The following is a 144,179-nucleotide window of genomic DNA, read 5'->3' as shown; positions in this document are numbered from 1 at the left end:
TCTAGGATTTACCACTCTGTACTTCAGCTCTTCGGAGGTAAGAATCAAGAAACAAGTCCTGAGTAGCCACAATAGCTGAGTCCGGTATTTATTGCTTGCAAACAAGAGACAAGAGCGTAACAGCAGCCCAGCGTAGATTCGGGGTTCCGTTCAGCGCAAGTCTGAAGAGACAATGATCAGGTTTGTCTTTTATACGGTTTAGGATTTTCAACTGTTCCAGACAGCCGACCTAGCCCGGCTAGGATTTTCTCAAACTGTCGACCTTGGTCCAATCAAGGGATTTACCAACAGTGACCAAACCCAGTTTGGGATTTTCAACTGTTCCAAACAGCCGACCTAGCCCGGCTAGGATTTTCTCAAACTGTCGACTAACGGTGTGTCCTCCACACAAGTGTCCTCGACACTTACCTATGCCAGATAGGATTTTCAACAGTACACCCACACCAAATAGGATTTTACAACTGAAGACCTATCACCAAAACAGGATTTTACACTGAAGATGTTATAACAGCGACCCAGCACCCAGCTGGGGTTTTTGCTAGCACCCAGTCCTACCCGAGGGCTGGGATTTTTAGTACAAATATTGTGGTCTTACCTCTTCCGAGTTCAATGTCTTTATGGACTCGCCGTGCCTGAGAACTCCGTCCCTCTCCTTTCAGGCGCCTTTCTCTCAACCTTTGCGTTCTGAACTTTCAAAGGGAGGATTTCGGCTCTTGTAATATATCCTGTCCGTATACGAGTTTCGACCTTCTTGGCAGAGAGACGACGAACTCAGGGCAGGTGGTCCCGGATCGAGCCCCCAAATTGTGGTGGAAGTCTAGGATTTACCACTCTGTACTTCAGCTCTTCGGAGGTAAGAATCAAGTCCTGAGTAGCCACAATATCTGAGTCCGGTATTTATTGCTTGCAAACAAGAGACAAGAGCGTAACAGCAGCCCAGCGTAGATTCGGGGGTTCCGTTCAGTGCAAGTCTGAAGAGACAATGATCAGGTTTGTCTTTTATACAGTTCAAACATAATGCCAGGCGCCGCCAAGGCTATCGGCTGATGGGCTTGTGCTTACGTGAGAAAGGGAGGGAGAGAATGAACAATGGTTATAGAACTTTAGAGGTGTGGCAAGAGAAAATGTAATCACAGTAGTTACACAAGTTGTATCAGTCATATGAAAGTGTATAACCTGAAAATAGTTCTATGAATGTATTTTCCATAACACCTCACAGCCCCTCCATTCGCCATCTGGATTGAAATCTAAATTAATACCTACTGAGCTCAGCTCCAGCCTCTCCCGTCCCCGTCTGGAGGCTCCCTAGGGCACTTGTCGTAGGCTTTAAAGTAAGCGTCTGCTTAGCGCACGCTCTCTCTCCCCAGTGACACACACCCACACGACTGGACTATCTCTCTCTGTCTAATTACTCCTCCCGATCCTCCCCTCTACTGATTCGCACAAATGTGTTGGGAGGCTCCTGGCAGTTACCTAGATCCTCCTTTATCAATACCTCCCACCAGGGTTTCGATGCACTCTCCGAATTCTAATTCATAGCGCAGGAATTCCTAAATCCGAACTCCCACTCTGAGTCAATTGTATTCGTGTTATTATTATCACAGGCAACGATTCCCTTTCTGAATCCCTTTACTCTGGATTCAAGCCCCGGGACCTTGGGCCAACTCACTCCAGACCTCGTCCGAAGGTTTTTAGGTCACTTATCATAGGGTTAAAATGTTCACCCCATTCACTTACACACACACAACTAGACTGAGTCCCCTCAGTCTAATCTCTCCTCCCGATCAGCTCCTGTACTAATCCATACGCGGGAGTTAGTGGGCTCACAACCCAGGTTTTACCAAGCCTGGGTTTTTCCTCTAGTGATCTGGATCTCCTGATCCCGATCACCGAAGCCTCTAAACAGCTATCTGGATTTCATAAGCCCCAGTAGCTATCTGCCTCCGGGTCGGCTTCAACACTGAGAGCCCCTCACTCGGTCAGCGCTCCTGCACTGAGAGTTGAACCGTCACACCCGATCAGTACTCCTGTACTGACAGTCGAACCGTTCCACCCGACCAATGTTCCAAGTCCCCTGCTCCTTCAGTGCTCCAGCACAACCACGTTGGGCACCAAAAATGTCTCCCGGTATTGGACCCTATACAATCCTCAGCCTAAAGGGTCTTACCCTCATAGGTTTCCAAAGACGTACTTAGGCTGGTGTCGAATAGACTCACCCTGCTGTTAACCGTCTACTTCCCACAGTTTCTCCTGTTGCAGCTTAATGCTATGCTCTGTAAGTGACCTCCAAATCAGAACTCGGCATATGAAAGCCCCAATGGTTAACGACGGCTCTATTCTTGTATGAGTGCCAGTTGGTGTGGTTGCAGGAATTTAATTTATTGATGAGGACAATTCATCCAAAGGGGATATTTTAATACAGGGGCTAGAATAAGGATTCAAATCCGTTGGTGTAATATGCATAGTGTAATCTTTTTATGTTTAGCAAGGAGAATAACGCATAATTTCAGGTGATAAGTACTATACTAAGTATAAATCTCCTAAAACTTCTCCTTGGTTTGCAGAATTGTTCTTAATTCAAGCATTGAGCATGACAGCAGGATAATATAAGATATCAATAAAGTGATTTAATGGATAAATAATAAAAATACAAAAGAAGATGAAAAGTAATAACTGTAAGTCTAAATACAGAGGGTTACAAATTCTCCCATTCTCTCACTCTGGTCCATCACTGCCTCCTCAGTCGAGGAACTCTGATGGTTCCAAGTATTTCCAAGTAAAAAGAAAGAAAAGATATTGACAAAAACGATTCTGGTCGATCACCACATGTTACGGTTCCCCCTCCCAACCAACCCTCTGGCACCACATCAAGGCCGCGGCGGTCATCACTGGAGTGTCTTCCCAGTCGACAGCGCACCTGGACCCGATCTCCTATCAACGCACCTGCAACCCATCCTCAATCTACGACCTACTTAAACCCTGCCTGATCTTCACTCCAGTGCCAGATCGTACTGTGTCTATGGTAACCTTCCCAGTAACCCGCATTACGCTTCGAGCCTTTGATATCCTCTCGTGTTCCTTGTGTTTGTTTGTGTTTCACCGCGTTCTCTTGTGCCCATCCAGATACCTCGTCCTCCCTGGTTTTCCCCTCGTCGACCCTTCCACAGACCTAGCTCCCTTACCTATTACTGGACCTCCCTGCCTCCCGACCATCTGCCTGTCCGACTGCCCGTCTGCCTGCCCGACCGCCTGCCTGTCCGACTACCCGTCTACCTGCCCGACCCCCTGCCTGTTTGACTGCCCGCTCTCCTGCTGACCCCTGGACCAAACCTTTTAGTCGTGGAACCCCAATTGGGCTAGACCTCCTGGTCTCTATAGGGATCCGTCCTTCTGTGAGATCTGTGGAAAATGCCCATAAACATATGCCTAACAACAAGTTTTGTATAACCCCCTTCATGAGCTCCTCTGAGCATAACTGTTTCACGTGAGCAAAGCTTCTAGGTCCATCAGCGGGTACCCCACGACATATTCCTCCGTAGCCTCCGTAGCCACAGCCCCATAGGTACCCCCCCCCCCATCCTCCACCCCCGACCCCACCTGCCCCTCCTCAGAGAGCAGAGTGGGAGCGGGAACCGTCCCAGGGAGGTCCGCAGGAGAGACACCGACATCACCATCTTCCTCTCCCCCCTCTGGCTCAACAACCTCCTCTTTAAGCCCATCCAGAAACATCCCCTGAGCCGAGCTCTCAGCTTCCCCGGACACTTCTAGCCTGAGGACACTAGATGGAGCCAGTCCCCCACGCCAGGGCGCCCTACCAGGAATCCACCGGTACCCACGTGAAACTGCCATCCCCGCTCGTCCATAAGGGAGCCTGCCATGATTTAAGTGCCGAATCCCCCCTCTGAAGTTTTGAGTGGCCTGCTCAGGTGGAGATTCAGGTCGGGGGAGGGCCAGACTTTCGACACAGGCTACATCTTGACTGTCCCTCCTAAAGACCTCTTCGTCCCCACTACCCCCTGTACAGTTTCTCGACTGTAAATAAAAAAAATTATTAAAAGCATTGTGACTGCCAATGGTCCCTGGTCCTAGCATAGATTTGTTTTTCTTATGATGACTATTGTATAGATGATTCCCTTGAGACAAATGTACTTGTTGTAAGTCACTTTGGATAAAGGCGTCTGCTAAAAGTAAAAAATGTCTATGTAAACACACACACACACACACACCTTTTGTTAGGGTTAGGGTTAGTGTGTGTGTTGTTATCTAACATCTCTCTCCAGTTAAGTGGGAATATTGGAAGTCAGTTCAGTGGCGTGTGTGGAAGAGAAACTCTACACAAAGACACATGCATGCACAACACTGGAGGGAATGACCCACTGCAAGGCTTTGTGTGTGTGTGTGCATGTTGATCCTCAAAAAACATTAACACCTCTCTCCCTACAGTCTCTCTCCCTCCTCTAACTCTCTTCCTCTTTCTGTTTAAAGGTGCATGACATACTCAGGAACATTGACAAACCATAATATCATTAGGAAAAAGTCAACATAGATGAAATTACCTCTTACCTGTCTCACTGCTTATATGAACTTTTACCCATCTCACTGCTCATAATAACTCTTAGCTGTCTCACTGCTCTACATTCAGCTGATTCTTCAGTGCATTCTGTGTTCATGCTCATTGCAAATATATCACACACAGACATACAGACTGTAAATTGAGACAATAAATCAGATGAACATGATTACAACAAACAACCAATCAAACAATTACACCAACATCCAATCAAATCATTATGCCAACACCTGAACCCAATCAGTACGTTAGTGTAAATCTGTTCACTGTTCTCCTTCAGCCGAGCCTGAGAAACAGCACACATACACACACGCGCCTGAGTTTGTATGTCCATCATTAAAAATAAACAGCCCAAAACATTTCTTGTTTGAAGTATTTTAAATTAAAAGTCTAAATAGTATCAACAGTACAGTATGTATAGAAGTTATTTAAGTGGGGTCAGTCTACACGTGAAAGGGTTAGAGGGGTTGGATTGAGGTGTCAAGCTTAAAAGATGAAAGAGTAGATGCATTTAAAAGTGTATCATAAGAAACCCATGTTAATTAATGCAACCTAAAATGTAAAATAGTATCAAAAATCTGAATGAAGGTTCATTAAGTGGAGTCAGTCTACACATTTTAAAGTTGAATTGAGGTGTCAAACTTAACCACCCCCAAACCAACAGCCAGGCGGAACGGGCCAACCAATGCTTAGAGGCTGCCCTCCGCTGCGTCTCCTCCCGTCATCCTTCCTCCACGGCCACAACTCCATGACCAGCAACGCCACAGGTATGCCCCCGTTCGAGTGCTCTCTGGGCTACCAACCCCCCATGTTCCCCAGCCAGGAGGAAGAGGTGGCGGTTCCTTCCACCAGGGTCCACCTCCGTTGGTGTCGGCGGGTCTGGAGGACCGCTCGGGCCGCTTTAGAGAGAGCCACCGAGCGGTGGCTCTCTCTAAAGCGAAAAAAAAAGGAATGTTGATTTAGGCCAACATTCTGTGAGCTCCACTGTTACTGCAACTGCCATGGAGCTCTTCAATAAAAACAGCATGGGACCTGCAGAACCCATTCTTAGAATGACAACACAACAATGCATTTTCTAGGCTACCAGTTCTACCCAACTGAAACCACTCTCAACCACTTAACCAACCAACTACTACTCTCAACCAACCAACTCTCTATCCACTGAACACCCCAGGCTCATCCTATCTATCTATCTATCTATCTATCTATCTAACCTATCTATGAATAGATGTACAGTATCTATCTAACTACTGTATCTTCCAACTTTTTCACACCGCTACTCCTCCTACAACTTTTAAGCGATTTACATCAATCCAACTTTAAAAGGTGCAGAGACATCTGACTTAACTTGCTTACATTTGTATTTTTCTAATTCATTAGACTTTTTAAACTATATAAACTTGAAAGTGCGGTGGAGGTCTTTGGAAACCAAAAGATGGAATTTTAAACCACTGCTGCTCTTGCAACTTCAACAGCGTTCGGCCTGTAGAGGGATATACCCCCACGCCGGCCGACAGCCTACTCCCCCCCCCCCTGCACGGGAGAGGAAGTCTGCCACGACCATCTGCGCCCCCGGTCTGTGCACGACCGAAAAGTTGAAGGGCTGCAACGCGAGATACCACCAGGTGATCCTCGCGTTCACATCCTTCATGCGGTGGAGCCACTGGAGGGGAGCATGGTCGGAATAGAGGGTGAAAGCGCGACCCAGCAGGTAGTAGCGGAGGGCGCCGACCGCCCACTTGATGGCGAGGCACTCCTTCTCCACCGTGCTGTACCGGCCCTCCCTCTCCGATAGTTTGCGGCTCAGGTACAGCACCGGCCGGTCAGCCCCCTCCACCCGCTGGGTCAGCACTGCTCCCAGGCCTCTATCCGACGCGTCCGTCTGTAGGGAGAAAGGGAGGTTAAAATCAGGCGCATACAGGACCGTTTCTCCACAAAGAGCCCCCTTAAGGGCCTCGAACGACCCCTGGCACTGGCCCGACCATTGGACCGGATCCGGGGCACCCTTCCGGGTGAGGTCCGTCAAGGGACTGGCCAGCTCTGAAAACCCCGGCACGAACTGCCGGTAATAGCCAGCCAGCCCCAAGAAGGCCCTCACCTCCTTCTTAGTCTTGGGCCGCGGAGAGGCGGCGATGGCCACAGTCTTTTCAACCTGTGGCCGCACCTCCCCTCGACCCAAGTGGTACCCCAGATACCGGATCTCCCTCCGCCCAATCACGCACTTTTTCCGGGTTGGCCGTCAGCCCCGCCTGCCTCAGGGACCGCAGAACAGCAGCCACACGCTGCACTTGCTGCGCCCAGGTGTCACTGTAAATGATAATGTCATCCAGGTAGGCAGCAGCATAGGCAGAGTGCGGCCGCAGAATGCGGTCCATGAGGCGCTGGAAAGTGGCCGGGGTACCGAACAACCCGAAAGGGAGCACCGTGAACTGATATAACCCGAGCGGAGTAGAGAATGCAGTCTTCTCCCGGGATACCGGCGAGAGGGGAATCTGCCAGTATCCCTTCGTGCAATCCAATGTCGTAAAAAATGTGGCCGTGCCAAGCCGGTCCAAGAGCTCGTCAACCTGGGGCATCGGGTAGGCATCGAATTTGGAGACCGCATTAACCCGTCTATAATCCACAGAGAACCGTATAGCCCCATCCGGCTTGTTGACAAGCACAATGGGGCTACACCAGTCACTGCGGGACTCCTCGACCACACCCAGCTCCAGCATGGCTTCAAATTCCCTGCACACAATGTCTCGTTTGTGTACCGGCAACCTATAGGGACGCGTGCGCACCGTTAAACCCGGCTGCGTTTCTATGTGGTGGTCGATAAGCGTAGTCCGACCAGGCAGGGGGGAGAACATGTCCGCGAACTTAGCTTGCAAATCTGCAACGTCCGTGGCTTGGCTAGCAGAGAGATGGTTATCAATACCGACCGGAGTGCTAACTTTTGATTTTGGGACTTCCGGACCGAACTCATCTCTCTCTGGAATTATTGTAGCCAGAGCAACAGTGACCACATCGTTCCATTTTTTTAGGAGATTTACATGATACACCTGCAAGCTATCCCCCCGGTCCGAGCGTACTACCTCGTAATCCACGTCCCCCATGCGACGTGTGACCACAAACGGCCCTTGCCACTTTGCTAGTAATTTCGTGCTGGAGGTGGGTAACAGTACGAGCACCTTATCTCCCGGTGTAAATTCTCGCAGGTTAGTTCCCCTGTCGTACAGTCGCTTTTGACGCTCCTGGGATTGCAGCAAATGCTCGCGTGAGATAACCCCTAGGGCGTGGAGCTTTGTGCGCAAGTCCAGGACGTATTGAATCTCATTCTTACTGTCGCTAGACCCTTCCTCCCAATTTTCTTTAAGAAGGTCTAGGACACCCCGGGGCTTACGCCCGTAGAGTAATTCAAACGGGGAAAACCCGGTGGAAGCTTGGGGGACTTCCCGTACCGCAAACAACAGGGGATCTAGCCATTTATGCTAATTCCGACTATCCTCGTGTACAAACTTCCGGATCATTGACTTCAAGGTCCGCTCACAAAGGCCATCAGTGGCCGGGTGGTAAACACTGGTTCGAACCGCCTTGATGTTCAACAAGCCATACAGTTCCTTGAGGGTGCGTGACATAAAATTTGTGCCCTGATCGGGGAGAATCTCTTTCGGGATTCCCACGCGGGAGATTACTTGAAACAATGCCTGCGCTACACTCCTGGCAGAGATATTGCCTCGGGGTATCGGGTTGCGTAATCTATCAAGACAAACACAAATCGATATCCCTGTGTACACCGATCAAATGGCCAGATAATATCCATCGCAATGCGGTCGAATGGGTTCTCGACCAATGGTAAGGGCCGCAAGGGGGCCCGTGGAATGGCTGGGGGATTTACCAACTGACATTCGCGACAAGAAGCGCACCACCTACGCACCTCTGCCCGAATTCCCGGCCAATAAAATCGAGCCATTATACGGTTTAGTGTCTTATCATAACCTAAATGGCCCGCCATGGGGTTGAAATGAGCCGCCTGGAAGACCATTTCCCGGCGGCTACGGGGAACCAACAACTGGGTTTCTTCCTCCTGGCTATGTGAGTCACGACTTACTCGGTACAACTTGTCGCTGATAATCGCGAAATAGGGGTGGGCGCGTACTGCGTCTGGCCGTACCAAAGTACCATCAATCGCTATCACTTGGTCATAGGCCGATCGTAGGGTCTCGTCACGAGACTGCTCGAGGGGGAAGTCACCTAGCAACGGATAGTTCGGCGGGGGAATCTCGGGTTGAGACCCCCCCGCCGGCTCCGGCGCCGCCTCAGCACAGAGCACATTACCCGCCTCACACCTCCCTCTCTGTCGTGCACGCACCCCGGTAGCCCTCTTTACCGCTTGAGGAAACCCCTCCCAATCTACACCCTGAATAAGGGGATGCGTGAGGCGCGGGCTAACCGCCGCCTGTACACTATGCTTTTTCCCTTCAAAATGAATCTCGATCGCGACCACAGGATTTTCGTGAATGTCCCCATGCACACACTTCACCAACACCCTCGATGCCTTTAACAATGCCCCCGGTCGAACCAGGCACTCCTGGATCATGGACTGCATGCAGCCCGAATCCAAGAAGGCCTGGTGCGTATCATGTTGTATCCTTACCGGAACACGATACGCCGCTCCTGGTCCGGGGGGAGGGCCCGGTATGTCGCCGATGCGGACGACCTGCCCCACCTCCCTCACTGGGCACTCCGCCTGTAAATGGCCCGGCCGTCCGCATCGCCAACACACCCCCCCTGTCGCTCGGGGTGCTTCCTGTGGGGCCAGGGCTGGTTCTCGACATGCCTGCCCCTGCCATCTCATCCTCGGGGCGGGCTCCGGTCTCTCCTCCTCCGTCACCATGGCTCCTTCCGGGCGTCGGACCCCCGCCCCCTGGCGCGGGGCCGGGGTTGGTCGTCGGGGCTCCTGCAGCGGGAGGGAGAGATGGTCCTCCGCCAAGGTAACGGCGGCCGCGAGATCCTGGGGCCGGTGGTACTGGACCCAGGCGGCGGTCCAGGCCGGGAGCCCCGTGGGGAATTGCTCCAACACCACCCGGTCCCCGACCTCCTCCGCCGAGCTGTTCCCTGGGTCCAGCCACCGCCGCGCGCTGTCCCACACCGCTGGGCGTAGGCAAAGGGCCGGCTCCCCTCCTCCATCCTCAGGGCCCCGACGAGCTCCAGGAGGAGGGTACGGTCCTCAGCCCTTGCCGTCACCATCTCCCTCACCGCGGTCTGGTGCTCCTGCTGGAGGTGGGCCTGCTGCTCCAGTATAAGGGCCATCCTTCCGATAGCCGCGCTTAACGCCTCCATTCCCTTTTTCCTCCGCCTTCACTGTGTCCCAGGTTGGGCGCCACTGTAACAAGTCTGTGACACAGAGGCGGAGTCGAGGTACTGTTTTCTGGGAAATCCCGTTTATTTTCATAAAATGTTCGTAATAATTCCAATGTTCGTAATAATTCCAATGTTCGTAATAATTTCAATGTTCGTAACACAACGCCACTCGGCGACTTTCCAGTCGCCCTCCTTCTCTCTCGAACGCCGAGGCACACACATCTTAAACCATCTAGTCAACGAGGCTTCATTTGCAACAGGTGTGCAACGGAGCCTCGCCGACGTCACCCTGGCCACGGTCCTGTAGCTCCCTCTACAGGCCGAACGCTGCATGTCCCCCCACAGATTGATAGCCAAATCATAATAACAATTTCAATTTCATTGTCCTTTAACTTCACCATCATCTTAGGTATCCAAGTAATGGATTGCCATCAAATGATGTCCTTTGCACATTCATAATTTATAGCCTATCACATATCATAACTGTCTCATCATTTTCAACATCAGTGTCTTTATTGTCATACTGAACGATTTATTATGCATCATCGTCATCATTAAAATCAATTAATCATCATTACATTTTTATTGGGTTCCTATGTTGTCATCTTCCGCCGTAGACTGAAGACCCATACATCTTGACTGTCCTTCCTAAAGACCTCTTCATCCCCACTACCCCCCTGTACATTTCTCTACTGTAAATTTAAAAAAAGAAGGTAATTCTTCCTTCTTCTAGCATTGTGACTGCCAATGGTCCCTGGTCCTAGCATAGATTTGTTTTTCTTATGATGACTGATGTATAGATGATTCACTTACTTAGACAAATGTACTTGTTGTAAGTCGCTTTGGATAAAGGCGTCTGCTAAATGTCTAAAATGTAAATGTAAATCTTGTATTCATGATCTTTCAGTATAGCTACATGTTACAACCATTATTGAGAACATACAAAAGAATAATGCATGTACTGACCTACACTAGACAGAATGTCATTTCATGTACTGTAGTGGTAGTGTTCAATTGTTGCGGCACTTCTGGATGCAACGAGCCGAAGTCTAGCATGGTTCATCAGGTTTCCATGTTCGTTCTCAGTGCCTTGCTCGTGCTGACACGATCCCTGCGCGTACCTGCCCTTTGGCTGGCTCAGACTCTTCCATATGACGTCAGCGCTTTATAGAAGTAAGAGAAATGCTTCTATCAGCCAATCTGGGCTATTAAAAAAATACGACGGCCAAGGCATGAATTTGTATATTTTAAGTAATTGTAGAACATAAAAGTCACACTGGAATCGACCTGATTTGGCCAGGAACAATATCGACTCTGCCGTTGGAATTACATTGGGAATTGTCTTTTTGGGCAGAACTATAAGTGAGAATTACAACAGTACCATGAGTGGCCACTAGCTTTTGCGGCGTGCCCGCCAGACGGCTGACTGATCCCCAAAGGGCAGGTACGCGCAGGGATCGTGTCAGCACGAGCAAGGCACTGAGAACGAACATGGAAACCTGATGAACCATGCTAGACTTCGGCTCGCTTTAAAGGTGCAAAGGTGGTTAAAAAATTGCATATTTTGGTTTCCATACACCTCCATGTTAAAAGGCAGCCCAAGACGACACACACGCACTGCACACCCCCCCTCCGAGACAACACATGTGCACACTGAGCGCTGGGCACAGGGTCAGCCAAGTCAGCGCCCCTGGAGCAATTCGGGGTTAAGTGCCTTGCTCAAGGGCACAACAGCAGTGGTAGGGACCTGGATATGATGCCAGCAACCCTCCAGTCACCAGATCACATCCAGATCCCTCCTGGAGTGGGGATCGAACCAGCAACCTTCCGATTGCTGGCCGGCCTCTTTAACCTCCAGGCTACTTGCCGCCACCTGGTATGAGAACAAACGTTTTAAAGTTGGATTGATGTGAATATTGTAGTGTAGGGGGTAGAGCAGCTTGCTCTAAGTGGGTATCAAACTCATCTTCCACTGACAAACCGGCCGCGCTAGCTACAACACCAAGAGAATTAACTCCCTTGGCAGAGCTGCTAACGGGCCTTACACAGGTGTTTCTTTCTTTCAAAGTACTTAGTTCAATAGTGTATTTATGCTTTCCATGGGATTACTTGCCTGGTTCAAGAACTTCTCACATAAGGACTTCCTCCGACCTTCAATACTGGTGAGCGTATCAGATGAAGTTTGTAAATTGCTGATTGACTCTGCTATTGGGTTAATTGACTCTCTGTACTATTTGGATTATAATTTACCTTTTTTGGAACTGCATTTTGAGTTGAACTAATTTTGGGATTCTGGATTTGGAGGACATTTGGATGTTTTTTTTTTGTTGAGCTGGATCTCCTGATTGACTTTGAACATTTGAGACTAAGGACTGGGGTGACTTTTGTACTTTGATTTGATTTGAGTGCTTTGTCTAATACAAAACCTTATTGCATACTATTTTGAGTTGTTATGTATTTTCTGGTGGTACTTTATTGATGCATTGACATTAACAATCAGTGAGTTATCATGGCGAGTTGAAGGGGTGTTTGCCAAGTTGTGAATGTGCATATTTATCTGAGTGTTGCAAAAGGGTCTAGGGTTCAAACTATATGCTGCACAGTTCCCACTCCTTCTTTTGTATAGCACATCCTAATCAGGAAAGGATAGGTGACTGTTATAAAGTATAATGAGTTTCAAAAATGTACATGTAAGCAACTTAAGTTTATTTTGCACGTTTTAAAGTTGGATTGATGTGAATATTGTAGTGTAGGGGGTAGAGCAGCTTGCTCTAAGTGGGTATCAAACTCATCTTCCACTGACAAACCGGCCGCGCTAGCTACAACACCAAGAGAATTAACTCCCTTGGCAGAGCTGCTAACGGGCCTTACACAGGGTTGTTACAATATATTGTAGAAGGAGTAGCAGTGTGGAAAAAGTTGGAAGATACTGAAGAAACTTTGTGGGCTTGCAAAGTCTAATTTAGGTAGTTGATAAAGTTAAAAGCTGGTTTTGACGATAGATGGATGCAAATGGAACCAAATAGATTGCGTGGAAATTCCCACAGATAGCCTTATGCGGTGCTGCAGTGCTACTCAAATAGCCTGAATGCTCCGCAGAGCATGAACACAGTTGAGACTCCTCCTTGCGTGCCACGATGTACTTCTGTTTGCATCCACCAGAAGGCGCATGGATTGAAGCTTTTACAGCGCAACATAAGCACGCATTGAGTGATCAGAAAACCGAGACAGCTCGCACTTTACAGAAAGCAGGCGAAAACATTGTATTGTACTGTGGATTTAAGATGTAATTAATCAAAGGTTTTCCTTCACTTTCCATTTGTTGGTTGTTTCTTGCCCAGCATTGTATGGCTCAGTGAAAGTAAGCTGTCATCTTTATTCTGTAGACTATAATATATACAACTCAGAAATGTTAATTTCTAAACAAATTCTATTTCCACAGTTGTACTGCCCATATCCAGCAAGTCTTTTGTAGTTGCCTACAGTATTTTTACAGTTATTTTTTGCCCCCTGTCCAGCATATCTCACTTTCATATAGGTGTCATATCATTGCTATAAAGTGTGGGGATGACTTGCTCAACTCGATATTGACAAGTTCTTTGCAGGGTTAAAAGACCTCATTTATGAAGAAAAAAACCTGCACTCACTAGAAATACACTTTAGATATTTTTCCACACTGGAAAAAGGTTTAAGGTGAAAGGAAGAATAACATAATGTGTGGTTTATGTATTGAAATGTCCGTGTGGGTTGTATTGTGTTGGCAAAACCAAGAAGGAATTAAAAGCGAGGATCACAGAACACACAGAAATTGGAAAGGCCCATGCAAAAAGTCTCTGTTTTTTTCACCTTTATTTAAGTTGATGTTGGCGGCAGAAAACTGGAATGACTGATGGCCAAGGAAGTGCCGGCTTTAGGCTAGGTTGCTATCGGTAGTGGAAACATTAAGGAGTGAGCTAAGATAGAGGGACTTGTAAATAAATGTGTACCTATGACAACTCCCCCATTCCTTTACTTTGCCCAAATAATGGATCAATGCATATGCAAAACATTTGTTATTGTTCTGTAATGGGCTATCATGCAGTTAGAGTACTTAAATGAATCAATGGGGTGGAAAACGTGTGAAAAACCCTCATCAAATGTTTGTTCCTTATTATACCCATAACAATAAAATATATAGCCCTGTGTTGCCAGAAACAATGTCGGAACAGTTCCAGATGAAGTGTAAAATTAAAGTGTGTTATTGCAGTATGTCTCAAGGAAATGTAGTATGTCTGTTTCACAAATTTTGATCCTTAATAAGGCAACACAAGTACACTATTGATGGCTAAATTATAGTCGATAAACAACGAAAGCAATAATAATAAAAAGTAGGCCTATATATTGCAAAACTAATCCAATTCCATCTTTCCCGACAAATGATAGCCCAGACAGACAGAATGCAAGCACGACTTACTAGTGCCATCTCGCAATCGAGGCCAGTGTGTGCACAAGGTCAGTTTTAGCATGCTTCAAAACGCTGGTAAAGTGAAATGTTACTGGAGACAGCCAAACAAACGTCCAGCGCTACAAAACGGACATAAAAATTGAAAAATGTGGCTGCTAAATGTACTCCCACCATAATATAATTTAATATTCTTAATTATTTTGCTTTCCCCATCATCCCAGAAACGGAGACAGTCACACCTTCCCCTTTGCTCCTGTCGTAAAACATACACAAACACATTCCACACTCTGAGGCTCCATTGGGGCCAAGACAGACTTCTGATTGGTGTTATCTGAGTCCTCATCACCAGAGACCACTCAACAGACCCTAAACCATGGAGTACTGGCTTTGCATCAGAAGGTGTAAATGGCCAACACCACCCCCGAAGGAAGGTGTGAAAGAAGGAACATTCAGAAAAGGCACTCATACACACACAAAACACAGACAAAGGGATCTGTGCACATGGTTGACTATGATAATTTCTTTAACACATTAGAAATGCCAACGTATTACCTGTGAATGTATTTGGAATAGTGTGTGTAGTCCTTGCAATTTACTTATCTTTATCCTAAATGTGCAGAGAACATTTTAGGAATTATCTTTATTTTTGGACTATCTGTATTTCACTGCAGCCAGTCCTGAAGAAGAGGTGAGATTTCCTCTCACCCAATCACGATTGCGGCTGGGATCAGCTCGCAGTTCAAACACGCCCATTCTCCTGCTGGCAGGAGAAAGGCATAAAAGAGCTTCGGCTGAACTAAAACAGGGACTTTTCTGTGGTCTTTGGCTTTTTTTTGGTGCTTTTGAAGAGGCCTTTACTCTGTTCGAATGATCCCCTCAAAGGAGGTCCTGAGATTATCCCTTCCGGGATGAGTGCTCTGCACAACTGGAGATGAACCCAGTTTGCTCTCTACCGAGGAGAGATTCAACCATGGTACTGTCATCACAATGTGCTCCACGACTGAAAACATCCAGGTGGGTGTGTTCGACTCAAGCCTTGGAATCTGATCAATTCTGTAAACTTGCAAGCAGTGGTTAGCCCCCAAACCCCTGCAAGATCACTCCGCTCGTCCACCTCGGCTGCCCGCCTGGCACCACCGCCTCTACGTGGATGCAGTGGCCGCACTACTCGGTCACGGCTTTTCACTGTCCTGGCGCCCCGCTGGTGGAATGAGCTTCCCACTACTGTCAGGACTGCAGAGTCACTTCCGATCTTCCGCAGTAGATTGAAAACCCATCTCTTCAAGCTACATCTTAACAGTCCCTCCTAAAGACCGCTTCACCCTCACTACCCCCCCGATACTAACCCTAACCCCAACCCCGAGACCTCTTCTCCCCTGCTACCCCCCTGTACAAGTTCTCTCCTGCTAATAAAATATATTTAAAAAAATTCAAACAAATTAGCCTACTGGCATTATGACTGCCGATGGCCCCTGGTGTGAGCATTGATTACTTTGTCTTATGATGACTGTTGGATAGATGATTCACTTACTTAAACAAATGTATTGTTGTAAGTTGCTTTGGATAAAGGTGTCTGCTAAATGCTATAAATGTAAATGTAATGTAAATGTAAATATTGGCAACAATCGCATTCTTCCTCCTTGAACTATTATGACATTGCAATGTTTCTCCAAACCATTACAATTATGATTGAAGTCACCTTTATTAATCTTTGCAAATTCCTTGTGTGTTTCTGAGCGTAATAATAAATGCATCTTTAAAGAAGTGTTGTTTCTCTTGCTTTTCCAAATGCTGGCTCTATGAACAATTAAATAACTGATGGACATCAAATACCCTTCAGATTACTGATATGAGACTGACTGTGTTACGGTTCCCCCTCCCAACCAACCCTCTGGCACCACCTCGAGGCCGCAGCGGTCATCACTGGAGCGTCTTCCCAGTCGACAGCACACCTGCTACCCATCACCAATCACCTGCCTATAAGAACCCTGCCCGATCTTCTCTCCAGTGCCAGATCGTACTGCGTCCCACGGTAACCCTTCGAGTATTCCTTACGCTTCTAGCCCTAGATTACCTCTCTCAAGTATCCTGTGTTTGTTTGTGTTGTCACCGCGTTCCCTTGTGTCCACATCCAGATACCCCGTCCTCCCTGGTGTTTCCCCTCGTCGACCCTTCCACGGACCTAGCCCCCTCCCCGACTATTGGAGCTCCCAGCTTCCCGAACCTCCGCTCGTCTGACTACCCGCCTGCCTGCCGAACCCTGGAACGACCCACGACCACTCTATTGGATTACTCTCCCCTCCCCCTTTCCCTTATTATTATTAAATACGCCTTCGGGCTAATCCTACCTCTGAGCGCCGTCTTTTGGTTCCGCCGACGTTCATAGCGTAACAGACTGTTTAAGTAATTGCTCTGTAAAAGAATAAATCCAGATTATAACTGAAGAATCTCTGCTCAAAATTCTTAGTGGTGCCCTCAGGTAATTAAAGTATTCATTTGAAATGGTAGCCAAAGTAATAATTCCAAGTAATTTAATTATCAACAGTATTTAGACCCCCATACCCGTGAAGAGTATGAAAATAAAACACTGAAGAATAGAGGATGGGTCAAACATAAGACATACATTTATTCCCAATGATTACTTCCAACAGTTATGGACATGATGAAGCGAACTCAACACAAGTGGTCACATGACCAACTAACATAAGTTAAAATTACATTATATCTGACTCCAAAAGGTATTTCATGGTTCATAATGACTGACAATGCTTTGCTCATCCCTGTGTGACAGACAATCGATCATATCGGTTCCCAGATTCCATTAAGAATACCCAATATGCTATGACCATGCTTTTAAGTTTTTAAGAAGATATCGTGAGGAATTTACACATGGACAAATACCCGATTTGATGACTCGAGTCTACGTGTTGCTAACTATGCATGTGAACATTAGACATTAATGGTAAACTTTGATAACCTGGTCACAATTATGTCGTGCTGTTTTAACAGAAAATAAGAATAGAGTATCACCAAAATAAGCTCTTGCGCATAAGAAGAGTATGCAAAGAGAACTCTTCGATTATGTTGACTTCTACCTATTCTCTGATAACTAAAGACCCTAAGTGACCCTACTATCGGTAGAGCGTTCAGCGATGAGCCCAGATATATGTATAAGAGGGCTAGAAATGTGAGAAAACATATTGTAAGTGCAAAAACCAATTGTCCACCCCAGCACTTTCTTTCTTTTATCCACAGTGGGATTTTTGCTTGTTGTACAGTGTAACGCCATGATAAAGGGTGATGTCTTTTCCCACCCTCATACAGGAACAATGGGAGAATAACCTGCACTACATGTGTCTTTTCCATATTAAAATGCCCTTGTGGGCTGTGCTACGTAGGAAAGACGAAGAGAAAGACTAATTCTATAAAACTTATATTTTCACTGTTTTACTGCCCGTATCCAACAAGTCATTTGTAGTTGGCTAACTGTCTACATTTTTACTGTTCTTTTTCACCCCTGTGGCATATGATGCATCATAGTTGACTACAAATGAATGACTTTCATATACAGTGGGGGAAATAATTATTTGATCCCCTGCTGATTTTGTTAGTTTGCCTGATCACAAAGAAATGAGCGGTCTATAATTTTTATGGTACTTTTATTTTAACAAATAGAGACAGAATATCAACAAAGAAGTCCAGAAAAAACACATTATATAAAGTTATAAATTCATTTGCATTTGATCGAAGGAAATAAATATTTGATCCCCTACAAACCAGCAAGAATTCTGGCTCATACAGACCGGTTATATGCCCATGAGGCACACAGATTAGTCCTGTCACTTTAGGAAAAGTACTCCTAATCTCTGCTTGTTATGGGTATAAAAGACACCTGTCAATAGAATCAATCTCTTCCATTCCAACCTCTCCACCACCATGGGCAAGACCAAAGAACATTCAAAGGACATCAGGGTAAGAGTTGTAGACCTGCACAAGGCTGGAATGGGCTACAAGACCATCAGCAAGAAGCTTGGTGAGAAGGAGACAACTGTTGGTGCAATTATTAGAAAATGGAAGAAATACAAAATAACCATCAATCGCCCTCGGCCTGGAGCTCCATGCAAGATCTTGCCTCGTGGGGTAAGGATGATCATGAGAAGGGTAAGGGATCAGCCCAGAACTACACGGGAGGAGCTTGGTAATGATCTCAAGGCAGCTGGGACCACAGTCACCAAGAAAACCATTGGTAACACACTACACCGTAAGGGATTGAAATCCTGCAGTGCCCGCAAGGTCCCCCTGCTCAAGAAGGCACATGTACAGGCCCATCTGAAGTTTGCCAATGAACACCTAAATGATTCAGAGAAGGCTTGGGAGAAGGTGATGTGGTCAGATGAGACCAAAATTTAACTCTTTGGCATAAATTCGACTCTTCGTGTTTGGAGGGAGAGAAATGCTGAATGCTACAATCCCAAGAACACCATCCCCACCGTCAAACACGGAGGTGGAAACATTATGCTTTGGGGTTGTTTCTCTGCTAAGGGTACAGGACGACTTCACTGCATTGAGGGGCCAATGGACGGGGCCATGTACCATAAGATCTTGGACGAGAACCTCCTTCCCTCAGCCAGAGCACTGAGGATGGGTCGTGGATGGGTCTTCCAGCATGACAATGACCCAAAACATACAGCCAAGGCAACAAAGGAGTGGCTCAAGAAGAAGCACACTAAGGTCATGGAGTGGCCTAGCTAGTCTCCAGACCTTAATCCTATAGACAATTTGTGGAGGGAGCTGAAGCTTCGAGTTGCCAAGCAAAAGCCTTGAAACCTTCAGGATTTGGAGAGGATCTGTAAAGAGGAGTGGACCAAAATCCCTCCTGAGATGTGTGCAAACCTGGTGACCAACTATAAGAAACGTCTGACTTCTGTGCTTGCCAGCAAGGGTTTCTCCACCAAGTACTAAGTCATGTTTTGCTTGGGGATCAAATACTTATTTCCTTCGATCAAATGCAAATGAATTTATAACTTTATATAATGTGTTTTTTCTGGACTTCTTTGTTGATATTCTGTCTCTATTTGTTAAAATAAAAGTACCATAAAAATTATAGACCACTCATTTCTTTGTAATCGGGCAAACTAACAAAATCAGCAGGGGATCAAATAATTATTTCCCCCACTGTAGGTGTCATCATTAGTGTAGCCTTGGACAGTTCTTGATGTGTGACATTCATGATCTGCAGGCTACACATTTTGCTGCAGCTCCAGTGTGTACTTGCTTGAGCTCTGCTTACAACAAGCTTAAATCGTTTCTCATTAACAAACAATAGCGTGACAATCTGTTGAGCCCCTCCCCCCATGGCAAGAGATGAAATTCGAATGCTGAGTACAATCCACGTCCACTCCTCCCCTAGAACAGTAAAGTTCTTAAATTAACAGATTTTGTTTGTTCCTGCATAGAAGAATGACTTGCAAACATTGATTTTACTGTAGCCAAAATGTATATTTTTATTTAAATTCCATTTAACATCACAAATATAATCAAATGTGTTGTGTTCATTTATGCATTTCAAAAGATTTCTTCGGCAACGCAGCTTGGAAGTGCGAGCTTTAGGAGTCGCCTAAGTTGCTATCAGTATATTAAGGAGTGAGCTAACAGAGGGACTTTTAAATAAATTGGTACTTATGTTCTATATGACAACTGTAGTGTAACATGGCAACATACATAACATCGCCTAGTTAGGCTATATGAACTTGAAGAATGAAGTTCACTGCCTAATAGACCCCCTGACCTCATTAGACAGATCACAGAACCATGACGAAGATCTCTTCTGCGATAAGTGAGGCGATCAGGATAATGAGGAGGAATTGCAAGACTATTAAAGAGATTGCAACCACCCTTTCATCATCTGGAGTTCTTGTGACAGGGAAAACAATCCAAAATCATTGCCTTCAGAGCCCGGTATTGAACTCCTAAACCCTCCTCACTGTCCCCCACGCTGAAATAGGGGAGGGGATTATGGATCAGTCTCTGTCCATTCGTATGTCACACGCTTTATCTCCAACACCACAAGGACAATTTTAAGAAACTTGGATGAATGCTATACAGATATGAAAAGCAAATGCGTTCAGACAGGGCACTAAGTCGAACGGCGCAGCTGGCCGTCAGGTGACAGGACAGCTGGTTCACATGTATGCAAAAACATCCATCACATGTTCAAGGAGCAGGGCTTAAAAGCAGCCGAGTTGTAACACTCTACCATAGTTAAACAGTGTGACATGATCACTGGCTGTGAGACCAATATTTTGTTGGTCATCCCATCCACCGCCCCCAGCCTCCACCCGCTCGGTCACTCTGTATTTAGCTTACTTACGGGGGTTTGATAAGTCATGGGCTCCCTGCCATATTGGTATTTGTTTCTTATGGTTGTTTAAACTCAAGGCAGGGAGCTATATAGAGTGGAGCCTTCCAATTACACCAAGCTTAAATGTATTACTATTTTCATCAAATAAATGGTTAAACCGACGTGAGTATCCTGACTGAACTGTCGTTAGGACTTGAGGTGACACTGATTCATCTTGTGACGGTGCGGCTAAAGTGATGGGTTGTTATCATTAAAAACATAATTATAGGGTGCAAAGAGGAGAGTTCTGAAAAGAGTTGTATGCACCTTTTGGCCAATTGTTTGGTTTTCAATTGTTTCAATTGTTTTCAAATAATACTGTCAAATCCTTGAAAATGAATCAAATAAGCTTGCTGGAGGAGGCGGGCAGGTCAGTAGTTTATTCAGACAGAACAATCTCTCTTTTCAAAGGGAGTGTTTCATGGGTCTTTAATGGGCAGCAAATTACAATATATGGCCGGAGTGGGGGAACCTTCCAGAAGGACAACCATCTCTGCAGCACTCCACCAATCAGGCCTCTATGGTAGGAAGCCACTCCTCAGTAAAAAGCACATGACAGTCCGCTTGGAGTTTGCCAAAAGGCACCTAAAGGACTCTCAGACCATGAGAAATAAGATTCTCTGGTCTGATGAAACCAAGATTGAACTCTTTGGCCTGAATGCCAAGCGTCACATCTGGAGGAAACTAGGCACCACTCATCACCTGGCCAATACCATCCCTACGGTGAAGCATGGTGGTGGCAGCATCATGCTGTGGGGATGTTTTTCAGTGGCAGGGACTGGGAGACTAGTCAGGATCGAGGAAAAGATGAACAGAGCAAAGTACAGAGAGATCCTTGATGAAACCCTGCACCAGAGTGCTCAGGACCTCAGACTGGGGCGAAGGTTCACCTTCCAACAGAACAACGACCCTCAGCACACAGCCAAGACAACGCAGGAGTGGCTTCGGGACAAGTCTCTGAATGTCCTTGAGTGGCCCAGCCAGAGCCCGGACTTGAACCCGATCGAACATCTCTGGAGAGACTTGAAAATAGCTGTGCACCGACGCTCCCCATCCAACCAGACAGAGCTTGAGAGGATATGCAGAGAAAAATGGGAGAAACTCCCCAAATACAGGTGTGCCAAGCTTGTAGTGTCATACCCAAGAAGACTTGAGGCTGTAATCGCTGCCAAAGGTGCTTTAACTGAGTACTGAGTAAAGGGTCTGAATACTTACGTAAATGTGATATTTCAGTTTTTCTATTTTTAATAAATTAGCAAACATTTCTAAAAACCTGTTTTGGCTTTGTCATTATGGGGTATTGTGTGTAGATTGATGAGGGGAAAACAATGAATTTAATCCATTTTAGAATAAGGCTTTAACATAACAAAATGTGGAAAAAGTGAAGGGATCTGAATACTTTCCGAATGCACTGTAGCCTACTGTCGTCTACTTTTCGATCCAGGCTCATTCCCACTGAAACCCATAATCCTTACTCTGTAATCCTAATTCTGTTATCCATAGGTTGCATTATCAAAGCCCGCTTATTCATGTCAAATTGCGCTCAAACATTTCCCCTGCTGTCGCGTGTTGGTTGCTGCCTGCGCATACTGTAGAACCTGAGAGAATGCGTCATGACGGTATGAGAGTAGATAAGGATATTTGAAAAACAAAGTTGGTCCTATTGCTTGCTTCTCGTTAATCTGATGTTTCAACCATTTCCACTCTTCATCTCTGTAATTCATGAACTGAAGTTACACAAGTCTGGGCATTTAAAGGTTGATTTGAAGTTAATAGGTTTAGCGGTTTAGCCTGTGCAAATTTTAGTAAAGCTGAAAAAGTGTGAATAGTATGGATGAATGGGGGAAGGGATAGATGACAGAGGGGAGGGGTAGCTAGATCAATACAATAAAGTGGTTAATACAATTCTATGGGTTATTGTATGGATTATACAGTAAAGTGGAGTAAAGTGGTAGTGAGGGGTAAAAAAATAGTCAGAGGGTAGGATAGCCAGCTCGATGAGAGAAGGTTTGAAGATGCCACTAGATAGATCTTCGAGGTTAATAAGTAGCCTATGGGTTACATTGAGTGAAGCAGTAGTGACTTAGGTTAGTGGTTTGTTACAATTGTCCCATGATTTCTGTATTCTGTTTTCAAGTATTCTGTGTGCCCCTCACTTCTGGCCTAGTAGCAACCTAATAATAGATAAATAAACAGCATGCGACCTGCAGAACTCAACCTAAGTATGTGTTCTGCAGGTCGCATGCTGTTTTGCCTTAATCAACATTCCACCATGTTAACCGGATGAGAGTTACCCAAGCCTGACCACAAGATGGCGCCGAGTATGGCTGCCGTGCTTCGGGCTCCTGAACGACAATGCAGCTTTTTGCTTATTTTATTGTTATTTTGTGTTTTTACCTTCTAAAGTAGCCTGCTACCTTAGATATGACAGAGACGCACTACTGCACATGAGAGAATTGATGACTACGTACCCAAAACCGGAGCTTTTTCACTGGGACCCGCTGCTCGCTCCAGACGCTGGCCAAACAACAACAATAGCCGGACCACAACAACAGAAGCACCACCGGCAGTGGCGACCGAGAGGCCGCAGGGCTGGAGTGAGGATGAAGCTGAGACGCTGCAGAAACAAACCTCCGCTCCCCAGCATTCTGCTAGCGAACGTCCAGTCACTAGACAACAAGCTCTGCGAGCTAAGAGCAAGGATTGCCTTCCAGAGAGAAACAAGAGACTGTAACATCATTTGTTTGACTGAAACATGGCTTACGGAAAACACACCGGACCAGGCGATTGTCCCTCCGGTATTCTCCGTCTGCCGCGTGGATAGGTCAGCAGAACTTTCTGGACAAAACAAAGGAGGTGGGTTGTGTTTTATGATCAATAACACTTGGTGCAAACCAGAGAGTGTTCATACGCTTAAGACTTTCTGCTCTCCAGACTTAGAATACCTAGCGCTGCTGTGTCGCCCTTACTGGCTACCCCGCGAATTCACTGCCGTTGTAGCAATAGCGGTGTACATTAGACCATTAGCAAACACAAGTACAGCACTCAGTGAACTTTATGACTAAGTCAGTAACACAGAAAACAAGCACCCAGAGGCCGCTCTTTACATTTACATTTATGCCATTTAGCAGACGCTTTTATCCAAAGCGACTTACAACAAATACATTTGTTTAAGTAAGTAAATCATCTATCCAACAGTCATCATAAGACAAAGTAATCAATGCTCACACCAGGGGCCATTGGCAGTCGTAATGCCAGAAGGCATTTTTCTTTTTTAATTATTTATTAACAAGAGAGAACTTGTACAGGGGGGAAGTGGGGGTGAAGAGGTCCTTAGGAAGGACTGTTAAGATGTAGCCTGAAGAGATGGGTCTTCAATCTACGGCGGAAGATTGGTAGTGACTCTGCAGTCATGACAGCAGTGGGAAGCTCGTTCCACCAGCGGGGTGCCAGGACAGTGAAAAGCTGTGACCGGGTAGTGCGGCTGCTACATCCACGTAGAGGCGGCGGTGCCAGGCGGCCAGCCGAGGTGGAAGAGTGGAGTGATCAGGCAGGGGTTTGGGGGCTTGCAAGTAGGGAGGGTTCCCTTTGCCGACCTGGTAGGCGAGCACCAGGGTCTGAAATCTGATGCGAGCTGCTACCGGGAGCCAGTGAAGGGTGCGAAGGAGGGGAGTGACATGGGAGAATTTGGGCAGATTGAACACCAGACGGGCGGCAGTGTTCTGGATGCGCTGCAGAGGCCTGATGGTGGAGGCAGGGAGACCGGCAAAGAGTGCGTTGCAGTAGTCAAGGCGAGTGTTTGGACCAAATGTTGTGCTGCTTCTCTGGTGAGGAATGGACTTGCTGAAGCATCCCACTAATTATATTATTTACAAACAATGGAGTAAAGCAAGCTTATATTCTGATGGGGTAAGACAGTTCAACAAAGATCATGAGGTATTTATAAGATATATTCTTCAAGAATCAATGTCTATATATCATTCCTTTAAAAGTAAAAAGAATCCCAATCCCAGTCCAAAATTGCCCCTTTTAAATACCTGTATTTTAACCTACTGTGACACCCTCCGGGGCGAGAGGGAGTGTCACTGAACCAAACACAGTAAAAGACGTGAGTTCCGCACCAGGATCCAAATTAATTAACTTTATTTGGGAGCCGGGGAGGGGAGAATGGAGGTAATAGGGGAAGGGAGAATCGGGGGTCAATGCATCCGCTGGGCTGTCAATCCGTCGTCGGTGGTCAAGCACAGGATTCGGTACACAGGCTCGGGTAGTCATACGGTCCAGGATGAGGCGGTCGGGAGGGTAGTCGGGCAGGCGAAGTTCGGTACACAGGCGGGCTCTCAGACGGTCAGGGGGTCGGACTTTCGTCGGGGTTCTCCTATACAAATGGGTCATACACAGCGCTTTTAAATCTCTCTTTCTTACTCTTCTTCTCATCACCTACTTCCACCTTCTCTCCTCGCAGTGTTTGTCAGAGTCCCCCTTTTCTCCTGCTTCCACTCGCGCTGATCCAGATCAGCTGCGCTCCACTGATTGCGTGTTCCGGCTGCCCTCATGCTGGCCGGCGGAACTCCATGTATGGCCATGCCCCATATCTTGCGTGGGGAGAGAGAGATAGGGAGAGAGGCGACAGCAGAGACATAGCGGGGCGGGATATACACCCCATTTATTACCGTCCCACGTTCCCGTGCGCCCTCATTCGCACGGCGGGTGTCACACTACATTCTAATGCATTAACCCCAAACGGTGCCGGAACACTACATTCCACTAGCTACCTGTTATACACGCACACACACACACAAAATGTATGTCTCTCATGTTAATCTCTGTTTCATGTTCTCTCTGTCCCTCTCTACTCTGAACACACACTAAGACTGCCCCTGGGGAAACAGTAAATACTGTCTCTCATGCACACGTTTCACAGAGAGAAACAGAGAGTGTAAAGGAAGAACTAAGATAGGAGGACAAGGACAAAGTGAAGGCAGGGAGAGTTTAAATTTACCTCAAAGAGAGAGAAGTTCATCACAAGCATCGACAGGGAGGAGAGAGATAAAGGAGAAAGAGAGAGAGAGAGAAAGGGGAGGAGAAGGAAGAGTGAAGACAAAGTGAGAGGGCACAGAAGAGAGGGAATAGTGAGATGAAAAAAGATAGGGAGAGAGAGAGAAACAGAAGCAGTGTGTCCTACCTGTAGCCAATCAGTCAGGGCTGTGTTTGGTTGAGGCTGGAGCTGCAGTCTCCTCTGGTCACAGGAACACTTGCTGACCACGTCTGAAAAGAGCAATCAGAACCATCAACATCTGCTGCAGAACCACAACCATACTTGAGCACTGTGTGTGTGTCTGTGTTCCGTTTATCTAAACTCTCAGCGGACTGTCAGTACTGGAGTGAAAGCTATGACACACACACTCACACACACACACGTGTTAAGGTTGTGTTGAAATGTCAGTGAAAGAGTAGTGTGTGTAAGTCGGTGTCCTTGTGAGTGTGTGTTTCTGTGTGTGAGAAATGCTTACAGGTCCTTCCTTCTCTTCTTCTCGAACGCAGTCATGTCATCTCCACCTGCTGTATGCAGAGCGTTGGAGTCACACGCACGCACACACGCTAACACACCGACCAGCAACGCAGAGAACTAGAGACAAAACACACTCCCTTTCCCACTCTCCTGTGCACTCTACCTCTCATCTCAGTCCCTACTCTCTTCCCACCATCTCCCTCTCTCTCTCTGGCTCCTGCATTCAGCCTTGTTCCTCTGGGTCCTAGAACCTTCCCTCTCCCAACCCACAACCCTGCTTCCTCCAATCATTACAGCTCACTCACGCACACACATACACACACACACCAAAATATTTGCATAAACATTGAAGAGATGAAGCAGTTGTATGAATTGAAGGGTACTTAGTGGTCATTTCTGTGTTCTGTGGTTAAAGTGGAAATAGAGGTCTCTAATCATAACAATGTCAACAAATGACATATTTGCTTTAACAGCTACATTCCATAAGCTAATGTTGACAGTTTCTCTGAGGTAATCCTACAGTACAAGTTATTAAGCTCACTTTAGATAGAATTGGTTGAATGGATTTGACGAATCTTGGAGACAGCAACAGCTGGCAATTAAGACATCCTAAAGCAAGGGAGTTTAGAACAAATTATCCCCTGACACTGTCTCTCTTCATTCGCTGGTAACTCTGTGATTTGGACTGGTGCTCTCCACTCACACACACACACACACACGCTACACAGCTTCAATATGGAGTATTGATCCACAGTTGCTGATGAAAAAGGAGCTTTTACTACCAGTCAAATCTAATACACACACACACACACCTACACTTGCGTCACATGCACAGAAAGACAGAGTAAGACAGTAACTAATGGTCAAAAGAAAGTAACACATTGTAAGAAAACATTGTAAGATTTGGACTGACATTACATTTACATTCATGGCATTTAGCAGACGCCTTTATCCAAAGCGACTTACAACAAATACATTTGTTGTATCAATCATCTATCCATCAGTCATCATCAGATAAAGTAATCAATGCTCGGACCAGGGGCCATTGGCAGTCACAATGCTAGAAGAAGGACAAATTATTATTATTATTAATTTTTTTTAACAGGAGAAAAACTTGTACAGGGGAGTAGTGGGGATGAAGAGATCTTTAGGAGGGACATGCTAATTAGACATGCTAATCAGGCAACTGGTTTTCACCACACCCAGTGATTGTGAGTGATCAAGTTATATGTGACAAGAACTATCAAACCAATTATCATACAGGTTGGTATGACATGAAGATGGGAATGCATTGTATACTGCTTCAGACTGGGTGATAGATCAAAGGGGGAAAACTCAGTTCTTGGTTCAGACCACACAGCTGGACCCAGAGTATGGACTTACTGTCCTTTTATTTTCTAACAACATCTACCAGACAAAGTATATAAAAGTGTTCAGAAAACTACCAACCTCATTAATGTTTAACAAAAGACCCCCAGTCAACTAACATCAGCACTTAAATTTCGTTTTTTGGAGATGGTTTGGCTTCTGTAAGTTTAAGAATCATTGCCCAGTCACATTCCCTTACCAAAAACCCACATTAGTGTAAGATATTCTCTGCCTCATGGGGAGCAAGGATAACAAAAGTTAAAAGTATAGATAGACCTCCCAAATACTTGTAGTGTCTTTACTGATATCGATTTAGTTTATGAATTAAATTATTAAAACTGGTCACCAAATCTGTAACAGAATTACTGTAATTGACTTGGCTACATTCACTTATTGTACAGGTTGTAGAGAACCGAAAAGGGTTCTTCGGCTGTCCCTGTGGGAGAACCATTTAAGGAACCATTTTGGGTTACCCAAAGGCACCCAAAAGGCTTCTACATGGAATGTAAAAGGGTTCCAAAAGGTTCTTCCACAAGAACAGCCGAAAAACTGTGGGAAATCATACAGTAGTAGTTACAAACCACTGCATCCTCATCTCATGCTTGAATAAATGGAGACATCATTGTGGTCCTCTGTGGCTCAGTTGGTAGAGCATGGCGCTAACAACGCTTAGGTTGTGGGTTCGGTTCCCGCTGGGACCATATATACTGAAAAAAAAATGTATGCACTCACTGCAATGTAAGTCGCTTTGGATAAAAGCGTCAGCTAAATGGCATATTATGATATTAAATATTATTGTTGTCTAGTACAGTGGGGAAAGCAAAGCCAGCCAATCACACAAACACAGTGCCTTAGTATTCAGAAAGTATTCAGACCCCTTCACTTTTTCCACATTTTGTTGTGTTATAGACTCAATTTAAAATTGATTAAATTAAAAGAATTTGCCATCAATCCACACACGGTACCCCAGAATGACATTTTTAGAAATTTCAGTAAATGTATTAAAATTTAAATACAGAAATACCTCATTTACATAAGTATTCAAACCCTTTGCTATGACACTCTTAAAATGAGCTAACATGCAAAAATGTCAACTTTCTGGACAAAGCAAAGGAGGTGGGGTATGTTTTATGATCAATAACACTTGGTGCAAACCAGAGAGTGTTCATACCCTAAAGACTTTCTGCTCCCCAGACTTAGAATTCCGCGAATTCACTGCCGTTGTAGCAATAGCGGTGTACATTAGACCATTAACAAACACAAGTACAGTGCTCAGCGAACTATATGACTTAGTCAGCAACACAGAAAACAAGCACCCAGAGGCCGCTCTCATTGTGGTGGGCGATTTCAACCGAGCATCGCTGAAACAAGTAATTCCCAAACTTTGCCAACACATCTATGTAACATGCGTGCTGGAAGTATTCTCGATCACTGCTACACCCCCTTCCGTCATGCCTACAAACCCCTCCTTCGACCTCAGGTCGGCAAATCAGACCACTCCTCCATCCTGCTTCTGCCCGCCCACAGACACAAGCTGAAACTCGCTCCACCCATCGTGAGAACAATCCAGGTTTGGTCCAAGGAGACAGAGGCTGTTCTACAAGATTACCTGGACGACGCGGACTGGGAAATCTACCGCGAGATGAATGACGGCATACATGGGTACGCGCAAGGAGTCATGGGATTCATACAACACGGAATACAAGAAGTTGTCCCCACAAAGACTGTCCGGCTGTTTCCAAATCAGAAACCGTAGATTAATAGTGCAGTCAGAGTTGCACTCACCGCAAGAGATACAGCCTTCAAATCCGGTGACATCACCAACGACAAGAAAGCCCGCTACGAACTCTGCAGAGTGATTAAGGTAGCCAAACAAGAATACAGCAAAAAGATAGAGTCACAACTATGCAGCAACAACTCACGCAGCATGTGGCAAGGGCTACACACCATCTCAGACTTTAAAGGGAGACCTGGCTGCGCAGCTAGTGTAGCTAGCTCTCTCCCGGACGAGCTGAATAGCTTCTACGCCCACTTCGAGAACTCCAACGCCATCCCACCAGAGAGGACACACACCGCAGACAGCACTCTGGTCATCACCGAAGCAGACGTGCGCAGGCAGTTCGGGCGTGTCAACATCCGCAAAGCGGTTGGACCAGACGGCATCCCAGGCCGGGTGATCAAAGTGTGCACAGCGCAACTGGCTGGTGTCTTCACGGACATATTCAACCTCTCCTTCTCCACAGGAATAGTCCCCTCCTGCTTCAAGTCATCCACCATTGTCCCAGTGCCGAAGAAGAACAAGGTAGCATGCCTTAACAACTGGCGCCCCGTTGCTCTCACTCCCATCGTGAGCAAATGCTTTGAGAGGCATGTCAAGGCCCAGATCTGCAGCATGCTCCCTCCAACCCTGGATCCTCACCAATTTGCCTACAGGCAAAAGAGATCCACTGACGACGCCACCGCACTCCACTCTGCCCTCACCCAGCTGGAGAAGAGGAAAACGTATGTGAGGATGCTGTTCGTTGACTACAGTTCAGCATTCAACACTATTGTCCCCTCCAGGCTCGACACCAAGCTGAGAAACCTGGGCCTCAACCCCGGCCTATGTGACTCGATACTGGACTTCCTGCTGGACCGATGACAGGTGGTGAGAATGGGCTCGAAGACCTCCACCCTCCTGACCCTCAACACAGCGTGGCCACTCATGTGATCAAATTCCCTGATGACACTACAGTGATTGGCCTGATCACAGACGGCGATGAGACGGCCTACAGGAGAGAGGTTGACCGCCTGGCCCAGTACAGCCAGAAAAACAACCTCTCTCTCCACCGACAAGACCAAGGAGCTGGTGGTGGACTTCAGAAGAAAGGTCGGGAACAGGACCCTATCACCATTAACGGGTCCGCAGTAGAGAGGGTCAACAGCTTTAAGTTCTTTGGCGTCCATATCTCCGACAACCTCACCTGGGACGAGCACACCAATCAGGTGGTGAAAAAGGCGCCTCTTTCACCTCAGGTGGCTGAGGAAGTTTGGCATGGGGCCCAAGATCCTGCAGGCATTCTACAGGGGCACTACTAAGAGCATCCTGATGGGATGCATCACTGCCTGGCACGGCAACTGCACTGCCCTCAACCGCAAGGCGCTGCAGAAGGTGGTACGGACAGCTGAGCGCATCAGTGGATGTGAGTTTCTCTCCATCCAGGACATATACAACAAACGATGTGTCAGCAAAGCCCGGAGGATCATCAGGGACCCCAACCACAGCCTGTTTGAACTGATGCCATCCAAAAGACGGAGCCTCCCCAACAGCTACTTCCCCCAGGCCATCAGGCTCATGAACAAGGCTACTCCAGACTCATGACTTTACCCCCAGCACACCCACAGAATGGACTTCACTAGCACACAGTCACTTTAAACAACAACCTCTTACACCAACAGCGCAGTGCAATAATAATGACATTCCACTGACCCACTTTACTTTTTACTTTTACTAATTATACTGCAATTGTGTCATGTCTATTGTCTTATGTGTCCCCAACAACCGTCACTGTCCAGCTGTCTCACTTGTCTTGTACTTATTTCATTGCACTGCTTATTGTATTTTTTGTATGCTGCATTGTCATGGAACCAAGCATAAGAATTTTACTCCCAACAATAAACTTGAACTTGAAACTTTATCAATGTATCAGCCAGAATGCATTTATAAGTTAATTTCTCTATCCACTCATCCATCCCTCTATTAATTTCTTAATTAGAGTAGATGCAGCTCACATCTCTGTAACCCTGCTCCACTGATCAGCACAAAGCTACCTCCAATTTCTGGAACCATTCCATTCACACAAACACAAACACACACACTTGCACGCACGCACGCATTATGGACTGAATCATGGGCACAGATAATAGCAGTGTGTTTCCTCACATAGCAGCTTTAGCTGTAAACCAGACTAAGCTGGAGGTAGAACAAGCAGGACTGTTACGGATGGGGGTCACGCTCCCCAGTGCGGTCCCTAGGCGGATGCACGAGAGAAGGTCGACTCTCGGCGCGCCTCTCCAGTACACACCCAGCCCAGAACCCACTCAGTGGAGCCCATGCAGTTGGGCGAGATGTCTCCCTAGAGAGAGGGAGAGGCAACGCCGCCTACGGGAGGGGCGCTGCCTGTACTGTGGGCGAGCGGGACATGTCTGCGCCGCATGCCCGGAGGGGTCGGGAAAGGACCGGTCTCACTAGCCACGGGAGGGGTGCTAGCGAGTCGACGTTCACCCTTCGACCCAAGAGACACTCGAACATTTTCCCCCCTCGGTGGTGCAGTGGGCCCAACACACCCGTCATATACGGGCGTTAATTGACTCTGGGGCTGCGGGAAATCTGGATGCAGGCCTGGCCCAAAAGTGGGGTGTTCCCCTTTTAACTCTCCCCGAACCTATCCCTGTCATGGCGTTGGACGGCGGCCCTTGGGGGAGGGTAAGATAACCCGGTGCACGGTCCCAGTACGCCTCCAGGTAGGAGAGGGGCATGGGGAACTGATCCAGTTTCACATAGTCGATTCTCCCGATTGCCCTCTAGTCCTCGGCCACCCCTGGTTGTCTACCCCCACATAGACTGGTCATCGGGCCAGATTTTCGCTGGGGTAACACCTGTGACAGCCACGGCCAACCCCCTTGTTCCTGTCCTCCAAGATCCCTCGCTGTCTTCTCCACCAGGAATGCCGGGTTCCCCGGCGGGAGAGATCATGCCCAACCTTTCCCGCATTCCCCGGGTTTATTGGGACCCCCTCATAGACCCTATGACTTTGCCATTGACCTCCTGCCACAAATGTTCCAGGCACTGGTGAACGACGTGCTCCATGACCTGCTCAACCACTGTGTCTTTGTTTACCTGGATGACATCCTCATTTTTTCCCAGGACCACGAGCAGCACGTTTGATTCATCCTCAAGCGCCTCCTGGCACATTGTCTCTTTGTCAAGGCGAAGAAGTGCGAGTTCCACGTTGACACCGTCGCCTTCTAAGGTTTCATAGTTTCCCAGGGACACCTCCAGATGGACCCTGCCAAGGTCTGCGCTGTGCTGGATTGGCCCCAACCCTCCTCAATGAAACAGGTGGAACGCTTCCTGAGGTTTGCAAATGTTCATAGACACTTAATTTTAGTACCCTTGCCACCCTGGAAGGGGCCTTTTCCCTTCTCCTGGTCCCCGGAGGCAGAAGGCGCTTTCGCCGATTTCAAGCGGCGCTTCACTTCGGCATCTGTCCTGGTACACCCAGACTCCTCAGACATTGTGGTGGGAGCAGTGTTGTCCCAGCGGATCCCCTCGGACAACAAGACCCATCCCTGTGCGGTCTTTTCGCGACAGCTCTCGTCGGCGGAATGTAATTACGATGTGGGGAACCACGAGCTGCTGGCGGTGTGGAGGACTGTGGGGGGACATGCAGCGCTCGGCCTGTAGAGGGTGCTACAGGACCGTGGCTAGGGCGCGGGAGCGAGGCTTTGTCGCACACCTGTTGCGAATGAAGCCTCGTTAACGAATGGCGTAAGATGTGTGTGCCTCTGCTTTTCAGTAGGAGGGCCGGGAGAGAAGAAGAAAGGTTCTGACGGCACGCAGACTGAAAAGTCGGAGAGGAAAAGACCGAAAGAGACTAATTAAATACCGAACAATAAACGGGTTAATCCCAGACCACTACCTCTGTGTCCAGACTCTGTTACATTGGCGCCCAACCTGGGACAGAGGAATGGAGACGCTAACTACGGCCATTGCGAGGATGACGATGATCCTGGAGCAGCAGGCCCTCCTGCAGCAGAACCAGCAGGCCGCGATGGGGGAGGACCGTGCCCTCCTCCGGGACCTCGTCGGGGCCATCAAGGCGGGGCCGGCGCCCAGGTGGGCCCAAGGTCCACCTCCAGAAAATGGGGGACCTGGACGACCCGGAGGCGTTCCTGGCGGTGTTTGAGGGGACGGCGAGGATCTCAAGGTGGCCGGACGGCGAGTGGGCATACCATCTGCTGCCCCTCCTGTCAAGTGAGGCGCAGCTCGCTGGCCACAGCCTACCAGCGGCCACCCAACGGGACTATCCCTCCCTGGTCCGGGCAATTCGAGACCGCCTGGGCCTCACACTGGAGGAACACTGTCGCCGGTTCCGGGCCCTGACGATGGAGGAGGGGAGCCGGCCCTTTGCCTACGCCCAGCGGCTACGGGACAGCGCGTGGCGGTGGCTGGACCCGAGGAACAGCTTGATGGAGGAGGTCGGGGACTGGGTGGTGTTGGAACAGTTCCTCACGGGGCTCCCGGCCCGAACCGCCGCCTGGGTCCAGTACCACCGGCCCCAGGATCTCGCGGCCACCGTGGGCTTGGCAGAGGACCATCTCTCCTTCCCACCGCGGGAGCCACGACGACCAACCCCGGCCCCGCGACAGGGGGCGGAGGGCCGGCGCCCGGAAGGAGCCGAGGGACCGGAAGGAGAGAGGCCGGCGCCCGCTCCGTGGACGAGATGGCAGGGGCGCGCATATCGAGAGCCAGCCCTGGCCTCGCAGGAAGCATCTCGAGCGACAGGGGGGGTGTGTTGGCGATGCGGACGGCCGGACCATCTTCAGGCCGAGTGCCCAGTGATGGAGGTGGGGCAGGTCGTCCGCATCGGCGACATACCGGGCCCTCCCCCCGGACCAGGAGCGGCATATCGTGTTCCGGTAAGGATACAGCATGATACGCACCAGGCGTTCTTGGATTCAGGCTGCATGCAGTCCATGATCCAGGAGCGCCTGGTTCGACCGGGGGCATTGTTAAAGGCATCGAGGGTGTTGGTGAAGTGTGTGCATGGGGACATCCACGATACCCTGTGGTCGCTATCGAAATTCATTATGAGGGAAAAAAACGTAGTGTACAGGCGGCGGTTAGCCCGCGCCTCACGCATCCCCTGATTCTGGGTGTAGATTGGGAGGGGTTTCCTCAAGCGGTAAAGCGGGCTACCGGGGTGCGTGCACGACAGAGAGGGAGGTGTGAGGCGTGCTCTGTGCTGAGGCGGCGCCTCGCGACACTGCCGAGGAGCCGGAGCCGGCGGTGGGGTCTCAACCCGAGATTTCCCAGCCAAACTATCCTCTGCTAGGTGACTTCTCCCTCGAGCAGTCTCGTGACGAGACCCTACGATCGGCCTATGACCAAGTGATGGTACTTTGGTACGGCCAGACACAGTGCGCGCCCACCCCTATTTTGCGATTATCAGCGACAGGTTATACAGAGTAAGTCGTGACTCACATAGTCAGGAGGAAGTAACCCAGTTGTTGGTTCCCCGTAGCCGACGGGAAATGGTCTTCCAGGCGGCTCATTTCAACCCCATGGCGGGCCATTTAGGTTATGATAAGACACTAAACCGTATAATGGCTCGATTTTATTGGCCGGGAATTCGGGCAGAGGTGCGTAGGTGGTGCGCTTCTTGTCGGGAATGTCAGTTGGTAAATCCCCCAGCCATTCCACGGGCCCCCTTGCGGCACTTACCATTGGTCGAGAACCCATTCGACCGCATTGCCATGGATATTATCGGGCCATTTGATCGGTGTACACAGGGATATCGATTTGTGTTGGTCTTGATAGATTATGCAACCCGATACCCCGAGGCAATACTGCTGCGCAATATTGCTTGTTTATTTCAAGTATTCTCGCTAAAAACAGTTTAGCGTACATATCGTACAGCCGTCGAGAACTTTTGGACATCGGTTCCGGCATTCCAGACATCTTTATCGATGCAATACCAGAGATTACCAAAACAGCGGGACCAGCTAACTCCGCTACACCGACCGGAAGCGACCCCAGATTGGCTCGGAAACGTAAGCACAGGCGAGGGAGCCGAGGTGGGCTGAGAGCTAGGCTAAAGCTAACTCCACATCGACTCTCACTACCTAGCCTTTTCCTCGCTAATGTTCGTTCCCTGGCAAACAAGATGGATGAACTGCGGCTGCGGATCACCACACACAAATGTATTATGGACTGTAATATCATGGTTTTCACGGAAACCTGGCTCAACAGCGAGGTACCCGACAACGCTATCGAGCTAGCAGGGCGTTACGTTCTCCGAGCAGACAGAACAGCGGCCGACTCTGGTAAGACCAGAGGTGGAGGTTTGTGCATCTATGTGAACAAGACGTGGTGCACGGACACTACCATCACCGAGAGTCACTGCTCAGCTAACCTGGAGTTTCTCATGGTTAAGTGTAGACCTTTCTATCTGCCCAGAGAGTTCACGTCAACTGTTATCACGGCAGCCTATATCCCCCTGGATGCTAATGCTAAGATTGCTATGAAAGAACTGCATACTGCCATTAGCAAACAACAGACTCTGCATCCCGAGGCAGCCTTCATTGTCGCGGGTGACTTCAATCACTCCAATTTAAAGACTGTACTGCCCAAATTCCACCGAAATGTCTCATGCCCCACCAGAGGAGACAGGACATTGGACCAGGTATACACTAGCATGGCTGATGCTTACAAAGCCGTTCCCCTCCCCCACCTAGGTCAATCTGATCACCTCTCATTGTTCCTACTGCCCAAGTACTCAGCACTCATCAAACGGGTGAAACCTACAGTGAGGACAGTCAAGGTCTGGCCAGAGGGTGCTGACTCAGCGCTCCAGCAGCGTTTCGGAAACACTGACTGGGGTGTGTTTGCCACACAGGCCACCCATGACTCCCACACGGACGTTGATTCATATGCCTCCTCTGTTTTGGAAGACATCAATTCCAACATCAATAGTGTCACCACACTCAAACGGATCACCACTTTCCCCAATCAGAAGCCATGGATGAACAGTGAGGTCCGACTCCTGCTGAAGGCACGCGACATTGCCTTCCGATCAGGGGATGCTCGGGCCTATAGCTCATCCAGGGCTAACCTGCAGAGGGGCATCAAAAAGGCCAAGCACAACCACAAGCTGAGGATAGAGGACCACTTCAAGAACAACTCTGACCCCCGACGCATGTGGCAAGGCATCCAGGCCATCACTGACTACAAACCGACTAACACCTCACCCCTCTCCGTCGACGCCTCCCTGCCTGATGAGCTGAACCACTTCGATGGCCGCTTTGACAGGGACAACAAGGAGGTGGCCATCAAGGCTGTGCTCCCTGCGGATCACCAGCCCCTCACTCTATCTCCCACCGACGTGTGTGCGGCACTGAGCAGGACTAATGCACGCAAGGCTGCTGGTCCTGATGGGATCCCCGGACGCGTCCTCAGGGCCTGTGCTGTGCAGCTGACTGAGGTTTGGACTGACATATTCAACCTGTCCCTAGCCCAAGCAGCTGTCCCCGCGTGCTTCAAAACCACCTCCATCGTGCCGGTGCCAAAACACTCCACGGCAACGAGCTTAAATGACTTCCGCCCAGTGGCACTCACGCCCATCATCATGAAGTGCTTCGAGAGGCTGGTCTTAGCTCAACTCAAGACCTGTCTACCACCCACACTGGACCCCTTCCAATTCGCCTACCGGCAGAACAGGAGTACAGAGGATGCCATCTCAATGGCACTTCACTCCGCCCTGTCCCACCTCGACAAGACCAACTCTTATGTGAGAATGCTGTTCATTGACTTAAGTTCAGCATTCAACACCATCATCCTCTCCAAACTCAGTCAACTGGATTCTGGACTTCCTAACCAACAGGCCGCAGTCTGTTAGGCTACACAACCACACCTCTTCAACCCTCACCCTGAACACCGGCGTTCCACAAGGCTGTGTGCTGAGCCCCCTCCTTTACTCCCTCTTCACCTACGACTGCACACCTGTACATGGCTCAAACACCATTGTTAAGTTTGCAGACGACACAACGGTGAGTCGGCCTACAGGGAGGAGGTCCAGCACCTAACAATGTGGTGCAACGACAACAACCTGGCTCTCAACACCAGGAAGACCAAAGAGCTCATTGTGGACTTCAGGAAATCAAATGCTGGCACACACACCCCCATCCTCATCAACGGGACTGAGGTGAAAGTGAGATTCAATACGTCCTGGACTTGCGCACAAAGCTCCACGCCCTAGGGGTTATTTCACGCGAGCATTTGCAGCAAGCCCAGGAGCGTCAAAAGCGCCTATACGACAGGGGAACTAACCTGCGAGAATTTACACCGGGAGACAAGGTGCTCGTACTGTTACCCACCTCCAGCACGAAATTACTCGCGAAGTGGCAAGGGCCGTTTGTGGTCACACGTCGCATGGGGGATGGGGATAGCTTGCAGGTGTATCACGTAAATCTCCTAAAAAAATGGAACGACGTGGTCACTGTTGCTCTGGCTACAATAATTCCAGAGAGAGATGAGTTCGGACCGGAAGTCCCAAAATCAAAAGTTAGCACTCCGGTCGGTATTGATAACCATCTCTCTGTTGCCAGGCCAAGGACGTTGCAGATTTGCAAGCTAAGTTCGCCGACGTGTTCTCTCCCCTGCCCGGTCAGACTACGCTTATCGACCACCATATAGAAACGCAGCCGGGTTTAACGGTGCGCACGCGTCCCTATAGGTTACCGGTACACAAACGAGACATTGTGTGCAGGGAATTGGAAGCCATGCTGGAGCTGGGTGTGGTCGAGGAGTCCCGCAGTGACTGGTGTAGCCCCATCGTGCTTGTCAACAAGCCGGATGGGTCTATACGGTTCTGTGTGGATTATAGAAGGATTAATGCGGTCTCCAAATTCGATGCCTACCCGATGCCCCGGGTTGACGAGCTGTTGGACCGGCTTGGCACGGCCAAATTTTTCATGACATTGGATTGTACGAAGGGATACTGGCAGATTCCACTCTCGCCGGTATCCCGGGAGAAGACGGCATTCTCCACTCCGCTCGGGCTATACCAGTTCACGGTGCTCCCTTTCGGGTTGTTCGGAGCCCCAGCCACTTTTCAGTGCCTCATGGACCGCATTCTGCGGCCGCACTCTGCCTATGCTGCTGCCTACCTGGATGACATTGACATTGCAGAGTGTGGCTGCTGTTCTGCGGTCCCTGAGGCAGGCGTGGCTGACGGCCAACCCGAAGAAGTGCGTGATCGGGCGGAGGGAGATCCGGTATCTGGGGTACCACTTGGGTACTGCGGGACTGTTTTTCCAAGGTGGCCCACTTCGTCCCCCTCCCCAAACTCCTCGGCCCGGGAGACCGCTAAGCTGGTGGTCCAGCACGTCTTTCGGGCCCACGGCCTGCCCCAGGACATGGTTTCCGATCGTGGCCCTCAGTTCGCCTCCAGGTTCTGGAAAGCGTTCGTCCACCTGCCTCGGTGCCTCCGTCAGCCTGTCCTCTGGCTTCCACCCCCAGTCGAACGGCCAGATGTAGCGGTACAACCAGGATCTGGTCATACGCCAGGTCAACCCCATGGCGAACCGCCTGCAGCTTCCCTTGTCCATGCGGGTGCATCCCACCTTCCATGTCTCCCTCCTGGCCTGCCACCGGGTCGGTCGGGGGCTCCAGTTCCTAGTAGACTGGGAGGGTTATGGTCCGGAAGAGAGGACCTGGGTGCCTCGGCGTAACATCTTGGGTCTCATCACTGACTTCTGTTGCCTCCACCCCGAGGTGCCACGGTGAAACGGTAAGAGCCATTCAATCATGAACTAATCACCAGCACCTGTGTGTAATTGTCACTCATGCTATATGTACCCTCACTTCCCTTCACCGTTTGTTGGTCGCTTTGTGAGCGTAAGTGTTATGAGTGCACAAGTACTATTTTTGAGACTGTGATCTCCCCTTCGATTTCGAGCATTGAGTCCGCGTTTTTGTGTCTTGTTTTGTCTACTCTTCCTCAGTAAAGATCCTTTTGTTTGGTACCGCTAACTACTCATCCGCCTCCCTTTCTGTACACCGCCCCTGGGTCCGCTTACAACTCCTAAACCTTACACAGGACAGGAATAAACACAATGCAAACCCCCCACAGTCAAATAAACGAACATACAGACACACTCATGGCACACATAACAGACAATGTATGCAAGTATGTTGCTCAGTGCACAAGCCCCAGAGGCAACATGAAAACAGGGTTATGCATGTGTGTAGCCTTGATTCATGGTTCAAAGACCAGGCTTTGTCCTCCTGCTCAGTCTCTCTCTTAATTAAATTAAATTAAATTAAATTCAAGCTTTATTGGCATAATAAGATGCCCACATAGGAACATGTACAAAATACAAAGCACACATCGGAACATATCAATTAATTATGACAGAAAGGGAAATTATGATAAAGTGAACAAAAACAGTAACATAACAATAATAACTCCTAGTAGGCTACTCACTCTGTTTCTGGTTTTCGTTCCACTGGCTATCAGTTGATGCAGCAAGCCACGTATTTGGCTGCCAATTTGGAGCAGTGAGATTTTTCACGCAATAGGAATTGCATTTTTTTTTCTTCTGTAAATGTTATTGTGGTATTGTGTAACTGTGGGAAAGAATGCTATTTCTGCATATGTGTTGCAGTCTAAGAGGAAGTGTACAGTTGGCAGAAGTTTAGAATTGGGCTGCTGGTGTGACGATGTCCCGACGGCACTGGTGAGGTTTTTTTTTTCAGGTCATTCCCTTCGTCAAAACAACCACCAGGAGGCATCATTGAGCATGAAGGATATATTTGAATACCCCGCATTTGGAAAAGGACAAATTATTGTCTGGTTGGAGAAATTTGAAATTATGTCCTTGGATAAACCTTAATTTAGAACAAATCATGTCTTCATGGACACTTCATTAGATAGATAGATAGATAGATAGGTACTTTATTGAGGTTTGTTGGTGTCGTTGATATATGTATAGTTTATATACTGTATATAAATGTCTACATATACTGCAGATAAAGTGTATTTAAAATTATGTCAGACATGGAATATGTGTGTCTGCGAAATTGCAAGAATATTAACGCATAGCGAAATAATGTTTCTTAGTTGATTTCCGTTGATTGAAATTAGAGCTTTCATGAATCAATCACAAATGTTTACATGCCATGTGCAATGACGAGAGTAAAACAAACTATATTTTCACTGTTTTACTGCCCATATCCAACGAGTTATTTGAACACCTCACATTCGGAAAAGGATTGAGAGGCAAGCCCCACTTGCCCCGTGAACCATCCAAGTTGGTGTTGGTCACCCACTCTCTGTACCACTCTTGGGTTATGGACTTAGCCATAATGTTAGCTAGGTAGCCATAACGTTCTGGACTACCAGTGCACAGCCTGTATATGCGATTGTCGGTCTCTGATGAAAAATTAGCAACGGTGATGCTGGGGTGATTGTTCAAAAGTCAAAAGTCACCAGTATTGCTTGTATAACAGGTTATGGGCTACATTTTCGCTGGGTACATAAAGGGGGGGGGGGGGGGGGGGTGGTGGTATCTTCTGTCATTGTCGGAATCGGGACAAATAGTCACCTTACTCTATCTCCATCTCACATTACGCTGCTCTCTCTCACTATACAGCATGTGATACGCAACAGCCCCCCTCACAACATTGTAGACACCTCCCCCCACTCATAGCAACTTGTGCTTACAACAAGCTCAAATCGTTTACGATTGACAAACAAAAAGCTATCCAGCACACTCTCCCCCTTCAAACGATCCCTCAAAAAGCGTTATATAAAATAAATGCAGTATTATTATTATTACTACATTATGTGAAAGGCTGCCCTTGCTGAAAATGTGGACGTTCGCACCCTATTCTAACTGTAGAATATTTTTCTACCCAGTCTCAATCCCGCTGAAACCCAACATACTAACTGCTGTCTCGCATGAAACTTCCTAACTTCATTCTGTTATATTATTAAGTCGACTCACACTTATTCATGTTAGACTGCGCTAAAACATTTCCCCCTGTTTCTCTGTGCTGTGAGAGAATGCGTGATCTGCAATTCATGAGCTGCTCTAATAAACTTGATTTTGCCAATCTATCTGGTAAGGCAAACCATTCTCTTTTCAAACATCCTTCACAGCTCTTCTAACCACCTTGTGGTGGCTTTCGGCAGAACTTCACACTGTGTGTATGGTGTACCCCGCTGTGGTGTGCGGGTATTAAACCGCTGCCAACTGTAGCTCTGTTTCTACTTCTTTCTGGGGGGGCAGAGCCAATGACTGTAAATTAATGGACACAATGAAGTCTGACGTCACCAGATTAATTTCAATAGTAGTAGCTTGTGTTGCTAATCTGCCAACGAAATAAGTACTTCCACATTGCCATTTTGGTCTGTCCGCCCACTGAACATGCTCAATATTCGCTCTCGTCTAGAACGAGTGAGCAAAAGGCGACCCCTGGGCAGCCACGTGCAGGCCTCTGCCGATTGAGCATGTGCACCGGGTTACCAATATAAGAAGCACACAGGAACATGTAGGCCTCTGCCGATCAAGCAAGCGCATAAGGTTACCAATACGAGAAGCACACAGGAACGGGTAAGCTCTGCCGACCGAGCATGCACACTGGGTTACCAATACGAGAAGCACAGGGAACGCGCCTCAGCCAGCAATGTTGGCAACAGGGCAATGCTATTTGCAGCACATCATTCTGCTGATAAAACAATACCTGCTACAGAAGTTGCTTTTCTTTAACCAAGGCTAAAGCGCATAGAGATAAACTGCAGTAACCTTAATACCTACATCGTAATTATTGATTGTATTTATTTTGTTCTGACGTTTAATCATTTATATATGTCATTTAGCTGACGCTTTTATCCAAAGTGACTTACATTGCAGTGAGTGCATACATTTCAGTATATGTGGTCCCAGCGGGAATCAAACCCACAACCTAAGCGTTGTTAGCGCCATGCTCTACCAACTGAGCCACAGAGGACCACATAAGGATGCCCTATAAGGATCAATGACTATAACAGAAGGATAGCGTAGTGTAATTTATTCAGATTCTGTAATGGCTGTTGGACTTAGGCAGAGGACTCAACTGCACAACTCGGAGACAAAAACTTAAATCCAAAAAATCTTTAATTCCAAAAAGGCAGGGTTCGGTACAAAGGTAGGCAGTCAATGAGTAGGCAGATAATCCACTTAAGGGGTAGGTAAAAAGGTAAAGTCAGAAAACCAATCGAAGATCAAAAACCAGGATTACTTAACACGAGGAAAATTGCTGGGACGTATGACACAAAGGTACAAAGATGAACTGGCACAGAGACAGGGGAACACACAGACTAAATACACAGGGAAGGATGATGAGGAACAGGTGAAGCCAATCAGGGGGGGTAGACAATCACACAGACGGGAAACACACAAGGGCAGGTGGCGAAGTATCTGAAACGAGAGACAAGGTGAGGAACACAAAAAATAAACAGGAAACAATAAATGAATAACATGAAACAAAGACAAGCAAAAACTAAGAAACAGGACGAGATGTTAGAGATTCTGTGCAAATCCTTTTTTGTATTATTTATGAGAAGCTCCTAATCTGCCTAGGTGCTCAAAATATACCAAGCAATTAGTTTCAATATGACCATGATATTTCAACCAATTTATTGTCAATCCCATCAAGCCCCCTAAATTTCTCGATGTAGCCTTATCAGAAAATTATAGGAGTTAGGTAATGTGAGAACTGCAGTTGAGTACTGCATTCAAAGTTGACTCAAATGGTAATGATTTGAGAAATTAATCAACTGTTTGATCCAAAGCATATCGATTGCGAGATGACGGTAAAGTATACTTATAGAAAGCCTTACCATCAGCCACGATGTGTCCAGTGAATATCCACTTGATATCATCATCCGAAGTAAATCAGCATCCCACAGAAAATATGGTCCAAATATCACAGGATTTTAAACAGTCAAATAAGCCTTCCAAATATCTTCCATCACTAGCCATGACTGACAAGTTCTTGATCTCATCTCATGATGTTCGCTCATGGCAGCGTCCCTCAGTTCTGTCAAGCCTTGATTAGCATTTCACTGTAATTGTTCAACAGTTATGTAAATGCTATGGATTTATTTGAAGACATGACGTACTGCATAAGTAAAAGTGTATTTCCACCAAATGGATGTAGAAATAATATGAATTAACCTGTCCTAGAATATAGGTTAACATAAACCTAGAGACTGGTAAACTCACGAATCATTAGAGAGAAAAAATGCTGCCAACTTCTGTGTACATGGGCATTATAAGTAGCCAGGCCATAGATAAATTGGCTATGTTGCTTTGTTTGTCCCATCTTTCATGAAAACAATTTTGGGCCCTCTACACCAGTACACCAAATCAGAGACCCAATAAAAACAAAGATATTAAAAGGAGGAGGAATAGGACTCCTCATCTCGCCTAAGTAGTCACATAATGTCCTTCCCCTGCCACACCTGTCCATTTCCACCTTTGAATTCCATGCTGTTTCTATCACCTCCCCTGTCAAACTTCACATTATTGTTATCTATCGTTCTCCAGGTCAGCTTGGCCACTTCTTAGATGAAATGGATGTCCTCCTCAGCTTCTTCCCTGAGGACGGCACACCACTCACAATACTGGGTGACTTCAACATCCAGTCGGAGAAGCTTCACTCGTCTGGAGCACTTGACCTTCTCTCCTCCTTCGGCCTCACCCTGCCCCACTCTCCTCCCACTCATAAGGCGGGCAATCAGCTCGACCTTGTCTTCACAAGATCCTCCCATACCTCAAACCTCACTGTTACCCCTCTTCCGGTTTCTGATCATCATTTCATATCCTTCTCCCTCCCTCTCAAATGCTCTCCCTCCCAGCCAGTCTCTACCCACACTGTATCCTCTCATCGCAACCTGCGCACACTCTCACTCACCACTCCCTCTTCCTCTATCTTATCCGCCCTACCCTCTGTTGAATCCTTCTCTCTTCTTTCCACTAATGCAGCTTCCTTCACCCTCCTGTCCTCTCTTTCCTCATCCTTCGACTCTCTCTGTCCACAGATCTCAAGGCCGGCACCATCCACTCCTTGCACTCCCTGGCTGTCTGGCTGTCTGAATAGGGCTCCGGGCAGCTGAGAGGAAATAGAGAAAATCTGGCCTTCCTGATGATCTAGACCCTTATCTCTCTCTCCTCCTCAACTACACCTCATCTGCATCAGCTGCTAAAGCTTTATACTACTATTCCAAAATTCAATCCTCTGTCTCTAACCCAAGGAAACTGTTCTCCACATTTTCCTCACTCCTCAACCCTCCTCCCTGTCGCTGATGACTTTGTCACCAATTTTGAAAAGAAGGTCGATGACATTAGCAGCTCCTTCCCTCTACCTCTCACCAACAGTGCTACCTTTCCTCTCAAACCCACCGTGCAACACCCAGTCCCTGGTTTATCAGATTTCTCCCCCCTCTCCCCTGACGATGTTCTAAAACTGGTCACATCCAAGCGAGCAACCACCTGCCCCCTCGATCCTATCCCCTCCCCCCTTCTCCAATCCATCTCCAAAGACCTTTTTCCGTTCCTTACCACTTTAATCAATTCCTCTCTATCCACAGTATCTGTCCCAGCTGCCTTCAAGACAGCCAGAGTCAAGCCTCTTCTCAAGAAACCAACTCTTGACTCATCTGCTGTCCATAACTACAGACCGGTATCCCTTCTCTCCTTCTTATCTAAAACCCTTGAACGTGCTGTCTCTAACCAACTGTCTAACTACCTCCTTCAGAACAACTTCCTCAACCCTCACCAATCCGGCTTTAAAGCTGGGCACGCGACTGAAACTGTTCTCCTCGCTGTCAACGGAGGCCCTCCACTCCGCTCGAGCTTCCTCCCTCTCCTCTGTTCTCATTCTTCTGGACCTGTCTGCTGCTTTCGACACAGTAAACCACCCGATCCTTCTCTCCACCCTCTTAGAATTGGGCATCTCTGGCTCTGCACTCTCCTGGTTTGCATCCTACCTGGCCGGTCGCTCCTACCAGGTGACGTGGAGAGGATCGCTGTCCTCTCCATGACCCCTAACCACTGGGTTCCCCCAGGGCTCTGTTCTTGGGCCTTTACTGTTCTCTCTCTATACCAAATCTCTCAGCTCTGTAATTTCTTCACATGGTTTCTCCTACCACACCTACGTTGATGACACTCAACTTTTTCTCTCTTTCCCCCCTTCTGACTCACAGATGGCAACACGTGTCTCGGCATGTCTTGCTGACATTTCTGCTTGGATGTCAGCCCACCACCTCAAGCTCAACCTTGACAAGACTGAGCTGCTCTTCCTCCCAGGGAAAGCCTGCCCTCTCCAAGACTTCTCCATCACAGTAGAGAACTCTACTGTGACCTCCTCCCATACAGCCAAGAACCTTGGGGTGATCCTTGACAACCACTTATCCTGTGTGGCGAACATCACAGCGACAGCACGCTCCTGTAGATTCTTCCTCTACAATATCAGAAGGATACGTCCATTCCTCACCAGAGAAGCAGCACAACTTTAGGTCCAAACACTTAACACGTAATCTCCCACCTTGACTACTGCAACGCACTCTTGGCCGAACTCCCCGCCTCTGCAGCTCATCCAGAACGCTGCTGCTCGTCTGGTGTTCAACCTCCCCAAATTCTCCCATGTCACCCGACTCCTTCTCACCCTTCACTGGCTCCCGGTAGCAGCTCGCATCAGAATCAAGACCCTGGTGCTCGCTTACCGGGCAGCAAAGGGAACAGCCCCTCCATATTTGCAAGCAATGGTTAGCCCCCAAACCCCTGCACGATCACTCCGCTCTTCCACCTCGGCTGCCCGCCTGGCACCGCCACCTCTACGTGGATGCAGCGGCCGCGCCACTCCATCACAGCTTTTCACTGTCCTGGCGCCCCGCTGGTGGAATGAGCTTCCCCCCACTGTCAGAACTGCAGAGTCACTACCGATCTTCTGCTGTAGATTGAAAACCCATCTCTTCAGGCTACATCTTAACAGTCCTTCCTAAGACCTCTTCATCCCCACTACCCTCCCTGTACTAACCCTAACCCTTGAGACCTCTTCAAACCCACTTCCCCCCTGTACAAGTTCTCTCCTGTTAATAAATAATAAAAAATAAAAAAATGCCTTCTGGCATTACGACTGCCAATGGCCCCTGGTGTGAGCATTGATTACTTTGTCTTATGATGACTGTTGGATAGATGATTCACTTACTTAAACAAATGTATTTGTTGTAAGTTTCTTTGGATAAAGGCGTCTGCTAAATGCCATAAATGTAAATCTAATTCCAAAATTACATGAACTATTATCCTTGCCTTAAGATGGACTCAATTCAACTTATTGAGTGATTTGTTGATGACATTTTTGCATTTTAGCTAATGTTAAGAGTGTCATAGCAAAGGGTCTGAATACTTATGTACATGAGGTATTTCTGTATTTCAATTTTTATAAATTTACTGAAATTTCTAAAAATCTGTTTTCGCTTCATCATTCTGGGGTATTGTGTGTGGATTGATGGCAAATTCTTTTAATTTAATTTTAAATTGAGTCTATAACACAACAAAATGTGGAAAAAGTGAAGAAGTCTGAATACTTTCCGAAGGCACTGTATATCCCAATTTTGGATAGCTCTCTCATCACAGTGTGTTTAGTGATTTTTTTCTTCTAATTCTCCCAGAAATGATAAGAGCCTATGGAATCTTCACTTTCATTGAGCTGATTCCTTCTGTTCCTACTCTGTTTTTTGTCCGTAGGTGTCACGACTCCGCCTCCATGATCTCTGCCAGTATTGACTAGCACACCTGTCAGCAATCTAGTCATCGACTCCCCACTACTTATACCCTGCACCTGCTGCTAGTCAATGTCATTCATGGTTTTGTCTTTGTGCCACGCTTACAGCTCCAGTACCCTGCCTGTCTGCCTACCCGACCCCTGCCTGTCTAACTACCTGCCTGCCCCGCCTGTTCCTTTCTATTATACCTGTCTTATTAAATCTACTTGCTTTACACTTACCTGCTTGTCCCTAATCTGCATTTGGGTTCGGTCTCTGATTCGTGACGATCTGGCCATGACGAACCCAGCAGACCTAGAATCAGTTCGCCAGGCAGTTTCCACTCAGAGTTCCGTCCTCAGCCAGCACGACACTACCCTGCGGGAGGTTATGGAGAATCTCTGCACCAGATATGTCAAGCCCAACGCCTTATCGCGCCTGTATGGGAAGGAAGGTGTGTCCAGCTCCTTCCCAGATACCATCATTCCTGCCACCTGTGTTGTTGCGGCTGTCACCTGGGAGATCAAGGGGGTAGTTAGAGCTGTGCAGCAGAAACCCTCCGGGTCGCCTGTCCCAGACACGGTAAGGTCTTGTGTGCTGCAATGGCCTCACGCCTCCACTCTCGTCATCCTGGAATAACCCGTACACTGGCCTTCCTCCGTAGACGGTTTTGGTGGCCATCCCTTACGGAGGACACCAAGTCCTTTGTTTCTGCCTGTCCTGCCTGTGCCCAGAATAAGACCTCCACTCGGCCCAGTTCGGGTTTGCTGCGTCTCCTGCCCATACCTCGGCGTCCTTGGTCTCATCTGGCTCTCGACTTTGTCTCCGGTCTACCACCTTTCGATGGTAAGACGGTCATTCGGACAGTTGTGGACCGGTTCAGTACGTTTGCCCATTTCCTGCCCCAGCCTAAGCTACCGTCCGCCAAGGAGACGTTCCAGGTCCACAGCCTACCCTGTGACATTGTTTCGGGCCGGGGACCCCAGTTCACCTCAGCTGTCTGGAAGGCCTTCTGCTCCGCCCTCGGAGCCACCATCAGCCTGTCTTCCGGGTTCCATCCCCAGACCAACGTCTAGGCGGAGAGGGCCAACCAGAAGCTGGAGACTACCCTTTGCTGCATGGTGTCCACCAATCCATCGACCTGGGCATCCCAATTTCCATGGGTGGAATATGCCCATAATACCCTGTCCACCTCTGCTACCGGTATGTCGCCTTTTCAGTGTCTTTATGGCTATCAGCCCCCTCTCTTCCCATCTCAGGAGGAGATCCTGGTTCCGCCGGTCCAAGCCCACCTCCGTCGATTTCACAAGACCTGGCGTTGTGCCCGTGCTGCCCTGCTGAGAGCCTCCGGCCGGTACCAACAGCAGGCTAACCACCGCCGCACCCCTGCTGCTAACTACGCACCTGGAGACAAGGTATGGCTCTCAACCCGGGATCTACCCTTAAAGACGGATGCTAAGAAACTGTCTCCAAGGTCCATTGGGCCTTTTTTGATTGAGAGGGTCATCAACCCCACAGTCGTACGCCTTAAACTTCCCCGTACCCTCCGTATCCATCCATCATTCCATGTATCTCTCCTCAAGCCTGTCTCCTCCAGCGCCAGCCCGCCCCGGATGATAGAGGACTACCCCGCCTACACCGTCAGGTGTTTCCTGGACTCTCGCCGCCGTGGCTGTGGGGTGCAGTACCTGGGGGATTGGGAGGGGTATGGTCCTGAGGAGAGGAGTTGGTTTCCCCGTCATCTGGTCCTGGACCCTGCCCTCATCCGGGATTTCCATCGCCTGCACCAGACAAGCCCGGGGGGTACTGTCACAACTCCGCCTCCATGATCTCTGCCATCGGTCTCTGATTAGTGACATTAAAAGAGGTTCCAGGAGGAGTCTGGGTCTGTTCAGGGATATAAAAAGGGATGACAAGAGCATCTCAATGGGCAATTCCATAAGACCCCACGGAGGACGGATTCCTAAGAGACCAGGAGGTCTAGCCCAATTGGGTATCCACGACCAAAGTCCTCTCTGGGAAGAGGTTAGACTTGGAAGCCCCCAGCCTGGAGGCTGTATCAGGCGGCTCCCTCTTAGCTGCCTGGAGACTTGGCCCTCATTCTATCAGTAGTTGGCATTGTCTATAACTGACTGTGGTGGGGACTTTGTTAAAAGGCTTGCTGGAGGTTGAGTGACCGCTTCACTTGGAAGGATAAGCGTGTCTGAGTCATCGAGCTGGGCTGATAGAGGAACCAAGAGCATTCAACGGAAAGCTGGACGGGGCCTCTCGAAATTTAAATCAATTTGAAGTTTTATTTTCCTCAGGACTAGGTCTAACCCAGTCGGGGTTGCATGAAGATCGAAGTTAGAACTAGGAATCCCCCAGCCTGGAGGCTGTTGGAATCGGAGTAGGCTCTCTCTTAGCCTGCTGGAGGTTGAGTGACCGCTTCGGCCCTTCGGCTGAGGGCACGGTGCTACTCCGGAGAAATCAGCAGGGCTGATAGAGGAACCGAGAGTGTTCGGTGGTTGCAAAAGCCGATGCTGGATGGAGCCTCTCTAAAATTAAATCAGACAGGGTAAGATTTAAATTCATGTATTCCTTTTATTTACTTAAATTTATTTTTATTTCTTAAATTACTTTATTGCTACATTGCATTACCATGCTGTAACTGCATTTAAAGAAAAATAAGTATTTTAGTTCTTGTTAGTTTAGATAGAATTGAAATTGTCACCTAAGTTGTGCTATCCTTCTTGTTAACTGTAGAAAGTTAGATTTCACTGCGCATATTACATCATAGGATCTAAATGGTTATTCTAACCTCTTTGTTTAAAATATCCCCTTTGGATGAATTGTCCTCATCGATAAATTAAATTCCTGCAACCACACCAACTGGCACTCATATAAGAAGAGAGCCGTCGTTAACTACTGGGGCTTTCATAGGCTGTGTTCTGTTGTGGGTTGCTTACGGAGCATAGCAGAAAGTGGAAGCAGGGGAAACTGTGGGAAGTAGACGGTTAACAGCAGGGTGAATCTATTCGACACCAGCCGAAATATATCTTTAGTAACCTATTAGGGTAAGACCCTTTAGGCTGAGGATCTAACCCGTTGGACGGAGGGCTGGTCCGGGGCTCCTGTACAGGGCCTATTGCCGGGAGACAGTATAGAAGGAGAAGGATTTAGAGTAGTACCACAAACGCAATATCCTCTGTAAAATTATAACGACAGCTATTATAGAACAAATCGCTGTTTGTGTTTTTGCCTGTGTGTGTGTGTATGCATGCATGAGTGTGTGCATGCGGCTGTTGTTATCAGGCTGTTTTGTATTGTATTTCTCAATGAAGATGTATTAAATGTGTGTGTTTATACACTCACCGGCCACTTTATTAGGTACACCTGTTCAACTGCTCGTTAACGCAAATATCTAATCAGCCAATCACATGGCAGCAACTTAATGCATTTAGGCATGTAGACATGGTCAAGACGACCTGCTGAAGTTCAAACCGAGCATCAGAATGGGGAAGAAAGGTGATTAAAGTGACTTTGAACGTGGCATGGTTGTTGGTGCCAGACGGGCTGGTATTTCAGAAACACAACCATCTCTAGGGTTTACAGAGAATGGTCCAAAAAAGAGAAAATATCCAGTGAGAGGCAGTTCTCTGGGCGAAAATGCCTTGTTGATGCCAAAGGTCAGAGAATGGCCAGATTGGTTCGAGATGATAGAAAGGCAACAGTAACTCAAATAACCACTCGTTACAACCAAGGTATGCAGAAGACCATCTCTGAACGCACAACACGTTGAACCTTGAAGCAGATGGGCTACAGCAGCAGAAGACCACACCGGGTGCCACTCCTGTCAGCTAAGAACAGAAAACTGAGGCTACAATTCACACAGGCTCACCAAAATTGGACAATATAAGATTGGAAAAACGTTGCCTGGTCTGATGAGTCTCGATTTCTGCTGCAAAATTCAGATGGTAGGGTCAGAATTTGGCGTAAACAACATGAAAGCATGGATCCATCCTGCCAACAGTTCAGGCTGGTGGTGGTGGTGTAATGGTGTGGGGGATATTTTCTTGGCACACTTTGGGCCCCTTAGTACCAATTGAGCATCGTTTAAACGCCACAGCCTACCTGAGTATTGTTGCTGACCATGTCCATCCCTTTATGACCACAGTGTACCCATCTTCTGATGGCTACTTCCAGCAGGATAACACGCCATGTCACAAAGCTCAAATCATCTCAAACTGGTTTCTTGAACATGACAATGAGTTCACTGTACTCCAATGGCCTCCACAGTCACCAGATCTCAATCCAATAAAGCACCTTTGGGATGTGGTGGAACGGGAGATTCGCATCATGGCTGTGTGGCTTTAAAGTCGTCCGATTAGTAGAACCATAAACCAGATCAATAGGAGTCAACGGTCTCTCAGTGGCTTGAAAATAGATAAATACTACTGAAAATAGATAAATAATTCTCCTTACTAAATACTGCATATGTGTGACAACTCACACGTGCATATGTGTGAGAACTCACGTTTCTCCAGAGTGTTGAGGTGTTGTTCGTCCTGCTCAGTCAATGGTTTATAGCCCACCTGTAACAAGAGAACACTGCATATTAGAGACACGTTACACACTCTTTTTAACATAAGGAGTCGTAAAGCACTCACAAGACCAGGTGCACTGTTACTTGAGCACCTACACTCACCAAACACTTTATTAGGAACACCTGTACACCTTCTCATGGTGGAGGTGGTGTAATGGTGTGGGGAATGTTTTCTTGGCACACTTTGGGCCCGTTAATACCAATCAATCATCGCTTGAATGCCACAGCCTATTTGAGTATTGTTGCTGACCATGTGCATCCCTTCATGGCCACAATTTACCCATCTTCTAATGGCTACTTCCAGCATGATAATGCACCATGTCACAAAGCAAAAGTCGTCTCAAACTGGTTTCATGAACATGACAATGAGTTCAGTGTTCTTCAGTGGCCTTCCCAGTGACCGGATCTGAATGCAATAGAACACCTTTGGCATGTGGTAGAACGGGAGATTCACAGCTTGAAAGTGCACCTGAAAAATCTGCAGGAATTGCGTGATGCAATCATGGACCAGAATCTCAAAGGAATGTTTCCACAGGCCCTACTCAGTATTAGTGCAGTGTTCCTAATAAAGTGTTAAGTGAGTGTATATGCCCGTTTTGATGCTGCTGTCATGACTGGCTAACGTAGAGAGCTACCTAGCAAGCGCCACGGCAGTGTGGCTTCGTTGTAAACTTGAAACAACTTGTAGTTTAAACACTAATAGTACACAGTTAGCTGGAGGGACAAGTTAGCTATACGCTGTGTGGGACCACTGGTGTTGCTCACTATAGCTAGCTGAAATAAATGCCAAATATGGCTGGCTAGCCAGCATCACCTGTAGCAATGCCTCTTATTAGTTGATGCCAATGTGAAACGCACCTTTCAAACATTTATTTATTTATTTATTTTCATTACGCAGCTGGTCGCAGTTGAGTTGTACTTATTTGTAATGACTGTTTTACTTAGGCAGAGGACTCAACTGCACGACTCGGAGACACAAACTTATATCCAAAAGAATAGTCTTTACTTTCAAAAAAAGTTCAGTACACGGGTCGGCAGTCAATGGGTAAAACAGATAATCCAGTAGAGGTTGCCAAAGCAGAGTTCGGTAACAGGTAATCAATCAGAATGCAGGCATATAATCCAGCAGGGAGATGGCAACAGGGAACGTCAGGAAAACAAGGACTACAGGAATACAAAAACACTAGTAAAGATTGCTGGTAAGCTTGACACAAGGGACAAAGACAAACTGGCACAGAGACATGGGAACACACAGACTAAATACACAGGGAAGGTTGATGAGGAACAGGTGAAGCCAATCAGGGCGGGGTAGACAACTACACAGGCGGGAAACACACAAGGGTAGGTGGTGAAGTGTCTGAAACGAGAGACAAGGTGAGGAACACAAAAATGAACAGGAAACAATAAATGAATAACATGAAACAAAGACAAACATAACCTAAGAAACAGGATGAGACGTTACAGTACCCCCCCCTCTAGGGACGGCACCTGATGTCCCAGGCAGGTTAGGATGGGCTCGGTGGAATTCCCGGGTGAAGTCAGGGTCCACAATGTGCCTGGTGGGCCTGTACCCCTCCCAGTCCACCAGGTACTGACGACCCCGATTACAAACTACCAGGAGCTGCTTAACCCTATATATACCAGTCCTCCATCAATGACCCGGGGGGGGGCCTGGATGCAGGAACCAGCGGACTCTCCTTCGCCGGCTTGACCCTGGCCACATGAAAGGTAGGGTGCACCCTCAGGGATCTGGGACGTCTAAGCCACACAGCAACAGGGTTAATAATTTTTTAAATGGGGAAGGGACCCACAAACTGGGAAGCCAGTTTGCGGGACTGCACTCGTAGGGGGAGGTCCCGAGTGGACAGACATCCCTTCTGCCCCGGCCGGTAAGTGGGGGCGAGGGTTCGCCGACGGTCCGCCATCCTCTTGTACCGGGCAGAGGTTCTAAAGGAGCACCGGCCGGGCCCGGCTCCAGGTGACTGAACGAATGTTTGGGCAGAGGGAATGCTGTCTCCAGGTACGGGAACAGCGGTGGCTGGTCCCCGTTGGCACACTGGAAGGGGGAGAGACCAGAAGCAGACCCCTGCAAGGTGTTGTGGGCATACTCAATGCAGAAGAGGTGCTTACTCCAAGTGGCTGGGTTAAGGGACACGAGACACCGAAGGCAGGTCTCCAGCTCCTGGTTGAGCCATTCGCTCTGGCTGTTGGACTGGGGATGGTACCCGGAGGAGAGGCTGACAGTGGCACCAAGAAGCAAGCAGAATGCCTTCCAGAACCGAGAGATGAATTGTGACCCCCGATCTGACACATCCATAGGGAATCCATGGATACAGTGCATTTGGAAAGTATTCAGACCCCTTCACATTTTGTTATGTCACAGCCTTATTCTAAAATTGTTTGAGCGCAATTTGACATGAATAAGCAGGCTTTGATAATGCAACCTATGGATAACAGAATTAGGATTACAGAGTAAGGATTATGGGTTTCAGTGGGAATGAGCCTGGATAGAAAAGTAGACTACAGTTGGCTACAGTGCATTCGGAAAGTATTCAGATCCCTTCACTTTTTCCACATTTTGTTATGTTAAAGCCTTATTCTAAAATGGATTAAATTCATTTTTTTCCCCTCATCAATCTACACACAATACCCCATAATGCCAAAGCCAAAACGGGTTTTTAGAAATATTTGCTAATTTATTAAAAATGAAAAAACTGAAATATTACATTTACATTAGTATTCAGAACTTTGTTGAAGTACCTTTGGCAGCAATTACAGCCTCAAGTCTTCTTGGGTATGACGCTACAAGCTTGGCACACCTGTATTTGGGGAGTTTCTCCTATTCTTCTCTGCAGATCCTCTCAAGCTCTGTCAGGTTGGATGGGGAGCGTCGGTGCACAGCTATTTTCAAGTCTCTCCAGAGATGTTCGATCGGGTTCAAGTCCGGGCTCTGGCTGGGCCACTCAAGGACATTCAGAGACATGTCCCGAAGCCACTCCTGCGTTGTCTTGGCTGTGTGCTTAGGGTCGTTGTCCTGTTGGAAGGTGAACCTTCGCCCCAGTCTGAGGTCCTGAGCGCTCTGGTGCAGGGTTTCATCAAGGATCTCTCTGTACTTTGCTCTGTTCATCTTTCCCTCGATCCTGAATAGTCTCCCAGTCCCTGCCGCTGAAAAACATCTGCCACCACCATGCTTCACCGTAGGGATGGTATTGGCCAGGTGATGAGTGGTGCCCGGTTTCCTCCAGACGTGACGCTTGGCATTCAGGCCAAAGAGTTCAATCTTGGTTTCATTAGACCAGAGAATCTTGTTTCTCATGGTCTGAGAGTCCTTTAGGTGCCTTTTGGCAAACTCCAAGCGGGCTGTCATGTGCTTTTTACTGAGGAGTGGCTTCCGTCTGACCACTCTACCATAAAGGCCTGATTGGTGGAGTGCTGCAGAGATGGTTGTCCTACTGGAAGGTTCTCCCATCTCCACAGAGGAACTCTGGAGCTCTGTCAGAGTGACCATTGGGTTTTTGGCCCTTCTCCTCCTATTGCCCAGTTTGGCCGGGCGGCCAGCTCTAGGAAGAGTCTTGGTGGTTCCAAACTTCTTCCATTTAAGAATGATGGAAGCTACTGTGTTCTTGGGGAGCTTCAATACTGCAAACATTTTTTTGTACCCTTCCTCAGATCTGTGCCTCAACACAATCCTGTCTCGGAGGTCTACGGACAATTCCTTCAACCTCATGGCCTGGTTTTTGCTCTGACATGCACTGTCAACTGTGGGACCTTATATAGACAGGTGTGTGCCATTCCAAATCATGTCCAATCATTTGAATTTACCACAGGTGGACTCCAATCAAGCCTTAGAAACATCTCAAGGATGATCAATGGAAACAGGATGCACCTGAGCTCAATTTCGAGTGTCATAGCAAAGGGTCTGAATACTAAATTAAATTAGCAAACATTTCTAAAAACCTGTTTTCGCTTTGCCATTATGGGGTATTGTGTGTAGATTGATGAGGAAAAAAAATAATTGAATCCATTTAAGAATAAAGCTGAGACATAGCAAAATGTGGAAAAAGTGAAGGGGTCTGAATACTTTCCGAATGCACTGTACGGAACACGACACAACATTGCCTCCGCCGTCTCATTGGCAGATGGCAATTTAGGCAGAGGGATGAAGTGCCCCATTTTAGAAAACCTGTCCACCACCGTCAAAATGGTGGTGTTACCTTCCGAGGGGAGTAACCCCGTGACGTCCAGAGAGATGTCAGACCAGGGGCGATAAGGCACAGGGAGCGGGCGCAGGAGGTGGGTGTCGGGAGACCTGGTTCCGGGCGCACACAGGACAGGCAGCCACGTACTCTCCCACCTCTCTCTCCATGAACAGCCACCAGAAGCGTTGCCTGACCGTAAAGAGAGTCCGCCGAATACCAGGGTGACAGGAGAGAAGGGAGGTAGAAGGGAGAAGGGAGCCCAATGGATCACCTGAGAGCAATGTGAGACAGGGACAAACAACCGGTTCGGAGGACAGCCGTCCGGTCCTGGCCCATTAACTGACCTCTTCCTCAATGCCCCATGTAACAGCCCCCACCACACAGGAAGAGAGCAGAATGTAAGTGGGAGCCCTTGGGGCAGAGTCAGGGTCAAACAGGCGAGACAGGGCATCAGGCTTAACATTCTTGGAACCAGGCCGGTAGGACAAAGAAAAATTAAATCTATTAAAAAACAGAGTCCATCTGGCCTGCCTGGAGTTGAGTTGCTCTGCTCCGTCTCACCACTCCGCTCCGAACTCACACTTCTCCGCTTTCACGAAGAGTTGGTTTTCGAGGAGGCGCTGGAGAACCTGGTGAACGTGCTGGATATGAGTCTCCTCGTCCGGGGAAAGATGAGGATATCATCTAGGTAAACAAATACAAACTGGTTCAACATGTCTCAGAGAACGTCATTCACCAGAGCCTGAAACACAGCTGGAGCATTGGTGAGTCCAAAAGGCATAACCAGGTATTCATAGTGGCTACTAGGAGTATTGAAGGCCGTCTTCCACTCGTCCCCCTCCCTTATGCTAACTAAATGATAGTCATTTTGGAGATCGAGCTTAGTGAAGATCTAAGCCCCTTGTAAAAGTTCAAAAGCAGGAATAGAGGCATCCTCTGGGAGGAGAAGTTCCTGGGAGCAAGTCTCGGACCGATGAGGAGGCAGAGAGGTAGCATGGGTGTTATTGAAAACCTCTTTGAGGTCGAGGTAACAGGAGGGAATACTTGAAAGATTCGGGAAGTCGGAATCTAATGAAACCAGGGGGCGTGAGGAGACAGGAGACCCAGGCGGCGCTGGAGGCTCCAGAGGTGCAGGAGATAGAGAGACCGGAGGTCAAGGAGACACTGAAGGAGGAACAGACGGAAAGCAGGAGGGTGAGCATCCCTCACCCCAACTCGTAACCTCCCCAGTGGACCAGTTTATGTGAGGGTTATGCTTGGCGAGCCAGGGATGGCCCAGGATGAGAGGCTGTAAAGGGGAGTTGAACGAATGGAAGCTCAGGAGTTCTGTGTGGTTATTGGCGGTGATTAGTTTAATCGTTTTTGTGCGGTGAATGACTCTGCACAATAGGCAACCATCAAGAGCATTGGCCTCTAATGGCTTGGGCAGAGGAACAACGTAAAGAAATCTCAGCCCTGGATCTCTCTCTCTCTCTCTCTCCTGAAGACGACTGTCGATTTTAATGGCGAGAGCAAAAAGAGAATCATGGAATCGGAAAGCCCAAAGAGAAAAGCGTCAAACATAGCAGAGGGATTCCAGCCGCTATCTGCTGCCAGGGTGCGGAACTCGATAATGTAGTCGGACACCCGCCTCTTGCCCTGACGCAGACCCATGAGTGCTCTCGCTGCCTCTCGACCGGGGGTTGTGTGGTCGAAAATCTTATGGAGAGTGTTAGAGAAAACCTCTAGTGAATTGCAGACTTGGGAATCCCTAGCCCACTCTGCTGTAGCCCAGGCTTCAGCCCTGCCGGTAAGATGGGTGATGACGTAAGCCACCTTGGCTCGTTCCGTCTGGAATGACGATGCCTGTCGGTCGAAGTGCAGCCCACACTGGACCAGGAATTACCGGAGTCCCCGGAGAACCGCTCGAGTCTGGAGAGGTGAGGAGCCAGTGCTGGTGATGTGAACATGGGAACAGGAACTGACACTGGAACAGGATCACGGGTCGGAACTGGTGCCGGGACTGGAGGTGAAGTGACAAGGCCACCAGCCGCTGGATCTGATCAGCCAGTTGGCTAACCTGGCCGCCGTTGGAAGCCTGGAAACCCTTGTGGCGTTCTGTCAACCCACTCATCTCCTGGCAGATAGAGGTGAGTAGCTCGTTATAGTGACGAATCCGATATTCCTGGGAGTGAAGCACAGTGCGCACAGTGTCGGAGCCGGCTGAGTCCATAGTCTGGCCAGTTCATATTGTAATGACTGTTGTACTTAGGTAGAGGACTCAATTGCACGACTCGGAGACACAAACTTAAATCCAAAAGAATAGTCTTTATTTTCAAAAAAGGTTTGGTGTATGGGTAGGCAGTCAATGGGTAAAACAGATAATCCAGTAGGGGTTGGCAAAGTAGAGTTCAGTAACAAGTAATCAATGAGAATGCAGGCATATAATCCGTTGGCAACAGGGGACGTCAGGAAAACAAGCAAAGATCAAAAACCGGGAATACAGAAACACTAATAAAGATTGCTGGTAAGCTTGACACAAGGGACAAAGACGAACTGGCACAGAGACAGGGGAACACACAAACTCAACACACAGGGAAGGATGATGATGAACAGGTGAAGCCAGTCAGGGCAGGGTAGACAACTACACAGGCAGGAAACACACAAGGGCAGGTGGTGAAGTGTCTGAAACGAGAGACAAGGTGAGGAACACAAAAATAAACAGGAAACAATAAATGAATAACATGAAACAAAGACAAACATAACCTAAGAAACAGGACAAGACTTTACACTTTAGTAGTTTCTGAGAAGCGGCACGTGAAAGTCTCCTTCCTGACGCCGGCAATGTGATACCATAACCGCACACCAGAAGCAGATAGCTTCTGATTTGAACAGATTTGATAACATCAAATGACTAACAACACACTAATTACAGCAGAGCCATAGGTATCGTCAGAGGGATATGCTAAGCATTTTGTAAATAATTTGACATAATAATCGGTAATTTTACTTAGTAATCTTTTCAATCGTTGTTCATTGCATATGTACAACTTTGCAAATTTAGTTGTTTAGCTCAAGAAGCCTAGCTGCAGTATAGAACATCATCACCATTGCTTCCGCCTACTCCACTGCCGGCACCCATCGCTCCTCCTCTTCCTCCTCCACATCTCCAGTGTCGCCTCTGCCTCTAAGACGTGTCATACCTAGACGTCATAACGACTACCTCACGCCCAGATCGCCCCACCCCTACCCCAGGTACCCACCTACGCTTGTACGCAAACATAGAAAGGAGATTACACAAAAACCTCCGGGGTGGTTGAGCAAAAGAATCAGGATGGGGCATTGGAGTCCCGATGCAGATGACGCTCGAGAGGTCCGTGTTTGCGTCAACAAACTCATTTGGGGGCGCAATTGAGTGTGTTTGCAGATCTCCGTACACAATACGTACGGGAACATTGTAAGGTCGATGCCCAAGTTGTGTTCTTTTCTACCCAGGACCGGGAAACGGGACCTCAAGTGGTATGGACTCCTGAAGAACTTTACCACCTAAGACTTGCAAACGCAAAAGAATTCTGTGACCTTTTCAAACTCTTTTCAAAGTCACAACGCAGCAACGATCCTACACAGGCAACAAACGATTACACACACAGGTTTTTCTACTCCCAAGAAGGTAGAAAATGTGCATACTCTAGTCAACGCAAGAGGTGTTTTCTTACAGTGCTGGGCGAGGATGGTGATTTGTTGCGCAAGGTTTCAATCGAAATTCTGCCCCATTCTGTCAGTTATGCAGGAGCTCCAGCACGCAACTATCCCGAAACCCGAGTGCTGAGACTTGAAGGAAACTATTACAAATGTCCAAATCTGTTGTTGGATAAAACATGGCTGAGTTACATGTTGCCTTTTACCGAAACATTGATAAACAACAGTTGCGTCCTGCAAGCCCTCAGATGCCGGATTCTTCCACAGAGAAGAACTCATTGATTCAATACGTCCTGGACTTGCGCACAAAGCTCCACGCCCTAGGGGTTATTTCACGCGAGCATTTGCAGCAAGCCCAGGAGCGTCAAAAGCGCCTAGACGACAGGGGAACTAACCTACGAGAATTTACACCGGGAGACAAGGTGCTCGTTCTGTTACCCACCTCCAGCACGAAATTACTCGCGAAGTGGCAAGGGCCGTTTGTGGTCACATGTTGCATGGGGGACGTGGATTATGAGGTAGTACGCTCGGACCGGGGGGATAGCTTGCAGGTGTATCAGGTAAATCTCCTAAAAAAATGGAACGATGTGGTCACTGTTGCTCTGGCTACAATAATTCCAGAGAGAGATGAGTTCGGACCGGAAGTCCCAAAATCAAAAGTTAGCACTCCGGTCGATATTGATAACCATCTCTCTGCTAGCCAGGCCACGGACGTTGCAGATTTGCAAGCTAAGTTCGCCGACGTGTTCTCTCCCCTGCCCGGTCGGACTACGCTTATCGACCACCATATAGAAACGCAGCCGGGTTTAATGGTGCGCACGCGTCCCTATAGGTTACCGGTACACAAACGAGACATTGTGTGCAGGGAATTGGAAGCCATGCTGGAGCTGGGTGTGGTCGAGGAGTCCCGCAGTGACTGGTGTAGCCCCATTGTGCTTGTTAACAAGCCGGATGGGTCGATACGGTTCTGTGTGGATTATAGAAGGGTTAATGCGGTCTCCAAATTTGACGCCTACCCGATGCCCCGGGTTGACGAGCTCTTGGACCGGCTTGGCACGGCCAAATATTTTACGACGTTGGATTGTACGAAGGGATACTGGCAGATTCCACTCTCGCCGGTATCCCGGGAGAAAACTGCATTCTCCACTCCGCTCGGGTTGTATCAGTTCACGGTACTTCCTTTCGGGTTGTTCGGAGCCCCAGCCACTTTTCAGCGCCTCATGGACCGCTTTCTGCGGCCGCACTCTGCCTATGCTGTGGCTTACCTGGATTACATTGTCATTCACAGTGACACCTGGGCGCAGCATGTGCAGAGTGTGGCAGCTGTTCTGCGGTCCCTGAGGCAGGCGGGGCTGACGGCCAACCCGAAGAAGTGCGTGATCGGGCGGAGGAAGATCCGGTATCTGGGGTACCACTTGGGTCATGGGGAGGTGCGGCCGCAGATTGAAAAGACTGCGGCCATCGCCGCCTCTCCACGGCCCAAGACTCGGAAGGAGGTGAGGGCCTTTCTGGGGCTGGCTGTCTATTACCGGCAGTTCGTGCCGGGATTTTCAGAGCTGGCCAGTCCCTTGACGGACCTCACCCGGAAGGGTGCCCCGGATCCGGTCCAATGGTCGGGCCAGTGCCAGGGGTCGTTCGAGGCCCTTAAGGGAGCTCTTTGTGGAGAAACGGTCCTGTATGCGCCTGATTTTAACCTCCCTTTCTCCCTACAGACCGACGTGTCGGATAGAGGCCTGGGAGCAGTGCTGACTCAGCGGGTGGAGGGGGCTGACCGGCCGGTGCTGTACCTGAGCCGCAAACTATCGGAAAGGGAGGGCCGTTACAGCACGGTGGAGAAGGAGTGCCTGGCCATCAAGTGGGCGGTCGGCGCCCTCTGCTACTACCTGCTGGGTCACGCTTTCACCCTCTATTCTGACCATGCTCCCCTCCAGTGGCTCCACCGCATGAAGGATGTGAACGCGAGAATCACCCGGTGGTATCTCGCGTTGCAGCCCTTCAACTTTTCGGTCGTGCACAGACCGGGGGCGCAGATGGTCGTGGGAGACTTCCTCTCCCGTGAGGGTGCGGGGGGAGTAGGTTGTCGGCCGTCGTGTCACCGGCCTGTGTCGGGCGGTGGGGGTATGTGGGGGGGCATGCAGCGTTCGGCCTGTAGATGGAGCTACAGGACCTTGGCCAGGGTGACGGGGGGCGAGGCTTTGTTGCGCACCTGGTGCGAATGAAGCCTCGTTTAACGAAATGGTTAAGATGTGTGTACCTCTGCTTTCAGTAGGGGGGCTGGGACAGCTGAAAAGCTAATGGAGAAATACAGCTGAAAAGCTAACGGAGAAATACAGCTGAAAAAGCTAACGAGAGGAGACAAAGACTGAAAAGTCCCCAGCGAACTAAAAATAAACAAACAATTTCCTCATCCCAACACTGTGTCTGCCTCTGTGTGTCACGGACCTTTGCTACACATACACTTGTAAAGAACATATATGTCATGGCAGTCTTGAGTTTCCAATCATTTCTACAACTCTTATTTTTCTGTGATGGATTGATTGGAGCACATACTTCTTTGTCACAAAAAACATTCATGAAGTTTGGTTCTTTTATGAATTTATTATGGGTCTTCTGAAAATGTGAAAAAATCTGCTAGGTCAAAAATATACATACAGCAATGCTAATATTTGGTTAAATGTCCCTTGGCCATTTTCACCTCAATTAGACGCTTTTGGTAGCCATCCACAAGCTTCTGGCAAGCTTCTGGTTGAATCTTTGACCACTCCTCTTGACAGAATCGGTGCAGTTCAACTAAATTCGTTGGCTTTCTGACACGGACTTGTTTCAGCACACTCCACATGTTCTCGATGGGGTTTAAGTCAGGACTTTGTGAAGGCCATTCTAAGACCTTAATTCTAGCCTGATTTAGCCATTCCTTTACCACGTTTGATGTGTGTTTGGGGTCATTGTCCTGTTGGAACACCCAACTACGTCCAAGACCCAACCTTCTGGCTGATAATTTTAGGATTTCCTGAAGAATTTGGAGGTAATCCTCCTTCTTCATTATTCCATTTACTTTCTGTAAAGCACCAGTTCCACTGGCAGCAAAACAGGCCCAGAGCATAATACTACCACCACCATGCTTGACAGTAGGTATGGTGTTCTTGGGGTGAAAGGCCTCACCTTCTCTCCTCCAAACATATTTCTGGTCATTGTGGCCAAATAGCTCAATTTTTGTTTCATCTGACCACAGAACTTTCCTCCAGAAGGCCTTGTCTTTGTCCATGTGATCAGCAGCAAACTTCGGTCGAGCCTTAAGGTGCCGCTTCTGGAGCAACGGCTTCCTTCTTGCACGGCAGCCTCTCAGCCCATGGCGATGTAAAACACGCTTGACTGTGGACACTGACACCTGTGTTCCAGCAGCTTCTAATTCATGGCAGACCTGCTTTTTGGTGGTTCTTGGTTGACTCTTGACCATCCTGACCCATTTTCTCTCAGCAGCAGGTGATAGCTTGCGTTTTCTTCCTGATCGTGGCAGTGACACAACTGTGCCATGCATTTTATACTTACAAACAATTGTTTGCACAGTTGATCTTGGGACCTGTAGCTGCTTTGAAATGGTTCCAAGTGACTTTCCTGACTTGTTCAAGTCAATGATGCGCTTTTTCAGATCCGTGCTGAGCTCCTTAGACTTTCCCATTGTAGCGTTTTTGGCTGAGTGTAATGAGTGTATCAAACGAGCCCTATTTAAATGGACTGAAATAAGTCACCAGCTGTAGTCAATCATAATCACTCATAAGAAGTTAAGAGGCCATGCCACAAAGCAAATTTGATTGACACAACTTTCTACATCACCAAAATTGATAATTCAAGGTGGTGTATGTATATTTTTGACCCAGCAGATGTTGTCACATTTTCAGAAGACCCATAATAAATTCATAAAAGAACCAAACTTCATGAATGTTTTTTGTGACAAAGAAGTATGTGCTCCAATCAATCCATCACAGAAAAATAAGAGTTGCAGAAATGATTGGAAACTCAAGACTGCCATGACATACATGTTCTTTACAAGTGTATGTAAACTTCTGACCACAACTGTATGTGTATATATATATATATATATATATATATATATATATATATATATATATATATATACACACACACACATATACCAACTCAACAAATGTCATAACTTTCTCTTGATCCTGACAAACTCCCCAGTCCCTACCAGTGACAAACATACCCATAACTTGATGCAGCTACCACTATTCTTCACATGAGAGATGGTGCAGAAACTGCATTGCATGTGCTGGATTTGCACCAAACTTAATGCTTTGTAGTAAAACCAAATAAACACATTTCCAGCCACTTTCTTTGCTGTATCACTTGAATTAATTGTTGCAAACACAATTATGGATATGAGAGATTCTTTTCCAATAAGATATTCTTTTTGGCCACTTGGTTATAGACCAATTTTGTAGAGTGACTGAGATGATGTTGTCTTATCTACTGTGCTTTTTCCTCTCCACCATTCAACTTTGTAGATGGTCTTGTGGATATGTACCATTGATACCAGTGATTGCAGGAAAGGTTTTGAAAAAAGGATCTGCCCAAGATTTACATCATCATCTGTGAAACATGTTGGAAGGGGTGCTATGGTTTGGGCATGTATAGCTGCCACAAGAACTGGCTAACTTGTCTTCATTGACGATGTTACTGCTGACAGCAGCAGCAGAATATATTCTGAAGTGTACAGAAACACCTTGTCTGCTCAAGCACAAGCAAATGCCTCCAAATTCATTGGATGGCGCTTCATCATACAGTAAGACAATGACCCCAAACATACTGCCATAGCAACCAGGGAGTTTTTCAGGGCCAAAAAGCAGAAAGGCCTTGACTGTCCAAGTCAGTCTTCAGATTTAAATCCAATTGAACATGCATTTCATTTTCTGATGATAAGACTTTTAGCAAAAAGACCTCAAAACAAACAACAACTGAAGAAGGCTGCAGTACAGGCCTGGCAGAGCATCACCAGAGATGATACCCAGCGTCTGGTGCGGTCAATGGGTCGCAGACTTCAGGCAGTGATTGCATGCAAAGGATTGTCGACCAAATACTAAATATGAGTACTTTATTATTGCTTGCACTCAAGCAGACAAGATCTTTCTGTACAATACATTCTGCTGCTGCTGTTAGCAGTTCAAATCATCAATTAAGACAAGTTAGCCAGTTCTTGTGGCAGCTATATACATGTTTTACAGATGAGGTGGTATGTTGTCAATTTCGGGCAGATGCTTTTTTTCTCCAAACTTTCCTATTGCAATCACTCTGGTACATGATAATATTATTCTTATTTTAAGACATTTTTCCAGACCTCTGCAGACTTTTTAGGTACTTTTTTTTTGCAAACTGTTTGCGATTGCTGAGCTGACCAGTGCTTTTTTTTCTTTTTAATGATGTTCCAAACTGTTGATTTTGGCAAGCTTAAGGTTTTGGCCATGTTTCTGATTTTTCAGCTTAATAACGGCTTCCTTGACTTTCATGGACACCTCTTTGGTCCTCATGTTGACAGACACCAATAGCAAACTCCAAAGGCAAATGCAAAGCCTAGAATCAATACTAGACATTGACAGCTCTCTTATGCCTGCACAAATGATGTGACGGAACACACCTGACACACCAGAAACACCTATCAAGCCAATGTCCCATTACTTTTGGGTACCCTACAATAGTAATTTCTGAATGGTGAAACCAATATGTGCACAAATACCTGTTACACAGAGACATTTGGGTGGAACCAATGACGGCTAGAATAACGGTTAGCCCAAAGGCGTATTTAATAATAATAATAATAATAATAATAATAATAAGGGATAAGGGAAGGGGGGAGAGTAAGGGTAATCCAGAGAGTAGTCGAGGGCCGGTCCAGGGTCGGTAGGGGGAGGTCCAGTATCAGGGGAGGGGAAGGAGTCGTTGAAACTGGGAGGGGGCTAGGTCCGTGGGACAGGGTCGAGGAGACGAAGGGGCTAGGTCCGTGGGAGGGTCGAGGCGGAATCCAAGGGGGTCGGGACTGCAGGAGAAACACAGGAGACAAGGGGTAAGACAACGACGAGGAGACAGACACAAGGAGCACTAGGAATCACTGGAGGGCTGAAGCGTAGTTGCGAAGATACACAAAGCTTACTGTATGGTTACAGTATGTTCTGGCACTGGACTGAAGCTCAGGCAGGGTTTAAGTAGGCCGTTGATTGGGGATGGGTTGCAGGTGCGTTGATTGGGGATCGGGTCCAGGTGTGCTGTCAACTGGGCGGAGGACCCTCCAGTGATGACCGCCGCGGCCTCGAGGTGGTGCCAGAGGGTTGGTTAGGAGGGGGAACCGTAACAATCCCATCAAATAAAAGCTGAGAATCTCCACTTTAATCTTATATTAATTGTTTGATGTAAAATCCAAACTTTTGGTGTGAAAAAAAATGCTTCACTGTCACATTACTGACACATTACCTGCCCCTCAGGATGACTGTGTTTCTCTGGTTTCACTGACTGTTTTCTTTTGTGCATTCAGGTTGCAGTGTGGAGGACTTTTCCCTTGTGAATCTCTGACCCTTGACCTCACAGATGAACCTTCTGTGTCTCCGTTTTTATTTGTTCCCAATTTCACATTGGCTTTCTTCATGTTCAGTATGAAGCATCTGCCTGTGTCATGATGAATAGATTCTCATGTAAATACAGCCTGTTGTTCAATTATTACTTTGGACAGTTTTCCCGCCAAGGTTTCTGTCCCTGTGTTCATTTATCTTAACGTGTTTGCGTTAATGAGTCAGGGCTTAATGTGTCAATCTCCATCTCCACCAAATTTCAGGATTCTAACCATTCTGATGACATTGTGATGATTACCTGTGACATAATCATTCAAAGTGGTAAATATGAATGCTGTAAATATCAGTTTAAAAAGTGTTATTTGATTCTGTCATTATTTCAATTAGGGGTATTTCAATTCTTTAGTGTATTTGCAGTGGTTGTACTGAAACGTCCTGTTCTCTTTTTCATTATGCTTTTGAGGAACCCCAAACCTTGACAGCTAGATGGAGGGGGAAAAACAGTGATACATACAGTGCCCTCCATAAGGCACTGTATTTTCTTTTAGATTGGTTTCACCATTTAGAAAATACAACATTTGTTAAACATACTCCCCCTATTTCAGGGCTGAAAAGTAAAAAAAAATCATATAATGTCCAAATAAAGCACTCATGTATTTGGTCGACAATCCTTTGCATGCAATAACTGCCTGAAGTCTGTGACCCATTGACCCCACCAGACACTAGGTATATTCTCTAGTGATGCTCTGCCAGGCCTGTACTGCAACCATCTTCAGTTGTTGTTTGTTTTCAGGTCTTTTTGCCGTAAGTTCCCTTTTCAGCAAATTAAATGCATGTTCAATTGGATTTAAATCTGGAGATTGACTTGGCCACTCTAGAACTTCCCACTTATAGGCCCTGAAAAACTCCCTAGTTGCTATGGCAGTATGTTTGGGGTCATTGTCTTGCTGAATGATGAAGCGCCGTCCAATGAGATTTGAAGCATTTGCTTGTACTTCAGAAGACAAGATGTTTCTGGACACTTCAGAATTCATTCCGCTGCTGCTGTCAGCAGTTACATCATCAATGAAGACAAATGAGCCAGTTCCACTGCCAGTCATGCATGCCTGTGGAAATGTCCGTGTACACAGAGGCAGACGCAGCGGTGTAGTGAGGGAAAGGTCCCGTTTATTCATATAGTCAGTAATAGTTCTATCAGAGTTCGTTGGCTTTCCAGCCTCGTTAGAGCGTCTCTCTCTCTCTCTCCGCTGTCCGCTCTCCTCGCCTCTCGCCGTTTCCAGCTTAGCTACTCAAATGGCAGAAGCACACACATCTTAAACATTCGCCGACGAGACTTAATTCGCAGCAGGTGTGCAACAAAAGTGTCGCCGACACAACCCCGGTCCTGTAGCTCCCTCTACAGGCCGAACGCTGCATGTCCCCCCACATACCCCCACCGCCCGACACAGGCCGGGGACCCGACGGCCGACGACCTACTCCCCCCCCCCTGCACGGGAGAGGAAGTCTGCCACGACCATCTGCGCCCCCGGTCTGTGCACGACGGAAAAGTTGAAGGGCTGCAACACGAGGTACCACCGGGTGATCCTCGCGTTTACATCCTTCATGCGGTGGAGCCACTGGAGGGGGGCATGGTCGGAGTAGAGGGTGAAGGCGCGACCCAGCAGGTAGTAGCGGAGGGTGCCGACCGCCCACTTGATGGCCAGGCACTCCTTCTCCACGGTGCTGTACCGGCCCTCCCTCTCCGACAGCTTGCGGCTCAGGTACAGCACCGGCCGGTCGGCCCTCTCCACGCGCTGGGTCAGCACTGCTCCCAGCCCTCTATCCGACGCGTCCGTCTGTAGGGAGAAAGGGAGGTTAAAATCAGGCGCATACAGGACCGTTTCTCCACAAAGAGCCCCCTTAAGGGCCTCGAACGACCCCTGGCACTGGCCCGACCATTGGACCGGATCCGGGGCACCCTTCCGGGTGAGGTCCGTCAAGGGACTGGCCAGCTCTGAAAACCCTGGTACGAACTGGCGGTAATATCCCGCCAGCCCAAGGAAGGCCCTCACCTCCTTCTTTGTCTTGGGCCGGGGAGAGGCGGCGATGGCCGCAGTCTTTTCAATCTGCGGTCGCACCTCCCCCCGTCCCAAGTGGTACCCCAGATACCGGATCTCCCTCCGCCCGATCACGCACTTTTTCGGGTTGGCCGTCAGCCCCGCCTGCCTCAGGGACCGCAGAACAGCAGCCACACTCCGCACATGCTGCGGCCAGGTGTCACTGTGAATGACAATGTCATCTAGGTAGGCCGCAGCATAGGCGGCGTGCGGCCGCAGAATACGGTCCATGAGGCGCTGAAAAGTGGCTGGGGCTCCGAACAACCCGAAAGGGAGCACGGTGAACTGGAATAACCCGAGCGGAGTGGAGAATGCCGTTTTCTCCCGGGACACCGGCGAGAGTGGAATCTGCCAGTATCCCTTCGTGCAATCCAATGTCGTGAAGTACCTGGCCGTACCAAGCCGGTCCAAGAGCTCGTCGACCCGGGGCATCGGATATGCATCGAACTTGGAGACCGCATTAACCCGTCTATAATCCACACAGAACCGTATAGCCCCATCTGGCTTGTTGACAAGCACGATGGGGCTACACCAATCACTGCGGGACTCCTCGACCACACCCAGCTCCAGCATAGCTTCCAACTCCGTGCACACAACGTTTCGTTTGTGCACCGGCAACCTATAGGGACGCGTGCCCACCGTTAAACCCGGCTGCGTTTCTATATGGTGGTCGATGAGCGTAGTCCAACCGGGCAGGGGAGAGAACACGTCAGCGAACTTAAGCTGCAAATCTGCAACGTCCGCGGCCTGGCTAGCAGAGAGATGGTTATCAATATCGACCGGAGTGCTAACTTTCGATTTTGGGACTTCCGGACCGAACTCCTCTCTCTCCGGAATTACCGTAGCCAGAGCAACCGTGACCACGTCGTTCCATTTTTTTAGGAGATTGACGTGATACACCTGCAAGCTATCCCCCCGGTCCGAGCGTACAACCTCATAATCCACGTCCCCCATGCGACGTGTGACCACAAACGGCCCTTGCCACTTCGCGAGTAATTTCGTGCTGGAGGTGGGTAACAGTACGAGCACCTTGTCTCCCGGTGTAAACTCTCGTAGGGTAGTCCCCCTGTCATACAGGCGTTTCTGACGCTCCTGGGCTTGCAGCAAATGCTCACGTGAGATAGCCCCTAGGGCATGGAGCTTTGTGCGCAAGTCGAGGACGTACTGGATCTCACTCTTACTGTCGCTAGACCCTTCCTCCCAATTTTCTTTAAGCAGGTCTAGGACACCCCGGGGCTTACGCCCGTAGAGTAATTCAAACGGGGAAAACCCGGTGGAAGCTTGGGGAACTTCCCGCACCGCAAACAACAGGGGATCTAGCCATTTATGCCAATTCCGACTATCCTCGTGGACAAACTTCCGGATCATTGACTTCAAGGTCCGATTGAACCGCTCACAAAGGCCGTCAGTGGCCGGGTGGTAAACACTGGTTCGAATCGCCTTGATGTTCAACAAGCCATACAGTTCTTTGAGGGTGCGTGACATAAAATTAGTGCCCTGATCGGTGAGAATCTCTTTCGGGATTCCCACGCGGGAGATGACTTGAAACAATGCTTGCGCTACACTCCTGGCAGAGATATTGCGCAGAGGTATTGCCTCGGGGTATCGGGTGGCGTAATCTATCAAGACCAACACAAATCGATAACCCTGTGTGCTCCGGTCAAATGGCCCGATAATATCCATCGCAATGCGGTCGAACGGGTTCTCGACCAATGGTAAGGGCCGCAAGGGGGCCCGTGGAATGGCCGGGGGATTTACTAACTGACATTCCCGACAGGAAGCGCACCACCTACGCACCTCTGCCCGAATCCCCGGCCAATAAAATCGAGCCATTATACGGTGCAGTGTTTTGTCATACACTAGATGGCCCGCCATGGGGTTGAAATGAGCCGCCTGGAAGACCATTTCGCCGCGGCTGCGGGGAACCAACAACTGGGTTACTTCCTCCTGACTATGTGAGTCACGACTTACTCGATATAACCTGTCGCTGATAATCGCGAAATAGGGGTGGGCGCGCACCGTGTCTGGCCGTATCAAAGTACCATCAATTGCTATCACTTGGTCAAAGGCTGATCTTAGGGTCTCGTCACGAGACTGCTCGAGGGGGAAGTCGCCTAGCAGCGGATAGTTCGGCGGGGAAGTCTCGGGGTGAGGCGCCCCCGGCTCCCCGGCAGTGTCGCGAGGCACCGCCTAGGCACAGAGCACATTACACGCCACACACCTCCCTAGCTGTCGTGCACGCATCCCGGTAGCCCTCTTTACCGCTTGAGGAAACCCCTCCCAATCCACACCTAGAATCAGGGGATGCGTGAGGCGTGGGCTAACCGCCGCCTGTACACTATGGTTTTTCCCCTCAAAATGAATTTCGATAGCGACCACCGGATATTCGTGAATGTCCCCATGCACACACCTCACCCGCACCCTCGATGCCTTCAACAATGCCCCCGGCCGAACCAGGCGCTCCTGGATCATGGACTGCATGCAGCCCGAATCCAAGAATGCCTGGTGCGTATCATGTTGTATCCTTACCGGAATACGATACGCCGCTCCTGGTCCGGGGGGAGGGCCCGGTATGTCGCCGATGCGGACGACCTGTCCCACGTCCATCGCCTGACACTCGGCCTGCACGTGGCCCGGCCGTCCACACCGCCAACACACCCCCCCTGTCGCTCGAGGTGCTCCCTGTGGGGCCGGGGTCGGTTCTGGATAGGTGCGCCCCTTCCATCTCGACCTTGGGGCGGGCGCCGGCCTCTCTCCTTCCGCTCCCTCGGTTCCTCCTGGGCGTCGGCCCCCGCGGTGGGAGGGAGAGATGGTCCTCAGCCAGTCCCACGGCGGTCTTGAGGTCCTGGGGGCGGTGGTACTGTACCTTGGGGGGACCTGGTGCCGCTCCGGTCCCCGGCGCCGGCCCGCCGACCCTGGTGAAGTCCTGGAGGAGGGCGCTGTCCGTGATCCTCGCCGCCGTTAACTCCTCCAGCGTTGCCTGCTGGGTCTGCTGCAGGGCCGTCTGCTGCTCGAGGACAAGCGCTATCCTCGACATCGCCGCTGCTAGCGCCTCCATTCCGCCTTCCCTCTGTGTCCCAGGTTGGGCGCCAAATGTGGAAGTGTCCGTGTACACAGAGGCAGACGCAGCGGTGTAGTGAGGGAAAGGTCCCGTTTATTCATATAGTCAGTAATAGTTCTATCAGAGTTCGTTGGCTTTCCAGCCTCGTTAGAGCGTCTCTCTCTCTCTCTCCGCTGTCCGCCCTCCTCGCCTCTCGCCGTTTCCAGCTTAGCTACTCAAATGGCAGAAGCACACACATCTTAAACATTCGCCGACGAGACTTAATTCGCAGCAGGTGTGCAACAAAAGTCTCGCCGACACAACCCCGGCCACGGTCCTGTAGCTCCCTCTACAGGCCGAACGCTGCATGTCCCCCCACAATGCCATAATACCCCCTCCACCATATTTCACAGATGAGGTAGTATTAGATTAGATTAGATTAGATTAGATTCAACTTTATTGTCATTGTGCAGAGTACAAGTACAGAGACAACGAAATGCAGTTAGCGTCTAACCAGAAGTGCAAAAAAGTGCAGTGTGAACAGTATATACAGGTAGTGCAGTATAGTATAAGTAGTGCAGTGTAAGCAGTATATGAATTAGCAGAAGCATTATAAGCAGAATGAATAGAATGCAGTATGAACAGTGTAAGCAGCATATGAGCTGTATAGGCAATGCAGTATAAGCAGTATATATGTATTAACAGTAACATTAGAGTAAATAGCAGAATAAATATGGAATGCCGTATGAACAGTATAAACAGGTATTTACAGATATGTGCAGTGTATTAACAGTAGTATTAAAAAAAAATATAAGGATATGTGCATTATGAACAGTATAGACAGATATGTACAGAAGAGCAGTGGTATGTAGTAAGAGCAGTGTGTACAAGTGAGGATACAGTATGCACAGTTTATAGGAATACTGTAGGGTAGAGTAGTGCAATTGTCCGGGGGGGGGGGGGGGGGGGCGGGGGGTTGCAGGGGTTGGTAGGTTGTCACCTAGGTGCAGAGTTGGAGTTCAGTAGGGTGACAGCCGCAGAGAAGAAGCTTCCTCTGAACCTGCTGGTTCGGGTGCGGAGAGACCTGTAGTGCCTCCCGCAGGGGAGTGGGGTGAACAGTCTATGGTTGGGGTGAGAAATGTCCTTGACGATGCTGCGTGCCTTATGCAAGCATCGTTTGCCCTGGACAGCCTCAATGGAGGGGAGTGAGGAACCGGTGATGCGTTGGGCAGTTTTCACCACCCTCTGCAGTGCTTTCCGGTCAGAAGCAGAGCAGTTGCCATACCATACACAGTTGGTGAGGATGCTCTCGATGGTGCAGCGGTAGAAGTTCACCAGTATGCCGGGGATTTTGGGCAGTTCACTAATTAACAGAGTTTGTGTTAATTAGTGCAAGAATGGTCATGTTAGGTTAGAGTGAAGAGAGTGAGAGAGAGAGAGAGAGAGAGAGAGAGACTGAGAACGACGGACCCTCTACTTCTGTTCTAACACCTGACTTCAAACCATAGTATTTAAATTAAGAGCTGTTTGCAAGGAGAACCAACCTCATCCTATCTATTCTATTCATATGACACCGCTACATCAACACATTCCTGAGAGGACTTATGAAACATCACAGAGATCACAGTCATTTGGCCCATCGAGGTAAGGGATCTCAAGGAAGGGGGCAGAATTGATGTCTCCCCCTTCAGCATATATTTGGATGGACTTCTCACCTGGCATATGTCTGACTGAGTAATAATAGGTTGAAAGGCTAGGGGTAGATGGCTGCTGCTCTTTGTAGTTCGCAAGTGGTTTGTGTCATTCAGTAAAACTTAATTTATATATTGTCATAGTGTCTAGTCTATCATATTATCTGTTTTATAATTACATTTAACACAGTTAAAGTAGGCCTACAATATTGAGACCTTTATTCCTATCCAATGACCCACAACATTGTTACCTCTAAGGCCACTATTGTCAAAGTGGGGTACGTGGATCGATCTAGGGGGGGTACTACGAAATAAATCGTAGTCCTGTTGTCCTGTTGAATTGCCGACTGCAGTCTCAGTACCGAAAATAAATGCATGCACCCTATCCAACAGAATAATATTATCACAATGTCTAATGTGTAAGGGATAATGTTCATAGAATATCAATTAGGCTACAAAATAACCGACAGGGGGTACATGACTGTTAAACGTTTGGGAACCACTGCTCTAAGGAAATCAATTAATCTATCTCGCGTGAGTATAGTGCGTGAGCTCTGCGCAGTGAGAACTGTGGGTAGTCGCCATTGCTGTGTTGTGTGGAGAACTACGGGAAAGCGAAACTGGTGTTTGGTTGTGAACAACTGACAAGAGGGACGCGGACTTACAAGGAAGGTCGAGTGGAAGCTGATCGACTGTCCCACTCGTGCACGCCCCTTTCCCTACACAGTAAATACTTTCATGTAAATACAGAATACACAGACGAGGCAACCATGTCCAATCTCAGCAAAGGCGGCACCAAGAAGGACACCAAGATGAGGATACGAGCGTTTCCTGTAAGTACACACCGCAGTAGGCGGTGACTCGAACGCCGAGGTTTGGGTTACTAGCTGGAGAATTAATTAGCTTGATAGCTAAGGGCTGGTCTTTCAGTAAACAGTGCGTGTGGCTATAACATGTCTTTGAAGCTTGTTCGCATTCATTCAAATGTGTTGTCAGACAATTATTGAACTAGATATCTAGCTTGCTATATTACTGTCCTCTTTATTTTGCAAACCCTATGATGTAAGCTAAACGTAGGCAGTTATCGACATAGCTAATGTTGGCCAAATATTTGGCGTTATAGCTTCGTGGCCCTCTTGACACTTGTTGTTTTTACCTCAACAATTCAGAAACTGATGGTTTTAGGACTTCTGATTGTGACCAATTTAATTTGATATGTTAGTAATAGGGCAGCTGTATGTTATCATGTTCTTTCCGCGTTTGCGTGGAAAGAAAATCTTGTTTATTGTTTTCCATGATTGTTGCTAATAAAGTGCTGTGATCCATGATGATTCAGAAATGATGTAGTGTGTGTTCTCTGAGCTCCAATAAGCTCTATTTACCTCCTTTAGGACTTCCGGTTTCGTTTTTCGTGACTTCAAAATAAAAGCGCGATTTAAGACATGAATGGAAAGTGATGGGATCGCAAAATGTTCTCTTATTTTTGGTAAAATAACGCCAAGTCACAGAGTAGAAAGTATATCATTTCGAAAAAGTCATTTCGGTCTTTCCAATTTACTTATTTGTGCTATTACATGTAATTTTACACATGCCTATTATATTTGTATAAACTGGACTGTACAGAACTATTTTGTAATAATTTCAACTCATCTCTGGTACAAGTCAACTCAGCAACACTTCTAGAATCAGGTCAGGTGAGTTTGAGTCTAAAGCGGTGTCTTGCCAAATGTTGATAGTTCAAAGTAAGTGAATCATCTATCCATCAGTCATCATAAGAAAAATTAATTTATGCTAGGACCAGGGGCTACTTACCTGGCAAGGGAGACACCATGATCAAGAAGGTGGTTCACCCAGGGCGAGGCTCAGCCATTGCACTCCGGTTGTGCTGACCCCTGCGAATTCCCCAAATGTGGGAATCTCGATTGCATAATTTCTGGTAGTGGGGGACTGCGTTCGTGTTGGGGGCAGCAGGTAGCCTAGAGGTTAGAGAGGCCGGCCAGCAATCGGCAGGTCGCTGGGTCGATCCCCACTCCAGGAGGGAGCCGGATGTGAGCTGGTAACTGGAAGGTTACCGGCATCATATCTAAGGTGCCTACCACTGCCGTTGTGCCCTTAACCCCTAACTGCTCCAGGGGTGTCGAATATGGCTGACCCTGTGCCCAGAGCCCAGAGCTCTGTTCTCCCTTGGGTGTGCACGTGTGTTGTCTCGGAGGGGGTGTGTGCTGCAGTGCGTGTGTGTTGTCCGGGGGGGGATGCACGTATCACATATTCCTACAATTGATGAGAATTGATTGCATCTTCTTCTTCTCTTCTATTGGTAGTCACAATGCTTTTTTCATTTTTTTTCTTTTAAATTTATTTACAGGAGAGAAACCTGCACAGGGGGGTAGTGGGGATGAAGAGGTCTTTAGGAGGGACAGTTAAGATGTAGCCTGAAGAGATGGGTCTTCAATCTACGGAAGATAGGTAGTGACTCTGCAGTCATGACAGCAGTGGGAAGCTCGTTACACCGGCGGGGCGCCAGGACAGTGAAAAGCCGTGACCAAGTAGCGCGGCTGCTGTGTCCACGTAGAGGAGGCGGTGCCAGGCGGCCAGCCGAGGTGGAAGAGCGGAGTGATGGGGCAGGGGTTTGGGGGCTGACCATTGCTTGCAAATATGGAGGGGCTGTTCCCTTTGCCGCCCGGTAAGCGAGCACCAGGGTCTTGAATCTGATGCGAGCTGCTACCGGGAGCCAGTGAAGGGTGAGAAGGAGGGGTGTGACATGGGAGAATTTGGGGAGATTGAACACCAGGATGAGCTGCAGAGGCCTGATGGCGGAGGCGGGGAGCCCGGCCAAGAGTGCGTTGCAGTAGTCAAGGCGAGAGATCACAAGTGTTTGGACCAAAAGTTGTGCTGCTTCTCTGGTGAGGAATGGACGTATCCTTCTGATGTTGTAGAGGAAGAATCTACAGGAGCGTGCTGTCGCTGTGATTTTCGCCACACAGGATAAGTGGTTGTCAAGGATCACCCCAAGGTTCTTTGCACTCTTTGTAGAGTTCTCTACTGTGATGGAGAAGTCTTGGAGAGGGCAGGCTTTCCCCAGGAGGAAGAGCAGCTCAGTCTTGTTAAGGTTGAGCTTGAGGTGGTGGGCTGACATCCAAGCAGAAATGTCTGCAAGACACGCAGAGACACGTGTTGCCACCTGTGAGTCAGAAGGTGGGAAAGAGAGAAGGAGTTGAGTGTTGTCTGCATAGCGTGGTAGGAGAAACCATGTGAGGAAATTACAGAGCCAAGAGATTTGGTATAGAGGGACAGAGCCCTGGGGGACCCCAGTGGTGAGGGCTCGTGGAGAGGACAGCGATCGGCCAGGTAGGATACAAACCAGGAGAGTGCAGAGCCAGAGATGCCCAGTTCTGAGAGGGTGGCGAGAAGGATCGGGTGGTATACTGTGTTGAATGCAGCAGACAGGTCCAGAAGAATAAGAACAGAGGAGAGGGAGGAAGCTCGAGCAGAGTGGAGGGCCTCCGTGACAGCAAGGAGAGCAGTCTTTGTTCAAGGGTTTTAGATAAGAAGGAGAGAAGGGATACCGGTCTGTAGTTATGGACATCAGATGCCTCAAGAGTTGGTTTCTTGAGAAGAGGCTTGACTCTGGCTGTCTTAAAGGCAGCTGGAATAGATCCTGTGGATAGAGAGGAATTGATTATGGTGGTAAGGAACAGAAGGTGGTCTTTGGAGATGGATTGAAGAAAGGGGGAAGCGGATAGGATCGAGGGGGCAGGTGGTTGTCCACTTGGATGTGACCAGTTTTAGAATATCATCAGGTGAGAGGGGGGAAAAGCTGATAAACCAGAGACCGAGTGTAGCGCAGTGGGTTTGGGAGGAGAGGTAGCAGTGTTGGCGAGAGGTAGAGAGAAAGACCGAAGACTTACAAAGTCATCCGCGGACAGGTAGGAGGAGGAGGGTTGGGAGGAGTGAGAAAATGTGGAGGACAATTTCCTTGGGTCAGAGGCAGAGGATTGAATTTTGGAATGGTAGTAAGAAGCTTTAGCAGCTGATGCAGATGAGGTGTAGTTGAGGAGGAGAGAGAGAAGGTTTTAGGTCATCAGGGAGGCCAGTTTTTCTCAATTTCTTTCTCAGCTGCCTGGAGCCCTATTCTACAAGCTTGCAGGGTTTCAGACAGCCAAGGAGCGCGTGGAGAGGATCGTGCCGGCCTTGAGATCTGTGGACAGAGAGAGTGGAAGGATGAGGAAAGAGTGGACAGGAGGATGGAGGTGGCTTCATCAGTAAGGTTGGAGGTATGGATCTGGTGAAGACAAGGTCGAGCTGATTGCCTGCCTTAGGCCTTAAGGCCGAATGCGGAGAGGAGGTCAAGTACTCTAGACGAGTGAAGCTTCTCTGACTGGATGTTAAAGTCAGCCAGTAGTAAGAGCGGTGTACCGTCCTCAGGGAAGAAGCTGAGAAGGACATCCATGTCATCTAAGAAGTGGCCAAGCTGACCTGGTGGACGATAGATAATGACAATGTGAAGTTGGACAGGGCAGGTGACAGAAACGGCATGGAATTCGAAGGTGGATATGGACAGGTGTGACACGGGAAGGACATTATGTGACCATTTAGGTGAGATAAGGACTGTGCCTCCCCCTCGACCAGAGAGTCTAGGGGAATGAGAAAAGGAGTAGGCATCAGAGAGGGCTGCCAGAGTAGCTGTTTTCCGGTGTAATCCATGTTTCTGTGAGGGGCAAGGAAGTGGAGAGGCATAAGCTGAGATCGCCTCTGCTTTCCGGACCGCTGACTGGCAGTTCCAAAGTCCTCCCGTGACGGTGAGATCGTGGTCAGTTGAGCATGGTGCTTAGATTAGATTGGAATGGTTGCAAGGGGAGGTGTAGCGTTGATGTGTCCTCCTGAGGGATGAAATAACAGGAATGGGGAGGAAGCACGTTGTGATATTTGCTGATGTAGAGAGAGAGGGTTTGTGGGTAATACAAGATGTAGGTAGCGCTCAATACACTCAGAGTAGTGAAAAAATAAACAAATAGAATGAAAATATTTAGTAGGTTGGCCTTCCTCTCAGGCCTTTCTCGATGGACTCCACAGATTGACTCCTTCGTCTTCGTGTCAGGAGGCTGTCGCTCTGTGACCGTCAGGATAGAAATGCAGATTCTGTAATTGTTGATGACTGGCAGGGTAGCAGCCCCTCCCCACCTAACGATCAGTTAGCAACCAGACAGTTTTCACCACTCAATCCCAAATGTGTTAGTCCTGGTTCAAGGTGAGCAGGAGTTAAAATACCTTGCAGAGTAGTTTCAGGCCCTCCCACTGGAGATTGACAACAATTGGCTTCAAACAGATGGCTTTCAATAGAAACTAGGTCCCAGAGCTTAAGGCAGGATAGCCACAGTAAAATACAACAGCTACTTTTAAACAAGATTCAATTAATTTACTTAGACTGGAGAATAGGCTTCACCACTCAATCCCAAATGTAAGCATTCAGTGACTTATCATGATGAACTCCACGTTGCTTAAGGTCCTACAAATTGATGTCAAACTCAGCATGAGCGATTTGAATCAAAGACTATGTGGCCCATTGCCTTCTCGGCTGAGTTTGTGAATGGGTGTCAAGCAAGGACACAACCAGGGCTAGAAAAAATGGACACATATCCACCTCACAATAATTTAAACCATGAGGCTACTATCTGCTCCTACAATTTGCCAGTTTGTCAGTACTGAATGTGACCCAGGCAAATGGTTGCAGCATTTTGACTAATGTGTTTAGTTTGCAGAGAAGACGATGATGATGATAATAATAATAATAATAATAAACTTAATTTATATAGCAAATGTCAAAACAGTGTTACAAAGTGCTTTACAAATGTGCAGATAAACAAATATGCAAATAAAAACAAAATGTCAGTAGGAAAACACAACACATTAAAAACAAGGGCAGCGTCAGTTAAAGGCTAGTCTAAAAAACAGTTTTAAGGAGAGAAAATACTGATCTTGCTAGCCTAATATCCTCAGGCAGGTCGTTCCAGAGTCTAGGGGCCCTCATGGCAAAGGCACGGTCACCCTTTGTCTTCAGTCTAAACTCCGGAATGGCCAGAAGGGCCCTGTCTGAGGATCTTAGGCTGCGCTAAGGGTCGTACCCTTAGATTAAAAGGTCAGAAATGTAGTCCGATGCCAAGCCTTAAAGTTATCAGTAAAGTCCAAAAATCAATTCTAATATTATTGTGTTTAATAATCTGGCCTAGTGATGGCATGTATTATGAGAATAAAATTGAGCCTAAAAAGATCACTTGGGCTGAGGAAGAGACACATTTTCCTTGACCAACAGAGATCTGTCTGCCTGAGAGGTAGGAGGAGAAAAGTTATGTAATTTAGGAATTAATATCTTTGTTTTTATAGGGTCTCTGATTTGCATTGGAATCAATTACACACAGATATTAATTCCAAAATTGCATGAACTATTATCCTTGCATTAAGATGGACTCAATTCATATTATTGAGTGATTTGTTGATGACATATTTGCATTTTAGATCATTTTAAGAGTGTCATAGCAAAGGGTCTGAATACTTACTGTATGTACATGAGGTATTTCTGTTTTTCAATTTTAATAAATTTACTGAAATTTCTAAACTTGTTTTCGCTTTGTCATTCTGGGGTATAGTTTGTGGATTGATGGCAAATTCTTTTAATTTAATCCATTTTAAATTGAGTCTATAACACAACAAAATGTGGAAAAAGTGAAGGGGTCTGATTACTTTCCGAAGGCACTGTATTCTACTTGGTCCTTTACACATGATCGCTGTGTTTCCTGTCCAACCACACCAACACTTCCCATTAAATGGTGTTTTTTTGTGGGGTCGGGTGGTAAGAGTGATATTATTATTATTATAATAATAATAAGAAGAAGATGGCGCCTCATACGGCTGCCATGGTGTGTTGGTGCGCACTTCTTTGTTTGTTTCTAGTCTTTAATTCCGTTAATTGTGATTCCACTAAGTTTATTTTCATGAGGGACGAGATGCTTAACATCAGGGACTCAACACCATCTAATTTATGTCCCAACTTTCTCGCCTCCGTGGATTTACTGGATATTCTGGTCAACGGTGCTCTGGCCCTTGGCCAAGCAGTGCGACGAAGGCGGCGGTGCCGCGGCAAACGCGCCGGGGCTTTAGTGCGCTTCAGGGAGAGAGGATTACGCTTGCCTCTACCGGGAATAAAAAACCCAGCGCGGCTCTGGGACTATCTGACCACGCTCTTATTCATCTGATCCCGGCATACAGGCAGAAACTAAAACTTTCTAAACCTGCTGTGCGGACATCAAAGAATTGGAGCAGCATAGAAGCAGTGGAGCAGCTGTGTGACTGCCTTGACATTTTTAGGACTGCTTCTAACAGCCTGGACGAATACAGAGTCTGTGATCAAGCTACATCAGCTTCTGTGAGGACAGATGTATTCCAACATGCACCAGGGTGAATTACAACAATGACGAGCCCTGGTTCACAGCAAGACTCAAACTGCTTCGTTTGGAGAAGGAGAGGGCTTTCAGGAGTGGTGACATTTGGGATTGAGTGAGTGGTGAAGCCTGTTCTCCACTCTAAGTTAGCTTAATCTTGTTTCTAGTCGGTGTGCTATTAGGAGTTGTTTGTTTTTTCAGTGGCTGTCCTGCCGGAAGCCTGTTCTCCAGCCTGAAGCGTTAGCCTCTGCGACAGCCTCCTGACACGAAGACACAAAGACATAGGTGGCTATCTGTGGAGTCCATCGAGGAAGGCCGCACTACTAAGTATTTTTATTCTATCTTGATAATTTCTTTATTACCCCGAGTGTATTGTGTATACTTTTCCCACTAACCCTCTCCCTCTATATCGGCAAAAAATCACAATGTGCTTTCTCCCCTTTCCTGTTATTTCCTCCATTAGGAGGACACATCGACGCTACACCTCAACTCGCAACCCTTCCAACCTAATCTACCCACCATGCTCAACTGACCATGACCTCACTGTCACGGGAGGACCTTGGAACTGCCAATCGGCGGTCCGGAAAGCAGAGGCTATCTCAGCCTATGCCTGCTTCATGTCTCTCCACTTCCTTGCTCTCACAGAGACATGGATTACACCTGATAACACAGCTACCCCGGCAGCCCTCTCTGATGCCTACTCCTTTTCTCACTCCCCTAGACTCTCTGGTTGAGGAAGAGGAACAGGACTCATCTCGCCTAAGTGGTCACATAATGTCCTTCCCCTGTCACACCTGTCCATATCATCCTTTGAATTCCGTGCTGTTTCTATCACCTCCCCTGTCAAACTTCACGTTGTTGTTATCTATCGCCCTCCAGGTCAGCTTGGACACTTCTTAGATGAGATGGATGTCCTTCTCAGCTCATTCCCTGAGGACGGCACACCGCTCACACTACTCGGAGACTTCAACATCCAGTCGGAGAAGCTTCACTCGTCTGGAACGCTTGACCTTCTATCCTCCTTCGGCCTTACCCTGACCCACTCTCCTCCCACTCATAAGGCGGGCAATCAGCTTGACCTTCACTAGATCCTCCCATACCTCAAACCTCACTGTTACCCCTCTTCCAGTTTCAGACCATCATTTTGTATCCTTCTCCCTCTCCCTCTCAAATGCTCACCCTCCCAACCAGCCTCTACCCACACTGTGTCCTCTCGTCGTGGCCTGCGCACCCTCTCACTCTCCACTCTTTCTTCCTCTGTCTTATCTGCCCTACCCTCTGTTGAATCCTTCTCACTTCTATCCACTGATGCAGCGTCCTCCACCCCCCTGTCCTCTCTTTCCTCATCCTTCGACTCTCTCTGTCCACAGATCTCAAGGCCGGCACCATCCGCTCCATGCGCTCCCTGGCTGTCTGAAACCCTGCAAGCTTGTAGAATAGGGCTCCGGGCAGCTGAGAGGAAAGAGAAAATCTGGCATTCCTGATGATCTAGACTCTTATCTCTCTCTCCTCCTCAACTACACCTCATCTGCATCAGCTGCTAAAGCCTTATACTACCATTCCAAAATTCAATCCTCTGTCTCTGACCCAAGGAAACGTTTTTCCACATTTTCCTCACTCCTCAACCCTCCTCCTCCCCCTCCTCCCTCCTCCCTGTCTGCCGATGACTTTGTCACCTACTTTGAAAAGAAGGTTGATGACATTTGCAGCTCCTTCCCTCTACCTCTCACCAACAATGCTACCTCTCCTCCCAAACCCACTGCGCAACTCCCAGTCCCTGGTTTAGCAGATGTCTCCCCCCTCTCCCCTGAGGATGTTCTAAAGCTGGTCACATCCAAGCAGGCAACCACCTGCCCCTTCGATCCTATCCCCTCCTTCTTTCTCCAATCCATCTCCAAAGACCTCCTTCCGTTCCTTACCACCTTAATCAATTCCTCTCTATCCACAGGATCTGTCCCAGCTGCCTTCAAGACAGCCAGAGTCAAGCCTCTTCTCAAGAAACTAACTCTTGACCCGTCTGCTGTCCATAACTACAGACCGTTATCCCTTCTCTCCTTCTTATCTAAAACCCTTGAACGTGCTGTCTCTAACCAATTGTCTAACTACCTCCTTCAAAACAACTTCTTTGACCCTCACCAATCCGGCTTTAAAGCTGGGCAATCAACTGAAACTGCTCTCCTCGCTGTCACGGAGGCTCTCCACTCCGCTCAAGCTTCCTCCCTCTCCTCTGTTCTCATTCTTCTGGACCTGTCTGCTGCATTTGACACAGTAAACCACCCAATCATTCTCTCCACCCTCTCAGAATTGGGCATCTCTGGCTCTGCACTCTCCTGGTTTGCATCCTACCTGGCCGATCGCTCCTACCAGGTGACGTGGAGAGGATCGCTGTCCTCTCCACGACCCCTCACCACTGGTGTCCCCCAGGGCTCTGTCCTTGGGCCTTTACTGTTCTCTCTCTATACCAAATCTCTCGGCGCTGTAATTTCTTACATTCCTACCACACTTACGCAGATGACACTCAACTTGTTCACTCCTTCCCCCCTTCTGACTCACAGGTGGCAACACGTGTCTCGGCATGTCTTGCAGACGTTTCTGCTTGGATGTCAGCCCACCACCTAAAGCTCAACCTTGACAAGACTGAGCTGCTCTTCCTCCCAGGGAAAGCCTGCCCTCTCCAAGACTTCTCCATCAGTAGAAAACTCTACTGTGACCTCCTCCCATACAGCCAAGAACCTTGGGGTGATCCTTGACAACCGCTTATCCTGTGTGGCGAACATCACAGCGACAGCACGCTCCTGTAGATTCTTACTCTAAAACATCAGAAGGATACGTCCATTCTTCACCAGAGATGCAGCACAACTTTTGGTCCAAGCACTTGTAATCTCTCGCCTTGACTACTGCAACGCACTCTTGGCCGGACTCCCCGCCTCCTCCATCAGGCCTCTGCAGCTCATCCAGAACGCTGCCGCTCGTCTGGTGTTCAATCTCCCCAAATTCTCCCATGTCACGCCCCTCCTCCGCACCCTCCACTGGCTCCCGGTAGCAGCTTGCATCAAATTCAAGATCCTGGTGCTTGCTTACCGGGCGGCAAAGGGAACAGCCTCTCCCTACTTGCAAGCAATGGTTAGCCCCCAAACCCCTGCAAGATGACTCCGCTCCTCGGCTGCCGGCCTGGCACCGCCGCCTCTACGTGGATGCAGTGGCCGCGCTACTCGGTCACGGCTTTTCACTGTCCTGGCGCCCCGCTGGTGGAATGAGCTTCCCACAATGGTCAGGACTGCAGAGTCACTTCCGATCTTCCGCCGTAGATTGAAAACCCATCTCTTCAAGCTACATCTTAACAGTCCCTCCTAAAGACCGCTTCACCCTCACTTACCCCCCTATACTAACCCTAACCCCGAGACCTCTTCTCCCCTGCTTACCCCCCTGTACAAGTTCTCTCCTGCTAATAAAATATATATACAAATAAAAAAAAATTAGCCTACTGGCATTACGACTGAAGCACTGTGCAGACCAGCTGTCTCCAGTGTTTACGGACATCTTTAACACCTCACTGGCTGAATGCATGGTACCTGCCTGCTTCAAACCATCCAAATCCACCATCATCCCAGTTCCCAAAAAGCAGAGGATCACAGGCCTTAATGACTACAGACCAGTCGCCCTGACCTCTGTGGTAATGAAGACCTTTGAGCGCCTCGTGCTCACCCACCTCAAGGCCATCACCAACCCCCTCCTTGACCCACTGCAGTTTGCCTATAGAGCCAACAGGTCTGTAGACAACGCAGTCAACATGGGACTTCACTTCATCCTACAGCACCTAGACTCCCCCGGCACCTACACCAGGATCCTGTTTGTGGACTTCAGCTCTGCATTTAACACTATCGCCCCAGCTCTCCTCCAGGACAAGCTATCCCAGCTGAGCGTGCCTGAGCCCACCTGCAGGTGGATCACTGACTTTCTGACAGACAGGAAGCAGCAGGTACGGCTGGGCAAGCTTGTCTCGGAGCCCCGGACCATCAGCACCGGAGCCCCACAAGGCTGTGTGCTCTCTCCTCTACTCTTCTCCCTCTACACCAACAGCTGCACCTCTAGCCACCCTTCTGTCAAACTCCTGAAGTTCGCGGATGACACGACCCTCATTGGATTAATCTCCAACGGTGATGAGGCCGCCCACAGGGAGGAAGTTGGCAGCCTGGCTTCCTGGTGCAGCCAGAACTACTTGGAGCTGAAGGCCCTAAAAACTGTAGAGATGGTAGTAGACTTCAGGAGAAGCCCAGCCCCAACCGCCCCCCTCATCATGTGTGACTTCCCAGTTAACATTGTGGAGTCATTCAGATTCCTGGGGACAATAATGTTGAAGGACCTCAGGTGGGTGGAGAACATCACCTCCACCAGCAGAGGATGTTCTTCCTCCGGCAGCTGAAGAAATTCAACATGCCGCAGAAAGTGACGGTTGAGTTCTACGTGGCCATCATTGAGTCCATCCTCAGCTCATCAATCACCGTCTGGTTCGCTGCCTCCACTGCCAAGGACAAAGGCAGATTGCAGCGGATCATTCGGTCAGCCGAGAAGGTCATCGGCTGCAACCTGCCATCTCTCCTGGACCTGTTCCACTCCAGGACCAGTAAGAGAGCAGGAAAGATCATCGCTGATCCTTCCCATCGTGGTCACAACCTCTTCCATAGACTCTTCTATCCGGCAAAAGGTTCCGGTCAATCAAGACTAAAACATTGCGCCACCTAAACAGTTTCTTCCCCATGGCAGTGGGGCTCACAACCAAGCCCCCTGCCTCTCTCTGACCCCCCCCCCCCCAACCTGTCACACAGACAACGCACTGACAGTGTAATTTATAATTATTTAAAATTATTCTAATTTATAGTGTACATGCCCCACAACCATTTCACAGCCTCTAGCCTCATTGCCATTTACTCACACAGCCTACAAGTTGTATTGTTCTGCTGCTCTTTTTTGTAAATTTGTTTTTGCTGTTTGTTAATACTTTGTTACTTTGTAAATTTCTTGTCAATATTTGCTATTTGTTTTTTATGTCCATGCACCAACCTCACCAAGTCATTTTCCTGTATGTGCAAATATACTTGGCCAAATAAAAGAATTCTGATTCTGATATATCCAAACACCTTCTAGGTTTTCAGCTGCTATTACCCAGCCTCACTTGGAGAACCTCCAGCTCTAACTGGCCATGGTTGAATGTGACAGGCTAAAGGGGCCAAGGGATTTATTTCAAGCTGTGAATATGGCCGATGTCGCCATGTGATGGTGAAGAATTGATAAAACACAGAAGAATAGAGAAAGGACTGGACAGGATTAGAATATAGACATACGTTTATTCACCAGTACAACTTCAGACTGTTATGGGCATGCTAAAGCGTACTCTACACACTAGTGGTCACAAGTTATCATTAGGTTATATCTGACTCCAAAATATATTTTATGATTTAATAATTGATAATGATTTGCTCATCCCTGTGTGACTCTCGATCATATTGGATCCTAGATGCCATTAAGAATACCCAATATGCCATGACCATGCTTTTAAATTCGAAGAAATCATGAGGAGTTTACACATTGTTCAATACCTGATGTGATGACTCGAGTCTACGTGTTGCTAACTATGCTTGTGAACATTCGACATTAATGGTGAACTCTGCGATAACCTGGTCATGATTGTGTCATGCTCTTTTAACAGAACCTTTATCTAGCGCACAACATCACATTAATGCACATAGGAAGAATGAGAATAGAGTCAACAAATTAACCAATCAACAAATTAACCAATTTAACATGATGGCATCCAAAGAGGTGCTTTCTCTTCTTGATGTTACATGCAACTGTCAGATATTGCATCATAGAATAGTAACAGTTAAGTGTAAAATAAGCAAATGGAGACTTTGGGGTCTCAGACTCCTGTAGACTTGTCTCAGTGATTGCTGTCCAAAAGAAGTGACTGACATTATACCTGAATGAAAATGTTAATCAAACTGCCTTTGCTCAAATTCTCTTGAGAAGAAAAGGGAGGAAGACCCCCAAACGTTTGCCCATGCTCTCACTCTTCCTTCCCTTGTCTGCTGCAGATGACGATGGATGAGAAGTATGTCAACAACATCTGGGACCTCTTGAAGAACGCCATTCAGGAGATACAGAGGAAGAACAACAGTGGGCTGAGCTTTGAGGAGCTCTACCGGAACGCCTACACCATGGTTCTGCACAAGCACGGAGAGAAGCTCTATACAGGGCTGCGGGAGGTCGTCACTGAGCATCTCATCAACAAAGTAAGGCCAACGCAGGATGGCACAGCACAAAGTTGAGCCCAGCATACAACAGTTGCCTATTAGATTGTCCCCTGTGCCTTTGGTTTGTGATTGTTTATTGTCATCCAAAGAAATCTCAGACAACCCATTATATTCCACTTGTGCACCGTTACTCTTGTACAGTCTCTATAGTTGGAGAAAATAGTCACTCAAGCTCAGCTTTGCACAAGCTCTTAATTGTTGATAGTAAGGGAACCTGAATGCTTGGTCTCTTGAATCCAGGCCCCCACCAACATTACATTACAGACAGGCTGTTCACAGGCTTCAGCCTGTTTGGTATGCTGACAGTTTGATGAAGTGAAGCGCTCATATTAAACCTATTACTGACAAAGCTCCAGGGATCTGTGGATGATGCTGTGGACTTACAAAACAAAGTGAATACATGAAAACATGGCTCACTCCCATTCATAACAACATCAGATTTAGGGGTTGGAAATGAAATGAGAAAGTTGAGCAGACCTCAGGCACCTCACAAACCTGCATTGATGACAGTCCTCTCTTTGACAAGCCCTACTGATTGAAAAAGCCTCCTGTTTCAAATGTGGATTTGTGTTTATCCATTTTCAGTCATCAAGCTACCAGATCCATCTGCTGTTTGCTTGTGTGATTAGTTAGAAACCTGTTGGATTATAGTTTGTGTATCGCATAGTCCTTTATGTATCGCACAGTTGAACATTCCTGCTTCAACCACATACCATTGTCCACACTGCCCCACATATTCTACTGAAGTATTTCACCAGAGTTAATTTGCAGCGTCTGATTGTCTTGGAGCTGTGACTGTTTTCCCTGTCTTGAATCAACTGGTCAATGAGATCCTTGTAAATATACAGGTTATGCCTACTGTGGAGATGCCCAATCATCATGCTAGATATTAAAATCTACGTAGGTTCAGGCAGGGCAGGAAGGAGACAGGCACTTGGCCGTTCAGGTGACGGACAGCTGGACCCACCTATGAAAGGAAGCAACGCATCACATGTTCATCGGACTAGGCTTAAGAGAGCCGAATTTGCAACACTCCACCATGGTTAACCCATTTGTGCCGGATGCTGCGCGACGCAACATTGCATCTACCGCCGGTTGCTGCGTTGCGCACATTTGAATCTACCGCCAGTTGCTGCGTGGCGCACTTTTCATGGGTGCAGCATATAATGCACTGTCATTGGTTCAAATACACCACGCAGCAACTGGCGGTAGATTCAAATGTGCGCAACGCAGCAACCGGCGGTAGACGTCGCGCGGCAGGTTTAAACAGTGGATTTGCCACTGGCTATGCGAGTTACATTTTGGTTGTGCTCTTACCGTCATCTGGTTTGGGGTAATCCATCTTTGTCAGCTAGCAAGGTTACGTCATCATACACATTGTGAGAGTATGCTATCGAATCTTTTGTCTCTAAACTTTGTTTTTTGCTATTTGGGTGATCATTATTAGTATTGACCATTTATGAGATTTTGGCAAATAGTATTGCCTTTTGCCTACTGAGTGGTTTACAGAGAGCTGTGATTGCTTCAACGGACTGACAAAAGTTTCCTTGTGGATCGTCTGTAGACTCAACTATTGAGAAAGGACAGGTTGCCATCTTGGATTGCCATGTTATTTGCTACTATCTTGTAGCTTCCTACCTCTCGCTGGAATCTATCTGTTGTATTGTTGAATCTTGTGTGGCCCGGTGAAGTGCTTGCCTTGGCGAGGCCCGACAAGAAGAGATCGCCTCTACATTCCAGCGAAGTGCCTGTGATCCCACCGGTGAACAGGGAAGTGAAACATTTGTTTTTCTCATTGCCTTCTTGCAGGTTGAGTTCATGTTTACATCCACTCACCGGCCACTTTATTAGGTACACCTGTTCAACTGTTCGGTAATGCAAATATCTAATCAGCCAATCACATGGCAGCAACTCAATGCATTTAGGCATGTAGACATGGTCAAGACGACCTGCTGAAGTTCAAACCGAGCATCAGAATGGGGAAGAAAGGTCATGGTTGTTGGTGCCAGACGGGCTGGTCTGAGTATTTCAGTAACTGCTGATCTACTGGGATTTTCCATCTCTAGGGTTTACAGAGAATGGTCCGAAAAAGAGAAAATATCCAGTGAGCGGCAGTTCTCTGGGCGAAAATGCCTTGTTGATGCCAGAGGTCAGAGGAGAATGGCCAGACTGGTTCGAGATGATAGAAAGGCAACAGTAGCTCAAATAACCAGTCGTTACAACCAAGGTATGCAGAAGACTATCTCTGAATGCACAACACGTCGAGCCTTGAAGCAGATGGGCTACAAAAGGGGGTCCAACCCAGTACTAGCAAGGTGTACCTAATAAAGTGGCCGGTGAGTGTATAACAGAGGTAAAAGGACAGATTATCTCTCTGTCTCTCTCATGAAGTATATGCCTTGTAATAATTGTATAAGTATATTAAAGCCTAATTTAATTCATTCTATTTCACCATTCTTGCACAAACTCAATAATTCTTTGGACATAGTGATAATTACATTACTTGGAGTCAGATTATTCATATTAGATATGCTTAGCTATTAACAAAATATAGAGTGTATAATGGTAGGCACAGCAGTGTGTACCGGGTGGGAAGTGCATAGCGAATAGTTACAAGAGCTTCATGTATGTTCATTCGCTCGTGGGGTGCAGCATCAGTTCAGTGTTCAAAGTTTTGGGGTTTCTTTTTTTTAGAGTCATAAGTGCGTGGTTGTTTTTCTAGCACAAGCGCTGAGTGTATATACGTATAATGTATGCAAGGAGATGCGATGGCGTGCAGCAATTAACAGCCTGCTAACAGGCCAATAGGCCAATGAACGTTACATCAGATTGAATTATAAGAAATAGTGAAGCCCAAGCCGCTGAGTAATGTATGATATAGAGACGTGATTGCAATGGTTGCAATAAACAGTGGTATAGCTGTTGAAATTAAGAGAAAGTATGTGACCAACAGTTACTTATAGCAAGTGGTGGCTTGGTACTGATTGCGTTGTAAAAGTAGAATGACCAGGCAGTACTCGATAATCATCCATGTCGGGTCGCAGACGTGCTCTGTGAACTAGAAACTAGCACAGAACCATGAGGTGGTTCTTGACAGCATTTAGAAGACCCTGCCCTATTATACTGATGAGAAGGACAGCGGAGAGGTCGCTGTGTTACATGGGTAATAGTGAATGGTTGAGGTCACATAATGCTAGAATGACCCCTATCTGATCCAGGTGGCAAAGCCTTTCGTCCCTGCACTGAAGAAGGTGCGGGGGGACACCGGGAGGGTCACCCTGCTGAGCAAGCACCGGGATTGGCTTGGACACATAATTTTAGATTCACATAATGCTAGAATGACCCCCGTCTGATCCAGGTGGCAAAGGCATTCGTCCCTGCACTGTAGAAGGTGCGGGGGGGAGGGGGCACCAGGAGGGTCACCCTGCTAAGCAGGCACTGGGATTGTCTCGGACACATAGTTGCATTGGTGTTGGATGGTTCTGTTGTTGGGGTTTGAGAAGTTAAGACAGTCGAGTTTGCAACACTCCACCATGGTTATACAGTGTTTTTGCCACTGGCTATGCGAGTTACATTTTGGTTGTGCTCTTACCGTCATCTGGTTTGGGGTAATCCATCTTTGTCAGCGAGCAAGGTTACCTCATCATACACATTGTGAGACTATGCTATCGAATTTTTTGTCTCTAAACTTTGTTTCTTGCTATTTGGGTGATCATCATAGCCACTGGCTATGCGAGTTACATTTTGGATGTCCCACCCACCACCCCAGCTTCCATCCAATTACGCCAAACTTAATGTATTACCATTTTCATTAAATGTATTAAACGACCTATGTGTCCTGACTGAATCAATGTAGCAATTATTTTAATTGCCAGCCAATTGGCAACAGAGAGTTAAAAACATCCTGGTTTTAGAATTGTAGAATTTTTTCCTCTGGAATTAAACCTAAGTTTAGTGTCAGTGAGTCATTATGAGCTAACACTGTGGGTTCCCATTGAGTTAATAGGACTTAGAGTGCAGACCCAGGTGTTGATGAGTGAGTCTGTCTGCTGGGTTGTGAAAAGCCTGTTTCACTGACAGGGATGATGATGTATCATTGCTTAGAGAGGAGAGCAGAGTGCCCTTTTAGAGTAACAGACAGTGTGTTCAACTGTCTATGCTGCTTCCCCAAAGGTACGTGAAGATGTCCTCAACTCACTAAACAACAACTTCCTACAAACACTAAATCAAGCGTGGAACGATCACCAGACAGCGATGGTGATGATCCGTGACATCCTGATGTACATGGTGAGTGGCACAACCAGATGCAATGGTAAAACTAGGGATGTGAAGAAAGAAAAGGCCCACACACGGTTTATCAATGCTCCCCAGTGCCTTAATTCTGCACCAAACAAACAGACTTCGTCAGGTGAGTACACAGACATAACACACAACATATAGCTTCAGGATCCAATGGGAAAACATTGATCATCTCCATGTGATACACCTATATGGCGCCAACGGATAGATGCAAATACAGTGGCTTCGGAAAGTATTCAGACCCCTTAACTTTTTCCACATTTTGTTGTGTTCGACTCAATTTAAAATGGATTAAATGTATTTTTTTTTGCCATCAATCCACACACAATATCCCATAATGACAAAGCGAAAAACACATTTTTAGAACTTTTTGCAAATGTATTACAATTGAAATACCTCATTTACATAAGTATTCAGACTCTTGCTATGACACTCTTAAAATTAGCTATATGTCATCAACAAATCACTCAATAAGTTGAATTGAGTCCATCTTAATGCAAGGATAATAGTTCATATAATTTTGGAATTAATGTCTTGGTTTTTATAGGGTCTCTGATATGCATAGGGATCAATTACACACTGTGTGGATCAGGTTGTCATTACAAACTGAGCAAATGGAGAGGAACAAAACTGCTCAGGAATGCGACCCTGAGGCCTGGGGAGACTAACAAAAATCGACAAAGTTAAATGATGGAGAGGAAAAAGCACAGTCAATGGGACAACATCACACGACTGAGCTGCTCTTCCTCCCAGGGAAAGCATGCCCTCTCCAAGACTTCTCCATCACAGTAGAGAACTCTACTGTGACCACCTCCCATACATCCAAGAACCTTGGAAGTGATTGTCAAGGATCCCACTTGTGATCTCTCACCTTGACTACTGCAACGCACTCTTGGCCGGTCTCCCCGCCTCCACCATCAGGCCTCTGCAGCTCATCCAGAATGCTGCCGCCCGTCTGGTGTTCAATCTCCCCAAATTCTCCCATGTCACTCCCCTCCTCCGCACCCTTCATTGGCTCCCGGTAGCAGCTCGCATCAGATTCAAGACCCTGGTGCTCGCCTACCGGGTGGCAAAGGGAACAGCCCCTCCCTACTTGCAAGCAATGGTCAGCCCCCAAACCCCTGCCCGATCACTCCGCTCTTCCACCTCGGCTGGCCACCTGGCACCGCCGCCTTTACGTGGATGCAGCAGCCGCACTGCTCGGTCACGGCTTTTCACTGTCCTGGTGCCCCGCTGGTGGAATGAGCTGCAGAGTCACTACCGATCTTCCGCCATAGATTGAAGACCCATCTCTTCAGGCTACATCTTAACGGTCCCTCCTAAAGACCTCTTCACCCCCACTACACCCCTGTACAAGTTTCTCTCCTTTTTAATAAAATACATTTAAAAAAGAATAATCATAATAATTCCTTCTTCTAGCATTGTTACTGCTTTTGGCCCCTGGTCTGAGCATTGATTACTTTATCTTATGATGACTGATGGATAGATGATTCACTTACTTAAACAAAGTAAGTCACTTTGGATAAAGGCGTCTGCTAAATGTATGTCTGTAAATGTAATCTCAGTCATTCTACAAAATTGGTCTTTTAACCAAGTGGCCAAAAAGAATCCCTTAATGGAAAATAATCTCTCTCATATCCACAATTGTGTTTGCAACAATGAATTCAAGTGATACAGCAAAGAAAGTGGCTGGCAATGTGTTTATTTGGTTTTACTACAAAGCATTAAGTTTGGTGCAAATCCAGCACATGCAATGCGGTTTCCGTACCATCTCTCGTGTGAAGAACAGTGGTAGCTGCATCAAGTTTGTCAGGATCAAGAGAAAATTATGAAATTTGCTGAGCTGGTAGTGACATCCTAATCTACACAATGTGGAATTGATTCCTATGCAAATCAGAGACCCTATAAAAACAAATATTAATTCCAAAATTACATGAACTATTATCCTTGCATTAAGATGGACTCAATTCAACTTATTGAAGTGATTTGTTGATGACATTATTGCATTTTAGCTCATTTTAAGAGTGTCATAGCAAAGGGTCTAATTACTTTTGTACATGAGGTATTTCTGTATTTGAATTTTAATCAATTTACTGACATTTCTAAAAACCTGTCATTCTGAGGTGTTGTGTGTGGATTGATGGCAAATTCTTTTAATTTAATTCATTTTAAATTGAGTCTATAACACAACAAAATGTGGAAAAAATTAAGGGGTCTGAATACTTTCCGAAGGCACTTGTAGATCCATTATACAAGAAAAAAACCGCAGTCATGCATTCACATCAAAGTCATTACAGGAGTGGTCTAATAACATGATAATGAAAGGATTGGGTATTACTTTATACTGAATATGGCCTCATGCAGCAAGTGATTGTACAGTACCCTAGCTGGGATAAGAAAGCATTGCTCGTTAGGGTTTACTGACTGTGCTCCCCTCTCCTCTTCTTGTTTTTCAGGACCGGGTGTACGTGCAGCAGAACAATGTAGAGAATGTGTATAACTTAGGTCTCATCATCTTCAGAGACCAGGTGGTGCGTTACGGCTGCATCAGAGATCACCTCCAACAGACCCTTCTGGATATGATTGCACGGGAGAGGAAGGGAGAGGTCGTGGACAGGTATGACCCCTGTGTCCATCCACACAGTCTTTGAGCTGACACATGCACTGCATCCCATTTTTCCACTGTTCTCCTGAAGTGTGCACTTGTGCACTTCCCCATGTGGATTTAGATGTGACTGGCTGACTGGTGTGAAAGCCCATGTTTAGACCACGCTAGATTATCCTGTTAGACTATGCTTTTCAATCCGTGTAGGAAAGTGCATGAGTGCACACTTTGCTGAAGGGTAGTGAAATGGGACACTACCATGGAGTGAATCAAGGCTGTGGGGTGTGGAGATGTTTTATCCTGTTTGTGCCTTTTCCATCAGGGGGGCCATCAGAAATGCCTGCCAGATGTTAATGATTTTAGGCCTTGAAGGGAGGTCAGTTTATGAAGAGGACTTTGAGGCCCCATTTTTAGACATGTCTGCAGAGTTTTTCCAGGTTAGTGCCAGAATCCCTTCATTTACACACACACATTCATGCTGTGTTTCAATTAGGGCTGCAACTAACGTTTATTTTGTTATCGATTAATCTGTAGATTATTTTATTGATTAGTCTAAAAATGTATTTCCAAAAAACATGTTTTTTGATGCAATGATATTGATATACCTTTTACAAATATATTAAAGTGTGGGTAGTTGTAAAGCCATCATTCAGTGGTCACATACTTTATTTTATATTGAAATTGTAATTTGACAGTTCATCATGACACATTCTTTTGAAAAATGCCTTGTAAATTCCTACTATACAGGTAAGGGTGAGTACATGCAATTATCCATGTCTTCCTTCTTTTTATTTATTTGACTTATTGTACTTTATTGTCTTATAAGAATAGAACACCCATCAGTTGGCAGCTTTTGCATTTTTTGATATTACAAAGCGTTTATCATGACATTAATGTTATCTATGCCCAGCTAAATGCTCAAATTGATGATCAGTTTGTAGGTGCTGCACTTTCGGATAGCATTGAAAAACACAGATAACAGATTACTTGAGGATGCGTGTAGGATACATTTTGACAAACTGCGCAGTGCGTTTACTGTTTACTATACAGAGTAATGAGACCTCCCGACAGCTAGATAGCAGAAGTGCATGGGGGGACAGGGGGCGGCAATAGTTTTAATAGGACAGCTTCACTCGTCACGCAAGCATACACGGTCAGTGAATGCTGCCCATTCAACGTGTCAGAGTAATTTTGCCGTTATTAATACAGCAATAACTGCCTAGCTACATAGCTAGCCATATCGCATCAACACTTCGCTTACAGTGTTGGGCTATCCTGTGTGTCAAGTTCCCGCAAGGCTCTGGGATGCTTCCTTTTCAAGTGCTTGTGCATGGCAGTTGTACTGCTGTGCTATGCCATTTGGGCTTTGTACAGTGAACAAAGCACCATATTATTTGGTTTCTACCTAAAGTATTCCCGTACTTTGGATGCTCTGGGTCAGAGTGTTTTGGAGGAACCCTCAGCACAGACAATGTGGTGTGCCTCCGCCATCTTCAAAACAAAACGGTGTGTTGCTCATAAATATCGACAAATGTATATAATCACCGTCATCAATTACGTCGACTAAATGTCGCAGCCCTAGTTTCATTAGAGCCAGGCGTTTCACCAAGTGTTCATAATCATGTTTTTGCTTTCAGATGGAGAGTCAAACATTTTTGGCAGAGAATAGTGCGAGTGTGTACATAAAGAAAGTAGAGGCAAGAATAAACGAGGAGATAGAGCGAGTGATGCACTGCCTGGATAAGTCCACTGAGGAGCCTATAGTTAAGGTGGTGGAGCGGGAGCTCATCTCAAAGCACATGAAGACCATCGTCGAGATGGAGAACTCTGGCCTCGTCCACATGCTCAAGAATGGAAAGACAGAGGGTCAGTCTCCTGCATGTTTCCTTTCACTATTTAGATATTGATCAGTTTTACACAATACTTATTATTCAGTGTGGTAGTAGGTGTTCTTTGGATACTAGTGTGTGTGTGTGTGTGTGTGTGTGTGTGTGTGTGTGTGTGTGTGTGTGCGCGTGCGCGAACACAGACCTGGCGTGTATGTATAAGCTCTTTAGCAGAGTGGCAAACGGGCTGAAGACCATGTGTGAATGCATGAGCTCATACCTACGGGAACAGGGCAAGGCGCTGGTGTCAGAGGAGGGAGAGGGGAAAAATCCTGTGGATTACATCCAGGTAACTGGGACAGGAAGTGACATCCTTTGTATCGGGCAGGCACAATATAGCTGCCTGTTTTGCTCTAACGGAGCCAGTGCGTGGTAGAGCCAGAGAAATGTAAAACCGAGAGACTCAATAGGTTATTACTTTCTGTCATGCCAGTGCATGGCAAGGCATGCTGAAAACAGGAAGTAATCTCCAGTTGAGTCTGTCTGCTTTATTTGTCTCTCGCGCTTGCATGCACTGGTTTGGCCAGATATTGCTTGATAGTAAACAGGCAGCTATTGACTGTATGACGACACTAGATGGCAACATACAAGAACTTCATCTGAAATTATCCTGTCCTCCCTCGCTCTCTGCTCCTTAGGGTCTGTTGGATTTGAAGTCTCGCTTCGACCGCTTCCTTCAGGAGTCCTTTAACAATGACCGGCTCTTCAAGCAGACCATCGCTGGGGACTTTGAGTATTTCCTAAATCTGAACTCCCGTTCTCCTGAGTATCTCTCCCTGTTCATCGACGATAAGCTGAAGAAAGGCGTGAAAGGAGTGAGAAATGCAAAATATTTTAATTTTATGATGGAAAGCACATTTCGCAGCGAAATATTACCATTTTCATGTCAGTGTTGCAGAGCTGCACGTGACGTTCCACTTTACCAGCGTATCACTGAATAACTATTATAGGCCTACATGTCCAACTTTTTAAATAGAATGTATTTATTCAACAGAAAGCAAGAGCCTCTGGCATAAAAGAAAGTGTACACATCAAACTATGTTATGTGATAGTGAAGCTTTAATCGGTAGCAATCAGGGAATGAGATCCCTTGAAAGAAATATTTCATTTACGAACACTGTTTTGGTCCCAAAAAGTGCTTTCTAAAATGTAGTGTCCTACCTGACACTCGGTTTGTATACAAACATGTTTTTTGGCCAGGAGTGGACTTCCTGAAACATAACAGCTAATGTCCGACACAGGTGGCAGATTTCCAACAGACTTACGCCCTGCTCCTTTAATGGGATGGTTCACCATTTTGACACTTGCATTCGTTCTTAGATATATCTCCCATGTTGACAATCGACCCTGATGGTTTTTAAGTGTTTACCTTTGTTATTTAGTTATGTCCAGCTGCTACGATCGCTCAACTTGGAGATAAAGTTGGGGCACAAAAACGCTAACTATGTCCTCTGAGGGCTGTAAGTGGACATATTATCAAATACATTTTTGCTAAGTAATGTTTAAATCAAATGATAACATATTACTCTTTCTGAGTACAGTGTCTTAGGGTGCCCAAAAAACTCATTCTGAATTCCTGTCAAAACTCTGTCAACAAATCAAATCATCAGGACATTTTGGTGCTTAATGGAAGAAACTACTTGCCCCATTTACTCCCATTCCATCTCCAAGTTGAGGGATTGCAGCTGCTGGACATGATTAAATAACAAAAGTAAGCACTTAAAAACTATCTGGGTGGATCGTCAACATGGGAGATACGGTGCCTATAGAAAGTCCCTTTAAAAATGTTCAACTTTTGCTGTCCCAGAGCCTGGAGTCTAAATCCATTAAATCAGGATTTTCTCACTGATCTGCACAGACTACTAGACACTTTCACTTAAAAAAATAAATCAAAATGTAATAATTGATTTATAATCTGAGAAGAGGTTTTTGCAAAAGTCTCCACATCCCTTAGCTCAAAAGCAGAGATTTCTTCAATACTTTTTGTAGTTAAATTGAGTCCATCTGAGTGCAATGATAATAGTTAATAAGATTTCAGAATAAATACCTTGTCATTTGAATAGGAATCAATTACACACTTCCTGTGTTGATGAGACTGTCAAACTCAGCAAATTTCTCTTTGATCCTGACAAACTCCCCAGTCCCTATTGATGACAAACCATAACATGATGCAGCTACCACTATTCTTTACGCAAGGGATGGTGTGGAAACGACGATGGATTTGCACTAAAGTAAAACCAAAGAAACACATTACCAGACACTTTTTTTTGGCTTGAATTGATTATGATGCAAACACAATTATGGATTTGAAATGTATTTGATGACATTGAGATTCCTTCTAGCCACTATAGTTTTGTAGAGTGTGCTTTTCCCTTTTAGCCATTCAACTTGGTAGATTTTTTAAAGTCTCTCCAGGCCTCAGGGTAGCATTGCTGAGCAGTTTAGCACTTAGTTTGTCGTGCCAACCTGATCTACAGAGTCTGTTGATGATTCCCGTTTGTATGAGGGACCCTACAAAGACAAGGTTATTAATTCATCAGTTGTTTGAACTATAATTATTGCACTCAAATGGACTCAATTTGATTTATTAAGCAACTTGTTGAAGAAATGTTGCATGTGCATCTGAACTAAATTCAAGTCAACTCAAGTTAAAATCCTAAATTTGGTTCTTTTGATTGGTAAGATCCGTGCTAGTGCCCTTCCGTCGAGTCCGGAGACCCAGAGCGAACTACACAAATTTTCTAAAATAAAGCAGGAATACTGCTTACCTTATTTTGTGGCCACTATTTGTGCAGTTCGTCCAGTCCGTCCTCGACGACCGTCCACTGTGCCCAGGCCTCTTTCCAATCCTGTTCGTGACGCTAAGAATATGTTCTGGAATTCTATGCTAAAATACTAATATAATGCCAAAGACTAGAGCTGATGGTTTCTTCAGAGACTTTCATTACAAGTAGCAAAGCCGAGGTGGTCCGCGGAGCATCCTCTTGTTTGCCCCTCAGCACATCATATGTATACAGTTTCCAATCCTTATCAAATTTAGGTTCCATCCCTCATATGTAAATCATTTACACATTCTGGCTATTCGCCACCAATATCATTCACCCGGTTCCTATACCTTCGTCACAGTTTGGTTTCCCCTCCCATTTCTAAAGTCAGTTATCAGGTAGTAACAATATTGGTGGCGAGCCCCTAGTGTTTATCTAAAAAAAATATTACATCACCCCCTGGTACTTCTTGGTACTATTCCTGCTCTTATCCCCTGGGTACCTGGTACCTCTTGGTACCGCTTCTTCCATACATCTACCTCTGGGTACCTCTTGGTACTACTCCCTCCATACATCAACGTGTTTTCTTATGGAATGTTTAATTGTTTTTCTCAATTTCTCATAACTCACTCGTGGCCTCTTTGTCCTGTCCTTACTTGTTATGTTCTTTCTTTATTTGCTATGGAAATTTACCATAAAACATTTAGGAATTGCAACCCCTATTTTATGGGGCTCAAATGTAATTGGACAAATTAACAATCATAAATAAAATGTTCATTTTTAATACTTTGTTGAGAATCCTTTGCTGGCAATGACTGCCTGAAGTCCGGAACCCATGGACATCACAAAATGCTGGGTTTCCTCCTTTGTGATGCTTTACCAGGCCTTTACTGCAGCTGTCTTCAGTTGTTGTTTGTTCGTGGGTCTTTCTGCCTTTAGTTTTGTCTTCAGCAAGTGAAATGCATGCTTGATCGGGTTGAGATCAGGTGATTGACTCGGCCATTGCAGAATATTCCACTTCTTTGCCTTGAACTCCTGGGTTGCTTTCGCAGTACACTCACTGGCCACTTTATTAGGTACACCTGTTCAGCTGCTCGGTAACGCAAATATCTAATGGTGTGGGAGATATTTTCTTGGCACACTTTGGGCCCCTTAGTACCAATTGAGCATCGTTTAAACGCCACAGCCTACCTGAGTATTGTTGCTGACCATGTCCATCCCTTTTCACCACAGTGTACCCATCTTCTGATGGCTACTTCCAGCAGGATAACGCGCCATGTCACAAAGCTCACATCATCTCAAACTGGTTTCTTGAACATGACAATGAGTTCACTGTACTCCAATGGCCTCCACAGTCACCAGATCTCAATCCAATAGAGCACCTTTGGGATGTGGTGGAACGGGAGATTCGCATCATGGATGTGCAGCCGACAAATCTGCAGCAACTGCGTGATGCTATTATGTCAATATGGACCAAAATCTCTGAGGAATGTTTCCAGCACCTTGTTGAATCTATGGCACAAAGAATTAAGGCAGTTCTGAAGGCAAAAGGGGGTCCAACCCGGTACTAGCAAGGTGTACCTAATAAAGTGGCCGGTGAGTGTATGTTTTGGGTCATTGTCCATCTGTACTATGAAGCGCCGTCCAATCAACTTTGCTGAATTTGGCTGAATCTGAGCAGACAGTATATCCCTACACACTTCAGAATTCATCCGGCTGCTGTTGTCTTCTGTCACATCATCAATAAACACTAATGACCCAGTGCCATTGGAGGCCATACATGCCCATGCCATCACACTGCCTCCACCGTGTTTTACAGATGATGTGGCATGCTTCGGATCATGAGCCGTTCCAAGCCTTCTCCATACTTTTTTCTTCCCATTATTCTGGTATTGGTTGATCTTAGTTTCATCTGTCCAAAGAATGCTGTTCCAGAACTGGGCTGGCTTTTTTAGATGTTTTTTGGCAAAGTCTAATCTGGTCTTTCTATTCTTGAGCCTTATGAATGGTTTGCACCTTGTGGTGAACCCTCTGCATTTGCTCTCGTGAAGTTTTCTCTTTATGTTTGTAACGTGATCCTTGGACACAGAGGCGGACGCAGTAGTTGTGATGAGGGAAAAAACCCAGTTTATTCAGATCTTTAATTCTTATCATGAGTCTCTGGCTTTCCAGCCCTCCCAAAACCCTCAGTCGACGTTCTCCAGCTCTCTCGGTCCTCCTCCGAAAGCAGAGGCACACACATCTTAAACCATTCGTTAACGAGGCTTCATTCGCAACAGGTGTGCGACAAAGCCTCGCTTCCGCACCTTGGCCACGGTCCTGTAGCACCATCTACAGGCCGAACGCTGCATGTCCCCCCACAATGGTAAACTTGGATAATGACATGCCTACTTCCTGGAGAGTGTTCTTCACTTGTCTGGATGTTGTGAAGGGCTTTTTCTTTACCATGTGAAGGATCCTGCGATCATCCACCACTGTTGTCTTCCGTGGACGTCCAGGCCTTTTTGTGTTGCCGAGCTCACCAGTGCGTTTTTTTTTTCTCAATGTACCAAACTGTTGATTTGGCCACTCCCAATGTTGCCGCTATCTCTCTGATGGATTTTTTTTGTTTTTGCAGCCTAAGGATGGCCTGTTTCACTTGCATTGAGAGCTCCTTTGACCTCATGTTGTGAATTCACAGCAACAGCTTCCAAATGCAAATGCCACACTTGGAATCAACTCAGACCTTTTACCTGCTTAATTAATAAAGAAATAACGAAGGAATAGCCCACACCTGTCCATGAAACAGCTTTTGAGTCAATTGTCCAATTACTTTTGGTCCCTTTAAAAAGAGGGGGATACATATTAAAGAGCTGTAATTCCTAAACCCTTCCTCCAATTTCGATGTGAAGACCCTCAAATTAAAGCTGAGAGTCTGCACGTTAAGCCATTCATTAAATAACTGTAACTTGAGTATGTTTTGGTAAATAGCTAAAATAACAAAAATTGTGTCACAGTCCAAATATATATGGACCTACAGTGCCTATAGAAAGTCATCATACCCCTTTGAAATAGTTACTATATTTGTCGTACAGCCTGAAATCAAACCCCATTAAAAAAATAACTTTTTCCAGCTTTATGTACAAATTTAGCCATACAACATCAAACTAATGAAAAAAAAGGCGACAGTTCTGAAAATGTATACAAAATGAAAAACAAGAATAACAGGGTTGGAAAAGTCATCAGTCCCCTGATTTAATATTTTGTATAGCCACCTTTTGCTGCAATTACAGCCATCAATCTGTTTGGATATGTCTCTACTAGCTTTGCACACCTAGATTGGAGAATATTTGCTCATTCTTCCTTGCAGAATTGTTCGAGTTCAGTCAAATTCCGTGGTGAGCGGTGATGGACTGCTCTCTTCAAGTCCATCCACAGATTTTCGGATTTAAGTCAGGGCTCTGATTTGGCCACTCAAGGACATTCACCTTTCTATCCTTAAGCCACTGCGTTGTTCTTTTGGCGGTATGTTTAGGATCGTTGTCGTGTTGGAAGGTGAATGACCTGCCCATCTTCAGCTGTCGAGCAGAGGAACGCAGGTTGTCCTCAAGAATTTGTGTGTACTTGGCAGCATCCATTTTCCCTTCAATCCTGACCAATTGCCCAGTCCTCGCTGAAGAGAAACATCCCCACAACATAATGTTGCCACCACCATGCTTCACAGTAGGTATGGTGTGTTTTTGGGGTGGTGTGTTGTGTTTGGTTTTCGCCAAACATAGCACTTGGAGCTCAGTCCAAAAAGTTCAATCTTAGTCTCGTCTGACCATAAAACCTTTTTCCACATGGCAACAGAATCTTCCAGGTGTGTTTTTGCATAGCACAAACGAGACTGACTGTGGCACTTTTTCAGAAAAGGCTTCTTTCTACCCTGCCATACAGGCCAGCTTTGTGTAAAGCTTGTGAGATTGTTGTCACATGCACAGACAGATCAGTCCCAGCCATAAAGACTTGTAAGTCCTTCAAAGTTGCCTTTGGCCTCTTGGTAGCTTCTCTGATCAATGTCCTCCTGGCTCGGTCATCCAGTTTGGACGGACGGCCTGATCTAGGCAAGGTGTTGGTGGTGCCATACGCCTTCCACTTCTTAATGATGCTCTGAACGGTACTCAGAGGGATAGCTAAAGCCTTCGAAATCGTTTTGTAGCCTTCACCTAACTTGTGCCTTCCTACAACTTTATCCCGGAGGCCTTTTGAAAGTACTTTTCCAACCATGGTGAATTCTTTGCAGAACCATGCACTTCTAGTAGTGGAATCCTCAAGAAACAGCTGGTTTTATTCTGAAGTAATCAAAACCACTACAATTGATGTCAGGTGGGGGGCAATTAGCCTGGTGTTTGATCTGGAAGTTTGGTTGGTTTGATTGGTTGCACCTGAGCAAGTTTATAATGGTATACTCTAAGGGGCTGATCACTTAACCAAACCAGGTATTTCACAAATTAATTTTTAATAATTGTCCAGAATTTAAAAAATATATATTTTCACTTTGATGATGAGGGTTATAATGTGTACATACTGCTCAAAAAAGTTAGATTTGATTTATTTTAATTTCCAGGGTGTAATGTGACAAAAGGTAAAGATTTCACAGGGGTATGATGACTTTCTATAGGCACTGTAACTGTATCTAAAAACAAAAGTAAGTATCAAAATAGTTAACCATTCCTTTTAAGGCACAGTCTATGAGTGTGTTAAATTGTTGTTTCAATTCATGATATACTGTATACCCATTGATTATTTAATGGACATGTAAGTATTTATTACTACATTATTTACAAACACAAGAACATAAATAAAGAATGTATAGCTACAAAATATGTTTAAAATTATCATGTGGATGTCATGGACTGTCAGTCCTTGCATCTAGAGCGCTGTTTATTCATTTGAGGGGTTACATTCCCAAGCCCCATTCCTCAGCTATACAGTGCTGCTTGAAAGTTTGTGAACCCTACAGGGATGGTCATTATTTTTGTATAAAATATTAAAATGAACTTATAAAATCTTTATCTAAAACCCAATTCGTAATAAAGACGTTCCAAATAAAGGGCACAAACAAAAAAATATTATATATTTTTCATTGTTTATTTAACGAAAGTGGTTTATTTAACAAAAACTCAGATTTCATGTGTGCAAAAATGTGAACCTCTTCAGTCAATAACTTGTGGCACCTTCATTAGCAGCGATAACTTGGAGTAAGTGTCTCGTATAGCCACTAATCAATCTCTGACATCTGTTTTGAGGGATTTCTGCCCACTCCTTACAGAATTCAGCCAATTGAGTGAGGTTTGAGGGGAGTCTGACATGAACTGCCCGCTACAGGTTCTGCCACAGCAGCTTGATTGGATTTAGGTCAGAACTTTGACTTGGCCAATCCAAAACACAAGTCTTCTTTCTCCTGAGCCGTTCTTTTGCTTGAATGCTTTGGGTCGTTGTCTTCAGCCCAGCTTTAGCTGCTTGACTTCCTGGACGTTCTGTTCAAGAATCTCCTGGTATACCTCAGAATTCATGGTTCCCTTAATGATGTGGAGTCGTCCAGGTCCAGAGGAGGAAAAGCAGCCCCAGATCTTGACATTCCCACCACCATGCTTGACTGTTGGGTTAAGGTTCTTTTGGTGGGAGGCAGTGTTGGGTTTTCGCCAAACATAGTGGTTTTGATTGTGACAAAAAAGGTCAATTTTGGACTCATCTGTCCAGAGAACTGACTTCCAGAAACCTTCAGGCTTGTCCAGGTGGTCTCTGGCAAAGTTAAGACAGGCAGTTTGGTTCTTTTTTGACAGCAGAGGCTTCTTCCTAGCAACCCTCCCATGAATGCCATTTTGATTCAGTGTTCTTCTTATTGTTGAAGCATGCACAGTTACCTGAGATGCAGCAAGGGAGGTCTGCAAATCTCTAGATGTTATGTTTGGGTTGGCCTTTACCTGATTTATTATTTTTCTTGTGGCTCTTGGGGATATTTTGGAAGGGTGTCCACTTCTAGGCCGAGTTGCTGTCATGTTAAATGCTCTGCATTTGTAAATTATTTGCCTCACAGTGGACTGATTGAGCTCAAATGTTGTTGTGATGATTTTATAGTCTTCCCCAGACGTGCTCTCACTACCCTCTTCCTGATGTCCTCAGATCTCCTTTCCTCTCGGCATGGTGTGTTTTGCATTCACCTGTATGGGTAACACAAAACTGACAAGGTTTTTTATCTCTCTTCATCAGAGTCCCGCCCAAACTCTTTACTTAAGATCTCTCCTTTGATTGGTTCAGTTGGTACCCAATTATTTACCCACCTGATTCTACTTACCTACTTGATTTTAACCAATGCAACTTGGGGTTCACTTATTTTTGCACCTTGCACTAATTTCTTTATAATTTAGTGTTTCTACTCCACGCATGATTTCCTCTAAACCAACACATGGAGTTGGTAAATATAAACCTGCTATGTCAGATAAAAATAAATAAAGATTTCATGGTAAAAAAAAGTTTTTTAAAAATCTATAATTGCACGAAGGGGTTCACATACTTTCAAGCAGGACTGTATACCAAAGCAAGTGGCGGGCTGCTGTTTTGATGAAAAACAAATGTGCGTCTAATGTTGTTCTCTGACCACAGCTGACAGAGCAGGAGGTGGAGTCTATCCTGGACAAGGCCATGGTGCTGTTCAGGTTCATGCAGGAGAAAGATGTGTTTGAGAGGTACTACAAGCAGCATCTGGCCAGGAGGCTGCTCACCAACAAGAGTGTCTCTGACGACTCAGAGAAGAACATGATCTCAAAGCTGAAGGTGAGGAGGAGGAGCTGCATATCCAACATCATCTATCCATCATAATCCAGTAATTTACAAATTCCTCCTGCACAGAGAAAGAATGTTGCCCTGTACTTTGTAAGTGGAGAATCAATGTAGTAGTACATTTCTTGGTTCCTCTGCACAGACTGAGTGCGGCTGCCAGTTCACCTCTAAACTGGAAGGAATGTTCAGGGACATGAGCATCTCAAACACAACCATGGACGAGTTCCGACAACACCTACAGACAACTGGGGTGAGGCACTCAGATAACCAGCTGAAACTGTTAGCGCAAGCTGGGTTGTTGGAACTCAGGAACACATCTGAAACTGAGGAACACATCTTTTGAAGCTTTCATGGTCATTCAGATGGTGGCAGACCTTCTCAGCCACACAATTAAGTTGCTGTTGTTGTTTTGCTTCTCCCAGGTGTCGTTGGGAGGAGTTGACCTCACAGTGAGAGTGCTGACAACAGGTTACTGGCCAACGCAATCAGCCACACCAAAATGTAACATCCCCCCTTCACCCCGACATGCATTTGAAGTCTTCCGAAGGTTTGTTTTCTTTATCTCGTTCAATTTAGATAACATACAGTGATGATATACGGTGCCCTGTGTAAGTATTGGGACAGTGAAGCATTTATCTTCTTTTGGCTCTCCACTCTAAAGTAGAGATTCTCAACTTTTATTTGATGGTGTTTGTGTACATATTGGTTTCACCATTCAGAAATAAATGAATACCCTATTTCAGGGTACCCAAAAGTATTGGGACAATTGGCTTGACAGGTGTTTCTGGTAAATCAGGTGTGTTCCGTCACATCATTTGTGCAGGCATAAGAGAGCTCTCAATGTCTAGTATTGATTCTAGGCTTTGCCTTTTGGAGTCTGCTATTGGTCTCTGTCAACATGAGGACCAAAGTGGTGTCAATGAAAGTCAAGGAAGCCTTAAATAGGCTGAACAATCAGGAAAAAACCCAGAAACATAGCCAAAACTTGGCTTGCCAAAGTCAACAGTTTGGTACATCATTAAAAAGACGATAAAAGGGGCGCTCAGTGGCGTAGCACACTAAGGCACATACCATATCATTGCAAGGTCCCTGGTTCGATTCTGGCCATCGACATATCCTGCATGTCATCCCGCCTCTCTCTCACCCCTCCTTCCTGTCAATCTCTACTATCTCTATCCCAATAAAGCAGAAATGCCCTAAAAATATATAAAAAAATAAAAAGACGAAAAAAAGCACTAGTGACGCAGCAATCACAAACGGGCTGGTTGGCCAAAGCAAACTGAATGTGGATGACATTGGATGACCGAAGAATGCTCATCATAATTAAAAAAAAAAAACTGTCCCACTGATCAGGAACACTCTCCAGGAGGTAGGCGTGAATGTGTCAGAGACTACCATCTGCAGAATCCGTCACCAGCTGAACTACAGAGGCTTCACTGCAAGGTGCAAACCATTAGTTGTCCTCAAAAAGGATGGTCAGGTTACAGTTTGCTAAAAAGTACCTACAAAGCCTGCAGAGGTCAGGAAAAAGGTGTTGTGGACAGATGATGAATATTATCATGGACCAGCCGTGATTGCAAGTGGAAAATTTGGAGAAAAAAGGATCTGCCCAAGATTTACAGCATATACCACCTCATCTGTGAAACATGGTGGAGGGGGTGTTAATGTTAAGGCATGTATAGCTGCCACTAGAACTGGCTAACTTGATGTAACTGCTGACAGCAGCAGCAGAATGTATGAAGTGTATGAAATGAAACATCTTGTCTGCTCAAGTACAAGCAAATTCATTGGATGGCGCTTCATCACACAATGACCCCAAACATACTGCCATAGTAACTAGGGAGTTTTTCAGGGCCAAAAAGTGGTAAGTTCTTCACTGTCCAAATCAATCTTCAGATTTAAATCCAATTGAACATGCATTTCATTTCCTAATGATAAGATTTTGGGCAAAAACACCTCAAAACAAACAACAACTGGAGATGGCGGCAGTACAGGCCTGGCAGAGCATCACTAGAGAAGTCACCCAGTGTCTGCTGGGGTCAATGGGTCGCAGACTTCAGGCAGTGATTGCGTGCAAAGGATTGTCGACCAAATACTAAACATGAGTGCTTAATTTGGCCATTTCATTAATCTGTCCCATCACTTTTGGGTACCCTGAAATAGGGGGACTATGAATAAAAAGTGTTGTTATTTCTGAATGGTGAAACCAATATGTACACAAATACCAATAAATAAAAGCTGATAATCTCGACTTCAACCTCATAGTAATTCTTTGATTTCAAATCCAAACCTTTTTTAGTGTTGTGCCAAAAGAAGAAAAAAGTGCTTCACTGTCCCATTACTTATGCTGGGCACTCTCATGCATTCTCTCATGCAGACTGTGGTAGCTCTGTCCATTGTTCTACAATGTGTTTTGACAATGTATTGTGTTGAAGTGCGCATGCGTGTGACCACCCTCTTTGGCTCTGTGCTTGTAGGTTTTATCTGGCTAAGCACAGTGGCAGGCAGCTCACACTGCAGCATCACATGGGCTCTGCAGACCTTAACGCCACCTTCTACGGCCCAATCAAAAAGGTATGACGGCCAGACAGGCTCTTGAGTAATGTCAGTATCAGTCTTGATAAGGGCTTTGTTTGACTTACAACTGTTTAACTGCAATATGAGATGAGTAAGGATGGATGTGGTAAAGTTTCCTTCATTTCCTGCAAGCGTTTATGCATACAATACTCAGACTACATTTAGCTGCTTTTTGACAGCGGTGTCAGTGTGTGCCAATGCTTACTAGCAGCCAGCTAGTATAAAATCCACATAATCCACTGTAGGCTGCTAATGAATTGGTCAACATTACAGCCAGCGGAAAAAAACATTGAACCAAGGAACGGCTCACGAGATGAGATATCAATAAAAAATGCGAACTGTTCAAAAATGTGTCACGCCCAGTCAATCTTGTAGTCTGCTGGCTTGAGCAATTGTGATGAGCAAAAAAGCTGCTCTTGCTGCTTTTTCAGCGTTTTAATTGTAAACTATTCCTTACCAAGAAATTATTTGATATGGAAATCAAAGTGACTTTAGTGGGCCTTTTAAGCACTTTATGATAATTGTATTCGTAAAAAGCCTACTCAAATCCATTCGATTGTGCAGTTACAGTGAGCTAACTTGGATTATGCTTGCCACTCACCAAGTTCGCTAGCCAACTAAAGAACTTGGATGATAAGAATATCCCGCCCTCGCTCTAAACCGTGCCCCTAGCCCCGTCTGGCCTCATAAGGACAAGGGGAGGCTAAAAGCCCAAGTTTTAAGCACTGAATAAGCCTGGAGTAAGCCCTGTTGAAGCCCAGGAGAGACTGTGGAAAAGCAATTTGCCTTGGCACACGCTGTCACACACGGTGTAAGCCCCGCTGTGGAAAGCCGGCTATTGTTATAAGTTAACTGAAATGCACCCTCTTCGATTCCCTTTACAGGAGGATGGCTCGGAGGTGGGGGTAGGGGGTGCCCAGGTTACAGGCTCCAACACCAGGAAGCACATACTGCAGGTGTCCACCTTCCAAATGACCATCCTTATGCTCTTCAACAACAGGGAGAAGTCCACATTTGAGGTACAGCCACTGATTCTCTAGACCATATATAAGATGGCAGTTACATGTGAAGGTTTGGTAAAGAAATGTGGCTATATTTTGTTAATAGCTAAGCATATCTAATATGAATAATCTGACTCCAAGTAATGTAATTATCACTATGTCCAAAGAATTATTGAGTTTGTGCAAGAATGGTGAAATAGAATGAATTAAATTAGGCTTTAATATACTTATACAATTATTACAAGGCATATACTTCATGAGAGAGACAGAGAGATAATCTGTCCTTTTACCTCTTATACACTCACCGGCCACTTTATTAGGTACACCTTGCTAGTACTGGGTTGGACCCCCTTTTGTAGCCCATCTGCTTTAAGGTTCAACGTGTTGTGCATTCATAGATGGTCTTCTGCATACCTTGGTTGTAACAAGTGGTTATTTGAGTTACTGTTGCCTTTCTATCATCTCGAACCAGTCTGGCCATTCTCCTCTGACCTCTGGCATCAACAAGGCATTTTCGCCCAGAGAACTGCCGCTCACTGGATATTTTCTTTTTCGGACCATTCTCTGTAAACCCTAGAGATGGTTGTGTGTGAAAATCCCAGTAGATCAGCAGTGTCTGAAATACTCAGACCAGTCCATCTGGCACCAACAACCATGCCACGTTCGAAGTCATTTAAATCACCCTTCTTCCCCATTCTGATGCTCGGTTTGAACTTCAGCAGGTCGTCTTGACCATGTCTACATGCCTAAATGCATTGAGTTGCTGCCATGTGATTGGCTAATTAGATATCTGCGTTACCGAGCAGTTGAACAGGTGTACCTAATAAAGTGGACGGTGAGTGTATCAGCTAAAGTATTTAAATTAGGAGCTGTTTGCAAGGAGACTAATCAGAATTCAGTTTGACACTCCAGAGAGTTCATCGCCATTTGTCCCATCGGGGGAAGGGTCAACTGAAGATAGGGGCAATATTGAGGTTCTCCCCCTTCAATTCCACAGTCTTATGCATATCAGTGTGTGTGACCCCTCCATCCTGCCCTTTGTTTTTTAAGTAAGTTTAAGTAACTCTATATCTCAATCTAAAAATGTATTCTCTAGTGTGAACTTAAACGTCCAGTATGTAGATTTGAGCTTTAAAATAGTTTAAATGGCCGTGATAAATCAATAGTGATCAAGGAATGAGGTCACATGATAAAAAAACGTTAATTGAAGAGCTGTTTTGGTCCAAACAAAGCACTTTCTAAAATCTGGTGTCGAGATCAAGCACTGAAGGCCCACTAATTTTCCAGTACTCTTTGTACTGCTACTCTCCCTCAAATGCTCTGTTTTCGATGGGTGTGATTTAAGGGGTTATTTGTCCATCACCACGACCCGCTCATGTTATACTATAATAGGATCGGTGCTCTGGGTAGAAAAATGTGCATTTTCACAGCACAAAACTACATGTTTCACCTTTTAAGTGCTGCTGCATGGTCTCTGTGCGTACCTCAACATGCGTGAAGTAGGTGGAGCTATTTTTTTATTCTTATGTTTATAGTCCTTGCACTCTGAAGTCCTCCATATTTAAGTCTACACCAGGGGGTGAAGAGTATGAAATAAAACACTGAAGAATAGGGGACAGATCAAAAATTAGACATACATTTATTCCCAATAATTACTTAGAACAGCTATGAACATGATGAATCGAACTCACATGACCAACGTTATATCTGACTCGCTGTCCCTCTTTAAGTATCATTCCCAACAAAGGACAAGGTGTGAGACACATTACAATCGCAAAGGAATTGACAAATGGTGAGGGTGCGATTTCTTCAGGATGTCCGCTAGGCTCATTCAACTGTAAATAGGTATACACATTTAAATCAAGTCTGGCGCCAAAATCCGTCTACAGGGGCAATACAATGACGAGAGCAGTCTTGTCTACTTGGTAAAGAGTGCACTTGTCTTCCCCTTCCTCAATGGTAGGCTATTTTATATCAGTAGGGCATGTCCATTCATATGACCTTGCTTAATCAAACATTTTTCTGTCGTATTTGGCAACATAGCGGTAGGCTAACATATGAGCAATTGTGAAATGCCAAAAGGAAGTGCCATAGGCGAAGTTAGCATCGCATGAGATTAACTACATAAGATAAAATACTTGTCCCTCACACTTACAAGGGCTCTTATTCAAATAAGGCTTTATGCACTTAGACATATATTTCTTGAGGCTATAACGTAAAGGAATGTAGATCACTATACACAATCTGCTCTTCAGCTTGTCAACACAAAATACAGTACGTTTCTGAGCCTTCTCAACATTTAATCAGCAAATTTGCAATGATGCCCTTTTTCTTGTTGAATGTATGTGGAGCATTGGCCAATGCCTCTATTATCGATCAATATGTGAGTAAATCCAATGCAGTGTGACGCTAAGAAAACTTAAAATCCATAAAGAATGCCACCCAAGGGCTGCGTGAGGTATAAGCGCACAAGTTAAAATGTTGTTGTCTGATTGGTAGCTACACACGCATCAAGCACAAGCAAGGGGCCCTTTAGTGACACACATTACGTCACCATGCGGCAATGTTGGAGGCCTTGTAGAGCCTATAATAGTCATGGATCAGAGGAGCATTCTTCCCCACCTCCCCTCTCCATGTCATGTCTCTCCTCACTGTGTAGGAGATCCAACAGGAAACTGATATTCCGGAACGGGAGCTGGTGCGAGCACTGCAGTCCCTGGCCTGTGGTAAGCCCACTCAGCGCGTTCTCACCAAGGAGCCCAAGTCAAAGGAGATTGAGAACGGACACTTGTTTACCGTCACTGACCAGTTCACCTCCAAGTTGCACCGTGTAAAGATCCAGACAGGTAAACGGAGCACAGAGACATACAGTAAGACCCAGGCTTGAACATGATCAAATACAAAACCAAAGTATTTCTCTCATTTCAATTAAGGCATATTACTGTATACAAACCTCTCACCTTTTACTTATTTTATTGAAAGGACATACTGGTTTCTACTCATCTTGATATCATAGCCAGATTAATTTGTGATGAATGCATAGTGTAGTCCTGTATGTGTGTAGCATGCTTCACACTTGGTTCCTAGCTGAAGCCTGTTGTTTGTGTGTCTGTGTGGTTTCTAGTGGCTGCTAAGCAGGGAGAGTCCGACCCAGAGAGGAAAGAGACACGGCAGAAAGTGGACGATGACAGGAAGCATGAGATAGAGGCTGCCATTGTTCGCGTCATGAAGTCTAGAAAGAAGATGCAGCATAATGTACTAGTAGCGGAGGTCCGTTGAATATATGAGCATATTTAAATGTTTGAGCTTTAAACATTATAAGGAATCTTAGTGGTAACATATAACATTGTGTGCTAACTGTGTTTCTATATTTGGATTCCAGGTAACCCAGCAGCTGCGAGCACGATTCCTCCCTAGTCCTGTAGTCATCAAAAAGCGCATTGAAGGACTCATTGAGAGGGAATATTTGGCACGAACACCAGATGATCGCAAAGTGTACACTTACGTAGCATAAAACTAGAGAATGAAACCTGACATCAAGAGACACAGAGACTTTTTTGGGACTGTGCTTTGCATATGAATTTAGAAGTTCTCTTTCATTGATACTGGAAGACACTGGGAAGCTTCCCTTTCCTCCATAAAAAGGTGTATAAAATTGCTTTACAAAGACAGGGACTTTTCGAAATATTTTAGATTTTTTCTGCTGAGAGGAGTAAATGGATGGGATCTAGCGTTGTTACTGTTTCATGTTACTAATGTGGCCTTGGAGTACATAGGGTGAGAATCACCACATTACTGCATTCAAATCTAAAAGCAACTGAAAGAGAAAATGAGCATAAACTAAATATTACGAGACAAACACTGAGCAAATGTTAGGTGGCTACGTGAAGACCAAGACAATATTTGGTATTTCTCCCCTTTTTAAATGTTGATGTACATGTGTTATGTTTGTGTTTTGTGACACCATGCTGGTTGTACAGGTTGTCAGACACTATTGGCCTTTTTTCCTTGAGGGTTTTAATCAAAGAAGAGGACAAGGATGTTACTAGTTTGCAGAAAACGAGAGCAGTTGCTTGATAGCATGCTTTATCTTATGGATTAGTGGAACAAGTCACATATGCTCTGTAAAAGGTGTTTTTGTTGTCTTTTTCTCTTCTGGCCTATTGTATAATTGGATCAACAGCCCAGAAACAATTTCTTCTCTTTGAATTGTAGGTTCCTCCCAATGCAGATCACATTTTCTTTTATGCATTTCAAATGGAACTGATTTAGCACCAAGTTTTAATGTGTATAAATTGTAAAATAATTGTTATTGTACTCACTGCTGAAGTGGAGTGTACAGGGCCTTGTTTTCATCATATTAAATGTAGAAAAAATAACATTTAAATCAGATTTGTCTGCCTCTATGTTTTCCAACTCTGTGCCTTGTAATTTCATTGAGTACTGAGAAAGCCATAGTGAATTGTCTGTACTATACAGTGCCCTGTGTAAGTAATGGGACAGTGAAGCATTTGTTCTTCTTTTGGCACTACACTAAAAAAGGTTTGGATTTGAAATCAAAGAATTACTATGAGGTTAAAGTAGAGATTCACAGATTTTAACACTTTTTATGCATAGTACCCCTATTTCAGGGTACCCAAAAGTGATGGGACAAACGGGTTGACGGGTGTTTCAGATTTGTCAGGTGTGTTCCGCCTCATCTGTGCAGGCATAAGAGAGCTCTACTATTGATTCGAGGCTTTGCGTTTGCCTTTGCAGTCTGTCAACCTAAGGACCAAAGAGACGTCAATGAAAGTCAAGGAAGCCATTATGAGGCTGAAATATCAGACAAATCTAGGTCAGGTAGGTGTGCATGTGACAGAGACAACCATCCACAGAAGACTTCACCAGCAGAACTACTGAGGCTGTACTGCCAGGTGGAAACTGATGGAAACTTGAATATAATCTGTATTTAACATGCCTTATGTATCAAATATATTATGTAATGGCCACCCTACAGTAAGGCCAGGAGCTTTAAGTCCTCTTGGACCCTGCTATAGTTACCATGTAGCATGCTGTAGTATAGTCCTTTGGGTTGACACAGCTGGTCTATATTATCATTTAGTGCCTGATACAGAAAGGGAGGCTTTTAGACTTAAAAACTTTCCCATATAACTTGGAAGGGTTGTATACGCATGATTGCAATAGATTGAGAGAGGGAAGACTCCCTCTCTCCAGGAGTATTTAAATGTGTGTGAAACCTATCCATTTTGTCTGAGTTGTATGCTTTGTATGCTTCTCGTCCAGGCCAGTCATTAATGAATCTTGAATTGGATTCAAGTGGTTGTCATTTGTTCTCTGCATTTTCACACCATCAAGACTCCCTACAGTAACTTTGGTGACAGTGGTGGGATCCAGACCATCTTCTACATCAGTTGCAGAAACGAGGAACTCTGAGAGGTGAGTACATTTTATATACCACTCTCAACAATTTAAGGAAATTCCTCCTATCTGCTACTGTGTGGAAGTGACCTGGATCAATTTTGACAATTGCATTATCTGAGATGGTTTGATGTATGAGACGCGACCTATGATATTGTGCAGATTTTTTGGGTCTCGACCAATTTGTGATAGCTAAAGTCGACTTTAAATAAAGGTTATTGGTAACATGAAGAAGGTTCAAATCAGTAAGAAGGAAAAGGGCACTAAGTGCCCCCCTGGTGACTTTATAGTCCCAGTTAGACAGAAGGCAGGGAAGTCTTGCCAAAAGACATCAGAGAGTCAGCACTCTCTCCTTGTTTTGTAATAAAATACAAGGGATGGGGAAAAAAAAAAAAAAGGGCTTGCAGCCAAGTACTAATGTCACTGCGGTGGTATTCACAGTGGTATTCTGAAACATTTGGGATAAAGTTGAACCAGGCACAAATTCAGTATAAGGCAATGGGCACTACTTATATGAGAAATGTGTTAGCAGCTATGCCCATGTTTAAAGAGAGATTTACCTAATGCTCAGTTCTGGCAAAAAACTTATTGAATGGGAATTGGTGTCCCAACTGCATGCACACGATATTTTCACTGTGGAAAGCAAAATGCCCTCAGACCATATGGACTAGTCTGGACGATCACTGGAAAAATGGTAACTGAGCTGTGCAATCATTTCACACTTTAGAGGCTATGAGAGTTTCCAGGATTAAAGAAATTTAAATTGTATAAACAGCATAGTGGGGTTGCTAACCCTGGGGAGGATTACCGGGCATTCCTGGATATGTTGCTGAGCGGAATTACATACAAATAAAAAATCATTGACAGCTACCCAAGCCCTCATGACAATTATTCGCAGTCTCTCATGGGCTAATAATGTTGAGCGGGAGACCAGTGTGGGAGAGTACTCTTTGAGGCAGAGGAGGAAAGGTTCCCCCTCCACTCACATGTCCCCCATTCAGAGTAGGAAAGCCCAGAGTAGATGTGTAATTTGGGGCTGTCAGGGGCATACCAAAGTTCAGTGTAGGAAGCAAGGTGGAGGCTCCTCTGTGACGAAAGACCAGTGCCTTAACCCATTTGTGCCGGATGCTGCGCAGCGCAGCATTTTTGATTTGTCGTAATTTTCATGAGTGCAGCATATAATGCACTGTCATTGGTTCAAATACACATGAGGCGGGTCTTGTTGATTTTTTAAAACCACGTGAGCACCCGAATGTCGTGTCGTGTCGCGGAAAATCAGACATACAAGTGCGTTCGGCGAAGACCCGCCTCGTGTATTTGAACCAATGACAGTGCATTATATGCTGCACTCATGAAAATTACGACAAATCAAAAATGGCGGTAAATTCAAATGTGCGCAACGCAGCAACCGGCGGTAGATGTCGCGCGGCAGTCGGCACAAATGGGTTAAATGTGGTCGGATTGGGCATTGGGTAAAGGATTGTCCTCAGCTTAGATCAGGGGGAGTGGTAGGAAAGGCAAATTCAGTCTACGGCGGAAGATTGGCAGAGTCACTACCGATCTTCTGCCGTAGACTGAAGACCCATCTCTTCAGGTGACATCTTGACTGTCCCTCCTAAAGACCTCTCCATCCCCACTACCCCTTGTACAGTTTCTATACTGTAAATAAATTAAATTCTTCCTTCTTCTAGCATTGTGACTGCCAATAGCCCCTGGTCCTAGCGTACATTTTCTTATGCTGACTGATGTATAGATGATTCACTTACTTAGACAAATGTATTTGTTATTTGTAAATGTAAAAAATGTTTAAATGCAAGTAACGGTGTCAAACCGAAGGGGAAATGAACAGCGCTCTCTAAGGATGAGCTCATCCACCTTCTGGAGAATATGAGAGAGGCTTAGGAATTTTCGCCCCCCTTAAAGGAGCCAGACGACTGTGGGGGGACATGCAGCATTCGCCCTGTAGAGGGAGCTACAGGACCGTGGCCAGGGTGACGGAAGCGAGGCTGGTTGCGCACCTGTTGCGAATGAAGCCTCGCTAACGAAAGGGTTTAAGATGTGTGTGCCTCTGCTTTCGAGGAAGAAGAACGGCAACTGAAAAGTTGCCGAGTGTATGCAGGACTGGAAAGTCAACCAAAGGAATTATAACGCTTTTCATAATAAACGGGACATTCCCTTATCACCACACTGCGTCCGCCTCTCTGTGTGCAAGGGAGGCGTTCCTGCCGGTGTTCGAGGGGACGGCGAGGATCTCGGGGTGGCCGGACGGCGAGTGGGCATGCCATCTGCTGCCCCTCCTGTCAGGTGAGGAGCAGCTCGCTGCCCACAGCCTGCCAGCGGCCGCCCAACGGGATTATCCCTCCCTAGCCCGGGCAATTCGGGACCGCCTGGGCCTCACGCCGGAGGAACACCGTCGCCGGTTCCGGGCCCTGACGATGGAGGAGGGGAGCCGGCCCTTTGCCTACGCCCACCGCACGGCGGTGGCTGGACCCAGGGAACAGCTCAGCGGAGGAGGTCGGGGACCGGGTGGTGTTGGAGCAATTCCTCACGGGGCTCCCGGCCCGGACCGCCGCCTGGGTCCAGTACCACCGGCCCCAGGATCTCGCGGCCGCCGTTACCTTGGCGGAGGACCATCTCTCCCTCCCGCCGGAGCCCCGGCGACCGGCCCCGCGCCCGGAAGGAGGCATGGTGCCGGAGGAGGAGAGGCCGGCGCCCGCCCCGAGGACGAGATGGCAGGGGCAGGCATGTCGAGAACCAGCCCTGGCCCCACAGGAAGCACCCAGAGCGACAGGGGGGGTGTGTTGGCGATGCGGACGGCCGGGCCATGTACAGGCGGAGTGCCCAGTGAGGGAGGTGGGGCAGGTCGTCCGCATCAGCAACATACCGGGCCCTCCCCCCGGACCAGGAGCAGCGTATCGTGTTCCGGTAAGGATACAACATGATACGCACCAGGCGTTCTTGGATTCGGGCTGCATGCAGTCCATGATCCAGGTGCGCCTGGTTCGGCCGGGGGCATTGTTAAAGGCATCGAGGGTGTTGGTGAAGTGTGTGCATGGGGACATTCACGAATATCCTGTGGTCGCGATCAAGATTCATTTTGAAGGGAAAAAGCATAGTGTACAGGCGGCGGTTAGCCCGCGCCTCACGCATCCTCTTATTCTGGGTGTAGATTGGGAGGGGTTTACTCAAGCGGTAAAGCGGGCTACCGGGGTGCGTGCACGACAGAGAGGGAGGTGTGAGGCGTGTAGTGTGCTCTGTGCTGAGGCAGCGCCTCGCAACACTGCCGAGGAGCCGGAGCCGGAGCCGGCGGGGAGGTCTCAACCCGAGATTTCCCCGCCGAACTATCCGCTGCTAGGTGACTTCCCCCTCGAGCAGTCTCGTGACGAGACCCTACGATCGGCCTATGACCAAGTGATAGCGATTGATGGTACTTTGGTACGGCCAGACACAGTACGCGCCCATCCCTATTTCGCAATTATCAGCGACAGGTTGTACCGATTAAGTCGTGACTCACATAGCCAGGAGGAAGTAACCCAGTTGTTGGTTCCCCGTAGCCGCCGGGAAATGGTCTTCCAGGCGGCTCATTTCAACCCCATGGCGGGCCATTTAGGTTATGATAAGACACTAAACCGTATAATGGCTCGATTTTATTGGCCGGGAATTCGGGCAGAGGTGCGTAGGTGGTGCGCTTCTTGTCGGGAATGTCAGTTGGTAAATCCCCCAGCCATTCCACGGGCCCCCTTGCGGCCCTTACCATTGGTCGAGAACCCATTCGACCGCATTGCCATGGATATTATCGGGCCATTTGATCGGTGTACACAGGGATATCGATTTGTGTTGGTCGTGATAGATTACGCAACCCGATACCCCGAGGCAATACCGCTGCGCAATATTTCTGACAGGAGTGTAGCGCAGGCATTGTTTCAAGTAATCTCCCGCGTGGGAATCCCGAAAGAGATTCCCACCGATCAGGGCACTAATTTTATGTCACGCACTCTCAGGGAACTGTACGGGTTGTTGAACATCAAGGCGATTCGAACCAGTGTGTACCATCCGGCCACTGATGGCCTTTGTGAGAGGTTCAATCGGACCTTGAAATCAATGATCCGGAAGTTTGTACACGAGGATAGTCGGAATTGGCATAAATGGCTAGATCCCCTGCTGTTTGCGGTACGGGATGTCCCCCAAGCTTCCACCGGGTTTTCCCCGTTTGAATTACTCTACGGGCGTAAGCCCCGGGGTGTCCTAGACCTTCTTAAAGAAAATTGGGAGGAAGGGTCTAGCGACAGTAAAAGTGAGATTCAATACGTCCTGCACTTGCGCACAAAGCTCCACGCCCGAGGGGTTATCTCACGCGAGCATTTGCAGCAAGCCCAGGAGCGTCAAAAGCGCCTATACGACAGGGGAACAAACCTGCGAGAATTTACACCGGGAGACAAGTTGCTCGTACTGTTACCCACCTCCAGCACGAAATTACTCGCGAAGTGGCAAGGGCCATTTGTGGTCACACGTCCCATGGGGGACGTGGATTATGAGGTAGTACGCTCGGACCGGGGGGATAGCTTGCAGGTGTATCACGTAAATCTCCTAAAAAAAAATGGAACAACGTGATCACTGTTGCTCTGGCTACAATAATTCCAGAGAGAGATGAGTTCGGTCCGGAAGTCCCAAAATCAAAAGTTAGGCCCAAGACGAAGAAGGAGGTGAGGGCCTTCCTGGGGCTGGCTGGCTATTACCGGCAGTTCGTGCCGGGATTTTCAGAGCTGGCCAGTCCCTTGACGGACCTCACCCCGAAGGGTGCCCCGGATCCGGTCCAATGGTTGGGCCAGTGCCAGGGGTCGTTCGAGGCCCTTAAGGGCGCTCTTTGTGGAGAAACGGTCCTGTATGCGCCTGATTTTAACCTCCCTTTCTCCCTACAGACGGACGCGTCGGATAGAGGCCTGGGAGCAGTGCTGACCCAGCAGGTGGAGGGGGCTGACCGGCACAGCACGGTGGAGAAGGAGTGCCTGGCCATCAAGTGGGCGGTCGGCGCCCTCCGCTACTACCGGCTGGGTCGCTCTTTCACCCTCTACCCCGACCATGCTCCCCTCCAGTGGCTCCACCGCATGAAGGATGTGAGCGCGAGGATCACCTGGTGGTATCTCGCGTTGCAGCCCTTCAACTTTTCGGTCGTGCACAGACCGGGGGCGCAGATGGTCGTGGCAGACTTCCTCTCCCGTGCAGGGGGGGGGGAGTAGGTTGTCGGCCGTCGTGTCCCTGGCCTGTGTCGGGCGGTGGGGGTATGTGGGGGGACATGCAGCGTTCGGCCTGTAGAGGGAGCTACAGGACCGTGGCCAGGGTGACGGAAGCGAGGCTTCGTTGCGCACCTGTTGCGAATGAAGCCTCGTCAACGAAAAGGTTTAAGATGTGTGTGCCTCTGCTTTGGGGGGAAAGGCTGGAAAGCCAGGACTGGAAAGTCAACACAAGAATTACAAGTATTATCTCAAATAAACGGGACCATTCCCTCACCACCACACTGCGTCCGCCTCTCTGTACAAGGGACTCGTTACAATCATACTATATTCTCATTATTCTGTACTCTGGGAGGCCTAAAAAGTTCACACATTGACCCGTTCTCTAAAATGTATACTCTTTATTCTTCTGTACCTAATGTCTACAATATACAGTGCCTATAGAAAGTCATTATACCCCTTTGAAATAGTTACTATATTTGTCGTACAGCCTGAAATCAAAACCCGTTAAAAAAAAAATCCAACAAATTTAGCCATACAACATCAAACTAATGAAAAAAAAGGCGACAGTTCTGAAAATGTATAAAAAATGAGTCCCCTGATTTAATATTTTGGAGAGCCACTTTTGCTGCAATTACAGCCATCAATCTGTTTGGATATGTCTCTACTAGCTTTGCACACGTAGATTGGAGAATATTTGCCCATTCTTCCTTGCAGAATTGTTCGAGTTCAGTCAAATTCTGTGGTGAGCGGCAATGGACTGCTCTCTTCAAGTCCATCCACAGATTTTCTATTGGATTTAAGTCAGGGCTCTGACTTGGCCACTCAAGGACATTCACCTTTCTGTCCTTAAGCCACTGCGTTGTTCTTTTGGCGGTATGTTTAGGATCGTTGTCGTGTTGGAAGGTGAATGACCTGCCCATCTTCAGCTGTCTAGCAGAGGGACGCAGGTTGTCCTCAAGAATTTGGGTGTACTTGGCAGCATCCATTTTCCCTTCAATCCTGACCAATTGCCCAGTCCCCGCTGAAGAGAAACATCCCCACAACATAATGTTGCCACCACCATGCTTCACAGCAGCTATGGTGTGTTTTGGGTGGTGTGCTGTGTTTGGTTTTCGCCAAACATAGCGCTTGGAGTTCAGTCCAAAAAGTTCAATCTTTGTCTCGTCTGACCATAAAACCTTTTTCCACATGGCAACAGAATCTTCTTGGTGTGTTTTTGCATAGCACAAACGAGACTGAGTGTGGCACTTTTTCAGAAAAGGCTTCTTTCTTGCTACCCTGCCATGCAGGCCAGCTTTGTGTAAAGCTTGTGAGATTGCTGTCACATGCACAGACAGACCAGTCCCAGCCATAAAGACTTGTAAGTCCTTCAAAGTTGCGTTTGGCCTCTTGGTAGCTTCTCTGATCAATGTCCTCCTGGCTCGGTCATCCAGTTTGGACAGACGGCCTGATCTAGGCAAGGTGTTGGTGGTGCCATACGCCTTCCACTTCTTAATGATGCTCTGAACGGTACTCAGAGGGATAGCTAAAGCCTTCGAAATCGTTTTGTAGCCTTCACCTAACTTGTGCCTTCCTACAACTTTATCCCGGAGGTCTTTTGAAAGTACTTTTCCAACCATGGTGAATTCTTTGCAGAACCATGCACTTCTCGTAGTAGAATCCTCAAGAAACAGCTGGTTTTATTCTGAAGTAATCAAAACCACTACAATTGATGTCAGGTGGGGGGCAATTAGCCTGGTGTTTGATCTGGAAGTTGATTGGTTGCACCTGAGCAAGTTTATAATGGTATACTCTAAGGGGCTGATCACTTAACCAAACCAGGTATTTCACAAATAAATTTTTAATAATTGTCCAGAATTTTTAAATTTTTTATTTTCACTTTGATGATGAGGGTTCTAATGTGTACATACAACTCAAAAAAGTTAGATTTGATTTATTTTAATTTCCAGGGTGTAATGTGACAAAAGGTAAAGATTTCACAGGGTATGATGACTTTCTATAGGCACTGTATAGTATGTTTTGTTGGTTATATTTGATGTAATATCTTTTGTTACTTAACTTGTAAAGAATCTAAATCTATCTGCGGGTAATCAATGTCACTGAGGAGCCCTCTGACATATTCTTCCATAGTTTCCGTAGGTACCCCCCCCCCTGTCTGCCACCCCTGACCCCTCCTGCCCCTCCACAGGGAGCGGAGCGGGAGCGGGAACCGACACAGGCAAGTCCCCAGGAGAAATACAGACAACCCCAGCATCTTCTCCTCCCTCTCGTTCGATAAACTCCCTTTTAGGCTCATCCTGTTTCTTCTTATGAGCCGAGCTCTCAGTTTCACTGGATACTTCTAGCACAAGGACACTAGATGGGGCCATCTCCCCACGCCAGGGCGCTCCACCCAGAATCCATGGCGCCTTCTCTCCACCGGTGCATCCAGCCCACGTGACGCCGACATCTCCTCCCGTTCATACGGGAGCCTGCCACGATTTAAGTGTCGAACCCCTCTTCTGAAGCTCTGAGTGGCATTCTCAGGTGGTGATGCAGGTCAGGGGAGGGCCAGACTTTCGACACTCCCTCCATGATCTGAACCCCGACCTGCTACCCCTATTCTCCCGAAGATCCCCCTCACATTCAAGACGATCCCCCCATATTTGATCACTTTCCCATTCCGAAGATGCACACTGGTGGGATACCGCCCATCCTCGAGTTCCCAATTCTTGACCATCAAGGGGCGCAAGACACCCTCACGGTATTACACATCTCTATTCTCGACCCATCCCAGAGCTGCAGCCGATGACCAGGTCACCTTTGCTGACTCTTCCAGGCGTCCAAGAGCCCCATCGTGAGCCTCGGGAGGGTCGGTCTGTCCGTAAGCGCAGAAGATGGCCTGTGCCAAATCCACAATGAATCTCTGTTCATAGCAGGTGTGGCACCACAGAGCTGGACCAACGACCCACAGATAGCTGGCCATCACCAGGGGTAGCTCACAAGTATCACACCCCGCGTCAGTCTGGTGAAAACATGAAGTCATAAATGCATAACCAACATGAGCCATATCATCCAACTTGCTGGCCTTGAGTTTGATTTTTGTTTTTTCTCCAATCATTATCCAGATATTCAAATAAAACATTTATCATAAGTAGGCACCATTTTTAATGTGTTCTTAATCATAAGAATATGTACCACTAAGTAGCGTACCAGGTCTTATGCTTGCCCGGTGTAGCCCTTAAATCTAAGAAATCATAAACCCCTCAACACAAATCCGAAGCACAGGTGGCAAGCGCAAGCAAAATATATCTTTAGTTTTGTCTTCCTCTCCACCGGGAAAAAGAACAGCTTGGTGAAGACAATACAAACAAGGTGGAGTCCTTCACAGAGAACCCATTCCCATGACCATCTGGGAATAAGAGCTACAAACACTCACCGGCCACTTTATAAGGTACACCTTGCTAGTAGTTATTTTGCCTTCAGAACTGCCTTAATTCTTTGTGCCATAGATTCAACAAGGTGCTGGAAACATTCCTCAGAGATTTTGGTCCATATTGACATAATAGCATCACGCAGTTGCTGCAGATTTGTCGGCTGCACATCCATGATGCGAATCTCCCGTTCCACCACATCCCAAAGGTGCTCTATTGGATTGAGATCTGGTGACTGTGGAGGCCATTGGAGTACAGTGAACTCATTGTCATGTTCAAGAAACCAGTTTGAGATGATGTGAGCTTTGTGACATGGCGCGTTATCCTGCTGGAAGTAGCCATCAGAAGATGGGTACACTGTGGTCATAAAGGGATGGACATGGTCAACAACAATACTCAGGTAGGCTGTGGTGTTTAAACGATGGTCAATTGGTACTAAGGGGCCCAAAGTGTGCCAAGAAAATATCCCCCACACCATTACACCACCACCACCACCAGCCTGAACCATTGATACAAGGCAGGATGGATCCATGCTTTCATGTTGTTTACACCAAATTCTGACCCTACCATCTGAATGTCGCAGCAGAAATCGAGACTCATTAGACCAGGCAACGTTTTTCCAATCTTCTATTGTCCAATTTTGGTGAGCCCGTGCGAATTGTAGCCTCAGTTTCCTGTTCTTAGCTGACAGGAGTGGCACCCGGTGTGGTCTTCTGCTGCTGTAGCCATCTGCTTCAAGGTTCGATGTGTTGTGCGTTCAGAGATGGTCTTTTGCATACCTTGGTTGTAATGAGTGGTTATTTGAGTTACTGTTGCCTTTCTATCATCTCGAACCAGTCTGGCCATTCTCCTCTGACCTCTGGCATCAACAAGGCATTTTCGCCCAGAGAATTGCCGCTCACTGGATATTTTCTCTTTTTCAGACCATTCTCTATAAACCCTAGAGATGGTTGTGCGTGAAAATCCCGGTAGATTAGCAGTTTCTGAAATACTCAGACCAGCCCGTCTGGCACCAACAACCATGCCACGTTCAAAGTCACTGAAATCACCTTTCTTCCCCATTCTGATGCTCGGTTTGAACTTCAGCAGGTCGTCTACATGCCTAAATGCATTGAGTTGCTGCCAAGTGATTGGCTGATTTAGATATTTGCGTTAACAAGCAGTTGAACAGGTGTACCTAATAAAGTGGCTGGTGAGTGTGTACCTCAACCCAAATAACTGTAACTAAGGGTATCAGAGTATCACTCCGGTTCAGTATAATACACCCAAAATTCCCCATCCAATTATTATTCTATTCAGGTTCACTCGATGCATCCAAGATGCACGACTCACAAGAGCATTAGCTCTGATTTGTTCAGCACGTGTTCTAATTTAAATGTTCCTAAAAGGAAAAAATAAAAACCTTCGATCCGCTCTTAGAGAGTCGTAAATAAGTCAAGTGAACTTTTTCTTTATCGGAAAGAAATTTGTACTCACCCTATAGATTGGCAGAGACTCAATGGCAACATACCTTCCAATAGTTGTTTCACTGTTGGAACTATTGCTAGACATGTTGACTTCACTTTTGATCTTTAACAAGGTCTATATGTACGAGTCTAAATCAAATCCGACTACTTGTTAGATTATAATTAAATACAGTTAGGTCCATATATATTTGGACTCTGACACAATTTTTGTTATTTTAGCTGTTTACCAAAACATATTCAAGTTACAGTTATATATGAATATGGGCTTAAAGTGCACACTCTCAGCTTTAATTTGAGGGTATTCACATCTAATTTGGAGGAATTGGAGGAGGGTTTAGGAATTACAGCTCTTTTATATGTAGCCCCCTCTTTTTCAAGGGACCAAAGGTAATTGGACAATTGACTCAAAAGCTGTTTCATGGACATGTGTGGGCTATTCTTTCATTATTTTCTTCTCAATTAAGCAGGTAAAAGGTCTGAGTTGATTCCAAGTGTGGCATTTGCATTTGGAAGCTTTTGCTGTGAATTCACATGAGGTCAAAGGAGCTCTCAATGCAAGTGAAACAGGCCATCCTTAGGCTGCAAAAACAAAAACACTCCATCAGAGAGATAGCGACAATATTAGGAGTGGTCAAATCAACAGTTTGGTACATTCAGAGAAAAAAAGAATGCACTGGTGAGCTTGGCAACACAAAAAGGCCTGGACTTCCACGGAAGACAACAGTGGTGGATGATCGCAGGATCCTTCACATGGTAAAGAAAAACCCCTTCACAACATCCAGCCAAGTGAAGAACACTCTCCAGGAAGTAGGCATGTCATTATCCAAGTTTACCATTAAGAGAAAACTTCACGAGAGCAAATGCAGAGGGTTCACCACAAGGTGCAAACCATTCATAAGACTCAAGAATACAAAGGCCAGATTAGACTTTGCCAAAAAAACATCTAAAAAGCCAGCCCAGTTCTGGAACAGCATTCTTTGGACAGAATGATGGGAAGAAAAAAGTATGGAGAAGGCTTGGAACGGCTCATGATCCGAATCATACCACATCTTCTGTAAAACACGGCGGAGGCAGTGTGATGGCATGGGCATGCATGGCTTCCAATGGCACTGGGTCACTTGTGTTTATTGATGATGTGACAGAGGACAGAAGCAGCCGGATGAATTCTGAAGTGTTTACGGATATACTGTCTGCTCAGATTCAGCCAAATTCAGCAAAGTTGATTGGACAGCGCTTCACAGTACAGATGGACAATGACCCAAAATATACTGCGAAAGCAACCCAGGATTTTTCTAAGGCAAAGAAGTGGAATATTCTGCAATCGCCGGGTCAATCACCTGATCTCAACCCGATCAAGCATGCATTTCACTTGCTGAAGACAAAACTAAAGGCAGAAAGACCCACGAACAAACAACAACTGAAGACAGCTGCAGTGAAGGCCTGGCAAAGCATCACAAAGGAGGAAACTCAGCATTTGGTGATGTCCATGGGTTCCAGACTTCAGGCAGGCATTGCCTGCAAAGGATTCTCAACAAAGTATTAAAAATGAACATTTTATTTATGATTATGTTAATTTGTCCAATTACATTTGAGCCCCTGAAAATAGGGGACTGTGTATAAAAATGGTTGCAATTCTTAAATGTTTACAATATTTTTTTTTCAACCCCTTGAATTAAAGCTGAAAGTCTGCACTTCAATTCAGGGCCATAGCCAGGGTTTTGAAATAGGTGAGGTCCAGAGTTGGAATGCTTCTTTTTTTTTGCGCTCGCAAAGCGCGCCCTGCCGGGAGGTTTCTATGTGTCTGCCAAAGGGCTCTTGAGGCTACATTGGTGCACAATAATAAACAGGGGAAATGTCTGTCTTGCTCACACACAGTAAACTCCGTCTATGATGGCTAGCCTATTTATTAACCCTAACCCTAGAAAACCTGCATTTTTGGATGAGCAGAATTCATACCAAAATGACACCTACAAACACAACCCAAGCTATACACTACACACAACTCATGATGTATACTTAAATACATACAGAGGGACCTGTTGGCAAAAAGACTTTTATTAAAGCTGCACAATTTGTCAAAGTCATAATTTACTCTCACTCTTGTGTGTGTGTGTAAACTAATATAGAATGATAGTGATAGAATCAACACATACAAAAAACACAAATGGCAAAGTTTGCTGCACATGGTGATTTTCAAGTAAAAAAAAAAAAAACTTTGTTCTGTAATTTTACCAACTTTACTGTCGATAAATATAAAAAAATTGATTGATTCTCCCCTGCTCTGCTGTATGTGTGTGTGTGTGTGATGTTTGGTTGAAGAACACACTAGCTACAGGCTGTTCACTGATCAACACATCCACTTCTTCACTTCCTCTGCACGTCTTGGCTCACTGAAATTACATAAATTAAGAAAGACAGATACAGACACACATAAGTTATGATTAGTTAGTGCAAATGCGACAGGGAAATATTGGTATACTAATCTTCACAACATGCATTAGGACTACCTTTTGGAAGGCTAGCTGGATCCTCCTGTGGCCAGAGGCATCCCACCGCCTGAGAACTCTCTCCTTGTCAATTCTCACTTTACAGTGAACATGCATAAGCGCCAGTCCTGTGAGCCGTTCATTGGACATGCTGGCTCTGAGCCAGGTTTTGAGCCTTCGCATGGCAGAGAATGACCTTTCGCAGGCACATGTTGTCACTGGAAGTGTTAGAAATATTTTCAACATACATTTTATGTTGGGAAAGAAGGCCATTTGCGTTGTTTGCAGAGTTTCCAAAGCTGATGTAGGCAGGGACTCATCTACCAAGTGAAACTTGTGCCTCCAGCGTTCTATTTCCTGCTCCACTGTGTCTGGGTCTGGTGGGTCTTCTCGGTACCACTCTACCAGCTCTTCCTCCCTTTCTTCTGTCAGCTTTTTTAGAGCTTTTGGTACCAGGTAAGCTGCTAGCATCGCAGGCTCATTCCTTTGAGAGAACCTGACATCCAGTTGACTAGTGATGTGGTGTATGAAAGGATAAAATAAATGTATTCTGTAGTGGTCTTCCACTGACTCTGTGGGTACGTTAGGCCTGTAGTTCTGTTTCACAGATATTCTCCGCTTGGCTGGGACCGCATCGACAGAGTTGGCCAGGGCTGTGGCTTTTCGAAAACATGCACTGAATCCTCGCTCACATCTCTGTTTGGCTATGACTTCACGTACATTTCTTTGCCTCCTCATATGCTGTGATGATGTCCAAGTTAGTAGCCTGCAATTGTTTGGTGAGGGGCTGCATATAACCTCGGACATGGTTGGTCATCACAGCAGTAATGATAGTCTCGTATGATTCCATACTATGGAGGAGATTACTAGCCTTTCCAGAGATGGAGGTTGGTTCTGTCTCCATGCTCTTTAAAGCAGAATGTGCAGCAGTGAACTTTTCCACAAAAGCGCATAATGTGGTTGCTCTGGTGCCCCATCGGGTGTCTGACATCAACGGGATCCCTGCTGTCCTTGATTGGGCATCTTCTCTTCTGCACTCTTCCTTCAAGGCTTCTTTCCTGGCACCTGTGGCTGAGAAGAACACAGCAATCCTTTCAATGATGGACATGGTGTTCCTCACTAAAGGAATGTTGGAGCAGCCATGCACCACTACCAAACTGAGGGCATGGCTCCTACAGTGGGTGTACACTGCCCTGGGGTACAGTTCCTGGATTCTCTTTTGCACCCCACTGACTTTTCCACTCATTGTAGAGGCCCCATCATAGCCGTGACCCCTAAGGAAGGTTGCCTCTAGACTCCACTTTCTGAGCTGTCTGAGAATGGCTACAGTTACTATTGCTGCATCTTGCTTAAGTAAGGGACAGAAACCAAGAAAATCCTCTCTGATCTCAGTTTTTCCTTCCTCCTCCTCACTGACGTAGCGGACACATATGGACATCTGTTCAGTCCCACTTATGTCCATGGACTCATCAGCTAATACAGTGAAGTACTTGGCCTCCTTTATTTCCTTTAACAGGGTCTCTCTGACTTCTTCTGCACAGCATTCTATTAACTCATTCTGAGTTTGGGGGGAAAGGTATTTTCCATTTCGTGGTGCTGTCTGCAGATGTTGCTTTAGGGTGGAATCAAATTCTGCTTTCCAACTAACAAAGTGCCTAAAGTTCCCATTCTCACATTCACTTTCCCCCTCCCAGCTCCCCCGGGAATGCTACATTTCGCTGACCAAGACACACGATTATGTCAATGATGGATAAGAGACTCTTACGATTGGCCATAACCTTTTCATCATATTTTTGGCTAATAACTGAGCCAATGTTCTTTTTATTTCCTTGGACTACAGACAGGAAGTTCTCTGCTAGTTCAGTGGCTCTTTGATGCCCCTCTGTCAAGCTATGCCTTGGGATAATGCCTCTCTTGTCACCAATCGCGTTCTTCCAGTCAGTGAAGCCCTTTGTAGTGAAGCTAAAGTTGCAACCCTTAACCTTATTAAAGGCGAGGCAATGAGCACAATAGGCTGCATCTTCATGAGGTGAGTAACGAAGCCAGTCATATTTTTTCTCCCACAGGACATTATATTTTAGCTGCTTTCCTCCAAATGCCCGATGGGGATACCTATGCTGTGCTGTTGCCACCCACTTCTTTTGGAGCAAACAACTTTTCTCTGCATCTGTAAATGCCTGGCTCTGTGTGAATTTATTCTTTAATTTAACAGGATCAAAAGGATGTAAAATGACACCTGTTTCTCTGTGTTTCTTCTCTGTGTTATCCTCTCTTTTCTTCTATCAAGATGTTGCTCCTCTCTGTTCTCCTCTCTGTCCTGCTCCTCAATGATCTCATCCTCTCTGTTCTCATCCTGCTCCTCCTCTCCGTGCTTTTGTCTGTTTTGCTCTACTATATCCTCCCTATCCTCATGGTCACTTTTCTTTAGTTTCTTCTGGTTTAGTTTTACAAATAAATCTAACGTATTCTGCCGTAATCTTTTTGGCATTGTTCTTCTCTTACTGGTCTCTCTCAATGTTCTGTCTGACTTGTTTTCTGTGGGAGGAGGGATCAGGGAGGTTGATAAGACCTTATTTGACATGTTTTGCTTAATAATAATTAAATAATAATTTTGAATGAAGGGTTGGAATTAATGCATGCAATTATTATGAAAATATAGCAAACGGCCGTGCTACAACAGTCTACTGAGAGCAAACACGAATTCAAATGTAATTCCTTTGGTTATTTTCATGCCGCATGAATAAAGCCAGCCAGTGAATAAAGCTAGCCAGCTTGCGTTAGCCAATTCCTAAGCCCTACAAACGCGAACATTGCAGTCAGATAGCAAGTGGAAAACCTACTGCTCTCCACTTTAAAGACGTCCAACACGTATTTTAGAGCACATATCTCAGCCTGCCCTGGCCTCTCTCTTTGCTGTTAACGAGCTAGTGTTTACATGTTAACTAGGTAGCTAGTTAACGTTACCTATCTAGCTAGTTAACGTTGCAGGACTCAAGCCAGCTAGCCTTGCTTGAGTCCTGCACTCTTCAAATAAGTGAAATGATGCATACTGTATCAACATTGATGCTCTAGTTAATGTTGTTAATGAAAGCTACTTAGCAATGACTTATCTTTTACCTTAACCTTTTACTTACCGCGCACACACCGCGCCTGGTCAATGCACAGATAGCTCAATGTGTCAAGCGAGTACACTCACTCACAGAGGGGGGGGGGGGGGGTGGTCCTGATTATACAGTTAACATGGCCGTAGCCAGCTATGAGGTTGGACTTCGGTAAAAATTTTGAATAAAAAAATATATAAGTTATATAGTGCCTTTTTTCTATTTTTTTTTTCCTTCAAATGTTTACCGAGGTCCGGACCTCGGTGACCTCATAGCTGGCTACGGCCATGCTTCAATTGCATCTCGATTGTTTCATTTCAAATCCATTGTGGTGGCGTACAGAGCAAAAATTATGAAAATCACTCTCACCCTCCTAACCGTCGAGGGATGTGGAAATCTGTTGTGAACACCCGAGTCCTCCAGCCAGCTAGTTTCACACTTGTGTGAGTTCTTCTTCCTCGAGGAGCCTGTTCTTATCATTGGCACGTCTCTGGCATGACCTTAGCACCGCCCTGGCACTGCCTTTCATCATTATAAATGCGACTATGCACATGACTATTACTCCCAGCAATAGTAGCATACGGTGCCTTCGGAAAGTATTCAGACCCCTTCACTTTTTCCACATTTGGTTGTGTTATAGACTCAATTTAAAATTGATTAAATTAAAAGATTTTGCCATCAATCCACACACAATACCCCAGAACATTTACTGAAATCTTTTAATTTCAGTAAATGTATTACAATTTTCTCTTGATCCTGACAAACTCCCCAGTTCCTGCTGGTGACAAACATACCCATAACTTGATGCAGCTACCACTATTCTTCACACGAGAGATGGTGCGGAAACTGCATTGCATGTGCTGGATTTGTACCAAACTTAAGTCTTTGGAGTAAAACCAAATAAACACATTTCCAGCCACTTTATTTGCTGTATCACTTGAATTCATTGTTGCAAACACAATTATGGATGTGAGAGAGATTTTCCATTCAGGGATTCTTTTTGGCCACTTGGTTATAGACCAATTTTGTAGAGTGACTGAGATGATGTTGTCCCATCGACTGTGCTTTTTCCTCTCCACCATTCAACTTTGTAGATTTTTGTAAGTCTCCCCAGGCCTCAGGGTCGCATTCCTGAGCAGTTTTGTTCCTCTCCATTTGCTCAGTTTGTCATGACAACCTGATCCACACAGTGTGTAATTGATTCCTATGCAAATCAGAGACCCTATAAAAACAAAGATATTAATTCCAAAATTACATTATCCTTGCATTACGATGCACTCAATTCAACTTATTGAGTGATTTGTTGATGACATTTTTGCATTTTAGCTAATTTTAAGAGTGTCTTAGCAAAGGGTCTGAATACTTATGTACATGAGGTATTTCAAATTTAATAAATTCACTGAAATGTCAAAAAAAACTGTTTTCGCTTTGTCATTCTGGGGTATTGTGTGTGGATTGATTGCAAATTCTTTAATTGAATCTTCTGAATTGAGTCTATAACACAACAAAATGTGAAAAAAGTGAAGGGGTCTGAATACTTTCCGAAGGCACTGTATATGGACAGATTTTGGTTAAAAATGTTCCATCCCAGCCTGCCACCACTTCGATTCCTTCTCCCATCTTCTCCTGTACAGCTTCAGTACCTACTCCACCTATCGTTGCCTCCATCAACTCGATCCAGGTACACTCATGACCATCACCGCCCAGTATTGATTTACAATGCAGCCGATGCTCCGATGGGGAGTCACATGTTCGGTTGTTGTACATAAGGTCAGACCCCAGCCGCTCGTAACCCTTGATTTCCTTTCCTTCACACATATTTTTACGGAAAGCATACCCTTCGACTCGGCCATAGAGCGGCTTACATATGGGACTGTTTCCCCATTACAGAGAGGCCAATCTGCCATGAGGTCCAGTAAGCCCTTTGCGCATCCCACTTTCCCAGATAGGAAACGAGAGTGGATTCACTGACCCTTTTCTCCTCTCCAGATCACCCCTTGTTGGTAGGTCTTATATTTCTTCTCATAGTGCTTTTCACATGTCTCTCTCCAGCCCGGTACCTCGGTGCAGTTTCCCCCTGCCAGCTCTATAGTGCATGTTGTATTTGCTTTATCGTAGACCATTTTCCATGGTCTAGGTGTCACCGCGATCTCCGGTCCAGAGCTGAATAATGACTCGGTTTGGATTGCCTGTGACCTGGAGAATACCGTTGACAAATATTGGTATTTTACCCAATAGTTATCGGTCTGGCTTAGACATGGCAGCACCCAGGCTTTCACTTCTTCTTCCTGGAAACCCCACCGAGTTTTAGTGGTCTCTCAAGCGTAGCCTTCAGGCCAGGCTTGTAGCACCCCTTTCACCATTCTGTTTTTAACGTAAGTGCAATGATTCTTCCAGTGGCCCCATTTGTCCTTCCAAACCTGCCACAGTTCAGATCTTGGCGTAGCCCCATTGCTTACATACTCTGTTCTATTCACTTCAAATTTTATTTGCCACACATTCATCTAACTTTTGGAATTCCCCCGAGGGAACCTTTATCAGGTCCTCTGGGGTTGGCATGCACTGAACATACACTCACCGGCCACTTTATTAGGTACACCTTGCTAGTACTGGGTCGGACCCCCTTTTGTAGCCCATCTGCTTCAAGGTTCGACGTGTTGTGCATTCAGAGATGGTCTTCTGAGAGGAGGAAACACCGGGGGAAGCGAGGAGGCTTTCGGACCCGACTGAGAGCTCAGGCCAACCGTCCACCTCTGCCTAGCATACTTCTTGCTAATGTCCAGTCTCTGGAGAACAAGATGGATGATCTCAGGGCGAGGATTACTTTCCAGCGAGACGTAAGAGACTGTAACATCCTTTGTCAGAGACATGGCTTACCTCGTTGGTACCGGACCGAGTCATCTGCCCTTCCGAGTCCTTCTCTGTTTTCCGGGCGGATAGAACGGAGGAGTCCGGCAAATCCAGGGGTGGTGGAGTTTGTTTCATGACCAACAACAACTGGTGTAATCCTATCAACGTACCAACGCTTTCTCGGTCCTGCTCGGCGGACCTGGAGCATCTGACCATCTCATGCCACCCATTCTACCTTCCCCGGGAGTTCAGCTGAATTATCATCACAGCCGTCTACATTCCACCGCAGGCGAACACCGAGGCAGCGATATCGACCCTACATGATACGTTGTGCCGGCACCAGAGCAACCACCCTGATGTGGCGATTGTAGTAATAGGTGATTTCAACAGGGCTAACCTTAAAAAAAGTTATGCCTAACTTCCGCCAACACATCACGTGTGTCACCAGAGGAGATAGAACTTTGGACCACTGTTACACTCAGTTTAAGAATGGGTACAAAGCTGTTTCATGCCCTCCCTTTGTTGATGCCTGTTTACAAACAGAGGATCTTACAGGAAGCGGTCGTGAAGAGAGAGGGAAAGCGGTGGTCCGACCAATCAGAGGCCGTGTTACAAGACGCGCTGAGTGACGTCGACTGGGATATGTTTCAATCAAGTTCCAGCGATGTCAGCGAGTTTGCAGAGACTGTCCTGGACTTCATTTCAACATTGTACCAACAAGAACGGTAAAGATCTACCCCAACCAAAAACCCTGGGTCGACAGTTCCATCCGCGCCGCTCTGAAAACCCGCACCGCTGCTTACAACTCCGGCCTGGCATCCGGCAGCATGGAGGAGTATAAAGCGTAGTCCTACAAACTGCAGAGGGCGGTGAAAGACGCCAAAAGGAGGTATGCAGACGGAGAACAACGACACCAGGAGCCTATGGCGAGGACTACGGTCTATTACGGTTTACCGGAACACGCCCCCCTAGCCGAAGACCTGAACTCTTTTTATGCACGGTTTGAGGCTGGCAACGCGCCGGCTAACAACAACAACGTCAGAGTGCTGGCTAGCGCGGCTGATGGGAGTTCACACGCTGGGGCAGAGCAAGCACTCTCTGTGACGGAACACGACGTGAGGAGGGCTCTGCTGAAGGTGAATACAAGGAAAGCTGCTGGCCCGGATGGCATACCTGGGCGAGTACTGAAGACCTGTGCTAACCAGCTAGCTCCTGTGTTCACTACCATATTCAACCTATCACTGGCTAATTCTGTAGTACCCACCTGTTTTAAAAGATCCTCCATCGTCCCTGTGCCCAAGATCACCTCCCCAGCCTGCTTGAATGACTATAGAAGTGCTTTGAGAGGCTGATTAAGGAATACATCTGCTCCTCCCTCCCTCCGACCTTGGACCCGCTGCAGTTCGCATACAGACCAAATAGATCCACGGATGATGCAGTCTCCCAGGTCCTCCACACCACTCTCTCTCACCTTGACAGTCAGAAGGGGGCTATGTGAGAATGCTGTTTATAGACTACAGCTCAGCGTTCAATACCATAGTCCCCACCAGACTGGCTGAAAAGATGATTTAGGACTGAACATTCCCCTGTGTGCCTGGATCCTGGACTTCCTGACGGCCAGGCCACAGGTGGTCAGGGTGGGTAGACACACCTCCAGCATACTCATCCTGAGCACAGGGTCCCCCCAGGGCTGTGTCCTTAGCCCTCTCCTCTACTCCCTGTACACACACGACTGTGTGGCTGAGTCCAGCGACAACTCCATCATCAAGTTTGCGGACGACACAGTTCTGGTGGGGCTGATAACAATGAGGAAGCCTACCTGGACGAGGTGACGGACCTGTCACTCTGGTGTCAGTAGAATAGCCTCATCCTGAATGTCTCCAAGACAAAGGAGCTGATTGTGGACTTCAGGAGAGCACAACATCCAAGGACCTACACGCCGCTGGACATCGGTGGGACTGCTGTGGACAGGGTGAGCAGTTTTAAATACCTGGGAGTCCACATCACAGAAGACCTGACCTGGACTACCCACATCAGTACACTGATGGGAAAGGCAAGGCAACGCCTGTTCCATCTCAGGCAGCTGAGGAAATTCAAAGTCTCCCGGAGGATCCTTCAGTCCTTCTACTCTGGAGCTGTGGAGAGCATCCTGGCTGGCAACATCACCGTCTGGTACGGTAACAGCATGGCCCAAGACAGGCGAGCTCTGCAAAGGGTGGTACGCCTGGCAGAAAAGACCACGGGAGCTCCAACCCGTGGTTGAAGCTCCCGTGTCAGAATTTATAATATATATATATATATCCCGTGTCAGAATTTATAATAGATTTCTTTTCATATAATGTAGGCTCAGCCAACCCACATGCAGTTTGGGAAGCCTTTAAGTGTGCCTTTAGAGGGCATACAATAAAAATGGCATCATACAGACAGAAACTTCTTATATTAAAAGAACAGAATATTCAAAAAGACATTGGAATACTGACAACATATGTGGAGAAACAAGATGATACCCAGGATATACTAGACAAACTTGAACAAAAACAAAAAGAGTTTGAACAACTAATATATGAGAGGACTAATATTTCATACTATAAATCGAAAGCAAAGTGGATGGAAAAAGGGGAAAGATGCAACAAATTATTTTTAAATTTACAACAAAGAAATCATTCCAAGAAGAATATACAAAGACTAAAGAAGAATGACGGGAATATACTAACTACACCAGAAGAAATAATGAATGAAATAGAAAAATATTATACAGAAATGTTTTCAGCTGAAGATCAGGAAGAGTGTAGAGAAGATCTATTCTTTCCTTATAATCATGTGAAATTAACTGATGATCAAAATCAATCATGTGAGGGCCTAATAACGGAAGATGAGCTTTACTCTTCAATAATGTCTTTTAAAAAAGGGAAAACACCTGGCCTAGATGGTATCCCATTTGAAGTGTATCAAGTATTTTATGAACACATAAGAAAATCTCTTATAGAATGTTTAAATTTCTCATATGAGGAAGGTATACTTACAGGTACACAAAGAGAAAGCGCAATCTCTCTATTGCTAAAACAAGAACCAAGTGGCAAATATAAAGACCCTGTTCATTTAAAGAACTGGAGACCTCTTACACTACAGGGATATGATTCTAAGATTCTAGCTAAATGTGTATAGCAACACGGATTAAAAAGGTTCTACCACCATTAATACGACACGATCAAACAGGGTTTATAGAGGGAAGAAATATATCAAATAGTATAAGGCAGTTACTAGAAATAATAGAGCATTATTATACAGAAGAAAAGGCAGGTCTTGTTTTTATTGCCGACTTTGAAAAAGCCTTTGATAAAGTGAATTGGGAATTTATTCTAGGGAGATTCTATAATAACATGGATCAAAGTAATGTACAAGGGGGCAACCAGTAAAGTTATTAATAATGGATACTTTTCAAAACCTATCACTCTGGAAAGAGGAGTGAAACAAGGATGTCCTCTATCTCCGTACCTATTCATCATAGCCATTGAAATTGGCAGAGAGAATAAGATCAAATGAAAAAATCAGAGGATTGCAATTACAAGGTATGAATTCAAAAATACTAATGTATGCAGATGATACAACCTTTATGATTAATCCGGACAATGTTTCTTTACAAAACTTGGTTAGAGATTTAAATGATTTTTCAAAAATATCTGGATTAAAACCAAACTATGAAAAATGTTATATAATGAGATTAGGCAAATTAAAATACACAAACTTCTCCCTTCCATGTGACATACCAGTAAAATGGACTAACGGATCTATTAATGTATTAGGTATTCATATACCAGAAAACATGAGAGATATATCAACAGTGAATTTTAACACTAAACTTAGTAGGATCTCCGAAATGTTGCAACCCTGGCAAGGGAGTAAACTGACTATATATGGTAAAATAACATTAATAAATACACTGGTCGTGTCACAGTTCACTTACTTAATGTTAGCACTACCTTCACCAGGAGAAACTTTCTTTAAAGACTATGAACAACAAATCTTTAGATTTATATGGAACAATAAAAAAGACAAAATCAAACGTGCATACTTATATAATGATTATAATTCTGGTGGTATAAAACTGTTGAATCTAAAAGCTATGAATCTATCATTAAAGGCCTCCTTGATACCAAAATTCTATTTTAACACAGAGTGGTTCTCAAGTAAACTTCTTGTAAAGGCTCATCCTATGTTTGGAAAACGACTTTTTCCTTTTATACAAATTCAACCCTTGCATTTCTCAATGATGACGTGTATTTTTTCCAAATTGTCTGCTTTTTTGACAGAAGCCTTACAAAGTTGGTTGCACTTTCAGTATCATCCACCAGAAAAAAAGGAACAAATATTACAACAAATGTTATGGTTAAACTCTAATATAGTACTTGGAGGAACTACAATTTTCTGGGAACGAATGTTTAAGAAAAACATAATTTTCGTAAAAGATATAATTAATGGAAAGGGGGAGATTATGTCATACGTACAACTAATGCAAACATATGGAGTAACATGTACTTTACAACAATATAATCAACTTATTGGATCTTTACCACAAGTATGGAAGAGAAAAATTAAATATAATGACGGATCCTACATGGTATGTAGACCACACATTAAAATGACAACTTTGTTAAAAAAGATAAAGATTAATAAGGATATGTATAATTTCTATTTGAGAGTAAAGAAACTAACGGCAGTACCATATAAAATATTTAATAAATGGGAAAGAATGATAGACATACCTATCCCCTGGAACCAAGTTTTCATTACATTATATGAAACAACGCTTGATACAAGAATGAGATATTTCCAATATAAATTAATATATAGATACTTGGAAACAAAAAAAATGTTAAATATTTGGGGAATAGAGGCTTCACCATGCTGCCGTTTTTGTCAGGAGGAGGAAGAAACAGTAGAGCATTTATTCTGGTACTGCTCCACAGTTGCTTTGTTTTGGACGGAAGTTGAACAATGGTTATTTGTTTGTGATGTACAGTTACAGGTAGACTTATTTTCAGTGTTGTTTGGCATTTTGTCAAAGAATAGTCAGGAACCGCAAAATATAATAATACTATTAGCGAAACTTTTCATTATCAGAACAACGGCAATAAATGTATTGAATATAGAGAGATTTAAAAATTATGTTAGGTTATACTATGCAACGGAATGCTTTATGGAGAGTGAAAACGAGAAAAAGCCTTATTAGATTAGATTAGATTCAACTTTATTGTCATTGTGCAGAGTACAAGTACAGAGACAACGAAATGCAGTTAGCGTCTAACCAGAAGTGCAAAATAGCAGAAAGTGCAATGAACAGTATTTACAGGTAGTGCAATATATGATCAGTAGTAGTGCAGTATAATATAGTATAGTATAAGCAGTATATATAGCAGTGCAGTATAGCAGTATGTGAGTAGCAGTAGCATTATAGCAGAGTAAATAGTTACAGTATGAGCAGTGTAGCAGCATATGAGCTGTATAGGTAATGCAGTCTAGCAGTATATATGTATTAACAGTAACATGAGGTAGATGCAGAATAAATATAAATATGGAATGCCGTATAAACAGTATAAACAAGTATCTACAGTATGTGCAGTAGTATTAAAGAAAATATAGGATATGTGCATTATGTGCATTATGAACAGTATGAACAGTATGGACAGGTATGTACAGAAGAGCAGTGGTATTGAGTAAGAGTAAGAGCAGGGGAGGGGAGTAATAGTGCAATAGTGCAATTGTCCGGGTGGGGGGGGGGGGGTTGCGGGGGTAGTAGGTTGTCAGGTAGGTGTAGTGTTCAGCAGGGTGACAGCCGCAGGGAAGAAGCTGCCTCTGAACCTACTGGTTCGGGTGCGGAGAGACCTGTAGCGCCTCCCGGAGGGGAGTGGGGTGAAAAGTCTATGGTTGGGGTGAGAGATGTCCTTGACGATGCTGCGTGCCTTACGCAAGCATCGTTTGCCCTGGACAGCCTCGATGGAGGGGAGTGAGGAACCGGTGATGCGTTGGGCAGTTTTCACCACCCTCTGCAGTGCTTTCCGGTCCGATGCCGAGCAGTTGCCATACCATACTGTGACACAGTTGGTAAGGATACTCTCGATGGTGCAGCGGTAGAAGTTCACCAGGATCTGAGGAGATAGATGGACCTTCTTTAGTCTCCTCAGGAAGAAGAGACGCTGGTGAGCCTTCTTTATCAGGGTGGAGGTGTTGAGGGTCCAGGAGAGGTCCTCAGAGATGTGGACACCCAGAAACTTGAAGCTGGTGACTCGCTCCACCTCAGTCCCGTTGATGAGGATGGGGGTGTGTGCGCCAGCTTTAGACTTCCTGAAGTCCACAATGAGTTCTTTGGTCTTCTTGGTGTTGAGAGCCAGGTTATTGTCGTTGCACCACACTGTTAGGTGCTGGACCTCCTCCCTGTAGGCCGACTCATCGTTGTTGCTGATGAGACCGATCACCGTTGTGTCGTCTGCAAACTTAACAATGGTGTTTGAGCCATGTACAGGTGTGCAGTCGTAGGTGAAGAGGGAGTAAAGGAGGGGGCTCAGCACACAGCCTTGTGGAACGCCGGTGTTCAGGGTGAGGGTTGAGGAGGTGTGGTTGTGAAGCCTAACAGACTGCGGCCTGTTGGTCAGGAAGTCTAGAATCCAGTTGCAGAGGGAGGGGTTGATGCCCAGTTGCCTGAGTTTGGAGATCAGTTTGGAGGGGATGATGGTGTTGAATGCTGAGCTGAAGTCAATAAACAGCATTCTCACATAAGAGTTAGTCTTGTCGAGGTGGGACAGGGCGGAGTGAAGTGCCGTTGAAATGGCATCCTCTGTACTCCTGTTCTGCCGGTAGGCGAATTGAAAGATGGGTTAAGATAAAGCAAGTGGAAGGATGTAACAATTAGAAATTAATGAAATTCTTAAATCTTATAATTTAAGAAGTTGTCGTCCCTTAGAGAGGTGGGGTGGTGTGAGTGTGTATGTGTGAGGGGGGGGGGATTGTGGTTGGGTCTGGATTGGATGTGGGGACTTTTTTTTGTTTCAGTTGTTTGTATATATATACTTTTTTTTTAAAATTTCTTTTGCTATTGTTGTTTTTTATTTTTATTTTTCCATTTTATTGTGTTTGTAAAGATTTAATGGCTATCCTGTATCTGTTTCATGCTCTGAACAGATAACTAAAAAAAAAAAAAAAAAAAAAAAAAAGATGAAGGGAAAAGAAGGAAAAAAAAAAGAAAAATGATAAAGAAAAAAAAAAAAAAGAAAAAAAAAAAAAAAAAGAGTCCCCCGATGAGGGGGGGTGGTGGTGGGCAAAAAAAAGAACGGAGAGACTAAGACTGAGTTTCTTCCCCCATGCCATCAGGATCATCAACGATGACCCCACCAGTGCCCCCCTCAAGTCACTCACACACTCATTGACATCATAACACATATGCACACACATAATCATCCATTGCAGACTCATCCTCCACTGTAATTATCTGTACTGTCAACCTGTCATTGCCATTGTATATTGCCATTCCATTGCGTACATTGCTTCACCGCTGTTTATACTGCTTATACTGTTTATACTGTTTACACTGTTCATACTGTTTATATTTTTTAGTACTTCTATTTTATTTTATTCTATTTTAAAACTTATTGTTGCACTACTCTGTGGCACTGTCACTTTTGCATTTCACTGTATACTTGTATGCACGTGACAAATAAAGAATCTTGAATCTAAAAGGCAGTGATATTGTTTTCCCATCTCTCAATATAGGAACCTTTTTATACAGTCCAAGTCCACATCTGCAGCATTACTTTCAGTGCCGAAATGGAGCTGTTCTTACCTCCTGGCTGCTGCTGACCCCATCCGGGAAGGGTAACCACCCTCTGTTCAACCTGCCAGCATGCCTTGAACCTCTTCGTACTGCTAAAATGCACTCTAACATGGGTTTCCTCCCATGGTTTATTCCCACAAAAATAGAGGATGACTTGGACAGCCACCAGTCCTGTGAATCCTATTATCAGATTTCTTAACATTTGTCCTCTCATTGTCGTTGTTGGTGCTTTGGTCGTATCGTTTCGTCAGTCTGGTTATGGTTCGTCTCGTCACTGAACTACTATGAATTTTATATTCATGGAAAAGCCCCAGAATGGAACCTGCACTCCTGCATAGGTTTCAGTTGTCATGCACCGCTTATAGTGCCTTCTCCAATTTGGCTTATGAGGTGGTGTGTCATCACCTATATAGCGCACCTCTTTCCCCAGGGGTTGGTCGAACTTTTGCCACACCCACAGCCATGTCATTACTGACATCTTTCCAGGGCGTGGACGAGGTGACATGTTACTCTCGTTTTTTGAACCCTCGGAGCCCCTCCTATGCCCGGGATGTCCTAGGGCAGGGATCACCAACCTTTTTGAACCTGAGAGCTACTTCAAGGGTGCTGAGTAATACGAAGGGCTATTTGTTTGATACAAACTTCCTGAATAACAAAGTTGCACGATTCACCTTTAATGATAATAATACATTTTAACATTTATGAACAAATCATGAACTCTGTCCCGTGTTTGTACAAATTATCAGTTATGTAAGATTTAAAAAAACAAAACATCAACTCTATAACATTTTGCTAATCCGAAAAGGCTTTTTTGTTCTTAATCAAAAAATTCGCAGCTCTAAATGAAGCTTCAGTTGCTTTTTGTGACTTTTTTACCGGCCTAGTGAAAAAAGACTGTCGTTTGCCCTTTTCTGCCCGTAGAGTACTGCCAGGTGGGTAGTTAGCATGGAAGCTATTGTGACAGGTAATGAAGTGTCTCTCCACATTGTGCCGCTTTACCGTCGCCACAGTCACCCCGCAAATGAGACATACACACTTGTCTTTCACTATCTTAAAAAATAACTCTTCCTCCCAATCATTGTGAAAATGATACGTTTTCTTTCGCTTTTACGCCATGTTTTTCTTCATTTTGGGGGTAAAACCTGCATCTAGCTCCCCATTGTAGCTGCACTCGCTAGCTTGTCTCAGCAAAGAGTGCGCGCAATATTGAACTTTCCAGACAGAGTTCAGAGGTCAGAGTTCATCAAACATTTTTGTTTTTAAAAATGTATATTCAGTATTGTCATTGCCATCAAATCTACATCAACGCAAGTGTTATTGATTCAAAAAGAACATCAACAGAATTAAATACAAATTTAATTTAGAAAGAGCTCCATGGTGACTGGTGCTATTTTTAGAACATGTCCTGCGGGCGACTCACGTGGTCCCTGTGGGCGACCAGGTGCCTGCGGGCACCGTGTTGGCTACCCCTGTCCTAGGGGATAGCGATAGACTGTATGAGCCACCAAAGTTACCAAAGACATACCCTGGTGTAACACCAATGCTATGTACTGTTTATCCCCATTCCCCGGCATGACCACTGGCATTTCAGTAAATGGCCTAAAGAACTCGACATCGTCATTTTCCATGTAGGGTTCACGATCGCCATAATCGCTCCGGCTCACCTCCCGGCAATACCACTCCACCTTCACCCACGGTCGACTAGCACTCTGGCAATAGGCCTCGATGACATCATCCTGCTTTTTGGAGCATAACCATCGCCACATAAGAGGGCTATTGGTCCAAACCAGATGCCCTGCCAGGGTAATATCAATGTTCTCCCCCTGAAGTATATCAGCATAGTTTGGTCCCCAGCGCACTGTCATGCGCACATCGCCCACCTGTCGATGTTATACATTCAGGTCGATTGGGAAGGGACCTAGTGAACTCCTTCCAGGACGAGCCCCATACATCCGAGGCCATTGATTTTCTATTCCATGGTACTCTTTTGGCTGCTTTCTAAGATGCCGACTGATACTGTTTGTCTCCCGCATCACCGGGCTCCTCTCCTCTGTCCAACAACTGTAATAGTAGCTAGGGGTGCTACACCATTGTTGGCAAATAAGCTCACTATAAATGCCTTTTCTATTCGAATTCACCACATCGGGAGATCGAAACAGCTCTCTCCTGAGGTCCTCCCAACTACTGAGGACCTTTGCATGGGGACCTTTTTTTATTTTTATTTTTTTATCCCCAGCCTCTCCTCTGGAGGCTTTGGTATTTCCCGCTTCACCTCCGCTATCTCCGCCCCCAGGGAGTATACACCCTCAAATGGCACCATCACGAATCTCACTATTTTCTCTACATCCAGTGTCTCCTCCGGTCTACTGGGGGTAGGTGCCCTGGACACGTGTCCCAGGAAATTGCATCTGTTTATCACGACACCAGTCCTCTGGCGTGTCCTCGATCAGCTTTCCCCATGTAATCAACTCCCAGGTACCTTTCCCACCCTCCTTGGAGAGCCATCTCTCTTAGATGATCAGGCAATTCTTCCAGCCCCTCAGTTTCCCCAGAGGTTGTTGGCTGTCTGTATACCCGAATGGTCAGCGGTATCTGGCTAGTGGATATAGGAGGGTGAAGGACCATTCCCGACCCCAGGCTATATGGCCAGCCTCCATCCACCGCCACCTTCCATTTTGAAGTTGGTCCTGCTGGCCTCCCTTCTGCCAGTGGCCCGAGTAAAGCCTCTAGGTTTAGATATTGATATGGGGTGGACAGCTCCCCCTCCTCTCTCTCCCATGCGGCTCTCACCCTCTGTGGTGATGGCAGCAGGTCATCGTAGGGACAATAGTATTGAATTTCCTCACCTGCCACCCTTCCAAGCCACCTCTGTCAGCCTTCCGGCTTTCACTTTGCTCATACAATGGGAGCATAGAATTAATTTGTCACCATCCCATCGACACCAGCAATTCTCTCGTCCAATTCCTCCCGATTTTCCCAGCTCTTCAATATCCCATTGGGTTATGAACATCAGCCTGGCCAGATCCCTGTACCGGCAGATTCCACATACATACGCCCTCATGGGTTTATCCTTCCCACACCTGTGCCACTCAATGCAAAGGGGTATTGGATTAAGAAAACACCACACACTCGTTCACAATTTTTTTCCACTCCAACAGCTCCTCATCCTCGGATAGAAACCCATCTTTAGTGTATCCAGATTTTTTAAGAGCTCTTCCTGCCCAGAGCTCCCCCACTCCTCTCCTTGTAACAACCAGCCCCTTAACCGTGGCCACACGGACCCAGGCTGGTAGATTCTGCACATTCGTGGCCATCCTGTTTTTTCCTAGCGAAGAATTGGTTTCAACTGCTCTACTCCTTGGACTGTTTTTTTCTCAGCAACACCGTGTTGCTATCGAGGACTTTTACTACTATGTCGGATTTTTCGTACTTGGGCTTCACCTATGTGAATTGTGCCGTGAGTGGGACTTTCAACTTAGGCTCTGGCTTATCTACCAAGATGCCCTGCCCAATCCCCTCTGACCGAAAGGGGTGTTGATTCAACTCCTCAGCCGGGGAGGGCCTGCCAGCTCGACACCTGCTATTCAAAGCTTCACCCAGCTCTAGAGCCTTTGTGCT

At 46.4% G+C, this 144,179-nt stretch overlaps 1 protein-coding gene across 2 annotated transcripts; it reads left to right on the top strand.

Moving 5' to 3' along the window:
• Positions 1–73,658: 73,658 nt before the first annotated feature.
• LOC310824260 (cullin-3-like) lies at positions 73,659–113,136 on the top strand. 2 transcript variants are annotated; one of them, XM_083697101.1, is made up of 16 exons: positions 73,659–73,914; positions 86,610–86,807; positions 91,002–91,115; positions 93,584–93,744; positions 94,055–94,169; positions 95,370–95,598; positions 95,762–95,907; positions 96,257–96,433; positions 105,011–105,181; positions 105,330–105,437; positions 105,610–105,734; positions 107,665–107,761; positions 108,649–108,783; positions 111,425–111,611; positions 111,890–112,035; positions 112,148–113,136. In XM_083697101.1, the coding sequence occupies exons 1-16, from the start codon at positions 73,852–73,854 to the stop codon at positions 112,277–112,279; spliced, it is 2,304 nt and encodes a 767-aa protein (XP_083553227.1). In that variant the 5' UTR covers positions 73,659–73,851; the 3' UTR covers positions 112,280–113,136. The 2 variants fall into 2 exon arrangements, with proteins under 2 accessions (XP_083553227.1, XP_083553228.1); XM_083697102.1 differs by lacking the exons at positions 95,370–95,598; positions 95,762–95,907; positions 96,257–96,433.
• Positions 113,137–144,179: the final 31,043 nt, after the last annotated feature.

This window comes from Argentina silus (genome assembly GCF_951799395.1).
Source record: "Argentina silus genome assembly, chromosome: Y".
NCBI classification, from domain to species: Eukaryota; Metazoa; Chordata; class Actinopteri; order Argentiniformes; family Argentinidae; genus Argentina; species Argentina silus.
Note: the sequence above shows the minus strand (reverse complement) of the source record. Positions and strands in the feature narration are given on the sequence as shown.

What these genes read in the sequence shown, in the direction of transcription:
- LOC310824260 (XM_083697101.1), top strand. Translation starts at nt 73,852, where the DNA reads ATGTCCAATCTCAGCAAAGGCGGCACCAAGAAGGACACCAAGATGAGG. An exon ending in AAGGGAGAGGTCGTGGACAG is followed by an intron (nt 93,745 to 94,054) that starts GTATGACCCCTG and finishes CTTTTCCATCAG; the next exon opens with GGGGGCCATCAGAAATGCCT. An exon ending in TGAAGAAAGGCGTGAAAGGA is followed by an intron (nt 96,434 to 105,010) that starts GTGAGAAATGCA and finishes CTCTGACCACAG; the next exon opens with CTGACAGAGCAGGAGGTGGA.